This window comes from Diadema setosum, chromosome 6 (assembly GCF_964275005.1).
Source record: "Diadema setosum chromosome 6, eeDiaSeto1, whole genome shotgun sequence".
Classification (NCBI taxonomy): domain Eukaryota; kingdom Metazoa; phylum Echinodermata; class Echinoidea; order Diadematoida; family Diadematidae; genus Diadema; species Diadema setosum.
The window spans coordinates 24111615-24255793 of record NC_092690.1 but is presented as its reverse complement, the minus strand read 5'-3'; the positions used below and the strand labels follow the sequence as shown (position 1 = coordinate 24255793).

The window sequence follows — 144179 nt, the reverse complement described above, 5'->3', positions numbered from 1 at the left end:
TACCAGTCCCCGGTCAGTAGTTTAGTGTCGAAGCCTATAGTAAAAGCTGTTGTACATATGTTTTTTGTTAGTTAATTAGTTAGTTAGTTTGTTTGTTTGTTTGTTTGTTTTTAGGTTTCTCTTAAGCATTGTTATTTGTGTAACTGTTGTCCGTTGAAGAAAAACAGTCTATTGTATTTTATTGCAACTCTTCATCGATGGTGTTCCTAACAACTAGAGTAAACTACACAGCTCACAAATTAAAGAATATTATTATCAGAATTGCATTTTTTTACTGGAACCTCTTATACACATGATCCCACTTTCTTGATTTGACTGATTGTGTTTTCTTCCTTTCGTTCTTTTCGTCTTTCCTTCTTTCTTTGAAACCATACAGAGCTCGGTGATTTGACAACAACAACAAAATACATCTCATAAGAAAGCCCAAAGGATCAAAACCATTGCCCTTACAGATACGCTTTGATGTAGAAACCTATCAGACCACACAAACGCGTTATTGTGCATAATTATATACATTATGTGTACAAAACAATTATGAAGACTTTGAATGCAAAAAACAACAACAACAACAGATAAACGCCATTTGCAAAGATTTTAAAGTAAGGTCATCAACAAACAAATAGAAATAAACCTTTTCAATAATACTGCACCCATTATCATAACCATAAATATTTTTGATACTAATAACAAAGGGCCTGTTATTGTGATTATTTTCTTTGTATCTTTATTCAAATGAGTGAAATTCCTGCGACGAGTTGTTTTAATTCCACTTAATAAGCAAATTGCCCTACATCGATGTAAATGAGCACCGAAAAATTTGAAATCAAAGCTACTGAAAAAGTAGCTTTGATTTCAAATTTCTCACAATGATAAAAGTGGATATCTGTTTTGCATTCAATTCAATTCAATTCAATTCAATTCAACTTTATTTTCACCTCCATCAAAATGAACAAAGAAATTTATGTACATTGCATATACACGGGATATTTGTGATACAGAACAAAATTTGAAAAGGTACATAAGAAAATTATGAAAATGAAAAGTAGATGTGATTACATCTTTGTTAAATACATAAAGCGTATAATACAAGTCAACTAAGGATGAGGATGGAAGTGGAGGGTCCCACTAAGAAGCAGAGCTTGTACGATATGGGACCCTCAGAAAAATACACAAAACATCAATATAAAACACGATAAACGAACCGATGTCAACTGACATCAAAATGATTGGGAAGAGGAAAAAGAGAGAAAAGAAAAGGGAAAAAAGAGGAAAAAGGGAGAGGAAAAAAAGGGAGAAAAAAGAGGGAACTACAGCATTCCTCTTCAAATGTACCAAAAACCCGATCGGTTCATTTTAACAGGAGACAGAGAGAGAGAGAGAGAGAGGGGGGGGGGGAGATCAACATTATACATGATGTGCATTTTGAGCAACACTGGTTTATAGTAGTCTCTTAGTCTCGCTATAACACGTACAGCAGTTTCATGGAAATTGATCGAACTATTCCTCGAAGACATGGATCGAAGCTCGGTGGTATATTGGATAAGACGCCTGTTCAGTTAGGTCTTAGGTTCGAATTCTGTCCAAGTATGTATGCCCATGATTTTTTTTTTTATTATGGCTACTAATAGGCACTTATTAATTCGGTGCTCATTTACATCGATGTAGGGCAATTTGTTTATTAACTGGAATAAAAAACAACTCGTCGCAAGAATTTCAGTCATTCGTTTGAATAAAGATGACATTCATGTATCACAAAGACAAGTTTTCAGTGATTCCGACATCATCTCTTTTCCGGTTTTTCGTTCGTAATATGGAATATAACCATACTTAATAAGCCTATCATTTCGCGGCGAAAACATCCACCATGTTTCACACTGGTCTGCGTTGAGTTTAGGTTTAACTGCGATTTTTCACAAGTGTAAAACGCCATATACAACGCTTTTCCCAGGGTCCTTCCCACAAAAGGGCCCCGGATCTCCCCAGGGGCGTGTGCTGGCAACACTCCTAGGGTTCCTACCCTCGAAGATGTGGGAAGACATTCTAATGAGCGAAATTCTACTTTGATAATGCCTTAGCAGCATTCTATAGATCAGCAGCATAGGGAAGATATCTACAGACTTTCGCGTTAGATCGTTTATCATTGCTTATAGGTGAGAAAGAATGCACGTTCAATATTCGATGAGATGGTTTATAAATCTATAATCATTTTCAGTAGTGACTGCCCACAGTGCTTACCAATGCCTCAGCATGCAATCAAAGATATGAGGTGAACTAGTTAGATTTAACAGATTTAACTTGTGAGCAGAATATGCAAACCCAAAAGTTTATTCTCATGTATACTATAGAAAGAGCGAAGACGCATAATTACAAAAGTATAAGGGCACACTAATGTCCCATGCCCTACTAGGTGATTTTAACAGTATATCAATCATGCATATTAATGAAAACATTAATAATGCTTATTTGAAGGCACTGATGCCACTACGTGGATTCTTATGTCTGGCAAAATCTACAGGATTAAACATTTTCATACCCCCCCCCCCTTCCATCTAAAATTATTTGACATCGAATTGTTGAATATTTGTCGCTGCAATATCTCCTTAAAGACTGAAGGGTTTTGTTTAATGGTTGCATTGTACCAAGCCTCTTTTATAGGCCCTCATATTTATATGTATATTGACGTTTTTATTATCATATTGAAGCAACAATATTCAAATGAACTGAAATGTGTGACTGTTGATACTTTTGTCATTTAAAAATTTGAAGAATAATTGACGTGAACTGTGATGACAATGATAACTGCTGCATTTTACGTGACTGAAGTATGATAAGGTAAGGCCTGGTAACGGGCCTCCGATTAACAGAGAACATTTCATTAGGAGTCCTCCCTTAAACATGACTTTCATATCAATCTTGAATGTATGTTGTATTGAATATGCAAATGCACTACATGTCTTGAGTTGATTCACTGTAAAACGAATACAATGTCATTCACTTCTCTTTTTTAATGACTTACGTGTACTCTGCAAGAATGTCAACCAGTGAACAATCAATTCCTGTACTGGACAACAACAACAACAACAACATCATCATCATCAACAACAACAACAACAACGACAAAATAAATCATTCCTTTTAAGTAAGTAGTGTATTCGTTTTCAATTATCTCAGCTGCGATACTGGAACTTGGATAGAGTACTCTGATGTGGGTGAGTCTCTTCGGGCCAAATAATATGATCAAACGATTATATTCATAGTGCGAAATTCCCCTATTAGCCGTATGCATTATGCCAGTAAGATTGAGGATGGGTGTTTATTGATCAAGCATGAATGGGCGCGGACGCTCGGCGCGCGTGATCAAGCATGCGTGTCCGTTCCTAACTACTACTCGTACTGTACAGTTTGCGCGTCCCTATGCAGAAGAGAACCATACTGGTTATATACCCCATCAGGAAAAGGTATTTCGCTTTGATCTAAAAAAGAAATAAAAAAATATTGAGAGCAAATATTGCCTGCACAATCACAACTTTTGTGTATTAAAATGCAAAGTTCTCCCCCTCCGGCTCCCCACCTAAAAAAAAAACAGAGAGAATCAGCATTTTGAGTGCATCATCAGAAATGTCGAATAATTACTACACAGATGATTACAAGGTTATGAAGATCGACCGTGTCTTTAGGCAATTTGACAGATAGTGGGAAAGTCTCAATACCTTCATCTGTTCATTATATTTCCTTCATTAAGAAAAGAGAAAGTGTGCATAAGGTATAACGCCCGTTTTATAATCCTTTTCTTTAAGAACAATCAAGACGAGCAACTCATAACGACATAGTATTTACAGGCTTATCAACTTGAATGCGCTATAAATGCATAATACATACTAAGTCTAACCCAAAGCCGATGGTAGCCGAGGTGAAATAACATGGCAAGTGGGCTAATTTTGCATTTGGAGTATAATGGTATGAATAGTGCATCGAAACGCATGTACCATTTGGCTATAGAAGATTAAGTATGTTTGTTTATTGATTTATAAAACGGTTACTCATAATCCATAATATCTTTTAACACGGGATATTCCGTGCAAGAATAAAAAAAAAAAAGTGTACATCATGACCGTGAGCTACAACGAAATCAGTGAATGCCACGTTGTACTAATTTGACATCCACATAGCAAATCCTGTGACTACATTATTAACTGAAGGTATTACACACATAATATAAATATGCATAAAAGATTTTTATGTATATATAATATATATATATATACACACACAATTCCATTACCCTCTATATCTTAAGAAGATATAGAAACATTTTTTATGCTGTCAGCAATAAGTATAAGCCTATATAGACCTATGAACACATTTATGTGCAAAGACAAACAAACAAACAAATAAACACGACACACACACACACACACACACAAGATATACAAACACAATACCCATACAGATGTATCATGGTTTGCAACGGCAGCCAGAAACCAGCATATAGACTACTTTCTGGAAATGCTTGTGTGGGGCAGGTGTAAAGGCAAGGCGTGTCAGCTAACATTCGTGAATGCAGGGGACACGCCTGCTGTCGCGGGGCAACGAGGGCAATCATATTATTGTACTCGAGTGTTACAGGAACCAAGGGAGAAAGAACCACATCAAAAACAACAAAACGTATGTTAATGTACTCACCTGCTCGTGGTATATACCAGTACACGCAGACAAATGACAGGAATATTCGTCGTGGGCTCCTTCTCGTATCCTTTGCCCGACCAAGTGTGGCTACCCTGTAGAAGTGCGGTCTGTAGTTTATAGCAAGCGCCTCTCGTTGAACGTCCCGACAGACGGACGGGTGGCTGCGGAGTGCAAGCATGCAAGCTAGCACGGTGCGTGGCTAGTCTCACTTCCTAAACTCTGTTCAGTCATTATTGTGTTGGCTTAGAAAGGGAGATCTGTCTCTCCGGATAGTTTCCGCGACGTCTCCTGTAGTAGACTAGACTAGTCGTCCCCTGGGACCGGAGGATAGCGAGCGGGGGAAATTCAAACACATTTGGCTTCTACCGGGAGACTTTTTCCAGTCTCCAGCACGTCTTCGCGACGTCTCCATGACATCTTCGATCTGGCTTCTCCGTGACGTCTCCAAGACGTGCTGAAGACCAAGGCGACTAAGGACGCAACGACGACGCTTGGCCAATAAATTGGTGAAAGTTCTTTATCATTTTTTGACGTTTGTTCCTGCTCCTCCCACTGCTCCTATTACTGCAGTGTTTCGGTAAAATGGCCTGTCTGTATCTGCCTTCTAGAAGCAGAGAAAATTGGCCTTAAAATTTTGGTATTTTCTTTATTTGGAGAGTTATTAGACTTTGGCATTTTCTTTGGGTTGGAAGTCAGTTTCTCTCTAGATTGTCCTGTACACCTCTAATTTGATCATCTGATAATATTCTTGTCTTAAAGTTCCGAAAAATTTTAAGATTAATGATTTTGTTCACTTTCACCATTATACCTATAATGTTAATGGGTACTGCCACAGTGAATGCAACCCATTCTATTCCGCAGAAGGGACTACATTATACAGCTATGCCCTTCTGCCAAATTGATAAATTGGCAATATACAATGTACGGGTGTCTGTGTAGGCAGAAAGGCATTTATCAGTATAAAACATTTTTCTGACAAATTAATAATCAATAGACACGTACGAGTACTATTGTTCAAGCAAAAAAACACACCTTTATACATGCATCCTTCTGGCAGATTATAATCATGTGCAAAGTTCTGGTAGATTATAATCTACCATAATCTACTATAATCATGTGCAAAGTTCTGGTGGGATTGTTTACGCCAAAAGGCTTATCTACAGAATGCTGATATAAGCCTTTCTGCTAGACATATGCCCTTTTGTTCTTCTTTCAACCTTTTTACCAGTGTATTAATTAGTTTGACAAAAGAATGCATCTTGAGATAGGTCCTTCTGCCTTCTTTTCAAGCAATCTCATGTGCATTGACTAATTTCGCAAAAAGATTTACCTATAGAGATACGCCCTACTCACAGTTCATATATATACCTGCAGATAGGCTTACACCTTGTGTCAAATTGATAAAGAGGAAGAAGATATTCGGAAATATCCTGAAAACAAAACTCGCATATTATGAAAACTGGCTAAATGAAAACTTCGGCCTTGAAAACTTAGTAAGTGCAACAAAAATGATATTTTTCACACCACTGAATGGGGAGTAGGGACTGGAAAATCAACGGGAAAGATGAGGCAGCAATTTGTGGCTGCTGAGGCAGTTGTTGAAGAGCTCATTTCCAACACGTGATGAATCCATGATTGTTCCAAAAATCAATGAAATCCGCAAAATTCGAAAATTCCAATCAAGATCATAAAAAAACTAAGGGAATCCAGATTATTTTTTCGACTGGGTGGTTTTGTTGTAATCGTTTGATGCAGAGCACTGCCCTATCTCCGCACAATGGAAATCGCAAATACCTGAAATGAAAAAATATATATATATATATATTCTCCCTTTTGTCTGATAAAAGTAGATTTAACACGTTTCGGAAATAAACTCTGCAGTTGATGCTGGAGAAGAGAACTTAGGAAGATGATTACAGCGGAAGTACCACTATAAAAGAATATCGATTGTCACTTTATATGGAGACATCTCGGTCATTTCCCTGGAGTCGACTACTGGCGACAGCGCAAACCTTTTGTCTTATTTTGTTTCTTTTTTTGTTTTGTTTTGTTTCGTTTCGTTTCTTTTTTTTTTTATGTGATGTTATGTGATGTGATGTGTGATGTGATGTGATGTGATGTGATGTGATGTCATGTCATGTCATGTCATGTCATGTCATGTCATGTCATGTCATGTCATGTCATGTCATGTCATGTCATGTCATGTCATGTCATGTCATGTCATGTCATGTCATGTCATGTCATGTCATGTCATGTCATGTCATGTCATGTCATGTCATGTCATGTCATGTCATGTCATGTCATGTCATGTCATGTCATGTCATGTCATGTTAGGTTAGGTTAGATTATGTTATGTTATGTTTTCATCTCTCGAGTCGCCCGAGTAGTTGCGACTACTGACCGTAGCGGCAGTCGTGGCGACGTCTCCGCCAATGACCGTCTACGTCTGCGAGGTGCTCTACCGTAGTCCGTATGTCCAACCCCCCCCCCCCCCAAAAAAAAAAAAAAAATGAAAAAATGAAAAAAATATATATATATATACACACACACACAAGTAGACAAAAAACAACAACAATCGGACTTTCTGCAACGATAACTTAAGAATAGTGAATCAATCCGAATGCAATGTCAAGGTACAAAACTACATCTTAAAGAAAATCCCATCCGATTTGTTTCAGTGGTCAAAGAGAAATGAGGATCTTTGTAGAGCATGTCTCAGGAATTCCTTCCCTCCAAGTTTTGTTCACTATATTCACAGTTCCAAGAGCATCAAAGTGCAGCTGAACTTGGAAGAAACGGACCCACGACATGCTCCACAACGATCCACAATTCTCTGTGGCCACTTAACCAAAATTGAATCGTTTTTTCTGCAAAATGTAAGAAGTTGTCCAATGTAGTTTCATTCCCTGAAGCAACATTCAGACTGTTTCTTTTTTCTTTTCTTTTTTTTTTTTGGGGGGGGGGGGAGGGGGTACATGCTGTACAACTAGCCGAAGCAGTGATTTATCTACGACATGCAACATTACATTTCGGTATCTCATCTTTCCAATTTCTTCTAATCAAATTATTGTCTCCTCATGCCACCTCAGTTGAGAGTCTGCAAACAATGCTGACAACCGATTTCGAAAATTTATGAGTTTACAGTTTTACCTTTTTCACGTTAAAATACCGCTGCCAACATTCGAGTCAGGTTTTATCTTGGTCTCTCTTGGTGTTTGTTTGTTTGTTTGTTTGTTTGTTGTTGTCGTTGTTGTGTTGTTGTTTTTTTTTTTTGAGGGGGGCATTTTTGTGTGACTTCTTTTCTCCGTTTTGAAAACGGAATAAGTTTGTCGTAATAACGTAAAGTATGAAAGAATTATTCGACTCAATAAAATAACGAATCGCAGACCTCCCATCCGTCTGACTGAAAAAATATGGATGATTTGGCTCAAAAGTAGGAACGAAAGAGTAGTTCTCATAGGAGTGTGTAGTAAAATCATCAAGAAAAATAAAAAACTCGTATTAAAAAACAAAAGTTGGCAATGGTCAAAATTCAGATTCTTTCCTGCAAATGCAGAATGGTTCGAAATCTGGAATCGTAAATGCAGAATGGTTGGAAATCTGGAATCGTACGTGCAGATGGTCATGTCTACCAACGTTAGATGGCGCTACAACAAACATTTAATGACTGTTGGTTCCCTCCGACTACATAGGGATGGCGTGCTTTCCCCCTTCTTGTTTTGTTTTTTTTTTTTCCTTCTCCTCCTCCTCCTTCTTCTTCTTCTTCTCTTTTGTTCATTCCTTGAACATTACGAATATCAAGCGGTGTTATCTATATATATATATATATATATGATAATTTAGTGTATCTATGGTGTATCTCTTTGGAAGTAGTGTATTTGTAAGAAGAGTTTGGATTGGTCAAATTATAGTTCTGGGTGACATTCATTAAGAATTTGTTACGCTTTATTGTCATGAACTACACTATCTGATTCTTGGACGACGAATTCCCTTTGCCTGCACAAATTAATCAACATTAATCATAAAGTGTTATATGTCGGGTTTTTTTCACACACTATTCTAGTCAATATACATTTCTAATGCAAAATAATTAGCAATTTAATTTTGCATCGGCCCTGGGCCTAGGTGAAACAAATTGTACGTAATTTCAAACCATCTAAGAACATAAATGTCGGCTAGCCTGTTAGGCTCAAAGAATTCTCCAAGTCACAAGTGAAACACACCATTCATCCAGAATTCATGTGTTCATACAGACATATTTATTTTGTATCTACATTTGAATACACCGTAGTAGTATTATACACATTCAATGTTCTGTACATGTAAAACCTCTGGCACATCTTGTATATTACATATTTCAAAACAAATCTTCTCTTCCACTGTCACTGTTTCTGCAACAACAACAAAAGAAAGCTTTAACTGTAGGCATGCAAAGGAAGTGTGAATTTTGCATAGATCCCATTACAAGCTCAAAGCTCCAGTAGCATGACAGAAATAGAGGACCTTTCCACCTATTCAGGAATAATCAGATAAATACATTGTATGTGTTGTGTGATGCATAATCCCCATCGTCAAAGACCACGTTTTCACACTTCCTTGCTAGATGATGAACACAATTCAAAATGATTACAAGGTTGTTGTTTCTTTTGGGAGGAATCAAACTAAGACAGCTGTGTGTTAGCTGAAATGGAGGCAGGAAGAGAAATAGGAAGTGGTAAGTAGAAGGTTAGGATTGAGCAAATACGGCAATGTCAAAATAACTTATCAGTGAAATTTTGAGGAAATCTGACAATCCGTTGAAATGTGACAAGTTTTTGAAGTTTCAGTGCCGCCATATCGCTGGATGATATCGCTGGACTACTACCACATGTATGTCACATTTGTCGAACGATATGAAGAAAATTCAACACTTTAACTTCTCTCTCATAATAAAAGAACACTCGACTTGCTTCTTTCGGAAGGCAGGGGGAATAATATTACCCCTAACATGTGTCAGTAGCAAGTCAAGGGAGTTTGTACTCTTTTTGTTTTAATAAAATTTTGTGGAATTCTCTTTATATTCTCTTTATATCACTCCATACACGTGACATCATACACTGTGGTAGTTTTCCCATCCAGCAGTGACTGAGCAGAAACTTCAAAAGTTCATAACTTTTGAATGGATTGTCTGATTTTTCTCAAACGCGACTGATGTGTTCTACTGATATTGCTGTATTCTCTCAATCCACCTGTATATCACGGTGAACTTGTTTCTTAATGTCATAGCATTAGAATATCAATGTGCTAAATGGCAAAAGACAGCATGCATCTCAGGTACATCGTGGTCCCCGATTGTGGTCCCTAACCCCCTTCTCTATGTACTCCAACAAGCAACACGTTGAATCACCATTAAAAGATACATCCCTGCCATACACTTCCTATACCAAATCCCATTAGTACACAATGTAGGTTCTCTATCCCATAATCTCAAGACTCAAGCTGACAAGTAATGCAGATTTCATGCCATGAAAATCAAAATAATTTTTCCTCTTTCTTTTTAAACATCTCATCTTTACCTGAACATTGTCATCATTTCATTATGAGATCCTTCTACTGTTGAATATAAAATTTATCAAAATCTATATCATGTATAATATTATCTATATTTGCTGGTAAAATCAATCACATACAAGCACAGCACACAGTGTTATCAGATGTGTTTATCGAAATACAAACATAGGAATGATGATACTTTGCTTCAAGAATGTTGAATCATGAGGAAAATCAGTAAAATGCACACAATATATGTCCATTGGCAACTGGAGGTACTTCAAGCTCCCACACACACAAGCCAAAACATTTGTCGATAATAACACGGAACAGCAACGGCAAAAGTAACTAATTTTTATGTCACACAAACTTTGGTTGTGGGTATTGGTAACCTGGATGAGCTTGAGACTATCACGTTCACAGAATGTCTTGCATAAAAGCAAAAACCACAAGGACAGTTACTTCTCATCTGACCATGTGCTAAGATCTGTCTGAGGAATGCGTTTTTCATGTAAGTAGCATTTCACCCATATCATGAGTGAACACAATATTCACCTCTGATGAGTGCTCAGTACATAGATGCATGCACATGACTTTTAACAAAAAACCAAAACAACCAAAAAGAGATTTTCAAGGAGACACTTTGATTGAAATTAACACCTCTACAATGCTGCAAAACATTAGCTACGGAGCACACTGTGATTACCTAGGGTATTTAACCCAAGAAATGATCAATATCCATCAATTCGGATTGAAAATTGAGACACAAACAAATATTAACAAAACTGGAATATTCTGGCAGTGTGGCAAGATACAAAACTAGTGCTGTGTCGACTAAATATTGTATATGGAAAAGTGAAGCACAAATACAAAAAATAAAAGATTGGGATCTACATCTCTCATAAACAAGCTGATCAGAGATAGAGGATATAACTTTTGTGTGGCATAAAAGCAAAACTTATGACATGCACTACTTATTGTTAAACCTGCCTTAGCGGCCATCTGTCTATCGCGGTCATCTGCTGTATACAGTCACTAAAACCAATTTCTGGTGAGAGAAAAGCCATGTTAAGGACCCTGTCTATAGCGGTGACATGTCTATAACAGCTACTTTATATGTCTTCCCTGGGTGGCCGCTATAGACAGGTTTAACTGTTTTTTTCAAGGTGTAAATTCTCTCGCAAAACCCAAATATAAGAAATGATTTCCATCGAAAACAAAAATGATTTGTACCATCTCAAAATCAGATATTTTTCCTCTCTACTTTTATGTCCATGTGGTCAAGGCAAGACTTGTGTCCTTGGAGCATGAGATTTTTATTAACATGGTGACTCCTCTGTGGCTCAGAAGGGGTAAGCCAGTGTCGACATTCTGCGTGTCATAATTGGTTCAGCAGAACATGAATATTCATGATCGAAGGGAGACCAGTAGTGAGAGAAGGGTAGCACTATGTAAATGGTCCACTAGGCTCCTTGTGCAATCTGCAGTCAACAATATATTATATGTACTGCTGATACAATGTACAATATAAAATGCTGATGCAACAGCTGTACAAACATGTTTTAACTGTATTCACGTAGGACTACCGGTCAATTCCAAATTTCTGTAATAACTTATCCAGGGTAATATTAACCCCACTATGCAAAGAACTCAAGCTCATTACAACATGACAAAGATGACAAGTTATGAAAGGTTATTAAAACATGGCAGAGCACATTCAAACAGCTGACACTCAATTCATGGCCAATTTACATCCCCCTTTCTTTTTCTTTTTCTGACAGACATATGGAAATGGCAAGAGACGTTTCACAATGCCCATGACAGTAGGAAAAAAAAGTTTGCCATACTGGAAATATCTGAGGTAATTCTAGATGGAGGAATGAATAAATCTGAGGGGAAATTGTTGTAAGCCATGACTTTTGCATGCAGAACAATGGAATGTTTTTTTCTCTGCAATTAGCTGGCTTTCCTTTGAGAAACCCAGAGAGCACACAACTACAATGTGTTAAAGGTCAATCTCACTAAACTTGAGACGCTTTGTGTGAGCATGGCTATGACATCAGAATGAGACGGGTAAATCGTCAAGAATGAAATGATACAGTGCACTCCCGTTAAAACGCACAAGGTTATGACAAAATTCTCGTCACAACGAAATTGAAACTCGGGGGCCCGTTTCATAAAACTTGTCATCAGTGACAAGCTACTAAAATCCTTGCATCTGAGTGGCTGAGAGCAAATTTGTCATAGAAATATGGCAGTTGTCACTGATGACAAGTTTTATGAAACGGGCCCCAGGTTTCAAAATTATCATCTTTCCATCTTTAATACACTGTGTACGTATCTCTGTTCTGCTACAACGAAATTTCAATATAATGAAAGAAAACCACCATTCCCAGGGAATATGTTATAACAGGAGTGCACTGTATCATATTTGTCCTCACATGTCATTACTAAAGAAGCATGATTCGTGCATCGCACAAATCAACGCCAAGCAACCCCAAGCCGTTGCCATATCAGGTGACATCATGATTGGTTGGAGGTAAAATATTTGAAAACTGACCTATTTGCAAGCAAAGTGACAAATTCAACAGATATCAAGTGCCTCTTTTTTAGCTTTTGGGGCTTACAGGCAAGGATTACACTCCAAATGTCATGCTTGTAGCAACTGTGATCGAATAGAGCAAGATGCCAGGGTATATCTTCACAGCACGCACAATAAAATGCTATTGAAAGATCATATAATCGGTTCTTTATCAAAAAATTTACAATGTTGAGTAATGAAAACTGTGAAGAATATGACAGCTGTGCTATGACAGGACTGATTAGGAACATGGGGCTGGGCTGGGAGGAGTCATCACCAACAGTATTCGGCGACTGATGAGAGACAGGGTGCCTTGAGGAAGCCATAGGATGGGGTGTGAGGCTCCTTTGATAAAGTGCGCAGACAGACAGGGAGCCTTGAAGGAGCCATAGTGTAGGGTTTGTGAGACCCCCTTGTTCACATGGATATCTCCCTTGTTCACACAGAGATTTCCCGCGTTCCCCTGGAGATCTCCCTTGTTCACACTGAGATTTCCTTTGTTCACATGGAGATCTCCCTTGTTCACATGGAGATCTCCCTTGTTCACATGGAGATTTCCCTTGTCAACCTGGAGATCTCCTTCGTTCACATGGAGATTTCCCTCATTAACATGGAGATCTCCCTTGTTCATGTGGAGATCTCCTTCCTGAGGCGGTCCAGCTCCTCCTTCTCCTGTCGGTGTCTCTCTGTGAGGTCCTGGAGCCTCGCCATCTCCTCAGCCATGTTCTCCGCATGTCGAGCCGTGTTCTCGGCCGAGGCTGACCGGATCAGCTGGGTGGTGCGGCCTCCGTAGCTCTGCCGTGAGCCCTGCGAGTTCCGCGAGCCCTGCGAGTTCCGAGAGTTTGATCCACTCCCGTACAGGCGGTCGTGGAGGATTTCAGGCGGGGTTGGGATGCGGGGCTTGGGGACTTGCTTAGCATATTCCAGTGCCTGCATACAATGTATCAACAGAAAATGTAATGGGATAAGACGGTTTATTTATAACTCAGAACATGCAACAGCCATGCACGCACTTATGCTGTGTGTAAATGTGAATATCAAAAGTTTTTAGTTGATAAGACATAAAAACTAGATATTTTGATGCCCGAATGAAAGTTGCTGCACACACAATTTGCACCAGATGACATCTCTTGATCGTCCTGTCATTTTAAGCAAGAAAACAAGGGAGCTACAAGACAGTGACAAAAAGAAGTATCGAATCCTGGCAGGGAGCATTTTTTTTTTTCATTTCATATCAAATATAATTTCATGGGAGAAATGATATTGGGTTAAAGATAAATAGCATGGAGTTCTGGCTTTTAGTGTGAGCAAAGACTGCACCTGGAGAATAATACATACACAGCTGTTTTAATACTCATGTGCTCCAAAGAGTGTTTTATGGAGAAACTTTGAATACAAATCAAGACAATAGTAACCAACTTCTACTTTTTATCACTTTTATTATACTTGTTGTGCAGAGTTAGAAGAGCTTGTGAGAGTTTTTATGTGCCACTGACAGCAAAGATGAAACAACAGTGAAATCACTCAAAGTGCAATTGGCTCTGCCATCTGCAGTAGATTAAACATGGCACTTGTTGAAGACAGTAAACCTGGAATAAAGCAAACCTTCGGTACCAGAGGACAATGAAATGTAAAAATAAGTCTTGATGTTTACCACATTATCCATGTAACATTATATTACTTCAATCTTTTTTTTTTTTTTTTTTAATTAGCTATCTGTACATGTATTTAAGTTAGCAAATTGCTACTGTCGGCATAACTTTTGATGGTCCCAACTGAAATCTGTCTATCAAAAACTGCCCCGCACATGTTCGTCGCAACAGCTATATCTTTGCTATGAAAAAGAGAGGACAAAGAATTATCAGCACTGCAGTTCAATCTCTGTAGTGTCGACATTCATGCTTATATAACATTTAAAGGCCACATGTTGCACACAGTGTACAATGCTTGTGCTTGTAAAGCACTGCACTGTGAGTACTTGTGAGTGTGATCATGTCAAGTGCATCAATGCACACAATGGCATGTGTCATGCTCCTTGCATGGTCTGCTATTTAAACAGACTACAATGTACTTTAGAAAAAGACCAAAGCCTGGAGTCAAATTCAAATGTAGGTAGAAATATCCCAATTCCTTCTCATTCTCTGTGTCTCCTTATATACAACAATACCTGTAACCAGTGATACTCATACAAATATGGGGTAGACCATAAAATTGTAATTCACAAAGGTACTACATGTAGTTTAGATTTCAACCACAGATAGTGCAAATTTTGAATATGAGTAAATGCTCACTGCTCACTGATTTATGGATTTATGAAAGGTTTACTCTACTTTAATCTAGAGTGCCTCCCCCTCCCCCCCCCCCCAAAAAAAAAGAGGCAGAAATAATATGGTTACTATTATTTCAATGCAAACAAGTCCTATTGAGGTAGAATACTTTTACAGGATAAAACAACTCCATGAGAAGACAGGTCACTATTCTAGTGTTTGCTGATCTTCTTTCTTGAAATGACCAATGGTTTACTTTTATGTTTCAATCTCAGGAAAAAAAAAATGAATTCCTTGATCTTTACGCCATCAATGCAAACAGAGGGTCCTAGTGCCTTGTTTTGGAGGCTTGTGCCTTTGCTTTGTGTTCCGGTGAATATGTGAAATGAAGGGAAGGGGGGGGGGGGTTCAGAACAGATAGGACTGATAAATGCCTGTGCAAAGCAAAAACAACACACTATGGGTGGACCATAACAATACAGTGTATGTATGACGATGACAATGATGTGATACTTTGGTGGATAATCATATTAGTCATGAATAATACTACAATAAAATAATAATAATAAAAATAAAAATAAAAATAATAATAATAACAATAATAATAACATTTTAAATGAAATATAATGATAAAAACAACTGCAATTACAGGTCAAGAGTAATGTGAAACAACACAAGACGAGTTGGTTCACCAAATGAACAAGAACAGAAGAACTGATATTAGTTGATATTAGGGGCACATTATTTGTCACTGCAAGAAAAACCCAGCACTGCTTGTTTTATCCTATTAAAATCAGAGTGATTATTTCCAATACGCAATAAATCTCCTAGTGTGCACATTAGGGGATTATTCAAGGGGGCAAAGACCAAACCCACGTCAAAATGGACTGACCATGGTGCGCGAGTCTTTCGGGAAGTCATCGTCGGGATTCTGATTTTCTGAAATCCTAGGGAGGGGGACGGTGTCGGCGTATGCCAACATCTTTGGGAGGTGCCCACAATGTTTTGTGATTTGGGAACAGACGATTGTAACCAGGAGAAAAAGCCAGGGAAGCCGTAATACGGGAGAGAAAGAGATAAAAAAAAAGAAGAAAAAAGCATTCATGACTGAATGATCTACATATCCTTGAAAGAGCAGGATATTTGAGCTTGATCAATGTGTGGAAGAGAGAAATGAAACTGAATGACACAATACTTTTGCTTCATATTTGACTACTCAAATCAGCACTGGACCAAGTTTGCTTTATAGACAAAGACATGGCTTTAATGATGTATTTAATCATGCATGATCCTTGCACGGTCCCTGACAGAGCAAAAATACATTCTTTGACAACCTCCCCTCATAATTTAGTTTTGATTGTGTTTCTTCACTCACACGCTCTGTTCATTGTAGGAGGGTTAGTCCACTTGAATTTCGTGGGAAAAGACAATTGGTGATTGTTAGAGTGCTATTAAAATACACATGTATGCAGGAGGAGAAAAAAAAAAAAACTCATGACTGCATGTCAACATCATTCAAAGAGTATTATGGGAAAAATAAACAAGGAAATGTAAGGATGAAAAATCTGCTGCACTCTCACCAATTGTTTTGTTTTTGTCTACTTGTCAAAAGTCTGCTGGTCATGTCATCTAAATGACCCAAAGGGGAATGAGTTGCTCTGAGAGCATGATAGTGGGAAGAAAAGACAGTTTACTGAAGATGACGGCAACATCGATGGTGGAAAATATAATGTGTGTCCAAAAGTTTAAATAGAGGTGTGATCCACACATAAAGAAAGCAGTACAGCACCTTTGAAATGCACCGATCACACCTTTAACTTTCAGACACAATAAGGGTTCACAGCTCCATTTTGAGCAGAAAAAGATCATATGTACAATCACGTACATGTGGTTCTCAGAATCACCAAGATATTTAGCATTTTTAAGTGACTTATTAATGTTTATTCATATGATCCTTCTAAAAGTGAAGCTTACGAGCACATCTACTGACAGCAAGCCTGGTATTTTGTAATGTTCATGGAAAAGTTTAAACGTGCATTCAATAAAAAGTAATGAAATGAATGCCTGCCGAATTGTCAATGGACAGACCATTCTGGTCACCTGATCGGCACGCAATTCATTCTTTCTTTGAACATGAATTCACAAATTGTTATGTCAGGCGAGTTACGTAAATGACGCTTTAAAAACAAGCAAAGTGCCTAAGCAACTGAGAAGTAAAAAGTCATTTGCACCAATGTGCAAACAGGGATGAGCTAACTGAGAACTAGCTTATACAAAATGTAGATAAGACGAAAGGTCCCTCTAAACCTGCTGAAACATACAAAGACTACACAATGTAGTTGAACATCCACCAACAGTGCATCAGTGAATGCAGACAGTACACAATGCTTTGTGGGTTCAGTTTGAGGTGAATTCTGACAAATACACAAGCCTAAAGATTTATCACTAATGATGTTTACAACCCAACATGTAAAGAGTGACGACAGTACCTATCAGTTCAAAACACCAACTCAAAAACCAAAATGAACTGTGAAATTTGAGGGAAAAGAATACTGGCACTGGTGTAACACGGTGGGATGTACTGCCAAAAGGGGTTTGACACGATTTGATACCGAGGTGTGATGTGCAGATCCAAAAGCTTATACTGCAAATCAAGAGCACAGGCTGACCTTTCACAGCAATCCAAAAAATTTTTTTATGGTCTTTAACTTTCTGATTCAAGACCAATGTCTTTAAATAAAAAGTGTGTACATTTGTTTCAAAATGTGCACCAAGAATAGCAGGATCTAGAGCTGGTTATTAATTATTGCATCATGCACTCATTTGCATGCAGATGCTTCAATGCAGTATTAACAGGCAATCTGGAGTAACTACAGTACTATGGAGTGAAGAACACTATGCCACTGTATCTCTGGTCATCAATCTCAGTATCAATTTTCAAAGAGAATCTTAAGTTCCTATGTGCTTTTTGCACACATTATTGCAACAATTGTGCTATGTATTCAAAAGGCATAGGTTGTATTCTTTAGTCTTATAATGGAAATTCATGATTATTATTACTATCATTTTGATTATTTTTTTATTATTATCATTAAAAACCTGAGCAATTGGTTCAGCATGTGGCATAAACATATTAACCTACCCATTTTTGTAAGATTGTACACTAAAATACCAACCATCTCCAATGTTACAAGAGTATTAGCACTTGAAGAGTGCTGCATCTGCTTTAAAGAGTGTGTACAGTTCTGGTCGAGGTGAGGATTTTGCTTTTAACGTTTTGCAAGATATTCAGAAACCACTCTATGAGATGTCAAAGAGCATGCAGTTCTAAGGGGTATCAAAAGTTTATTCGATGAAAATCGGTTTTGAAATGGCTGAGATATCCAAAAACAAGGTGAAACAAAGAGATCATAATAAAGTTGTGGCATGTCGCCTTTTATTATTAGCACTTTTTTGGATATCTCAGCCATTTGAAAACCAATTTTCATCTTATAAACGTTGAATCCTTCTTAAAATCACATGCTCTTTCATATTTCATTAGAGGCTTTTCATTATCTCACTTAGGAATGTTCAAAACATGAATCCCCACCTCAACCAGTACTGTACAGTCCCTTTAAACTGCGTTTCTTTGCCAGTGAGTCAATTCTTTTGCAGGGCACTATAATGGCCACATAAATTCAACACTGCATTCTATTCCATCCACACATTGTGCAATTCATTAATTGCTGAACTTCTTAATCCTTCCATGTTTGACATTCCTAGCTACTTTCAATGACTTTGCCCACTGCTTCAGAACAAAGACTGCACTAATAATTTGTTTTGGGCAAAAAAGGCGAAAAAAAAGAAAGAAGAAATTACCCTTCTTGAACCTTTGGTGTCATGTACATGAAATGCAAAGACCAACTTTTTTATTATTATTATTATTGTGACTATCAAGCTTGTCAATTTCAGCCATTTCCCAGGAAAACCAAGATTTGTAGGAAAGCAATCACCTCACTGTTTCTTCAAACTGCCACCATGAGCTAAACAATTATGAGCCTGGACCTGCACTGTATCACTCACTGTCCTGATAATATTTGTATAAAGATCATGGAAGATTCAATGCTTGCAGCTGGGCTTCAACTCACCAGGTCTCGCTTGGACGGCTCTGCCTTGGAGCTATCCTTGTTGGGCGGGGGCTTGCCGGTGTTGGGATTGTGCTGAAAGACTTTCTTGTTCTGCTGCATGACCAGTTTGGCGTACTCCCGCTGCCTGGCTGCCTTGTCTTGCTGCAATGGGGCAGGCGACATATGGGGAAGAAAGAATGATTAAAAAGATGGCAAAGAATGTGCAGGGTTTGACGGAATGGATCAGCAAGAGCATGTATTGGCTTGTGGTTTAACTCTGCAAGTCCTATGGGCAACCTCCTTATACATGTAAATGATATCACTAGGATTTTAAGTGGGTGGACTTGAGGGGATCAAACAGGACATGCTGTTATGCATTTATTATAATGAATCGTAGCCAGTTAATTTGAACCCCTTTGCCACACCTCTCTTTCCACTACACCTTGAAAAGTGAATAATTCCTATTTGAATAATTCCTATTATGACAAGTACTTGTAGAATTCAAATACAAAAGGAAACTTTCTACGCATCTTGCAGTAGCCAAGAAATTGTGAGAGTGAGGTAAATCCAGCTACCATCATTATTGGGGACAAACCCCGAGTCAAAACTGGATGGTGATGATGATTATCACCCATCCCTACAGGATCATTGCTTGATTTCACAGCATCTTTTATCAAATGAGAAACAGAATTCACAACACTACATACTGATACTATATTAGGCAGCTTCCTGCGTTCTTGTGTAACATTGTACCACATTGGGAATATGAACATTATACCGGTCGCTGGTCCCTTTCCTGTAGGGCTGGATTGCTGAAGAAAATTAAACAAATTCAATGACTGCAAGGTCGTAAATGATATACATTGTAGTATATCTGAATGAAACCAAGGTGGCAGAAGTCAGAGCAAGAACATGTCTTTTTTTTTTCTTTTTTTTTTGGGGGGGGGGGGGAAGATACTCTCACCTTCATACTGATGGAGTCCTTATCAGGTCCAAGCCCTCCCAGCTTGAAATCCTTTTTCAGGTTTTGAAAGTCCTTTAGAGTGTAAGGTCGGTACTGGGGACCTTGCTTCTGCTTCTGAAGTCGCATCACGTATCCATCAGGGTCGCTTGTCCTCAATTCAGAATCCTCCCCTGCAAATCATTAGATAATGGTGAGTTAAAAGATAAAAGATGATTCTAAGCCAAGGATTCCTCTCCCTGGCCCCATTTTATTAAAAAAAAAAAAAAAAGCTGCTATGATACCAACTCTTGGCAAGTGTAATTGTAACAACAAGAATCCTGCTTCCTGATTGGCTGTTGTTATAGGAAGTTGCCATTCCAGCAAAAGTTGCTATTCTGACATCTTTTATGAAATGGTGCCCAGGGCTTCAGTGAGAAAGAAAAAAAAAGGTACAATATACTATCAAACATCATGGCATACTGAATCCCACAATATATTCAACACACAGATTTACTCATATTGTAGAGAATTAATAGAGAAATTACACAAAGGGGCATTACTTACCACTTAGTCGACCAGATATGTCGGGCAGAACTTGGTATGGACTGGTCCGCTTGGGCATCGGGTGAGTGTAGGCCATCCTCTCCCTTGGGCTCTGATCAAAGCTTTGCATGGGTCCCGGGTATGGCTGACCTCCAAAGGCCCCTTGCTCTGCATGGTGCATGCCGTTCATCCGAGCATACGTGTTGGCCCGGTCTGCCGACCAGCTGTACGGTTGTCCATTGCTGTAATGGGGCACGGCGTCCTGACTAGCATGCATACCACCTTGACCAGCTACACCTGGATAGTTCCCTGGAACTGACCCCTGCCGGCGAGGAGGCCCCGGCATCTGGCCTGGGGCATAGATGTTTGGGTCCGACATGCCACGTGCAAGCAAGACCATCTGCTGCTCATGGAAAACTTGCTGGGCCCAGAGATCATTTGCACGGCTTGTCGCACTTCCATGAGGAGTCCATCCAGTTGAGACAGGCTGTCCATCATCCTGAGAATTTTCGCGGGATATCTGAGGCAATGGATTCTTGTTGTTTAGAGGTGATCGGAATCCTTTCTTTTGATTGAGAGCGTCTGTGTACTTCTTGGATGGCGGGTCTCGCCTGAGCTTCGCCGAAGTTTTATTGATGTCAATGAAATTAGGTCTGGGCTTCGGAGGCGGACGCCTTGACCCACTAGGCTGTTTCTTCTCCTCTTCTTCCGGCATGTTCTCAACATCGTCCCCTTGAGGTGGATCAATATCTTGACCCATGAACTGTCCCCCTTGACTCACTTGTTCAGGTTGATAGGAGTACTGCATGCCATGCGGTGGGTGCATTGCAGGATGTGGTGGCTCTGAATGAAATGGAGCCTGCTGATAGTGCTGTGGTGGGGCTGGATACATGTTCTGACCTGGATAATGTTGCTGTGGAGGACCAGACTGTAGGGGAATCATCTGCGGAGCCATCATCTGTGGCGGCGTCTGCTGGTGGCTCACCACAGGATTGGCAAAGTGCGGCTGTAATGGTGCTGCAAAGACTTGGCCAGGATGAGAGAAAGCTGGATGGCTCACTCCAGGCTGCCAGTGTGCATGCGGATTGCTGGGATAGTTGACAGGCACTGGCTGGGCAAATGCGTCTCCTGGGTATTGGTATTGGCCATGCGGGTCATTTCGGGGAGATCTCATCTGGAAACCTGGACTTTGTCTTTGCAAGGGGGTCACTCTCACTTGACCAAATGGTCCATTCTCCCTCGGGCTGTGATAAGGACTTTGATGCGGTAGAGTGGCGTCACTTTCACCAGTCACATGCTCATCGGAGGTCTGAATGGCAGTCTCGCGCTCGGTAGTTTGTATGGAGGCTTCTCGAACAGGACTCTTAATATTCTGTGTGTGGTCAGTGTCATCTGACGGGGTCATTTCTATGTCTCCTGTCTGAAGGCCAGCTGACTTGACCGGTCTTTCCCGAACAGATTGCTCCCGACTTTGGGGAGGCGGCAGAGTTGTATCAAGGTCGCCCTGCTGCTGAGTATTTTCCTGCATGACTTCATCTTCAATGGGAGACACTTGTCTGTCAACTAATCTCCTTCCTGGATTTTTGGAAGACGCATGTGCCGACGAGTTAATAGATGTATACCCTGATCTAATTCTGGCACTGTATTTTGACGAGGCTGCTGAAATATCTCTTGATCGCTGCCTCCCACTTGAAGATTTCATACTTGAGCTCTGCTTTGGAGGAGATGGCTTTATTCGGTACATGATTCTCATATCGGCAACATCAGGGGTCTTAGGATCATACAATGGTCTACCCAATTCATCAATAGGACTTCCTTTCTCATCAACAAAGTGGAGATCTTCATCACCGCTGTCATCTGAGATGTATTCAACCCTCACTTTTTCCCCTGACCTGAGTTTCTCAACGTTTTTGGCTGACTTTTTACCCGAAGAACGTCCAATGTGGTGAGGAACACCTGCTTTATGCATGTCCGACCAGAACTGTTGACTTGCTTTAGTATCATCCTGTTGACCAGGCAAGGTGTGACTACTAGGATCGTTATTTCTTGCAAGGAGGGCTTGTGTCGCTCCAGACCCTGCACTACTTATACGCGAGGCTTGCGGCCTCCCATCTAATCCTGACGGTGGCTTCCCGTCTGCCACTGGGACTTCAGCAGCACCAATCGGATCTTGTCTGTGCACACGATTTGATCCTGACAAAGTTCTTTGCGACTTACTAGAATCTGGCTCTTTTGTAACCTGTGAGGCTGTTGGGAAATTCTCTTCCCCATCGTTGCGGTTGCCCATTCCTCTATTTGCATACCGCGGGATGGTTATTTCATTGGAACCTCTGCGGCTTGTGTGACTTGAACCCCTCTGGGGCGAATCCTTTGCATTTTTTCTTATCCCTAAATCCTCCCTTCCCGCAGAACCCCTCCTCACGCTGCTCATGTTCCTCCGCTCACCCGAGTGCTGCCTTGAGGCAGGGGATGCCTCTCTCTCTAAAGACGTCTGTCTTGACCGAGACGACAACCCCCTTTCTCTTGAATTGTGCCTGCTGGAGCCAGAATGCCGATTCTGACTGGTTCCACTCCTACTTCTGGTGCTACTTTGATGAGATCGGACAGAGTTTCCAGATGGAGGTTTATCTTCTAGAGAATCGGCATTGTTATTGGCATTCAAATGATTTGCTGACTGCTGACGATCAGAATAGCCCGCACGACTCCTAGAGTTTAACTGTGACTGTGGTAAACTCACTGGCTGTGGAAAACTAGCTATAATTTCTCCATCACTTCCATTCACCTGACCATCTCTTGTTGCTACATATGTTTCTCGCCCTGAACGAAAGGACTTCTTGGAGGAAGGTCTACTAGTGCTCATACTCTGTGGCTGATTTTGCAATGGCTCTCCAGCAGGATCACTGTACATCTGTTGGTCATCTCCACCAAAATCATTGTTCAATGCATTCTCATATTCATCACCACCTAAAGCATTATTTGCAAACTGATCACCTGCATCAGTTGGATATTCATCACTGGCTGGTTTATTTGCATCCTCATCAGCACCTAAGTTATCAGCATATTCATCGTCACCTAAATTGTTCGCATATTCATCGTCTCCTAAATTGTTCGCATATTCATCATCACCTAAATTGTTAGTGTATTCATCATCACCCAAATCATTTGCATATTCATCAGCCAGAGCATTTGCGTAGTCATCTTCTGGATTTGGCTGATTGTCATCACTCTGCTGAGGGAGGGGGAAGTTGCTTCCATCAGTGTTTAAATGAAAAGGCTGTGAAACACTGTCTCTTTGCTCACTTTGGTTGTCTCCAACAGGCACCTCTTCATCTTGTTCAGCTGCATTGTCATCATAAACTGCCTGCTCCTGTTCAGGATTGTTGGGGACCTCATCTCTCGCATCATACGAGGAGTCTTGCTCATTAGGCAATGCCCCATTTTGATCAGAAGCATCTAGACTATCAACAAGTTGAGGATCATTCTCACCTTTTGCATCATGAAAATCATTGTTCTGAGGGTTCTCATCTTGCAGTTCTACATTTCCTACTTCACCTTCAGGTGAATTCTGCTCTGCAAGATAGTCATTTACACCTTCTTCTTCTTCCTCCTCTCCTTCAGGATCAGCGACACCAAAGCTGTCCTCACCATCTGCTTGCTGATTTGACTCATTCAGATTTTGTAACTCCGGCTCTACATTTCCCGCTTCCAGAGAATCCCTGAGGTCATTGCCTTGTTCAGTGTCGTGTGATGGTTCAGCAGAATTTTGTATTTCTCCAGTGTCATTCTCATCATCATTTCCCTCATTCAGAAATTCTCCCACATTGTCATCATTTGCTTCATTGACAGTATCATCATCCTCATTGTTCTGAACTCTCCTCTCAGCAGTATATTCTCCCTGCTCCACATTGCTATCATATGGCAGTTCTTCCTTTATCTCTAGAGAGTCCCTGGGTGTTTCTTCCAAGCTGTCCTTCAATAACACACCTTCAGGCTCAATACCAAGGTCAGCAAATGATCTCTTCACACGCTCGCGCAACTCCTCCTGGTACCTCGTCTCCTCCGCAAGGTTAGCGGGAGGATTCTGCGTATCACTTCCTACGGGAGAATCATCCAGCTTCCGACTCGCAGCGGAAGAGTTGTAGCTGTCGGCCGTCGCTGTCCGCAGGTTCAGGTCATCGTCGGGCATTTGAGAAGCAGCTTCCTCTTCAGCGCCATTCTCCCTGCCAGCATCCTGGTTTTCTTCGTCATCCATGAGGAGATGCAGGTTGTGAGCTGTGATTTTCCCCGATGCTGATGTCCTAGGCGGCGGTGCATCTACATCTCCCATTTCTCACGAACTCCGGATATGCGAAGACTTCCTAGTGTCAGCAGCCATCCTTTGGAATCCAACAGTTGTATCCAGTGTCAATCACTTGAGGTTGATCAATCCATTGTGACATATGCCATGTTCCTGTAACATTAGGGGAAAAGTAAAGGAGATGTCAGTATAACCTTGGTGAAATCCTATGAAGTGATTATAAAGTTTTACATGACTATAGACAAATCTCTTGATAGCTGATAGGGTAGACACATGTTCAGGGAAAAACTATCACTTATATTATGACAGAAATCCATGGCTCAAGTTTCAAAACAGTCAAAATATTTGAATTTTGACATTATTCCCACAGGGACACCACTATCATTTGTAAAAAAAAAAAAAAAAATGGTCATTTTATGAGACACATGGGTCTTCAAATTACCTGTTCTCGAGGTTAGAGTGGCTTTCTTGAGCTCGAAGAAGACAGATTGCACATACTCCATCATACAATAAAGTTCTCAGACAAGATGAAATACTTTTTTTTCCTTTTTTTATCGTACACCTCCTTCATACAGTAAGTTTCCAACACAAGTTCCTTGAACACGTTCCATTTCTATTAACAGGACTTGAAAACAAGTCAGACCAGTTGGCCACTGTGAATTAGGCTGTTTCTTCTAAAACCCATCCCATTGTTAGGTGCTTTGGTTGGGAGGGAGTCAGCCACACAATACCAAAGTATGCCATCTCAGTGGTCTTTCAAATCAATAATTCCTGCAAAGGGATATAATCAATATCTCCAAGGAACCAAGGCATTGTGTCATGCTAATCGCATGGGGTGTATACACAAATCCTACAAGGGTGCATACATATAACCCCTTCCGAAAATGTCCGAGATGTCATTGCTGTGATCCTGTTTGTTGTACAATTGTACATACAGATGTGCACATGTAAAATCAAAGGGCTGCTACAGTGTAGTATTGTAGGCTTTGTGCAAGAACATAGTTACAATGTAATTAATATCTAATGATTTTTCAGTAGAATGTTTAAATCCTACATATTCATCAAAACTCATTTCTTTTTATCACATCTGAAATAGTAAGCCTCTTTTCCAAGTCCTCACTGTTGATTCACACACAATATGTTTGGACATGTTCGGCAAAGGCTCTTCACAATAGAATGACATGCTGTAATGTACGGTACCTATATCCCTTGTCATATGAGACATATCAAAGCCTTTTCTTGTTTTGTTTTGTTTGTTTTTTTCATTCTCTAGCTCTCTCTCTCTCTCGTTTTTTTCTCTGGGAGTCAAAAGAGGCCTTCAGCCTTTGATCCCAGCAGAATCTTCATCAGAGGCAAAATGACCATTGAATCCTAGCAGAATCATCAGAGGAAAAATGACCTAATTGACCTAAAATGGTCATTTTGGCTAGTTGACAAAAATTCTGCTAGGACAGAAAGATCAGGCCCCTTTTGACACCACTTGACTCTACTGTTCGCCACTTTTGGATACATTTTTTCAGCAACTTTTTCTGCTACCTTACACTTTTTTTCTTCACAAGAATATAAATTACAGGGTGTAAAGTACTTCATCAGATGGTGGGGAAATGAAAAGTGCTTTAGTTTCAGGTTTTCATGATCATACGTGTATGAAATGCAAACATGAAATATGAATTTTCCATAGGATACATGTGGGCCTACTGTGGCATGCTGTAACAGTTGAGCATGTGGACAGGAAATGATTGAAATCAAATCTCTCTCTCTGTCTTTTTTTTTTTTTTTTTTACTAAAACCAGGTTTGAAAGGGCATGTTTTCTTTCTTTTTCTTTTTCTTTTTTGTTCCAAACTACGGGTGTCGAATATGTGTACATTGTATGTGCATACAGTTTACACTACAGTGTGTACATGTATAAAGTTATGAACTGTAATATTTTGTCATAAAGCAATGCATGATGTAGAATGACATTTTTACTTCCATTTGTTTGAATATGAGTCCAAGCAATTTTACACATGACCGCACAGATCCTTACAGACAGATGGAGGTACCCTAGACGTACAAAGTAGATTTGCTTGAATTTAAAGGAGAATGAAATACACTGCACCTGGTATTTGTGTGCAGACCACAGAAACAAAACTGGCACAGCTATTTTTAAGTGCTCTGCAGACACAATGGCTGCTCAATGTGTAATCATTTCCAGACTAACATTAAAACTGTCACACTATAATTTACCAGTTTACTTTACTTCTGTTTGTTCATATAATTCTTAATATTTACTCACAACAAAACCTCATTCAATACTGCAAATTTACAATTTGTAGGTTCATATGCTGGTTATTTGATTTATTGGCCAATTGGAGGAATAATCACTTTGTTACCAACTGTCATGCAGTTGTATACAGAAAAAAAAAATAACCAGAATTGATGTGTTTCACAGTAGGGGAACACTACAATATCACATGGGGTTTTCTAGACCCATTTTCTTTGCTGTCTTGAAAAAAAAAAATCACCTATTGTACAACATGTACACACAGTTGTACAAATGTACCCCTTCTTCCAACAGTCAAGATTCGTGTGACCCCCAACAATACTGCCCAAGTGCAATATCAATACATACATGTACATACTGTATGTAACTTCAATTGCCCATTTAAATCATAGATTACCCATGACTAGATTTTTTCTTCTAGAAATCAATGTCTTTGAACACGGGGTATATAATTATGTGGACAGTTGGGAAGCCATTTACTGTACATGTAGACTGGTCATTCCAAGCAAGGAGGTTTACATTAGTGTAAGAGAATGGAGTCACAAACACCTGTTTTATTTCCTTTGCTAGATGTTCGATGCCGCCACTCGAAAATATTTGAAGGCAAGCATGTACCAAACTGGGTCTGCCGCGCAGACAGGAAGACAATTGACTTGTGTCTCACTGCATAATCACCAGCCACTTTCTAGGGGAGATCAGTCTTTGTGATGGTAATTACTTTTCGCCAACCCTACTTATAAAAGATAAGTGATATATGGTAAAAGACACGGGGATGTGCGAATAGAAATTGCGAAAAAAAAATGATGAAATAAAAATGAGAATTACTCAACTGGGCATGCCCGGGCAATAATCTGTTATATCTAGTGTATAGACTTGAAGATCTGTTTTATTTGTGGGAATAAAGGGGAAAAGTGAAAAAACCGGCTTTCCAGAGTGGTACAGTTTTAAACACTTTCACATGATACAGCTCTGATTTACACTTTTGCACAAATTTCTGGACGGGATTGACTTTTGTTTATAATAATGCTTTATCATTAGGTGAGATTTCATTTCATTTGATATAAACAAAAAAAACATAGCCAACATTATGTTAACATTCAAAATGAATCTTCAGATTGCTCAGCAAGACAGCAGCATCAAACATCAATCATCAAAGGTACAAATGCGGTCTGTGGAATTCTTTTGTACATTAATAGAAAACTAACAAAGTCCTATTTGAATAAATTACAGCCATGTAACTCCATGAAACCTAATGAAAATCAGGCCATTAAGTAGAAACACAGCAAATTTTCAAATTTCAATGAACATTTTTTTTTCTTTACAAGTCAGGGTTCGAAATTAGCGATGGTCCACTGGCCATTGGCCACCCGAAATCACGTCGGACTAGCTAAAAATCGTAAAATTCTGAAGTTACTAGTCCGTCTGGCTAGCCAAAATATTGCTACAGTGTCAAAATTGATTCTAAGTAGTCCGCCTGGCTAGTTTAAAAAAAAGTTCAGTGCGACCCCTGCAAGTCAAAGTATATTGATTCGAAAATTTACTACCCCTCTATAAATTAAAAATAGCCGGGTTCACACGTACAAAATAGCGGGATGACGATCACGATCCATATCTCGAGTTTTTTTGCGAGCGTCCACACGTACCAAATTAGCGGGATAGCGATCGCGATCGGTATCCCGCTAATTTGGTGAGCATCCACACGTACCGAATTATCCCGCTAATTGCCGATAGAGATAACAGCAAAGCCTGCAAACTGGGTCACACAGCGCCCTTCTCTACCACTACCTGCGCGCACTTCCCTTTGTTCTTCGCAGAGGCCTCGCTGTTGTGATGTGCGCATTGCATGATGGGATGTAAAAACTCGAGATTCTAATCCCGACCGTTCACATGTACCGCCGCGGGGCCAATTATCCCGCTAATTGACGAACCAGCGCAAGATTTCTGGGGATTAGCATCGCGATGCTTATCCCGCTAATTTTCGGGTTTTTTCTGTCCACACGTGCAAAAAACTCGGGATGACGATCGCGATGCAAATCTCGAGATTTGTATCCCGCTAATTGGTGTACGTGTGAACCCGGCTAATATTTCAGGAAAAATATACTAAAAGACCCCCTATTTTAACCCTAACTAGGCCAGGATATTTAGGTAGTTGATAGAGCCGGGGGGGCCTCCCAGCCCCCCCCCCCCCTCCAGATCTCGGCCATCGACCGCGCGATCGCGACGAAAATTGGCACACACATTTCTTTAAAAATTATCATTTATGCCAAATTATGCTAATTTATGCATAATGTTGCATGAAATCAGACAATTTGGTATAAATCACTGAATAAAGCTCAAAACAGACACATTTTTCGTGTAAATATTCTTTTTAGTGTCCTTAGCAAATGTAAGAGAACAAATTGTGCAATCAGAAAAAATTTCTTAAGTATTTTATTGTTTTTTGAATTTCTTATGTATTTCTTTATTTTTTCGACTTTGCTTTTCATTGTTTTTTTTGATGAAATTTGTCACCGACATTGTTCAGAACAAGAAAATGTGTTATTAATTGATTTTAATCAATAAAACCCCAAAATAATCATGCTTTTATGAAATTTGCCTATAAACACAGTTTGCATTGAAGTTGTACACGAATTAACGTTTTTGAGCAATTTTTGGTCTGACATGCACATGCATATTTATGCGCAACTGCGGAACCGCGCGCCCGGGCATCGCACATTTGGTGTCAAAAGATGCAGGAGACTCGAAAGAAAAAAGTCATGAAACGTCGCGGTAATAGCTCTTCGCGTTAGCGATACATCGCGCGAAACGTCGAGGGGGGGGGGGCCTCGGAGATGACTATCCCAAAACAAGTCCAAGTTTAACTGTGAGCCTGCATCTAAGACCCAAGAAGGCACCCTTTTAAGGCTACAGCCCATAGCAATCATAATTAATGTGGGGTTTTTTTTTAGATTTTGTAACAACAAATGTGTGCAAACAAATAGAACTGAAAAGTCCAAGTCTAACCTATAATGCTACTCTTTAGGACTTTACTAGTAACAGTAGGCCCTAGGTTATCCTGGTTTTAAGGGGCTAAATTATTTTAGGCTTCTAGCACAGCCCCTACCCTACAACCCTACATGTACATTGTATGTACTATGTATAACCCTAAACTCTAGGTTAACCCTGATTAAACCCTAAAGCCACCTCAATTTCCATATAAAAACTACTTTGATACCCATATCATTTGATTTTTTGTTATTTTAGCAGGGCTGAATTGCATATTGGTATATTGCTGTGCTGAAGTTAGATAAGAAGCCTAAAATAATTTAGCCCCCTAAATAAATTAAAACCCCAAGTCAAGATTGCCCCTCTGAGCCATGCATACCCATCCGATGGGCGCTGGGCTGCCCGAGGCACTGATATTAACTGAGCTGAGGGGCATGGCAAAGACAAAAGCAAATGTCTCTTAGTTAAAGGTTAATGTATTAATTGTTAATGTTATTATGTTAGGGTTAGCTTAGTGTGTATGGCATTGTATATTGTAAGTAGACAACTCTAGCTCATTTACATTAGACAATCATAGTCAGTTAGAACCTAATACTCAATAGAAATGTTGTTAAACTTGTCAAACTAATCAAGTAATATTCAATGCTAACATTAAAAAGGTTTAAGCTCCTAACACTTTAACGTGTGGAACAGTTGCATTTATATTTTTTTTTTTCCTCGTAGTTCTAATAAACAACAGACCAGGCAGTTAGTTACCTTCCAAGGCCAAGAGTCAAGACTGTTTGCGGCACGGCAGAACCTGTGACACAGCCAGGCCAGTCTGCGTGGCGACACTGCCACAACACAGTCCGTCAGTAGGGCCTAGTCCGTCAACGCAACGGTCTAATTTATGATCCGCATTCTTTGCACCTGGGACGTAAAAATAGCTGCCACGTCTCCTCCCCTGTCGGCATGATATGTTGTTTACTTTACTGTAAAATTGACGGATCACTCGGGTTCACAAACGGTTGATAAAACTACAAAATAACGTATTTAGACTACTATTCTCGAATTGTTGGTAAAACGTTCACACACACACAAGACCCATCGCGTCGCCGGTAACGGGGCCAGCAAGCGTGTATACTACAGTGTGTGTGTCGTGTCCCCGCAAAGATCGACCATAGATACGCAACGCTATCAACCCCTACCCAGCGATTGTGATAATCCGCCCGAGGCCCCTACGAACAATCTAACACGAGTAACTTGATAAGTGTTATGGAGTGTCCATTGTCACTCGGAAGTCAATGTTCGTACCCACCCTGCATGCATCCAAACTCCGATCCGTGGATTCCCCCATTCTCTTCCCATCATCCTCGAAACTCCATGTTGTTGTCGCCTTATTTACATACTGGTTACTAGGCACCTTTGACCCGTACCGTCTCCTCTTGATCCTCAGCCTCCCCACGATGGTAGGGTAGGGTAGGCGAGAAGCATTCACCCGTGGCACCCGTACCCGAAACAGCGATACCGTGGTATGGCTGGTATTGACCGAAGAGTATGGAGCACCATGCGCTACAAAAGTCGGAAAAACTCTGATCAGATCAGAGTTTTTACTCAGTGCGTTAAAACTAGTTACTCGTGTAAAGTAGAAACTACTTCTAAACGATTAGAGGTTTCTAGCTCTGCATGAGCAAAGAAAAGACCTCTGTAGCTCGAACCTCTGATCAGTTTAATTGTTTTAAAGGGGAAATCCAGTCCTAGTTAGTCTGATAAAAAAGAATAAATCATACGAATTCAACGGTAAAAATTCGATTGAAATCAGATGAAAAATAAGGAAATTTTGCTTATTTCTGCAAAACAGTTCTTGTACAGTGGATATGAATATGCAAATGAGTGAGCTGACCATGTCATAACCTCACAATTTTCCATTGATCGTGTAAAAAAAAATGACGAAAATTCAATGATTCTGTCATTGAAGTCAAAAACATGATGTTATTCCTGGTGAATACTTCAGAATAGTTATCAATTATATATATATCAGGATTTGAGCCTCGGGCATAATTGCGTTTGAATGAAAAACTGGAAATTCCAAAATGTTATGTACTAACTATATGGCAAGTTGTGAGGGTATGACATGCTCACTTTGCCATTTGCATATTCATATTGACTGTTCAAGAACGGTTTCCTGAAAAATTACCGAAACTTAAAAATGTCATAACTTCCTTATTTTTCACCCGATTTCCATCAAAATCTTGAACTCGTTGAACTCGTAATATTTTACTCTTTCTTATCAGACTAACTTATATTTGGACTGGATTTCCCCTTTAAAGGAGACCTCAAGATGATTTCCAGACTTTTACATATGAACAACTATAAAATGGTTATACTGGGTACAGCCAAGTTTCAGAATTTTTAGAGATTGGGGTGCCCGGGATAAGAATGTTTTCAAAATTAATTACTAAAATAATCACAATTTACAAGGATGATGACATGGCAGCCTCACTAAGAATGCATGAGTAGGGGCTCAAGGAAGCAGAGCAAAAGAAGAAAGCATGCATAAATTCTACACAGGTGTCGTGGTATTGTACTACATTGCTACATTTCTGAAATATTCATTACAAAAAGTGCGGTGACATCCTCCATAGGAAACGCGTTTTTAAATGCACCGCGCAGAGCGGACAATCAGGTATGGGACATTTACACGGACTCTCGACTTTATGAACTCATACCTCCCAGAATATGTCTTTTTGCTTAAATGCACCTGGTTTTTATGAAAATCTAGATTTCAAGCTTGCTCTACATACCTCATTTGTAGAGTTTTGTGAAAATTTTACATCGGTACCTTTCGAGTTGAAAATAAGGTGTCATTTCTCACTCAAACGCAATCAGCTCTACAACAACACGCAATTTTACACTGACGGCGCGCTGTGCCAACTGTGAGCCTGAAGGCCATTTTGAGAGGGTTATTTTACTGCCATACATTGTAAAATGCACCTGCCTATGTAAGTTGCAGCAAATACTCACGTGTATACATACTGAGTTTGGAGGAATTTCGTGAAACTTCGCCATCGGTACCTTTTCAATATTCATAAACCATGTCAGTTTAGCCCCGAGTGAATAACACACCAATATGTTCATACACTAAAGCAATTGCGCGTCTCTGCGTGCTTCATTTGAATACGCTACGCTGATTGGCTAAATGTAATTGGCCTTACGAGGTCGCATCGGGTCAACGCGTGATCGTGATGTAGCGCATATGCAAATTTGTGACGTGACAATAGGTGTGCGCGTCTTTATTACTATTTAGATTTTATTAACACATTAGCTGAACGTAGCATTTGCGGCGCGTGATTGCATCATGCATATGTATTATTCTTTGACGCTCAACGCACTGTGATTGGTGGTATGCAAATGACGGATCTACGTCATAGCTCATTATCTGTTTGTCACCCGCGTTCGCGTGTAGACTTTTTGTAATGTGATATGTGAGGCTCCCATGTCATCATCCTTGAATAGTTAGTGTAATTTGTTTTGGGTTTTTCAGAGTAGGCTTATTCCTCTGCTCAAGGATCACAATAAATTCCACAAATCTATACAGGGAGCTGTTGATTTATGTACTCCATGATGTTAAATTATGAAAATCGTCTGGAATGCCCCTTTAAAGGTTCTCTGAAATTAATACATGTTGATTTGTGTGGATTCATGATACCCTCAACATCACTTTTGTGGTGAAACGAATATAAACACATTCCATATATTTTTAACTATTTTTTTTATTTTTCTTCAGATTACTTGGATACGCCCACAAAAAAATCCTTCCAAACCTATATTCCTGTTGTGACCTCATCTGTCAATCATTGCTAAAGAACTGATATGTTTAACAAAAGACATTGGAATGCACATTCCCCTCGACTCAGCATAACTTTCCTGTTTCTGTGATATTAATGTGACTAACAAAAGACATGGCGAAGGAACATCAAGTGGGTATCACGAATCAACACAAATCAACATGCATTATTTCAGGGAACCTTTAACTCTGCATGCACAGCTCAACACCTCTGATCAGGGGCAGACAGTGGCGAATCCACTAGAGGGCGCACCGGGCACATCCCCCTTTATCATTTTCTCCAAAAAAAAAAAAAAAAAAAAAAATGGGGGGCGTATGCACCCCCTCCTCCATTACGGAATTCCTGGATCCGCCCCTGGCGGATCAATAATAGCTTTTTGCAAGGGGGGGGGGGAGGGTTTGACCCAATAACACTTAATTTAAAATGAGGCTCATATGTTTGTATGGGAGTAAGCCCTATGGTAAAACTGAACAGAATCAATGCTTTTGTTGGGGATAAAAGTATATTATGTGAACTTCTATAGTATTTGATACCATTTAGCCAGTGGTAAAGAGAGAGAAAGAGAGAAGAAAAGAAACGCAAAAATGAAAGGCCACCCAGATAGGTTTTTGGTTCAAAATGATGCTAAGACTGCACTTCAATACAGATAAAGAATCTGTACACGTTAACTAGATTTACTTGGTTTCCCCCTAAATAAACGCATCTTTCTCGAACAGATACTTGCATTTTCTTCGCACGTGCAGAGATAAAACTAGGCCCCTAAGTAATCACAGGTTTCAAGCTTTTATGAGTGAGATTTTCATGATTCAGCATCTCGGCATGCGAATGTGCGCGCGAGCGAGGGTGTGGGAGGGGTTTCTCTCTCCCCCCCCCCCCCCGTCCTGTGGCCTCCCAGGGTAGGGAACTTTTTGAATTTTCAATGTAGCTCTTAAGGCTGCGTTCACATAGAAGTATTTCGTATTCGCTATTCGCTATTCGCTATTCGAGCACCGAATACACCATCACCCGCACCGTCAACTCACCATCCCATGTAGTGAGGATTTCTTCCTCCTACATCGCAGCAAATCTTATCAACAATTTCTAAACTGCATCAGAATGTCAGTCTACATACTTATTTTTGCTAAAGGGCAAATTCAGACCAAAATTGTCATTATTTCATAAACGAGAGACGGTATACGCTGCAAGAAAATCGAACAAGCTCGATTCCCACTTTGCTATACTTTTCGCAGCTATTCGTACTTTCGAATAGTGCCCTCTTATGTGAACCGGTGTGAGGAAATCCTATCGTTCGATTCAAGCTATTCGCGTGCCCTCGAAAAACGAGCCCGAATACCCGAATAGTATACTTCTATGTGAACGCGGCCTAATGGTGCGATCAGGTGCATACATAAGTGACTATCTTTTACTTATTTTGAAAGACAAAGGGAAATATACCTTCAATTGCAACCAGCACTTTATTTTTAATCTTTTGAGCTATGCTCCTTATTATAGGCCCAAGTTGCAGACTTCGCCCGATGCGTGAGAAAAATGGGTGTCATGCGTGAGATCGTGAGATGGCCCCTAAATGCTTGAGTCTCACGCAGAATGCGTGAGACTTGGTAGCTCTGAGGATCATAGGTTTTTCTTTGCTCCTGCAGAGTTAGAAGCCTCTGAACAGTAGTTTTTACTTTGCACGAGCAAAGAAAAACCACTTATCAGTAGTTATACTTTTAATTTTGCAGGCACAGAGTAAAAAAAAAAAAAAAAAAACTAGGTACGATCACAGCTAGTTTGAAACCCCCTGATCAGGGGTTTTCGCATTTTGCAGCACAGGGCGTTCCATAAAAGAGTACGGGGAAAGAAGCGCACTGCAGAAGCGCACGCCATCATACACTGTGTTGTACGCTATACTAGCTAGCTCGCTCGATGATAATCAATGTAATGCATAGCGTTACGCGACGCGACGCGCGCGTACGTCAGAGTTCGCCTGTATCGATCATCGCATGAAACATAACACTCAGCCTGTGTACACGTGTATGCGTGAACCACGGCAAGGAACGGAACAAATCAATCGCGTGTATGTAGCAGAGAAGGAACTGCTCAGTCCCACGTGTGGTGTTAAATGTTATCTTTGAAAGTAAAGATCATCCAATCGCAATTCGCCGAAGATGCCAGTTTTGCGGCAGCTTTTACGAGGTATCAGCAGAGGTGCAAACAGACACAAAGAGATGACGAGTAAAAGGGGCAATAAACATTTTCATCCAAATAGTAAGTAGAATCAAACATAAAATCCATGGGCATGATATGTCATATCTTCTTGGTTCTTGCACATAAATTTATTTATAGAATCTAGGCCCTACTAATTTCTTAGTCTAATTAATTTCCCCGGTGTCACGACTCATGACCAAAAATAGCAAGATGACCATAACAAATGAATAATAGATCTAGATCTAGAGTATGACATATATCCATTTATTCCATGCACGACCATTGAAAGTCCATACACTGTGTAGCCGAAATTTTTATAATTTATATGAAATTATGCTTCATAGACCCTGTTCTCATATTTGTATGTTTAATTGTATCAGCTTTTGCAGGATGTCATTCATTCATCTGACTTTTCATCCAGTGTTCCATGAATTGTGATTTAATATGAAATCATTATTGCAAGGGCTCTGTTGTTGCATAAACGTTGAGATGATCATGATGATTAGAAGCAAAAGTCAGAAAATCAAATACAGGGTGTAATAAGACAGAAAATCATGCACAAGTCTCTTGAGTACTGTATTGATATAGATCTAGAAAGGGTTCTATGTAATAATTGTTGCCAGATAGATAGGCCTACCTGCCAGATGTACATTGACAACATTGTATGGTGGATTTGTTTTTGTTTTTTTCATTGTTTTTTTTTTTTTTTTTTTTTTTTTTTTTTTTAATCAACCCAGGCCCTCATGCTTCCAAAAGCAACAAATAAAGTGTATGCCTCTTTGTTGCTCGCTTCCTACATGTACTCCTCGTGCGTAAAATGTAGTATTGTGATCTGCATACTCTACCTGGCCTGAGAACAACTACAAGCATGTTCTGCTGAACTTAAGCCTTTTTTTTTCATGTGATTACTTGGGTTTACTGCTTAATACACATGTCCCTCATCACAGGTGTTGGTCCCTGATGTAGTTTTTATACTTCAGTGGACGATACTTCCCGTCAAGTGCTTCCAGCTGTGAATAGATCCAGTGCCTATCGAGAACAAACTTGAACTGATTGACGTTTGTGGCTGTGACTGCTTCTTCTTGCTGAACATTCAAATTGTTATCTTTTTATTGTTTACTGTTTCAACTGTATTCATGCTGGAGAATGGAGGCACAAGACACACTGTTTGCACACAATATGATACAATCATGTGTATTTCACGGATTATTGATTCATGCTTTGAATGTTACAAGCAAGAATATCAAAGTTTGCTGGTATGACCTGTCTGGTGTTTAATACTTGTAACTAACCTAAATAAAGGCTCCTGTTTTGTTCTCACAGAGCAATAAATCTCCATTCAGACAATTTTAAGATTGCTAAATTGTACAAAATGAGTTTTCTGAGTTGTGTGCTTATAGTGTACATCTCATGTTTGTACACTGCATAGAAATTTCATATGTAATAATAATGTTTAATTTTGACTGACTTCAACTACATGCATCATTCTCTCATTCTTACAGCATCAAGGATTCAGAACACGGGCTACAGTCTAAATTGTGAGTATATTTGACTGAAATTTGTCACACCTTATACCCTTTTCATCTGAAAGTGTTGGAATACTTCAGAAACTTGAAAATGTGCAAATGTATGACCTACTTTGTAAAGAATAGATACAATTTTTTTTTTTTTTTATCAATCAATTCAGTCTTCTTTTGTTACCAATATACTAATGGTTTTCTACTGCACATTATACAGACCTATCAGTCAACATTTTGTGTGTGAAGTGCATTAAGTTGTGCAATTTGTTTTCAATCAGACAATAACACATTTTATTGTACATGCAGAGAAAATCTATTCTCATAGAGAGAAAAAACAACAACTAACAACCAGGGAGAAATGTCTGCATGTATGAGAAAAACATATGTAATCATACAACAAAAACTGGAAAAACATTGTACCCTATCTTCTGTCAGAACATCCTGTGTCAAATACAATAAACCTTGTACAGCAAAGCATGTATTTCCCTTTCACTGCAGTATTATAGTGGTTTGTTACTTAGCCAATTTTGATTTTTTTTTTCTTATTTCCTTTGTAGTGAGATTCAAGAATGTCAAGGAAATGATTCCCGAAATCATTGTTCCAGATCTCAAAGATTTCCCGGTGAGTGTTTGTGTCATATTGTTAGTCTCAGACAGATCTTGTATGATAAGAGCTATTTAAGAATTTAAGGCTTTCTTGGAAGAAAAAAAAAAAAAAACACCCAAAAGCAGAAGTACAAAAGTGTAAGTACATGTATGAAATGATAAAGTCAGCCATTCAGTATTCACACTTATTGGGTAAACTTTGCTAGTTGGGCACCGAGGATATGAATGTTTCTGGATAGATAGCAAATTATGTACTTCATTTCAGATCTTTGTTGATGCATGATTGCATCACAGAATGCAACCATTGAAGAAATTGTCTTACCAGCAATTTATAAAGTATTATGCATGCAAAATATATGGCATTAAAAAAAGAAATGTATACCTTGTCTAATTGTACTGTATTGTACATGTACAACTGTAATTGCACTCATGAACTCAAATTACTGATAATTCTTAACATCTTACTCAGTTACAGTGATTTTTTATGTTTCTGGTTAGAGTAGTGACACTGGCAATGCAAGTTACCCCATCAGGTCCTTGGGGAAATTTATACAGAAATCATTGTCTTGTCATTTGTCAAATTGACTCCTCTAAGGTCACCTAAAGTGAACTTTTATTGGGGGGAAAAATGAACAAAATTGCATACTGTAAAAGTGGATATTTTCGCGCGAGTAATTTTTCGCACTGGGCCAGGACAGATGAGTTTTGCATGTTTTTAATTCCGCGGATTCAAGACATCAACTACAGGAACATATGGCATGTGTTCACGCTAGGTTCTGGTTGCATGAAATGCGTGAAAATTTCAACACTACAAAAATTTCCACATTTACAGTAGATTCATTATGTCTACCCAGAATCAGAAAAAAAAAAAATATGCCACTTTCAAACAAACATTTCATCTACCATAATCATAAACATGTTGCCCATCTGAAAAGCAGTTATATGTGGAGTCATTTAGAAAGTTTTTTTGATACGGTGTAATTCAACATCTGAAATAGATGGTGGTGCCTTATAGATGGCCAAAATAGGGTCACTAAAAGAAAAGTTTTATTCTACCTTAAAGTATATGAAATACTAGCATTGAATGATAAAGATATTCATGACAAGGTATAGCATCAAATCACAGAATGTCATTTCAGAGAGTAGGGGGGTTAATGACAATCAGTAGATCACCACCACAGTGCGCAAGTCAAGACTTAGCATGTATTTAAGGATATGACCCTACCATGTGAAAAATACAGAAAACAAGTTTGTTGCTGCACCAAATTTTCATTTAAAAGATGACAATACAGGGATGTGAGAGTTCAGAGTTTAATCTGATTTCAGATTTTGTTTTTCCTCTGACCAAAACCCATTATGCAAACGTTTTGGCAATTCAAATGCATTGAAATTTTCGGAGTCTAATGCACTTCAGACCTTTTTTTTTCTTCATAAGCTTCAGATTTTTTTCCTTCATAAGCTTCAGATTTTTTTCAAATCTTTTTTCTTTTCTTTTTTTTGCAAGTACTCTCACAATCCTGCAATACCTTGTACCTTTCTAAAATGGCCAAGCTTCTTGGTCTCTTTTTGTATTCTTGTCTTAGCTGAAGGCCTACGTGTCCTATCGGGTTCCCGATACGCAGGAAGATCCCCTGACTCCGCGGGAAATATTCGAGAAGTGCGTTGCCCCCAAAGTCATCGAGGACTTCAAGGCTGGAAAGTATGATCAAGCGTCGCCCGTGACAGCTTCGGCGGCGGATGATGGCAGTGACAGTCACAGCGGTGGAAAAGCAGGTTGATAAGAGAAACTGTGCTTCTTTCCTTGACTTCTTCACCATCTTAGGAGATGAGCTTTCTCAAAAAATCAAGTACAGTTCTGTGGCTTCTGTGATCACATGGCTGCTAGAATGGACATCACGGTTGGCAGACAGACTCTATATATAAAGCAGGGCTCGACACTAACGGTGGCCCGGTGGCCTAGGGCCACCAAAAATGAAAGTCGGGCCACCAAATTTTAAAAAAGGGCAAATTTGGTGGCCCGCCTCGGGCCATCAATTCTTTTTTTTAAGTATGTCAATAAATTCATAACTTTTTGCGCCGGAAATGCATAAATGCATGCAGTGAGTTAATGTTTTTTTATTGTTTTTTTTTTCGGGCCACCAAAAATTTGAAATTGATGATTTTGGTGGCCCCATCGGGCCACCAAAAAATAAAGTTAGTGTGGAGCCCTGTATAAAGTATCATAGATTTCATCCCAAGACCATTTTCAGCGAGTATTCACATTGCAGGTGTTGACATCCTAGAACGTTTCGCAAAGCACATTTGGCCGTCATGTGGACAAGCATCACAACACATTTTATCCTGCAGTGGCAACACCTGTACTGCTTAGATGGCACAATGTCTTGTGTATGCCATTTTGTATGCTGTGTAATTTAGATATTCCATAAGAGGCATTTGTTTTAGAGGTCTTAGGTCTAATGGCCATATCGAAATATACAGGCAACTCCCGTTCAAATGAAGTCCTTCAGACCACCAGTTTTCTTTCGTTACTATCAAAATTCCGTTGTAACTGAAGGTAGATTTGCACCATACACTTTAAGATAATAATGTTGGGACCTGAAGTTTTCTGTGTTACTTATATACAATAAACAAAAGACTGTGTGGGGGGAAAATAAGCAAGTTATGTTTGGTCTGTAGGGGAAGGTGCATTCCAAGTGTCGTTTGTTACACATGTTAGTACTTCAGCAATGATTGACAGATGATGTTATAGGTACAATGTACTGGCAGAATCTTGGATTTGAAGATTTTTTGTGGGCATATACAAATGATCTGAGGAAAAATTGTGGAAAAATTATATATGGCACATATTTAGAACTCATTTTGCCACATGAGTGATGTTGACGGCATCATGAATCAATACAATTCAACATGCATTTGGAGTGCATAGTTTAAGAAATTCAAATGAATCTCCAAAGACACTCTTACTGTTGCTCCGAAGCTGAATTCCATGCAGACCCTGTACTTACTTCCCTTGAAGTTACTATGGTGGGAGGACCTTTGACAAAGACTAGGACTGTGGTTAATGTCGAAAATCATGTATTCTCAAGTTGCGCATGAAATCTCGACACCGACTACAATCCTCCCACCCTGAAATGTCGATAGGAAGCTGTGGAAGTGTTGCAGAACTGGACATGCATGTGTACAGCCATGCAGATGCATATGAAATATGAGGGGAAATCTTATTGTTTCAAGCTCGCAGTAAATGATCTGATGTAAATGATATACCGGTATATCACAAGTACTTTCATTATTTCTCCTGCCTCCACCTCTGTTGGAACTGTATGTATGGGAACCATAGTGTAACTTGAGATATGTGTGTGTGTGTGTGTTTGTGTGTGTGTGTGATGTGATACATAGGACTTGGGATGTATGGTTGAGTAATGTGCTGCTTGTGATATAATTGTGTAAAATTAGATGGTGATTAGGGGTCAAGGTACTATTCTGAAATTACTCCTCGCTTTTGACACTGCTCATCAGTATCTAAGGTTCTGTTATAATTGGCCACAGTATTATTTGTAAGAGATCAATTTGTTGACATAGTCCAGATATGTATATATATATATATATATATATATATATATATATATATTGCCAGCAAAACTTGCACAAGAGACGTGCCTCAGTATGTATGTTTTGTGCAAGTTTTGCTGGCAATATATTTAACGGTCCTTGCACCGCTCCGCCATGTTCTGGTTCAGTCCATTGCTGTCACTATATATATATATATTATATCTATTTATTTATTTATTCATTTAGTATAATAATAGTAATAATACATGTATATAATTATACACACAGGGGTTGAAATTCAAAATCAGATCGCAAGGAAACTGTGTAACACATCTTTCTTTTACGTATTTTGACAATAGTGAAGCCAAACAACAGATCGATGCAATTCTGAGCATTATTGGATTATTTCGGTATCATGAAAGTTGTGTCACTATTATACAAGTATCAAATTCCATCCTTTATGACATGTGCTTATAGAGTTGCACCTGTGATTTATTTGAAATTGATGAAAATAAACTTGACACGATGTCAGTGAAGGAGAGGATCCTGTTTGAAATAATAAGGGTTATAAAATTGTGACATATTTTGCACAGATCCACAAAGATGAGTTCTACTCCTGAGTGTGTTATTATAGACCATAATCCTTGTACAAAAATGAGCACAGGAGAGCCTCCTTTTCACAAGGACCCCAGAAACCATGCATGACAATTACCATTTCATATCAGGTTCTCATTTTATTAGGATACACAAACAAAGTTGTGAATTTCAAAGTGTACCTCGTTATACGAGGGTTTTGTTATATCCAACCACTTACGCGCTTTTGGCATTCTTAGTACACAGAGTGGATTTGGCGCAATAATTTATATTATTACTACATAACGGAACCTCACTGGGGAGCGCGTCACGAATTCGACAACCACGAGTCATGCAGCCCACGAGCTCGACAGTAGGCAAATAAGAATCTGAGTCCGACATTTATAGGTAAACTAGGCCAATGAGTCCTACACTGTCTGCAGATCTAGGTAAACAAGCCCCACGAGTTTGACAAAGCAAAACAGGCACAAGAGACCGACACATTAAAGGAAACCAAAACCCAAAGAGAAATGTGGATTGAGTGAAAGCGGCAACATTAGTAGAACACATCAGTGAAAGTTTGATAAAAGTCGGACAATCGATGCAAAAATTATGAACCTTTAAAGTTTATGTGTTGGAACCGCTGGATGAGGAGACTACTAGAGTTTATGTCATCATGTGTAGACAACAATAACAAAGAAATATAAAGAAAATTAAACATGATTTCTCTTTTCAAGCGTAATGAAAGAGCACTTGACTAACCGTTTTCAGAAAACAGGGGGAATAATTTTGATGTAATGTGTAATTTTCATGAAAAATGAATTTTTTGGAATTCCCGTTATATTTTCTTAATATTGTTGTCCACACGTGACGTCATGAACTTTAGTATTCTCCTCATCCAGCGGTTCCAACACCAAAATTTAAACATTCATAACTTTTGCATCGATCGTCCGGTTTTCCTCAAACTTTCACTGATATCTTCTACTATTAATTTTGCTGCTTTCACTCTATCCACATTTCTCTTTGCCTTTAAGCCCCGTGATGTAATGTCGGTCTCGTGGCCATATTTTGCCCAGTGTTGAACTTGCCTAGTATCGGACTCGTATGCCTTTTTTACCTAGTGTTGAGCTCATGGGCTGTTTGACTAACGGACCTTTTTTTTTTCATTGTTGAACTCGTGGACCGTATGATTCGAGGGTGTAATATCTTACACAAGTCGTGTAACAATAACGCCATAGGACCTGGATAATCTGAAAGACACTTGTTAGTCTTGTCCAACACCTAATGTGCAAAAGTCAATTTTGAAATTACATTCATTCCTTTCAGACTTCATTTGGAGTATCCAATAATCTGTATCTCTCATACATTTTATCGCTACTTCATTTATGTTCTTTATTTCATCTGTATAATGCCAAAAGACAAACTTTCCAACATTCATAATTATCATTGAGCGATTTGGCGATCCCCCCCCCAAAAAAAAAAAATAGTTGACATAGCCGTTTTTGTGGTATAAGATATATACGTAATACAATAACATTTTATAACAGATAATGAAGACAACATTTACGTCCCGCTTTCAATTGGAAACTTGCTCTTGGCTTTTGTTAAACTCGGCCATGCTGTATTTTTCTTGTGTATATAACTCGAGAGCGCCCAATATGCAACTTCACCTTGCTAATGACTCGCAAACAGAGAGCTAATTAAGTCCAGACCGCTGTTTATTAAACTGTTTGATTTAACACCTCCATACCGTGACGCCCGGATGAATTTCAACGCAAACCTCTCTATACCGAGATTTCGAGTAGACCCTGTGGCGAGCACGGTAGAATCATCGCAGCAAACATTGCGTCTTAATTAAGATGACGTCGTATTTACAATCCAAACTCGATATTGGACATAACGCATAATATTAGCAAGCGAGTCGTGTCTCGTATACTGTAGTCAGAGTGTTAAACGCCTTATACCACACTACCAGTCTTGGAGAGCAAACTTACAAAATATTACAGAATTTCGTCTAAATATCCCGTGAAAGTCTGAGATATTTCATTACAGTTAATCGGAAACGATGAGATGTCATCACGCTCGGATGAGCATAGTGCCGTCGCCGTTTACAGTAAACGTCGAATTAACCCGCGTTGAAGACTGTGATGGTCCCGAGTATAGTCAGGCAAGAGTCTATGGGAAATGACTGTGTGTAACAGCAAAATCAGCCTGTCCCCCAATGGGATACTGTAGTAAGTGACAGAATAGTCCTCATAGCTGAAGCGCGTTTTGACCAAGAATCGCGGTGCAAATCGAGAGGAGGATATCGATGCACTTTAATACTCCGAGATCTGCATTTGCTTCTCTACGTCAGTTGCTTCTCTCCGCCAGTTAGTTCTCATCCCCAGACGAAGGCTTTACGAGATTGTACTTGGACATCACAGGCAGAGATTACAAGACGTGTGAGCCATTCATTGAAATAACAATATGCCCGCGGTATGATTAAATAAACGAGATGCCATAAAACTTAACTTTCTGCAAAACTTATCTCCGTGAAAAGTTATCTTCTCCAGATTCGTACGCATAAGGAGTCAAAAGCTTTTAGTCATATCTTCTTCACGGGACACACAATATCTGAACTTGAATCATGATTGATCACATGAATTGGGATGCCATATATCAGCTAAGTCGGAAGTTGCGATTTCCAGAGGCAATGGTTTAAGAATGCTTCCCTTCATACTACTCATGCATGCGGATGATATCATCTCTCGATTATTTTGTTCATGTGCTGTAGGAAGCTGTCATTCACGACCATTATTTAGCGACATCAGACAGCAAAAGTTCGTCTCTTCCCAGCACCAGTTGGCATGGGCTTATGGGGACAAGAGTGAAGTTTAGAGACATTTCAGTGTTTATCACATCGCAGTGAGGACATTTGTAACGATTGCCGACTCTTGATGAAGATGAAGAGGCAATTTGAGGGTTTTGAGACATTTCCTGGGATTGAAGAAGGGTATATTGAGGAAAAGATTCCCGTTAGCGTCATGGATGGTTTGGCAATGACTGAACCTGGGGGAATGGATGTAGACAATCTTCTAGGTGTCAGGAGAGTTGTGCAGTGCATCACCTACGCCATTCTGACGATATTGGTCATTTCTTGTAATATCTTTACATTGGCATTACTCAAGCGCACTCAAGAACTCTTCGACAAAACCACAATATTCTTGTACAAAGTGCTGGCAGTGGAGAACATGTTAGCTGGACTCTGTGGAGCTATTTATGGCGTCATCATGGGCCCCACCAGCGTGTGGCCGCATGACCAGATCTCGTGTTCCATCCTGCTCCGCGGCCACTTTCTGTTCTTATACCAGTCGGCCCTGGTCCTATGTTGCATTAGTCTGGATCGCTGTTTGATGGTGACCCTACCACTGCGATATCCAACGATAGTAACACCGAAACGCGCCAAGTTTGGTCTCGGCGTCATCCTTGCCCTTTCCTTCTGTCCCTTCGTTCCGATTCTCCCCATTGATGGCTTTCCGCTCAGCCAGTCGACGGAGGATCGATGCGAAGGAAATGCATTCAAGATCGAAGGGTCCGACCTCGCCTGGGTCGGAATGCTCTTCGTCTTTATCGCAATCCCGCTGTTCACGACGACGATCGCAAATACCTGCATGATGCGCGCTGCGCTCAAACAGCGCAAGCGCGTCAAACCGAAATGCAATCATAACCTTGCTGTGATCGCAGACGCCGCGTCTACGAGTCCGTCGCGCTTTCGCACTGATACGTCCTCATCAACCAACGACGCTAAAAGAGACGCCCCAAAACATGACACCAGAACAAGACGAAGTAAGCCACGCAGAAACTCCCTGGAATTGAAAACTCTCCGCACTGTCGTCGTCATGACAATTGCTTATTACGTTTCATGGATCCCCATTACCGTTTTCTTTGTTCTCCAGTCGTCAGGTGGGTTTATGAACGTTTCAAGAGAATTTTACTTCTTCGCGCTGGCGGTCGACTTGTGCGCGTGCTGGTGGAACGTCATAGTATACGTCATAACTAACGCACCGTTGCGGAATGCAGCCAAAAATTTGCTCAGGTGCCATTAGTTTTTACGATCCCCCTTATAAATGTTGTTGAAAGCAAGTGCTTGCTGGTTAGTAATTTTGTTCGCATGTCTTTCATACAATAGAGGACTAGTCCATCATTTCATACAAGACAATTGGCACAATATATAAGCCTAATATCAAAGACTGAATGAAACTTTCTGCAAATCGTGTCAAAGGCATCGAATCAGCATTTGACGGTGGACACAAGTACAATTAAGTGACATAATGATTATAATAGACATCGTGACAAATAATTGATATGCCGTACGGAAGATGGAGTAACACTTTTCTAGAAATCACCGACCTATAGGAGTGTTCTGTTGTAAGGACGAGCGAACAAAATGTTCAAATCGTCGGTGGCTTTTATACGAACCAAGGAATGTTCGAATTTTTGTAAATTTTTCAAATTCATGTCTTTCTCAAATTAATGTTATTGGTGGTGGAAGTGTCTGAAAGCCGTCAATCGTGCAGTGACGAAGTACGATCTCTCATTCTGTGGATCGTACGAGAGGGACAATTAAGGGACAATATTGTTTGTGACTGAGCTTGTAAGGACGAGAACTTAATTCCATCGACGTTTTTGTACATGATGATTTGAGTCGTTAGATGATGTAGCGTATTCGTATTGAAGTTTGCAGTGGTAAAAATAATATTAAATCAGCATCAGCAGTTGAGAATATTATGTGTTTGAGATGTCGTTGCTTGTCTATAAAAGTTGTCTATACCATCCATTTATAGTATACCTACAATCTTCCTTCATTGCACGAGTACCATGTCGGCCCCATTTCGTTATTATTAAATGGGTTAGTCAAATACCGGTTAGTGATTGGCTAAACACAGTCACGTGATGGAGGTACATTCGTTATGTTCGCCCATGGGCGAACATTCTTGTAATGTTCTCCCATCACATGGGAAAACATTTTCACGTAACCTTGAATGACAGAAGGCCTAGGACCGCGCGCGCACAGTGAATTTTGCTCTGCCCGAGCGAGCGATCGAGTGCGTTTTGCTGGTGGTTGACGTTGACGTATTGACGTATTTTAATATTTGACTAACCCATATAATATAACAGAATGTACATAATGATGACTTTTGTTGTCGGGAACATGTACCAAACGTTCAACCCTCAGGGTTTGAAATGCTATTTCGGGAGGCTATAAGTCCCTCGACTTCGTCTCGGAACTTATAACATCCGTCAATAGCATTTCAAACCCTTCGGGTGGAACATTCGGTATGTTCCCTCCCCCGGCAGTCATCATCTATATAATGTTGCGGATGAGTGTGTGTATGTGTGTGTGTGTGTGTGTGAAGAAATAGTTGTAGCGGGGGTTGTTTCACGAAGAATTTAAGTCGAACTTAAAAGTTAAGATCGACTTTGAATTATGGTATGCTGCTGGTTTCTCTTTTCAGTTTCATCCACTCAGAATCCACTGCAATTAAGTTTATTGTTATCAAACTGAAAGAAAAACCTTTTGTCCCTTACTTTATTTTGTTGCCTTTGTAAAAAGTCTCCAAAATGTTCATTCTTATACGAAAGTTAGACTATTATTGAAGTCACACACGCAGTCTACCACAATTTTAAGCTGAACTTAAAATTCTTCGTGAAACACCCCCACGAGTGATTATCATGAGAGCCATTGATATCGTATCAGTTTGAAAATCAGTTAAAATTAACATTACATAATCATGCGCAGCAGTCTGAACAAAAGTTGGCATTTTAATTGAGTTTGCTGACAATAGGTGTCGGCTTTATCCGAAAACATATGCACGTAATATGTTATTGAATGCCAAGCAAAATCATGAAGGAACATGGCCAGAGAATATTTTGAAACTTTATTGGATCCTGAGTAAGCGGACATTTTGACCAACAAAAATGATCATGATATTCGCAATACAGGTGCATTTCCTTCTCGTTTGCCTGAACTATGACAGAGGCGGTGGCTGTTTTCATTGTTTCTCTATCATCTTTGTCTTTTTCTTATTGGTAAATACATGTATCATTTTTATAAACTCTCTGTTACGAACAGCAATGGCCTTAGAATGAACCATGTGTTTCGAGCTAAGGGGAAATAATTAAGAAACCCAAGTGGCATTGTAACATAACCTCACAGAAGTATAACGTATACCTGTAATATACAGGGACAACGAAGTGGAGTAGACATACCGTATTTATGTTTTCTCAGCTAGCTGGTAAGCTAGTTTTATTATAAAGAATTGAAAGTAATAGTCCAAGATACGCCAGTCATTGCATCTCACAGTCGTCGTCGTTTCTGAGGACTGCATAGATGAGTCTTCACCCCCGTTTCGTTTTCCTCGTCATCGCCTTCCTCGATGTCATCGTGACATCGCTTTCTACCACGAGCAGGACTTTCACTGAAAAGTTCCTTAAGCTCCTCATCACTGGACTCGAAGTCGGACGCCTGCCAAGGCGGAGGCGGGAAAACATCGAGGTCACATTGTCCGTTGCTATGGCAACTCCTCGGTGTTCCCGCCACGGCATTGGCAGTTGGTGGGATGTCGAACTTAGCAGCCAGGTCTGCAATGATGGACGCTGCGCGTTGGTTGCACCTCATCTCTAAGGGGACGGTGATTTGTCCACTACCGTCCCTGTAGGCCACGAGCGCCGGGCAGACAGAAAGAGCCCGGGGTTTGACTTCGACCAAGTCATCACCGAATTCGTCTCCATCAAGTCGATAAAAGTCGTCCAACACTTCTAAATCAACCAGGGCACCGCTGATCGCCCTGGCCGTTTCTCTGAGAGCAATGTTGTCACCATCATGTCGTTCGCCCTCGTGCCCAGTCTCAGGCACACGTGGGATGCCTCCACGTTGTGCCGGAGTCTCCTCTGGAAGTGAGACAGAGCTGGAGTTATCTTCACTGAGGGTTTCGGATCGCTCCGACGGAAGACTATCTGACAGGGAACTCGTTTGAACGTCACTATCGTCCTGTGAGTGTCCTGTGTACGAAATAAGTCTGCTATAATGTGACTCGTCTCCATTATCTGATGGTGAATGTGATTTGGCGAGGATGCTCGGCGTTAGAGAGCACTGTGTTGGCGATAGGCAAGGGATCTGTCGCCGTCTTCCATCAGCATCCACCTTCTGTGGAGGTACGGACACGAAGTAAACCGTCGGTGACGAATCGCCGAAGATGCTATCGGCGAGGTCATCGTGTGGATCGAACTCGTCGTCCGCCTGGTAACCGTCGTCGGGCGGGGCGAGAGGGCGACAGTCAGACGACATTTGGGCGTTGCCCACGATCTCTTTGTCTCTGTCTGATATCAGCTCCATGATCTTTGAGTTGATGGGTGTATGTGTCGCAGAGCCGTCAACTCTAGAAATCTGAAAATGACGGGCGTATTTAATCAGTGCATAATAATCATACTCATGACTTTATGCCTTTGCAGGTATATAAGAATATGATTTTGTAATTTTTGCCTATCTTTGCGAACATGTACGATATATGTATATATATATATATACACGTGTATATATGTATGTAAATTAGAATTGTGTTGTTTCTTATACAAAATACATATCTCGAGAAAAGTGATATCTGAAAACGAGAAACTTTTGTCATTCGAAGGAAAGTTTTCTGGAAAGAAGCGATTTCTTGTCAACACCAAGTTTAGTTATTATTTTCATTCATATCGACTATTGTTTTCCTTTGTTTTTAGTGTCTAGATTATTTGAAATAGCAGGAGTGACTATCAGATACCATAGTCGAGAATTGAGTCGCTGCACCGTCCTTCGTTCTTTCCCAGAACTGCTGTAAGGACCTGGAATTCTTTGTTCTCTGAAATTACACTGTTGCAGCGCCATCTGTAGTAGCCTTTAATACGTACATGTATTAAAACTTCCGAAGGCCGAGGGTTGATTATGTACAGTGGCTAGTCTGTATGATCTTTGTACAGTATTTGCTATATGTGCTTGCAAATATTTGTAAATAAACTGTATTATACATGTACTGTATATAGCCCTCGAGTGGACGTACAGTCTACAAGAATCCTCAGCTAATTGAAGGATGCAGCCTTAACCAGAAGAAATAGAAGAAGAGTTGTTTATGCTTTTACTTAAAGCAACGACTGTAAGTGTTAAGCGCATAGGGAACGGGATAAAAAAAAAAATAATCTGTATCTACATGTATTTAACATTAAACGAAGGCGATAAGAAAAAAAAAAAGAAAAAAAGACATACCATATTTCGCCAGTATAATCTCCCGATTATTCAGCCGGACCAAGAAATGTGAGCTTCACACCTCTGGAATAATATGAGCAGAAAGCAGATTTGCCTTTGCACATGGGAAAGTTCTGTTACCAGAATGAGCGATTTGTTTGGAAACATGGTTGATATGGAAAAGGTTTTCTCGCGCGCGAATGATATCACAGTTAAAAAGCTCCTTTGCTTTGTTGCGTCACTGCACTGCGCGTTTTACAACGTAACCAAAAGTTACTTGACCCCAAGAGGAACGCGCTTTGATTATTGCGTCATTCGAAACCTATAACTTCTGACATTGGTGAAGGCATATAGAGCAATGTAATTACAATGATCGACAAAGTCCCAACTTTTGCTATATTATACTTATGACATTTTTCGTGTTAGTGGACAGGTATTTTTACATTGAGAACCGACAACGAAAACATTGAACCACATTGCCGATGAGTTGTCATGTTTCCACGTGCTTTAATTGAGATGCTCTGGCCAGCTGTTTCTACCCGTAGGGTTCACAGCATCAGCACGTTGATGTCGCATTATCCTGCATTTACAACAGTTTACGGTTGACAGAAGTCTACTGCTGCTCCCGCTGTATTAGTCACTGATCTCTATTATAGTTTATATAATGTGTATAACTTATAAGCGCGTGTATTGTGGCTTTCCTCACGGGCCACTCAGTCACAATTTCCATAATTACATATTGTCCAGTATGATTTCATTTAGTTCAGTATATTCTCATTTCACGAACTCTATTCCTCCATCTCTTTCTTCCTGTATAATAATAATAATAATAATAATAATAATAATAATAATAATAATAATAATAATAATAATACAGAGACTCTTATAAAGCGCTCATTCTACCTAAAAAGCTACTCATGGTGCTGTAGAACATTTTACATAATTATGTATCACGTTTCATAATTCATTATGAAGTCAGCCTCTGCTATAAGTCGAATTCAAAGGGAATGGAGAAAATTTGAAGACTTAGGTGAATTTCGACAAACACAAAATCATTAAACCGTGTTTATATCCATCTAGTGGGTATTTTCTTTGACTAAATTGTGTCAGGTTGACATTACCAAGCCCGATACTCATTACTATAGAAGCCTTACATAGTCATGGTATAGCGAAATAGCACTGCCGAGCATCTATACATCACTCTCACACACACGCGCGCGCGCGCGCACACACACACACACACACATGTCATTATAACGTTCATCAATTCAAATAAAAGTGTATGTGTTCCCCATTTTCATTTCCACGTAGGGCCGACATGCTTGACATGTCTAATTTGTGAACTCTACTTTTGTTTGCTCGAGTTATACGATCTTTTTTGTACATGTACTTCATTTTGATTGTACTTTTTTTTCTGTAACCACTGATCTTTTATTGGAAACGAGACAAACAAGCATGTACAATTGGTGAATTTCATAATGGAAAGAATGATTGTGTCTTTTGTAATGTTCAAAATCCAAAGAAAAGCAAAGTTTTAATTACAATACTACTGTGTAAACCAAAGTCTCAGTTGTGTACCTGCGTAAACCATGTAAGAGTGTTTGTCTGATAATACTGCACATGTATCAATAATTGTCATCACCTAATGTCTGTGCGTTACCTGACCTGTACCATATCGCATAAGACAGTGCTTTGTTACTGTACTTGTGATGAAAAAGGGTTATTTAGGCTGCTAGCATTACATCATTTAAAGCCACTATCTACCATTTTATTTTGCAGATTACAAAAAAAAAACAACAACAAAAACAACAACAAAACAACCAAAACAGCTTTAGTATTTCAATATAATTCTAAAATGTAAGTTAGGGATAGAAAAACCAACATGTAGGCCTATTGTTAAATATACAAAATAACAACAATGGTTTGATTAAAATCGTTTCTAGAAGAAACCGTCTTACAGATATGATTTATTGAACAAGTTAGAGATATCTCCTTATATTTGTGACTTTATTGCAAAAGTTTTTACATGGTAGGATATTTCGTGATGCAACTAAACTATACATATGCATGAAATGTGATAACTCAAACATTTTTTTTTATTTTTTTTTTAATCACTGCTAACAATGGCAAACAGTGGCTTTAATGTTAGGTTGTGATTAAGAAAAAGTAGGAAGAGGAAAGCAGGCTTGGAGGAAAGGGCTATGACACAAAGAAGTAAGGGAGGAATGGGTGGAAAATGGGTTAAAATCAAGGGGATGGTGAAACGTTTGAGATGGGGAAAAGGAGGAGGAGCATATTATCGCACAAACATATCCTGTATGCTTTTAGTTATTTTCACACACAACACATACTAAATTGGGATATCAGTCTTGACTTTTTTTTTTCTTCTTTTTTGTTATTTTCATCATAGACCCATGCATTGGGCAGGCAAAAAGACATTTATTTTAGAAATACATAGTACATGTACAATGTATTCCACTGAAAGATGCAATACATGTTCATTTGACGCATTAAACATTTCAATAAAAATACATTATACACCATTAGCATGCACAACAACAGATTTGAACTGTAATAGAATACTGTCATGACCGTACAGTTCGGCTTGGCCCTGTAAACACATCATTGCAGATCAGATATAAGAAAATCATGGTTTGTGTTGCAACAAAATCTCTTCTGGTATAAGTTCATTTGATTTCACTGAAGTTCAAACAGCTGAGAACCCCCTTTTTTCCTTTTGTTTTTTTTTATTTTTATTTTTTGTTTTTGTGAAAAACAAACAAACTAAAGTAACACAGTGACACACATACACTCTCCATAAAGGGTATCCAATAGACCTCCATAACCTGCAATGTATATTGCACTTGTTTTAATTAAGGTTTGGCAACACATTGCCATGTAATATTTTCCATGAATATATGTATTTCACATATCGTAGTCCCTCAGATTCTATTTTGGTACAATGTACCTGTAAGAGAACCTTGCTGTAAGCAGCTGACTGGGACTAGAAAAATGTATTTGATATATTGGGGGGTCTCATCATATGAGGGAGAAAACAACAACAAAAGAATATAAGGACTTGGACCGGCTAAATTACGTCTTACAATGCACTCCTGTTATAACGTACACGGTCATAACAAAATTCTCGGTACAACGTAGTCAAAATTCAGGCCGCAACATTATCCACTCTATGTATTTTATTTCTTCAGTAATAACAAAATTTCAATATAACAAAAGAAAACTGCCGGTCCCAAGACTTTGTTATAACGGGAGTACACTGTAAAGGCGATCAACATTATAATAAAGTCCTCTGGACTGGCAGTTTTCTTTCAATACCCATACTGACATTTAATTATATCCGAACAAATAAAGTGGCTGACAATTTTGGGCCCTGAATTTTACTTTGCTGTATCCAAAATTTTGTTGCAATTGTGCTCATTATAAGAGGAGTGCACTGTATCAGGTACATCACTATATCTGACCTTGTTATACAAGCATCTATTGTGATACCAAGGACCTTTGCAACCACGTGATCTGTAACTTGTAAATGACAAGCCAGGTGCAATTGTAGCTTGCAGTAAATGTCATTTCTTTACACAGGACTGTACACGAGAGTGTGATTAGCAGCAGAACATGATAAAATTTGCTGAGCAGACATGACAGGAAATAATATGAACTGTGAATACAGGCAGAATCCTGTTGGGATAAAGGAGGCTGAGGCTGAGGAGTCAAGATGAAGTCGCTCTAGCCTACCGACAAAAATCAGCTTTTGGTTCGGCGATTCGTTGCATGGATTATAATCAAATATGTTCAAATCTCTTCTGTGACGAGAAATGTGTGGAAAATGAACTTGGAAATGTGACAGTTTGGTGAAAATCCTGGTATAACGTGAACTTTGCTAACCTGAGTGGACCCTATATCATCGATCCCAGTCCCATGTATGCTTAGCGCGTGTCAGCCACCAGTGACCGGACGAGGATTGGCCTTCATAGTAAGCATAATTGTATCCGAGATTTCTGCTGCCATTATGTGACATTCATCAAGTTAGTGACATCTGTGAGTGTGGCAAATCGTTATACGTTTATGAAGCACTTATATGAGGTTAATGACTTTATAATTATATGAATCTTACGAAACACAACCGTGATTGCAGTATATTGGAATCAACGGAACCCCCCCCCCCCCCCCCCCGTTCATGAACCTCAATTATCTTCCGCTTATATGTCGCTAACTCAAATTTGACTTTCTGTGATCTGAAACAAACTGAATGTCAAGTTATCAACAATTACCCATTATATTTGACATCAAAGTAAATTATCATCAGTTCCAATATGGCGACGTCGGCGGCTGGGGTTGATGACGCCACTGAAAAGCTCATTAATGACTTGTTTTCGCGCCTTCAAAAAGAAAACAAAGAGCTGCATACGTCGATTCACGCCACTATTCAGGAAGCCGTTCGGAGGGAGTTCGAGAGATTGCAAAATCGCTTGGATGAACAGGAGAAGCGACTGATGGACATCGAGGTACAAAACAAATCTCAATCCAAAGAGATAGCTCGCCTTTCTGCCATTGTAGAGGATCAACGCTCAACAATTAACAATCTACGTCTATCAACCGCGGACCTGGAACAGTATTCACGTAGAAACTGTTTGCAGTTCTTCGGTGTCAAAGAAGAAGACAAAGAAAGCACGGATGACCTCATTTGTAGCATCGCAAACGATCAACTCGGGCTGAACATCTCCAGGCAGGACATTGACCGCTCTCATCGCGTGGGTAATCCCAACAGAGGATCTCCGGGGAAGAATAGTGCGCGCGCCATGAAGCGACCACGCCCCATTGTGGTGAAGTTTACCTCGTATAGAACTCGCCATGCCGTAATCTCTCATCGTCGCCTTCTGAAAGGCTCCAACATCGTGATTCAGGAACAGTTGACAAAAGCAAATCTCCATCTTCTCAATAGTGCTAAGAAAAAAAGCAAGGTCCAATCCGCGTGGTCCAGTGATGGTCGTATAATCGCGAAAGTCACGGCAACAAATGGAAGAACAATAAACAAAGTAATCCGGAACGAGAGTGACTTAAATGGACTATGAACTTACACAGCTGGCCAATTTGCTGACATTTGTGCCTCACAATCACAACACAAATTAAGCTGTTTTACATTGTATATATATATATATCTAAAGATATTAAATATGTACATTTTGTATTAATTTAGCTACACGTAAATTTAACTTAGTTAATGTCTCCCAAATATCCCTGTACCTTCTGTAAAAAAACGGTGAGAAATAACCAAAATGCTATGCTGTGTATTGTTTGTAATGAATGGGGTCATCTGAAATGCTCAAGTGAATCAGAATCGTTCTTTCGATCAAATGATGACTGGACATGTGATGCCTGTCTTTGGAAGGGTTTACCACTAGTTGATTGTTCAAACACATCCATTTCTAATGAATCATTTGATGACGTAAACCACCCTGTTTTAAATCGGTCACTTAATTCTGATCACGTGTTTGATGACCCTGTTCAAATTGAGTTAAATAGACTGCAATCATATAAGGGACTGAAAATTGCCCATTTAAATTGTTTATCATTATTAAAGTATATTGATGAATTAAGATCTATAGTTGCTCAAAGTGATATAGACATAATGACTCTCAGTGAAACTCACTTATGCTCAAGCATTGATGATAATGAGGTGTCTATTCCTGGTTATACATGTTTACGACGCGACCGAAATAGGAACGGAGGAGGAGTTGCTATGTTTATTAAAAATGATATCATATTTGTACGGAGGGATGAATTCTGTCAAAATATGGATTTGGAAATAATTGTTACTGAAATCAAACTTCAAAAACAAAAGTCTTTTCTTGTAATATGTTGGTATAGACCACCAAACTCGAAACTTGAGATTTTCAATGCTTTTGAACATGTAATGCAAAATATTGATGATATGCAACTTCCTTATTATATACTTGGGGACATGAATTGTGATGTGAGTAATAAGTGTATGGCTTGGCATACTAAAAGGCTTGTCGATATTATGGAGTGTTATAATTGCACTCAGTATATTAATGATTATACTCGAATCACAAGCAACTCGTCGACAACAGTTGATTTGATATTTGGTAATAGTAAATCAAAGATAAGCAAAAGCGGAGTGGTCGAAGTATCGATGAGTGATCATTACATGATATATTGTGTCTTAGGAAAGCTAAGTTGCAGTGATAATGTAAGTCATAAATACAAAAAAGGTAGAAGTTTAAAGAGATTCGATGAGGAGGTCTTTAGGAAGGATATGAAAGACATTGATTTTGATTCACTTTATCAAATTGAAGATCCAGAAGCAGCTTGTTCAGCTTTCTTCTCATTAATAATGCCAATTGTTGATAAACACGCCCCACTCAGGAATACACGAATTAAACAAAAAGAATCTCCCTGGATGACAATCGACATATTACAATTAATTCGCAAAAGAGATCGTTTGAAATATAAAGCCAAAAAATCTAAAAACATAGATGATTGGGAAGAATATAAAAAAGCTCGAAATATAGTTACAAGCCATATTCGTCAAGCAAAACGGAATTTCATTTCCACTAATATTGAATCTGCCGTAGGAGATGTTAAAAAGGTATGGAAAACTCTTCGCTACTTAGCGCCTGAAAAGAAAGCTGACAGCAGTGCTTCTTCTATCAAGGTGAATGATAATTACATTCATGGTCAAGAGGTGTCAAATGCCTTTAATGAATATTTCGTAACAATTGGTAAAGTTTTGCATGATAATTTTGATGGTAATGTAAAGAGGCGTCACACTGAATCCCCCAGTTCTTATAAAGCTCAATTTGTTTTTAATGATGTTACAGTGGATGAGATTGAAAATATAATTAAGACGTTGCCGCTGAATAAAGCAACTGGACCGGATAATCTCCCAGCCAAGCTCCTTAGACATGTAGCTCTTATTATTTCCCCTCCAGTAACACACATCATTAATCAATCTTTACGTACGGGTATAATTCCCAGTCAATGGAAATGTGCACGTGTAACCCCAATTTTTAAAGGAGGTGATAAGACATGCATGGAGAATTATCGTCCGATTTCTGTCATTCCTATCCTAGCTAAGATAATGGAGAAGATTGTTTATAAGCAATTATTTCATTATGTAACGGAGAACAATATTTTATCTGATTGTCAATCGGGTTTTAGGCCAATGTATTCGACTCAGAGTGCCCTTCTAAATGTTTGTGATAAATGGTTGGTTGCAATTGATAACGGTAATATAGTTGGGGTGGTAATGATTGATCTAAAAAAGGCGTTCGATACGGTAGATCATAAAACATTATTAGAAAAATTAGAAATGTATGGTTTCAGTGCAATAACTTTGGAGTGGTTTAAGAATTATTTTGTTGGTAGGAAACAATTCACTTCTGTAAATGGCTACATTTCTGATGAAGAAGATATAGTATGCGGAGTACCCCAGGGTTCTTTATTGGGCCCCCTACTCTTCTCTATTTTTGTTAATGATATGCCGAATAATGTACACTGTTGTGATCTAGCTTTATACGCTGACGATACTTGTTTATTCACCTCATCCAAAGATCCAAGGGACACTACAAGAAAATTGAATGAAGATTTGTTGAGTTTGTCAAATTGGTTAAAAGATAATAAGCTTATGGTTAATCCAAAGAAATGTGAAGTGATGTTTATTGGTTCACGCCAAAGGCTACAAAGAGTTAATAACCTCTTTAATGATTGCCATGTTTATATAGATGACAGTGAAATTAGAAAGGTTGAAGCTTGTAAGTATTTAGGGGTTGTTATTGACCAAAACCTTTTATGGCATAATCAGGTCGATCATGTTAAGAAAAAAGTTATTAAATGTATGTATCTTCTCAAGAGATTGCGGCCGTATATTAGTAATGACACTGCCTTGTTATTCTATAAATCAGTTTTGCAATGTCACTTTGATTATTGTAGTCCGGTTTGGGCAAATGCCTCCAAATCTTACCTTTCGCAATTACAAATACTACAAAATAGATCACTTCGTATTGTTATGAATGTTGATTATATGCATCCTTCTGATAATTTATATGATACATTGAAATTAGATCGGCTACATGTGAGATGGGCTAAACAACTGGCATGTACAATGTACCGTTCATTACATGAATTATACCCTCCCTATTTAAATCAAATGTTTTGTTTTCGACAGACTGCTTATAGCACAAGGTCCGGCCCGTCCAAATTGAAACTCATTCAACCGAAGACCAACTATGGTAAACGGTCCCTATCTTATCGAGGGGCCAAACTTTGGAATGAGCTTCATTATCCCTCTTCAACAATTGTATCAATTGAAGCATTCAAACGCTACGTAAATCACAGCCCCGACATACATATTTTTGCAGGAATGAGTCAACGAAATCAGTAGATTATTACTTGAGATTGTACAAGAACGATTTTTCTCACCCACCCCTCACCCCTATTCCTCGATTTTTGATGTTGATTATATTATATGGTTTCTAATTTCTTAGTATGTAGGTTTTTTTTTCCCTAGTTAAATTGTATAGCTTATGCCATTCTGGCTTTTTTATGTAATTTCAGTTGTATAATATTGATTGATTTGTTGTTTGTACTGATGGCATGTTTTGTATTTTGGTTGGACCCCTGTGAAAACCAGCTTTTAGCTGACCAGGGCAATCCATCCCATGAGTGGAGAATAAATAAAAAAATAAATAAATAACATGGATTAGAATGGGAGGATTTGTCTGGTAAAACTGTCATTATTTCTCTTATTTGTCTGTTTATACAAGATTTCTGTCAAATAAGAAATTTTTGCAGTCTCGACTGTTTCACTTTAACAGTGTTTGTCCCTAAATGTTAATTATGGCATTTTGTTGGGGGGGGGGGGGGGGGGACTGAGAGAGTTTATACCTGAGGTATAAAGAGGATTTCATCAGCTACTAAGAGGTGAATAGATGACTGTCAAATGCCCTGTAACACCATTATTTGATATAGTAGATACAATATCTACAAACACTCATTCAGCACATTTGCATAAATTAACAGAATTTAACTCCTGAGTTGTTTCAAAACAGGATAAACAGGCTAAAATTGATTGCCAATACCAAACTTCTTCAATTTCCTTTGCATGTCCACTGAAATTGTCAGCCTGATACGTGAATAACTTCACGCAAGATGTTCTCATCTTTATTACGCATTTGCAGTCAATGATACCATTTCTGAATCTGTCTGAACAGAAAGCAAAGCCAGTGAAGGTCATCACTATTAATATCATCTGCTCTCTCACATGATCAAAATGAAGCAGGCAATATACAATATCATGGCCCTCTTCTCCGAGCACAGTTAGTTGGAATGTTTGACCTGAATGATGACAATACATATGTTGCCAGCATTTACTGCAGTCTTTTATTACAAATCCCCAGTCTATACTGTGTGGACATATGACTGGTTAGAGGGACACTGAACTGTAGACCACACCTACATTTCCATAAATCATTCAAAGAGGAGAGTTTGGGCACTATTCCAGGCCAGCATCAAGAAAATAAAACTTATGCTGTGCATTTGAGCGCTCATAAGTGAACCAAACTGATCCAAACCGAACCGAACCTAACCATACTATGCCTGATTTGGAGCGTTCAATTGCTCTGGAGAAATTGTGCCTCATGAGCTATTTTTTTACTTGAATCTGAGAGGGGTCACATATTTTGTATCAGTGAGCACATTGACCTCACATGCTTACCTTACGCTACATAAATGTGTCCCTAATAAAGAGAGTCAACTCTTTGGATAATGACAGAGTGCATGTTACACAATTCTTCTCATGTCAACAGCTGGTACAGTACACTCTTGGAACACTTTGCATTTTAGTGCTCTCTGACATGGAACGATACCGTACGCTGTTGGTCCCCTTTTGGCAAAGCATGGTACAGTATGGTATGGTACACTTTGCGTTCTGAACATTTTCATACGATTCATTTCATTTTTTTTTTTTTTGCAGGAAAGGGGCAAGAGTCATACATTCAAACCTGTCTTAGCTGCCACCTGCTGTATATGACCACTAAAAACAATTCCCTCTGAGAGAAAAAACATGTCAAAGAACCTGTCTATTAATAACAGCCACCTGTCTATAGCGGCCACTTTTTTCGTCTCCTTTGGGTGGCTGCTATAGACAAGTTTGACTGTATGAGCACATGCATCTTCTGTTGAACCTACTACAGTATCTTTCACTTTATACAACATTTGAGATCTTACTAATAAAATACATACACTGAATAATATGCTGCCATCTAATTCCTATGAGTTTCCAGCTGCCTCATCATCCTTGTGCGTGACCAAGCCCTTTTCTATAAGATCTGGAATCTCCACTGCTAGCCATGGACCAAGCTGTGTGTTGGAGATAAATTGTTTGAAAGAAATCAAGAAGAGGGAAAAGGAAAGGAAAAACAATTGACGGTAACTGAGGAAAGCAACATTCTCTTAGCATTTCGCTTGCATGATGACAGGCATGCAAACATTCCACGCATTTCTTCTGTAACTATGGCAACATAGCAAAACTTAATTAGATTACAATACTCATTTTATCATGATTTCAAGACACTTAAATATGAACAGCATATAACCTTTGAGCAAAAGCTGAAAGAATTTTTTTTATCTTCATCATTTACCATGGAGACATTGTCTGAGGTCACTAGACTTTTGTTACCTAGCTTTGAGGTAGCTTCTCTCATTATAAAATACAATGTACTGTATTCAACACCTACCAAGGGAATACACATTTATTTCAAGTATTTTATTTTATTCAAGTCATCCTGATTGAATATACACATAGTTGGGGGAGTTCTTATGACCTATGGGCAATATTTCTGGAAGACAAGAATCTTTCAGGGTTTAGTCACTAAAATATGCAATACTCACCCCTAATGCCATGGCGTGAGCAATGCCAAACTTTGGCACGTTCTTGCCCCAGAGGGGTTTGAAGTGGTCTGTCAGGCAGATCTTCCCTCCCCTGTACATCTTGGCCGTCTTTCCGTCCAGCTCGGGAATGGCAATCTCTGGAGCCGTTGCTGGATACGTCACAGGGATCTACCATTGAATATAATATAACATGAGAAGGGTTAAGAATCCACATCGAATGCCACAGGGCATGGATTTAAAACTGATAACTGTCAGTAATTTTCAACTACAATCAACCTTGCCTTTTAGAAGTCGAATCTATTTGGACTGAAGAAATGGTTTTGACTTGGAGAAAATTCCACTTATGAGGGATTAAAATCAACAAAATACTTATATCAAAAGAAGAGACAACTTGAAAAGACCTGCCTTCAACTTAGACGACTATTTTGACTTATGCGAGGTCAACTTACAGTGTAAGCAAGGTTGACTGTATCTCATATGGGGCTCATCTGCCATTTTAGTGACTTCTTTAATTCCAACATGCTTACAATCAAACATTATAACATGATCTGACAGACTGCATTTTGCAATGGGTATGACATCACATCTCAGCCACCGAATGGAATATGAAATATTTTGACTGCTGAACTCACATCGAACTCAAGCTCAAACTCGTACTTCAGGAGGTTTTGTATGTGCCAGCATTTTCCAAACCATCTCGTGCCGTCCTTGTTGGACTCCAACCGGAACCAGTCATTGTCGGCCTCCTTGTTGTTCCCTACATACTGTATCATGGAAAAACAAGAGAAAAAATAATAATTTAGTAAACTTTGCCAACAACAAGTCACAAAATTCTGTGAGTCAACGCAACAGAGAAGACCCGAGTTGTGTCCATTACCAAAAATTAATACTTACGCATCATATATTCAAGACCAGACCCACTACGTCAAAATACTGCCACTCACGCAAGATTCTAAATTAAATGCAAAAACTTGCAGCCCAAATGCTTCACATTCTGGCTGGTCAAAGGAAATTGGTTATATGACCGCTGATGAACATCCCCATAAATTATCCTGAAGCTATAGTATTGTACTAGGGCTGGAGCTCGGTTATTTCTACAAATGCCACAAGGTGTAGGACAGGTACAATGTGGGCCAGCGAGCACTGTTCAGTTTGACTCTTCTGTACTGTGTTGGTCATACAACAACGTATGACGTACTCGTACAGCTCGTATTGCATTGTGTCGTAGGCCTACAGGGAATTTATCAACAATGTCAACAAGCTATAATGAGTTATAACTTAAGTGAAGTATGTTCTTAATCTTAATCTTATTCCTATTTAACATTTGTCAGTAAAACAGTAACTTCGCACGGTGATTGGTGAATATCAAGTTAGTCGAGTTTCATCACAGTTCACACCGCATGGCTGGAGTGACATCCATTTGCATGGCCTGGGTCTACACATCTGGCTGGTCTGGCACGGTCGGATGCTATATCTACACGCAGGGCCACCTGCTGCCGCTGGCTGGAACCTACACCCGACAATCACCACCCCGCAGTACTCCCGTAGACGTTCCGTACATCTCCGACGCAAAGAAGCCAAGGGGCTGATGAAGCGCGAACAGCTTCGTGAACATATGTCACCTAATACCAGGCGCTTCTTCCACAAGAATCTCTCTGAGACCTACCTTGATCAGAGCTTGATACTCTTCTTTGAGCCGTGTAGGCCACAAATCCTTGTCCCTCGGGCCGGCTTTTGTTTTGAGCAGTGGAAGACTGCTCAGCGTTTTCTTCGTGGCCGCATCAACCATGATGAATCGAAGACCCGGAAGTAAATGAACAAGAGATGGCGCTCTAGCTCTGTAATGTACGCTGACGTGATTACGGACACGTTCGTGTAATAGTATTTGCCTGCGGTACACCGTATAGCAGGCAAAAGTTGTCTGGAATCATTAATGAGAATTCTATTGCATACATTAAATGTGGGAATGTGGGAATTTGCATGTAATTATGCAGAAATGATGCGTTTTGAGTACAGTGGGTGTGGTAGCGGTATTCGAGGGCGTGAGGCTCGTCAGTTATTCTAGCTTGCGCCTTCAACTCGTTCAGACTTATACGTTTATGATTTTGATTCAACATGTGTTGGTTCCCGAATAGAGTCGACTGTCATACAATCATTTCAACGGTATCACTCCAGAACATGTATATCTATACAGAAGATTTTCGGAGTTAGAGTATTGTGAGGTCAAAGGTTTTCCAGAGAATTTTTTGTCTCGTTGAGTTTTTTACCTCTGGTTTTTAACCCTGGGCCGAAGTACATGAAAGCCCGTCTGTGTAAACGCAAGAAAGTAACCTGAATAAAATTCACGGCTGGCTCTAGTCGTTGGGCAAGCTGTCCCCAAAGTGAATATACTTTGCATTAAGGTGTAATGCTTCGCGTGGTTGGTACTATATGAGGAAATTAAGAGGGGAGACAATCAGATACTAGTACCCACTGACAGAGATTACATGTACCATATATCAATTCAATTCAATTCAATTCAATTCAATTCAATTCAATTCAATTCAATTCAATTCAATTCAATTCATTTATTTTCATTTTTCTTTTTCCAACAAAACACAACACATAACAAATCTCAAATTAGGCCCTACATCATAAACATAAACATTCGACTTTGCAAAAGATAAATGATACAGATAAACAAAGTCAAAAGAATGCATACTGCCCCCCCCCCCAAAAAAAAAAAAACAAAAACAAAAACAAAACAAAACAAAGTTATGCTCCAGTTGAGGGGGGGGGGGAAGAATATTGAGAAGTCCACTAAAAAGCAAGCTTGTATGTTGTGAACCACTCAAAAAAAAAGAAGAACAAACTTATGAATTACTTATGGGAAATGAATGGGAAATGAATTACTTACACGTGGGAAATGCGCCTTCAGGGTAGGCATAGTCTACAACTAAACGTTATAGTGGTATTTATGTTGTTAATTGTATTGAATTTATATTTTGTTATATTTCATGGGACAAAATGACACATAAATACACAGTATTATGGAGTCGGGCTGCACCCCCCCCCCCCACACACACACACACACACATCGCACACACACACAAAATGCAAGTGTTTAGTCAGAGAGTGAATAAACAACTCGAACCAGCCTCAACAAAAAGGACAACAAAACGAACTTCATAAAAAGTGGACTTCGTATAGTTAGGAAGTCGGAGATGAATAATGGGGGCCACGTGGGGGTCATTCAGTGTATGCAATATTGATTAGCAACAACGACCATAGCAACAAGAACGACAATGTCAATATATTGGATATTTTTTAGTGCAAACTATGTCGGACTATTTTAGTCTGATGACTCCTAGTTTTAGTTAAAGAAATCCATCCCATTATTGTTTCAATTTCGTAAGAAAGAGACAAAAAAAAAAAATCCCGGCAGAACAGTAAAAATTTTAAATCAAAATCGGAGAAGAAGTAATTTAGGAACTTATGACATTCTGAAGTATTAATTTTTTTTTTTCGCCACATTTCTTGAACTGTCGTTAGAAATATTTAAATCAGCAAGTTGATGATATCATGCTCTCACAATAATTCTTATTCATTTCGTATACAGAAATAACAAAATCTCATATTTTAGTTGTTTTTACCAGTCCTGTATGAGCTAAAAATATGAAGAATTCGTTCGCAAAAACCGATAAGTCCATTTTTGAAGATTTTGAAGTACGGTCTCTATCATAAAGTACAAAATAATACCTTTTAAATGATATATTGGTCACTACATAAAAAGGTACATTTTTGAAGTCATGGTCAAAAGAAGCAAAATTTTTCTCTTTATTTTTCTTGACCTTTAATCGCAAATATCTCCATTTGGCAAATATGGACTTATCGGTTTTTGTGAACAAACTCTTCATATATTCCCCGATTACAGGCCTACATAATACAACATACAAATTCCTCTCTGCTTATCCTCTTGTTTTTCATTAAGATTTTTTTGTTTTTTTTTTCTCTTTCTTATGACAGATTTATACATTTTCAATCTTTCTCAACGTCTAAGTCATTATGTTTAGAGACCTTAAAGGGAGTGTACTGGTAGGTGGGGATTCAGTTTTATAGCATTCCTCAGTGAGATAATGAGAAACCTCTTATGAAATGAAAGAGCCGGTAATTTTAAGAAGGCCCGCGTTTATTCGATGATATAATTGGTTTTCAAATGGCTGAGATATCCCAAAAAGTGATAATAATAAAAGGCGACATGCAGGCCACGCCTTTTATTAGGATCTCTTTGATTCACCTTTTTTTTGGATATCTCAGCCATTTCAAAACCGATTTTCATCAAATAAACTTTTGATACCCCTTAGAAGAATTGCATGCTCTTTGACATCTCAAAGAGTGGTTTCACTATCTCCCAAAACGTTAAAAGCTATTATAAATCCTCACCTCAACCAGAACTGTACAGTCCCTTTAACTTGCACCTTTTATAGGGACGATTTGTCAACTGGAGAAACAAAAATGTTTTCAATGATCACTGACCCAAAGTTAATTTCAAGCGCTCAGGTAGTTAGAGAGTAAAACCAAACACGAAAACCAAATCTTTATTATCTCAAGATGCATAATGCTACGACAATGACTATGACATAATAAGTGCAACAAACTCGTCGTTGTTCTTGGTGATTTCAGGACAAATCCTTGTGGTGAACTTCAGCTGGCCGTACATTATGAAAATTTTCATTGCATGAATTAACTCCATTCTTGTCAATTTGAATGTGCGATCAAACCAACTAAAAACAAAGAATGGGATGTTTTAATCATAACTTCAAAATGATATTTCTGGTTATGCAGCAAATTACAATGAGGAATCATCGGATTTTTTTTCTGATGACGGACTTACTTAAAGAATGGTGCATAACCCGTTTGCCTTCAAACTCTTTGTATACTAGTATAGCGTGTAAGGAGAGGAGTCAAAACACGTGACATTTTCCAAATTCGTACAATAATAAAATAATAGAAAAAGCCCATGCGGGTATGACAGGGAAGAATCGCCATTTTATATGCACGATCATTGTCATAAGTTTTGCTCCAGTGTGTTCCATTAAGAGTCAGGGAATGATACTGATATCTGCAATCTGCAAATGTAATTATGAAAAAGAGTAACAATCTCATTCTCAGTTGTTTATTTTGTTAGAATTCGTAGTCATGCCCAGGGCCGGCGGAGCGTTTAAAAAAAAAAAAAAAAAAAAGTCCTCAGCCCATCTCTCCCCTTCCACTTCCGGATTTCTTCAGCTGACAAGCAAAAAAAAAAAAAAAAAAAAAAAAAAAAAGGTCAAAGTGATGACACCTATCCTTTGTATGGTGCACAAAAAGCGGGAGGCGGGAGGGAGGGGGAGGGGCCGGGGAGCGTTTTTTTTTTTTAAGACGGCACAGATTGGGGCATGGCGCGTGTTAAACCTATGGGAAAAACGTTGGGTTAGGGTTTTTGGTTATGGTTATGGTTAGGGTTAGGGTTAGGGTTGGGCAGTGCCGTATATTAACGGGACCAGCTTTTGACCAATCACAGGCTTTAAAACACCTAAGCCAAAAACCGAGTTGGCCAGACTCTCTTAATATACGGCACTGGGGTTGGGGTTAGGGTTAGGGTTAGGGTTAGGGTTAGGGTTAGGGTTAGGGTTTGATGGTTAGGGTTAGGATTAGGATTAGGGTTAGGTTTAGGGATAGGGTCCCCGATAGATTTTTAGTTTCCCCAATCTGTGCCGTGTAAAAAAAAACACGCGGCCGGGGAAAAGAGAAAGGCGGAATATAACGAGGTTGCCTAAGGTACCAGCGTCCTACAGCACTGCGAGTGACCACCAAAGAGATTTTCCCCAGTAGGAGAAAAATCTCTTTGGTGACCACTAACTGCGAGTGACTGAGAGCGCTCCCTCTACGGTCAAGTCAAAGAAGGTTCTCAGCTGTACGTATCCATAACAACGTAGGTACCCGGAAGTATGTTTTGTGTTCACCGTACCCACACACTGCTCATCACACAACAACACGTTTTCTCAACTCAAGCTCAGTTTACGACTCGCCAGTAAAATCGCTAGCTGCATTCATTGAATTGCACGGAGAATTGGAAGCCGTGTGCTTTACAAAAAGACGAATTAGTTGAGCGTATGGTTGGAAAAGTTTATCGTCACTAGAGACAACAGTATCGGTACCGGAAAAAACAATCTCATCGTAAAGTAAAGCAAAGGAGATTGAAGTCAAGTCAGATCATGGCTTCAGAAGACGAAGTTGCGTTTCGGTCCATGGTTCGCGCCTCCGGTCTCGGCGAAGTTTGGACCCACACCACCGATCTCGAGAAATTTCGTCAGTACGGCTGGCGTACAACAACCAAAGAAGATTGCTACACACCTAACACACTTGTAGGCAACTGGAACGAGGAGAGATTTGATATAGAGAGGTTACGGGTGCCCAAGAGGTTACCGTCACAGGTATGTAGCTATGAATCTTGATGTCAATTAAGTTGTTAACTGTTTGTTAGTGCTGATAGTGCGAGTTAGCTACCTATCCTGATTCTAGTGTAGTGTTATGTTAGTGTTACATCAGTCATTGATTGATTGATTGATTTATTACTTTATTGTTCACTCTGGAAATTCTTTGTAGAGTTTCTACATTGGATATCATAACAAAATAAACATTCAATACATCACAGGTACACCACAGACATATCACAGAATACGAATGAAACTCACTCATATTAACATATGGTAACGTATGCACCATGATAACATAATACATTACAAATACAAAAGTAAACTTATTTATTTTATTTCATTAACAGATTACTAAAACTAGTTCTATAGGTTCTACAATGGGTCCTATAAGTAGTAGTACTAGTAGTAGTACCGGTACTGTAAATAAGACTTGAATGAAATAATGCGAATGGCTAGTATGACTCTTCTGACCATTGAATGAGTTCCTAACGTACTAAATGCAGTCAGCCAGAATGCGATACAAGCAACCGTTCTATCAATGAAGCACCCCAGGTTAATGAGTTCCATGCTGCAGAACGTTATTGTAACTGAAGAGAGAAAACACAATTATTAGTTGAATGTGTTGTCATGACCTGACTCTGTGGTGCAGTATTATTTATTAGATGTGTCAATTGTCTAGGATTCTAAGACTCCACAGTCCTAGTGGTGTCAAACACATCGACACTGCACATTGAAACCGACACCCCTCTATTTATAGCATTGTGCATTAAGAACGAACTTTCACACGTGAGACTACACGCAGTGGTTTTGCATTTTTCACTGGGGATTTGATGGTGTCCAAACATTACTGAAAAACCCGATAATAAACAAGATCAGCATCAAAGCAATGATACCGTACATTAAATGCACCATTGGAAAAGCATTACAATTATGTACGTGCATTTTACACGTATTGTCAATAGAGGGTAGGGGTGTTTTGGTTTCAAAATTACGGTGCAACTGAGTGTGTCAAAATAACAGCCCACACGTTCAAAGCAGATATCTTGGAGTGTGTACCGCATATAGCATTTCTAATGTGCGCTTGTGAATTCAGAGTATTTTATGTACGTGTGAGTAAAATTTCAGGTAAATTGTGAGATATTTAAAGTATCTGTTAATAGAAAAAAACAGTAGGGTGTTGATGTGTTGGACTCCCAACTATACTACATACTTGCCAACTAGTAAGATTTTATCAGATTCAGTAAGATTTTTTACGTTAGAAATAGCAAAATCAGATTTTCTGTCAGAGAAGTCAGATTTTTAAAAAATATTCAGATATACCTTTCATGTGTATTTTCTGAAGATTTGACCAAAAGTAAGATTTTTAATTCAGTTTACATATAAAATAAGATTTTTGCAATCCACGAGTAAGATATTTCATCTTGAAATGTTGGCAGGTATGATACTAGGGGTTCTACAGCTCATGATGTCACATGCATAGAATGGTATGAAGAAAATATTTTAAAGAAAATTCTATATATTTTCACTTTTCTCGCATAATGAAAGAGCACTTGACTTACCTCTTTCAGAAGGCAGGGGGAATGATATTACCCCTAACACAAACAGTCATCAGTAGCAAGTCAAGAGAATGTGTACTTTTTGTTTTTTTAATGAAAGTTTGTGGATTTCTCGTAACAATTTTTCTTTTATCTTTCTACGCATGTGGCATCATAAACTCTAGTAATCTTCTCATCCAGCAGTGACTATTTATGCAGACACTTTAAATGAAAATTCATAACTTTTGAATGGATTATTCAATTTTCCTCAAACTTTCACTGATGTGGTCTACTGATATTGCTGCATTCACTCAAAACCCATGTACGTAAGGTGAACTTGTCATTAAAATCTCTTTCTCTCTCTCTATAGTAAGGGCAAATGATATGTACATTGTAGTGCTTCCTTTGCTTCTTTTTATCCGTGTCTCCAGTATGACCACTACTTTGACACCACACACAAGGAATCCTATGTGAGCAATCCGAAGGCCGTGCCCAAACATCTACTACATCTGGCAGGTATGTTGCTTGTAAAGTATTGTCTTTTAATGAATGTCTTTCACTACAGCTAGTACTTCCTGGTACATGTATTTAAAAATTGAATGTTAGTCCATATCTTGAGGTATCGTAGAAGGTCAGTACTGTACTGACTGCTTTGATATTCATGCCGTTGTACAAAATTTTTTATACTTCTGTACAGTATCAATTTGTGAATTTCTCTTTAATTCAACAATTTCTGTGTGATGATGATAGTGGATAATGGAAAGACTAAGACTTGCCTTATGTTTATCATTTCAGTACAGTGGACTCCCGTAATAACAAAGTTCTTGGGACCCGCAGTTTTCTTTCGTTATAACCGAACAAATAAACAATGAAAATACATGGAGTGGACAATGTTGCGGCCTGAATTTTTACTTCGTTGTAATAAGAATTTTGTTATAATGGTGTTCGTTATAACGAGAGTGCACTGTATTTGTGTAACAGCTCTAGGTATTCTTTTTGTGAGCAAAGGAATAACAGAAGGGAAGAAGAAAATTGAACAAAAAACACCAACAACATCCATCCTCTCATTTGGGTACCCACATTATACCTGTGTCTGTGCTAATAGTGGGCTATAGCCCATCCTCTCATTTGGGTACCCACATTATACCTGTGTCTGTGCTAATAGTGGGCTATAGCCTTTATATTTTTATTTATTTTGTTGTTGTTGGTACAACTGACTACTTATGGCTGATCAGCCAATTCTGATACTTTAGGGGATTTCTCAACACCAAATGAATCATACAAAAGGAAGTTGAACATGTTCTTTCTAAACGACAACAGCAAAACCACATACTCAGTATCAAAAACACACATTCAGTGCCATAAACAGTACAGACCTATAAAGGTAAATGTAATTGGATGACAAAGAAAAAATAAGGTTTTTGTGTGATGTTAATCAAAAGGGGAAAATTGAATTCTAACACATAAAAAAAGAAGAAAAGATGTTGCATCAGTAATACATTGAATTAGAATTGAACGTGCTAATAATTATCGCAAATATGAATAACCAAGTTCATGTAGATAATGTTTCGGTATTTCTGTTGGTTTGCTTCTTGCAGCACGCGAACCCAGAGCTTACCCTGCATCGCAGCCAGAACTTGATCCCGTCAAAATCAAGGAGCACTACAACTCGTTTGAAACCACATCAAGGGCGTCATACGTGGATCCACGGATAAGGAAGTCACCCGTTGGTGGGGGTGTCCCGCAAGCAGCTGAGGCCAGCCAATGAAATGCGCTGTTCCATATCGCAAAAAAAAAAAAAGGACTTTGAGATTCACCGCAGGATGTGTGAGAAACTGTAGGGAAATGATGAGTGGAACACATCCAACAAAGTATATGTGACAGCATCTATTTTATCCATGTAAGAGCCATGTTGAGTCTGAATAAATTAAGATGAAATACGTGGAATGACTTTATACTGGAAATATGTCTTGATAAATCAAAGAGATTGGAGAAACTGAACAATGACTTTAATATAATAAAGCATATTTTTCACTTGTTTGAAAGTTAGCAGAGCAGACCCTTCTACTTCAAAAACAAAGAAAAAAAAAAGAAAAGAAAAGGAAAAGATAGAGAAACAGAGATGTTGGGTTTGGTGTGGGTAGAAGAAAATTATGGTCATCAGAATGATTGGTAATTGCATAAAATGAGATATTAAGCCACTGTATCTTCAGTCAATGGCATAAATCTATACATTATACAACAGTAGATGCGTGTGTCTTTTTTAGCTTGTTACGTGTACATTTAGCAATCATGGTTTTATGTGCCATAAATAATTATGAAGATCTATGCATGCTAGAAGGGTGCATTTCATATTCAAGAATACAATATCATGCTGAATCAATTGTTGACTGCGGTGATTCCTGCTTTTGGTGGAGGAGAAAACATAAAAGGAAGATACCCCGTTTATTATCATCTCATAATCATGAGATGTGCCTGTAATAAAGTAAGCAGGGGTCACAAAACCGTGGGGGGGGGGTGACCCCTCCTCCCCCCCACCCCCCGCCTCACACACACACTTTTGGCGGGTCTGTAAAAAAAAAGAAAAAAAATGGGGGAAAAAAATTAACACCCCCACTTCCGTAGGCTCTATTCCTAGATCCTTCCTGTTTAAGCAGGTACAGTGTACAACGATGTACATGTATATAAAGCACTGTGCTCCTACCTTGTACACCCCACTGTTACATGTCCCCTGAGTATTAAAGTTCAAAGGATGATTATATAGAATACATGTGTTTGCTTGGAATATGAAACCTATGCAACAATTGTGTGCAGTCTGTAGAAAATAAACAGCATACCCATATTAACAAAGCAGAAGCTTACTGTGTCTGTGTGTATTATAAGGCTGTATATGAAAGATTTGTTTCTATAAATTGTTTCGAGACTATTTTCAAATACTAGATTGTATAAGTCAATGCACTGGTAACTGTTACCAAACATCTCTCTATTTTGTTACGCAACACTTTCCAACTCTGCCATTTCCTACACTTTACCCAGATACTATTGTTTCATGTTTAAGTTAGTCACCATGTTCTTTTGCAGTGGAAATATGTGTCATAAAGATATGTGCCCAGTGCATTCAGATGTTTCATTTATGCCTCTGTTAAACACAATACAAATACATTACAGTGGACTCCCATCCTAACAAAGTCCTCGATCGGGACAAGCAGTTTTCTTTCGTTATATCAAAATTTCATCATAACTGAACGAATGTATGTTAAAACATAGAGCTGATAATGTTGCATTCTGAATTTTTACTTCGTTGTTACAGAAATTTCATTATAACCATGCTCGTTGTAACTGGAGTGCACTGTATACATGTGTTAGTCATCGTGTCCCTTTGCGGCGGAAATATGTGTCATAAAGATACGCACAATGTGCTCAAATGTTTCATTTATTCCTCTGCTAGACACAATACAATCTATGTATTTGACACAATATGTTTCCCCTTGCTTTCTGTATACTTTTCCTGTTCAGTAGCACTGCTGAAAAGCATCCAACTACTGAGTACTGTAAAACTAGAAGGATGTGCGGCATGAAACTTTCACTAATTTTTGCGAACAACACTTTTTGCAGCATGAAACTTTCACAAAATGCCGACCGTGATGGCGTGCAACATTGTTGTACTGGCATTCAATGCATTGTGGAGACAAAAAACTTTCACATGCATTTTAGTTTCGCAATTCTTGGCTCCTCACGAAATTCGCAAAAGTTTCATGCACGCTAAAATTTCTGGTTTTACAGTACTTTGTTTGCTTGTGCTGGCCACCTTTCATGTTTTATTCATTACATACAGAGCTTTGATTTTCTTGTTTTTTATTCTTGTTTTTTTTTTTTTTTCTGGAAGTGTGTTGTCCCAATGACTTTGTTGGTAGATGTGGTGAATATATTATTGTGTCTTTTCCTCAGTTGCAGATAATATATATGAACAAGTTTTGATGGGAGTTTATTCATTTATTTTGTCTTTGAGATAATAGTGAATGCCAGTTTGGTGTTCATTGTTATGGTTTATGGAATCCATTACAGCTTCAAATTGGAGGAGAATTCTGATAGTTTTTGGAGGGATCGAGGGTCAGTGTTTGCTTACATCATAAATACAGATTAATATGTAAATTCTCTGTAGATGGTGATGTGTGTGTGTGTGCATGTGTTCTTGTAAACGACTTCAATTGGGGATATTGTACCGGTAGCATTTCACTCCAGGTAACAGGGGATATACATTTCTTACCGCGCATGTGCCCATTTTTTTTTTTCTTGTATTCAAAGCAGATGAAAAATCGCCCTCTATTAAAAAAGACCCTGGGATGTATAATGCACCTGCTCGTTCTGCATCTTTAGGACCTGTATTATAAGAAGAAGAGTTTAAACGCTATTCAAATGGGGGAATTTGAAGTTTTTACACATATCCTTGATTGTTGTGTATGCATCTAATATAATTTTATGCTACATGAAGCCTAATTTTTACTGAACTGAAGTTAAGTACACGCTTATTAGTTTTTTTTTTTTGGTTTTTGATTTCAATTATATAATCAATTTATCAGAAAAAAAAAGAAATATATATATATATTTTTTTTATTTGCTTTTTTTCCTTTAAAAAAAAGAAAAGAAACAAGTAATGGAATATGCCCAGTTCTTTCAGCAAACTTTCATATCCCCAAGTTGAAGCATTTTACGAGAATGTGTGTGCATGTGTGTGTATGTGTGTCTGTGCATCTGTCTGTCTGTGTGTGCTCTGTTCCAAGTCTCCTTGCACACTGGTAAGAGCTCACTGCTGATGAAGTGAAATATATTCATCATCTCCTTCTTCGTATGGGGCAAAATAAATTTAAGAAAATGAAGCACTTGAATCTTCATCTCTTGAAGTTTCATTTGGCTTTTCATATCAATTTTATACTAGTATGTGGTTGGCTACTCTAGGGCACCATAGCTATATAAATTTTGTTGAATTTGCTGAGCCGTCTTCTGATGAAGAAATACAGATGAAGAAACACTCAATTTTAAGTGAAAACTGCGATTGCTATTGAGATATTTGTGAACAAATATTATCACTCCATATCCTCAACACTTTCACATGGGCTTTTGTAGAAGAATGAAAGAAACAAATACGAGACAAAATACATTGACAAGCAATTCAAAAACTTTAAAGCTCACTGAAATCTAGGATACCATCTTTTTAATACCAGGCTAAGATATTAGCCTTATCTACCTCTGTTCCTGCATGTAGATGTATCTATATGAACGTACAAGTAGTGGTTCCTCCATGGCACAAATATGTATCTTTACACTAATTTTTTCTTTTTTGTTTTGTTCTTGATTTTTGTTTTTTGGTGAGGATCAAAGGGTAGATTAGATGGCTAGGAGGGGAGAGAATATGGGTGAGGAGGAGGAGGGGGGGGGGGGGCAGGGGGAAGGAGGATCATCAAAAAGAACCACCAGTCAGATGATCATTTTTACAGATCTTCAGATGTCTATACAGTGGACTCCTGTTACAACCAAGTCCTTGGGACTGGCAGCTTTCTTTCGTTATAACTGAACAAATAAACAATGAAAGACATGGGGCAGATAATGTTGCGGCCTCATGAACTTTTACTTCGCTGCAACATTAACCGGAATTTCATTATAACTGTATGTTCGTTATAACGGGAGTGCACTATCTATCTATACTATCTATCTGACTATCTATTTTATCTATCTATAAGATATACTATCTTTCTATTTATCTGTAATACTATATATCTATTTATCTATCAATATATATTATGCACACTTGTGCTTACTGTGTTTTACGCACACTATTGACCGATTCTGTGACGCACTATGTGTATTTTTGGCATGGGCAGCGCCATTACGCGGTGTCTCAGCCGACCCCCCCCCCTTCCCACTCCCCACCCCTCTCCCTACATTAGCACGCGCGCAGAATGAAAAACTGATGCATGGTTGCTTTAGCCAATGGACGTCTCGTACTGAGTGCGCGAACCTTTGTTACAAGTGCGCGATAAACATGTTGCCCTGGGGGTGGGGGAGCGGGGGGGGGGGGGGGGGGTCGGCTGAGACACCGCAATTTGAGCTCATGGCTGCGCCCAGTGCCATAAAATGTCTGCTGCCCTCAACGAACCCGAATCGGTCAATACACACACATGAACAACACGCAAACACACACACGCAGACTATATATAATAATATGTAGTACTTATACCAAGTACAAAATTTAATGTTGTTATATATTATATGTTTCACATGATAAGTATTACACTATACATCATGTATTACAGTGCATTGTAATTGCAGTGAAGTTAATGGAAAGGATATGTATGATAATTGGCTGATTGAAATAGTTTGATAACAAAAATATTATCTCAGCCAAAAGCTGAATTAATTGTGACAAATTACATATACATGATGAAACAAAGTAAAATATGCTACTCTTATGGGAGGGAGGTCTCAAGCTATAGTAAGAAAACTATCCACAAGGGACTTATAGGCCAATGTATTTACATTAAAAAAGAACAACTAACAATTAATATCATGTATATAAATACCCTTGGCTCCCTCTCCCTCTCTCTCTCTCTCTCTCACCCTATGAACTATTCATTTCATTACAATATTTTTCTCCAAAATAAACATCATTTTAGTGTAAAATTATATTCTGTCATGTAATAATAATTGTTTTTTTTTTTTTTTTTTTTTTTTTGGTACAAACATGATCTTGACTTATGGCTATTCAACAGTACAAAACCCTGCCGGTCTAGGTTCCAGACCTACTCAATACACAGTGTAGTGACAGTAAAATATGAAATGCGGAAACACAGCCCTGGACAGTATCTAAATTTTTCCTAAGACTTTGGCACCTACCATCATCACCATGATTTTTCTCTTTCTAATGGTAACTGGTCAGTGGTGGAAATTCTTTTTTTTTTATCACGATACGTAACAACAAAATGAATTCATGTACTACCAACTAGTAACTAGTATCCAAAGCTGAATGAATAAAAATTGAAATGCTAGGATATTAGACTACACTATTGCGAAGTACTGTATCGGTACCAGTAATCATTTGCGCAATATCGAAAAACGGGATAAGTGGACGCTGGTGGACTAGACTACTAATACCCCCATCCAATCGCCCTCACACTGCAAACGGCACTCGCACATACTCACACTGCGTACTGCTGTATTCAGACTGCACATAGCGTACGCCAGCAGCCCTCTATGGTCGATCTGCAGCAAAAAGTGTTTGTACAGACGGCCATTTTGAACCTTCTCGACGTGAGTATTGTAAAATTCATCCTGAAAATCCGATGCAATCGTACTAATCATTAAGGGGCCCCGTAGTATGCGATTGCCCCGTAATTACTTAAACACTTATGTATAGGTTGTATGTTGTTTTGTGTCAATATATTCGCTTGAAACGTAAAGAAACGAATGTAAAAATGTCTTGTCCGAAAGCCTCTGGATCGAATCTACCATTGTTTACTCGGGTTGAGCTTTGAACGTTCCGTGTACCACTACTGTACCACTACCAGTACGGCAGAAGATCTATGTTTTTTAGGACGTGGTCCAGACACAAATAGGTCGAGGCCGAAACGTAAATACATTAGAAAATAGGGCTTTACAGTCATGTCTAAAAGTAGCATTACTCTGGACTTGAAAGAGCTAACCGTATCATACTTGAGTGAATCGTTCTAGTGTTGCATGTTGATGGTACACTACAGTTCAGTCATGTTTCCTCGCCCCACAACCACATAGAAACACTCGTCTTGTACACTAGTCGGTCACTGCACCTATGGCATGCCTGTGCAGCTGTGCCCGCTGTGTAACGACGAGTACAGTACACCGCCGCATTGCACTGCAATGCTGCTCTGCAGCTGCACTGCCACTGGCCACTAAGTGCCAGCCAGTGCCATACCAGTGGCCATCAATACATCATCATACATCGTCGGGTGTTCATCATTATCATCGCCAAGTATTAATATTACTTATTATTATCATTATGGCGCTCGCACCTGTTTGTCAAAGACCTCCAAACATGCACAAACTCACTCTCTAACGTTAACCGTTTGGACCCCTCTCTAGAAAATTTTCACTGTTTTCACACTTCAATGCTTGTCAGGATAGAATTATCGGTCGCAGCTAGTTCGCTCTCTGCGAGAACTGCGTTGCACAGGACTCACGAGCAGACAATGCAATGCAGCACGGTGTACAAAACACGTTCACGGCAGCGAGATGTTATAGGAATAACGCATGCCGCGAAGTTGTTTAGCAAGTACTGTACGAGCTGAAATTTTCGCGGTGGTTTTATTTTCGCGAATTTCGCGAATCGCCTTTGAACCGCGAAAATAACAACGCGCAAATAAGTAAGTTCAGTTAGACCCTCGCAACCGCGAAATTAACAACACGCGAAAATTTCCTCCGAGTAGCAATTCGCGAAAATATCTCTACGCGAAAATTTCAGCTCGTACAGTATGCAGTGCACGAGAGGTTTCTTCTGAGCATGTGCACTCCACACGAGCTGGAGGCGAGTGTGGAGTGTGCATGCGAAGAAGAAACCTCGAGTGCACTGCATATCGCTGAACAACGACGGGAAAATGCGTTATTCCTTTTATAAGGTGGCTAAGTAATTTCAAACGCGAGGTGAATATACCTTGTATGAGAAAGAAATAATGAAATAAATCCAATATCAAAGATTTTGAAATTGTACTCACCGTTGGAAAATGGCCCAGAGTAGGCTTTGTCCGAGATTATCCCAGCTTGTGTTGAATACCGTAAAAGTGGATATTTTCGCGTGACTAATTTTTCGCGCTTGGCCGGGTCGGAAGAGTTTGCTTTTATTTTCGCGCTAGTTTCTGGTTGCGCGAAATGCGCGAAAATTTGAACACCGCGAAAATTTCAACCGTGGATTAGACAATTTGGGTGCGCGAAAATCCCACGGGCGTGAAGGGATAGACACTTTTCGCGAATGATCACGTGGTACGCTTTGACCAATCAGCAAGCTGGAAATTACTTAGCCATCTTATAAAACTGAATGTGGCTATCTCACACTCACAGCGATCAGAGCAAGTTCTTCTAGTTCTAGACTATGGTATCCAAAAAGAATACATAAAAATTGTACTTGTTTCGCCTTTCAGCATTGTACTGAGTGGCGGTAGCGACTGAGGATTGACGTTGTTCATGTTTTATGTGTGTGTGTGTGTGTGTGCGTGTATGTGTGTGTGTGTGTGCATGTATGTATGTGTGTGTGTGTGTGCGTGTATGTGTGTGTGTGTGTGCGTGTATGTGTGTGTGTGTGTGTGTGTGTGCATGAAAGAAGATAGTGGAAAAATGTGGTTAAAAGACAAGGGTGTGTCTAAAGCCTTTAAAAAAAGCTAGGAAAGAGCGGAAAAGAAAATGAAAGAAATGACATTAATAAAAAAGCCTGGAAAAATGAAACAAAAGGTTGATAAAAATAGTTCACTGAAAGATAATGGAAGGAAAGAAAGAAGAAAAACTTGCATTATAAAGGAAAACAAGGGGGAAATGGATATGTTTGAAAAGAAAAGAGGAAAGCAAAGAGAAAAATTAGACTAGGTTGAAATCAGAAAAGCACGAGGTAGAATAATAGAATGAGAGATGAATCAAAACTGGATGAAAGCAAAGATGATTAGGAAGGAAAGAGAATTATACAGGTTGAAAAGGAAATGAAGATAGGGATTGATAAGAATGACACATAAGAAAAAAAATACTGGAGAGGATAGAAGGGAAAGACCCTTGTAGTAGTTTGAGGGAAAAACAACGCATGAAGGAAACAAAGAACATTTGGACAGAAAGTATTGTTAAAAAGGAAATTGAGAAAGTTAGACGAGAGGAAAACCACAAAGAAATGATTGGTAAGAAGCAAAGGGAAATTTAGGTATAGATTCTACCTGAAAATGAAAGAAGAAAAGATAGAAAAGAATGAGAAAGATATAAGTGGCAGCACACACTTGCGCACGCGCACAACCGCTTTGTGGCTGTGTGACAACTGTTAACGCAAGACGTGGCCGAGGAAAAGAGAAAAACAAATTCTAGCTTTTCAGTGACACCATAGAAAAAGCCGCTGTGTCGCTATATTCAGACCAAATGATTGACCCTTCGCATGCACTGAACGCACATTGTACTATGTTTATGTACAGAGCAGCATTTCAAGCGATCAAGATTTTCCAATAATTTTCCGACACTTGTAAATACTAAAAAGTGTTAAAGCTTGATGTCAATTTGACTTTGGAGACTCAGATGCAAGTATTTTAGGTTACTGAATAACAAGGGTGAGTTTGTGCATGTTTGGAGGTCATTTGAAGAACATGTGCGAAAGTACACTAGCGCCAATATTATTGGTGACCATGACACAGCATCAGTGTTCTTTGTCATTTGTACTTTTGTTGACACTTATTTGTTTACTGAGCGAATTCCAACTTCAAAGTAATGCAAGCTGCCCATGATTCAACCACAACGCCGTCCAACATTCAACTGCGTGATACATGTAACATTAACATGTGAACGTTACAAACCTAGAATGTAGGGTAAAACCCATAGATCAGTAGGAGTATTCTGTCATTTAAACTTTTCTGCAATATTTGAACTAAAATAACACCTACTGTACAAAATCATATCTACGAGCAATGTATGTTGTATCAAATTTCTTGGTTAAATCTCAATTTTTATTTTCTTTAATACATCATAGAATTTTACAAAATCCCAAATTTATCACTTTGATAATCCCCCAGAATATGGTCAACGCGATCAGAATTCAGTCATGCGATCATATGTGCGTTCAAGGCCACTGAAATTTATGCAGGGCCATACCTTATTGGTGCAAAATTGCATCAGATGTTGTGGCGCCCATTGGTGACCGAATTCTGGCAAGTTGGCATTTGCATTCGACCCTTGTTGACATACAATTTAGTCACTGCATCGACATGTACAGAGATTTTGTTTTCTTTTGCGTTTCTGCGGATACCATCACACTCTGAGCTTGCGATAAGCAAAATTTCTTGCAACAGAATGGCGTATTTCTCAATTGGCGACCCTGACTCTTAAAACTGGGCTTAATTCTCCTGCCCTTTAGAAAAGTTGCGCAGATTCTGCATTTTTGACAAAATTTGGGATTTTGGAGTGATTTTTAGAAGGGACTAAGGGACTTCACTTTCCTGTTGTGAACAACAGTGCCAGTTAGTGAAATGATGTGATTTGCGTGTGTTGTGACAGTAGAACTTGCTGGCTTGTGAATACAGTATTCATCGCATAATCGGGCATCTGATAATCGGGAACCTCGCTTAAACGACATACGCTTCCCAGAAACATTTCCAATGCACGTTATTTTCACTGGATAATCGGGCGGGGACCTCTGATAAACGGGACAATTTTTCTTCAAGCGATCTTTGATTTTGTTGATATTTTACACAAAAAATCTACCAAAATACCACAACAATATTTCAAAGATTCCCTATCAGCTGTTGTTTACATCGAACTTACAAAGCAAGCTTCGGACTGGTGTGTTTTGACTTCCGTCCATCCAGTACACGCACATTTCAGCTCGCTGCCCGCCTTCGCTTTTCTGTACATGTATGGCGAGCTAGATCGCTACATATTGACAACACATGTACAATGTACAGTGCAGTGATCGCGGCAAGTAAACAATCAAGCCGTGATGATTGAATGATAGGACTTTTCATTGACGTTCCCACATCAGTTCTGGGTAATCATTTCCCATGGTCGTGGATATGTATTTATACAGAACGCCCTACGTGTCCAAGAATTTTACGAATGTTTAAGAAAGTGCTAGCTTTTCATCCACATATTTTGTGTTCGAAGAGAGGTGACAGAAGAAGAACCAGTTGCGATTACTCTACAACACTGCGAGAATGCAGGGAGAGCTAGGGGTCGCGCCGCGAGGGGTAGCGGGGTTGTGTATTCATGTACATGTACAGTACGTCAGTATGCATGCGTATGTGTGTGTGTGTGTGTGCACTACATGTACATGTCGTATGCCATTAGTGTATGGTGAGTGCTCATCGCGAAATCGGGCACCTCGCTTAAAGGGGCCGTGTTTGCTACTCCCAACCTGTCCCGATTATGCGATGAATACTGTAGTAATAAGTAACCGAATTCCGGTAGGTGACTGAATATTAGTAGGCTTACCGTACGCTTTTGTGTACGGTCAAACCTTTGCATGGGAGGTCCACCCTGGTGCGGGTGCCAATACCCAAGATACAGGCAAAAGAAAGATGCCCATATTAAATTTGATCATAACGGCATCCAAAGTTTGACCACTGGCTAGAGTACTTTTAATTGCTGCAGGGTGCCTATTTTAGTGTTTGTGGCAGGGACGGTTTCATTCATCAATAAAACAGCTAATGAACATCATGTGTGCTTAATAGTCCCTCTCAACACAAGCAGGAGTTACTCGCAAGTGTTATGGGAAGTGACACCTGATTGGGCCTTTTCATCAATGAATGAAACAGCCCCTGCCTTAAATACAAATGTAGGCACCCTGTAGAAGGCCTGCCGCAAACAGGGTTGTTTTACTATGTACAGCTCCTATGTGTAAAACATACAGATGTATGCTTCTGACTTGTGTGCGGTCAAATTTTGGCTCAGGAGGTTGAACCCTGGTGCGGCAGCTACTGTTCACCACAGGCACCGCTATGGTTGCTTCTGCAATCGTCATTTGGCAATTGCGTGTATGGTGGGAAGGGGGGGAGGGGGGGGGGGGGGCTTCCATCCTTGAGTTTTAACACTGACAGTATTACATGTATTTTAAACTTTCACATCACGTTATTTTCAACTTTCACAATTGCAGTTTTATTTTTATATGGTGCAGTTGGTTGCATACATCAGTTGTGGTTTCAACCCTTTTGTAGCGTAAACAGTTGTTTGGGTTCTTTTTTTTTTTTGGTTTTCATAGTAAAATGTTACTTATGGGCAAATCAAGTCATAGAAAAGAGAAACAAATTACATTGCATAGCAGGTCAATGCTACCGTTGAAAAATTACTCGATTTATGTTTATAAGATCATGAATGAGTCTGTGCACACAAATACATCTGTACATGGTAACAGGACATGCCTTACATACTTGGGCAGATATCAACATTTTTGCATTCTGTCATGATTACGATCTTGATACAAGGTCATACTTTCGGTAGTGTTTATCTCCAGTGCTTTGTTAAGTACATGTACATGTAGCTACACTCTCTGTTTTCTGCACAGAAGCAGCACCACAATTGTACATGTGCTGTTTTATTTTTTTATTTTATTTTTTATTTTTTTAATACTATTTGTGGGGTTCAGTGTGAAAACTAATTTACCAGAGTGAATGTACATGTAGAAGGCAGCATACACATGTACCATAGCATTGCACTTTGTATAATGACATAAAAACAAGCTATTTCATGTGTTTTTGTCTTCTTCTTTTTTTTTTTTCAGAAAGCTGGTTTGATGGCAACCTGCAATAGCTTGATGTCTTGGATGCTTTCTACTGAGTTGACTTTATCTACCTGATGCAACGTTCTCCGTAGCGACGTTTCACATTGCCATTGTTGGAATAGGACACCGAACTGTGATATATCACCTTCCCCGAGCTTTTATACACTGGAAGTTGAAAACTTCCCGTGAATTCTTAGCCGATGAATTGCTGCTGGTTATCTTCCCACCTGGCGGACAATTGACTATTCTTTAATTCCTTACTTGGCCTCTTTAAGAGGTCTCTGTTCATAGCAGAATATATTATTTGTAAAGATTGTTTTATATATTAATGTATATTTGTATATTTGCCAAAGAGACCATTTTTTTTTCTCCCGTTTTGTATGGACAAACTTGAACGGCACTAACTTGCCTTTTTTGTGAAACTGTACTAAACATTTCTGACAACCCATCTCAGGTATTGTGTGTATCTCATGTTGAACTGAAATTTAGTTTCAAACATTTTGATGCAATTTTCATAGAAAAATTATCAAAAAGTAAAAAAAAAAAAAAATTAGCTGATGCAGCGAATCACTTTGAATCTGTGAAACTCGATGCAACAGAGAGAGACGCTCTTCTAACAAAAACAGTGGAAAAAGACACTTAATATTGCCATGGCAACCGCTGCACCACAACTCAACAGAATGATGAATAACAATCATGGGGCAAGGAGCCCAAACAGAGGCCCCGGCCAGAACAATGACTCTCGAAGGAGCGACGGGCACGGCCAGCAGAGGGACAGACAAGGTCCCCACAGAGACGGACCCGGGGGCTACCACAGGGAGGGGTCGGGCCACCAGCGGGATGGCGGCCACAGAGGAGGGGGCTACCAAGGCAGACAGTATTCAAGGCAGAAGGACGTTGAAAAGACGACGGCAAAACAAACTCCACAGCCTAAGCCTGCACCTATTGACATGGAGTAAGTATCCTGCACAGACTAAAATAGAATTGCTGTGTGGTGCGAAAAGAATCCACTATATTGGTATGTCAATCTTGCGGCTTTCTTTTGCCAAAAGAATTGAAATTTTATTTAATTCAATTTTTACCAGTAACCACTGCCATGGAATCCATATTTGTTCCAAAGAATCATCATAAGAAGTTGTGGTTGTTGAAGAGTGTTGGAAAATGAGGTCCTGATCATGAGCAAAAGGTAATGTAGTCAAAGACTGTGTTTTCACATAGCCTCATTGTGCCTGACTGTTAAAATCTAACAGTGTAATGACGTGGCTAAGCAGGGATGGATAGCCTTGTGATCAAGTCATGTAATTACCCAGCTCCATGGGATCAGGTAGGTGCATGTACAGTGTATATCATGCTCTTCCTTTTAGGTCACATGGACATAGGAAAATTGGTTTTGAAATGACTGAGCTTTCCAAAAACAAAGTAAAACAAAAGCAATCCTATTAAAAATTAAAGACCTGTAAGACCTACGTTTTGTTAGGATCACTTCATTTTGGATATCTAGGCCATTTCAAGACCAATTTTCATCAAATAAACTTTGAATTCTTCTTAGAATTATATGCTCTTTCATATGAATTTCATCAGCTGTTTCTCATTATCTAAAAAACAAAATATTGATTATTTAAAAAAAAAAAAACTATTACAAAGTCCCATCCCATCCAAAACTGTAACCATCCCATCAATGTTTATATCTCATGTGTTCACGCTGGCTGTGTTTCTTTTCAGTGACCCCGACTGGAAGACAAAGCTTCAGGTCCCAGAGAAAGACAGGAGAATAAAAACAACAGTAAGCAAAAGTATACTGTAAAATCAGAAATATTAACCGTCAGGTGAGAATGGTACGGGCGTTATGTTGCCACTAAAGCCACAGTGTTCAAGGCACCTTAATGCCTTTCCAGGGGTCGCACTGAACTTTTTTATTAACTAGCCAGGCGGACTACTTAGAATCAATTTTAACACTGAAGCAATATTTTGGCTAGCCAGACGGACTAGTAACTTCAGAATCTTATGATTTTTAGCTAGTCCGACATGATTTTGGGTGGCCAATGGCCAGCGGACCATCGCCAATTTCGAACCCTGTTTTCTTATTCTCACCCGCCAATTTGCTGCAAAAATTTTTTGTGAATTGGAGCTGACAGCCTTTTTTTAGACATTAACTTTTCGCAAAGTGCCACTGGTATTCAATGCATGCTTCTGGCATAGACAAGAATATTCACATGCATTATAATTTCACGAATCTTGGCTCCTCGCGAAATTTGCAAAGATTTCATGCACACAAAACTTTCTGTTTTTACAGTACGGTAAGCAGAGATGCTAAATGTTACTTTTTTTTGGGGGGGGGGTGGGGGTTATCGCCAATGTACTGCAGCTTTCACGAAAAATAATGCTACAAAATCGTCGCTCATGGAAGGGACGCTTGTGAGCCCATTGACCTCAAGACGGCAATTGATAAAGATTTTACTCCTCTCCACAAAATAATAGAGCTGTATTAGTCTTAGATATGAGAGTGTCTGTGGTAATCAAGGCATCGTGTATAAAACTCTGACTTTCAATTAGAGGCCGAATCCTGTCAAAGTGCCTCCGGTCCTTGGACAAGATTTTTTACCCACTACAGACTTAATGTCCCTTTCGAAGCAGGGTACCTGCCATACTAGTGTAAGGTAATGAAAATGTCAGAGCTGTCTGGTAGAGCAGTAATAGTTATGAAGAGGCGGCCCTGTATAAAAAAGACCGTAATAATGTAATATGAATCAGAAATTTATTCTGCTGAGTTGATGCATGCATACTGTCTCGTAGAAAAAAAAAAAAAAACAAAAAAATTTGAAACCAGTGCGAAATGGATGTAACCCAAGCCATCTGAATTGCATTCGCCAACCTCCAGGATGTCACAAACACAAAAGGCAACGAATTTGAAGACTATTGTCTGAGCCGTGCGCTGCTCATGGGCATCTTTGAGAAGGGCTGGGAGAAACCCTCCCCGATCCAGGAGGAGAGCATCCCCATCGCCCTGACTGGGCGCGACATCATGGCCAGGGCCAAGAACGGCACCGGGAAAACGGGCGCCTACACCATACCCCTCCTCGAGAAGATCAACCCAGAAAACGACGTTATACAAGGTCAGTGTAACAGCACAGAACCTCTTTTGTGCATTAGAGAATGAGACACAAAGATGTGTAACTTTAAAATGAAACAGCAGAAGATCTTTCATCTTGAATGTTAACCTGTTGAGGACAGGCTGATTTTACTACGACAGGCATTTCCCATAGACAATTGCCCGAGTATACTCGGGACTCGTCCTCAATGGGTTAATGATGAACACATTGTTTTGTAGTCTTGATATGTATTGCGCTTGGTTGTGCAGAGGGATTATACGACACCTTTTTGTTTGAAGAATGGCCTCTTAAAAACAATCTCTTGTTTCGCAAATTTTGCAGTTTTTACAATGCATCAGCAGACCTGATAAATTTGAAATTGAAGTTACAACATCTTAAAAGCAATAATAACAGCAAAACAAGTACTTTCTTGCCCCAGTGTTGCTGGCCATTGTTGATCCATCAATGAAATCAGTGTCAAAGTGGGCATACAGAAAAGTCTCCAAACCTGACTAGCTTGACTGGACATTACTATGGTATGTTCGGTCATGGACAGGAGGAGACACATTTTTTAACACTTGTTAGATAGTTTCTGTAAGTCACAGAAATTTCACTTTGTGCAGAGCACATCTTAGAGATCAATGGCAGTGTGCTTAAAGAGTTGTGGGTACCACAACATTTTCTGCTAGATTTCTACAAGAATTTTGATTGTTTGCAAACATGTGCCATTAGAATGGCAGCAGTTTGATAACCGAACTTCTGGCCTGAAAGTTTTTTTTTTTTTTTTTCCAAATACATGTATATAGCCGTATCAATGATATCTTCTGTGAGGCGAGTATGAAAACATCAACATTTTGTGATGTTTTTTCTTGTGCTTTTTACACTACATGTCTAGAACAGACTGTAGCTGTAATGTTGGAATGAAAAATGTGGGCTTATTTTGATAATTTAGCCACCTTAACTGGAAGAACAAAAATGCTATTGAATTACCCAAAGGCCATGTCTATCCAAGAAATTGTAGTGTCTTGAGGATGTTTGCAATAACTCCTGCAGTTTTCATGCTGTCTAAATACCTATATTTACAAAATGGAAAACAGAACTCAAAAAGCATGATAGATAATGGAAGAAGATCAAAAAAGAGAAATGACCCTGTGATAGTCACAGATATTTGTGATGGAAATGTATATGGAGGAAAGGAAAACTGACAATGAATATTGTGGAAAAGGTGAGCTCTGATAACCGAGTATGGTAAAAAAGGGAAGCTCTGACGAATAGATGTGGTCAAAAAAGAAGTGACGGAATGAATATAGTAGAAAAGGAAAGCTCTGAAGAAAGAATATGGTAGGACAGGAAAATGAGTCCAGTCAACAAGGATTGCTTCAAAATGAGTTTGCTGCTTCTTGTTTATCTACCAGCTCTGATCTTAGTCCCCACGAGAGAACTGGCCCTGCAGACCAGCCAAATCTGCAAGCAGCTGTCCAAGCACACCGGCCACAGGGTCATGGTCACGACGGGCGGGACCAGTCTCCGAGACGACATCTTGAGGCTCGAAGAGCCAGGTAAGGCCAGTATGACCAGTGTGAAAAATGGGATTGTGTTTGAGGCAGCCTGAAATTATGTCACATCATATCAACCAATTGTGCTTTCCAATCAGCAGATGAACAAGAATAAAAAGGTCTTCACTTGTAGCCTGACAAGCGAAAAAAAAAAGGGTGCTCAAATTCTATGCTCTCAATTGTTGTGCTTAATCAGCTTGCAAACAACACACAAAAAAAGTCTTTACAGCATTTTACTGTTGATTTTATCGACAAATCTGCTGACAAACTCATAAACAAACCCCCCAAAAGTACACAGTACACAAAATGCATGGTGATTTCCTTCCTGTGAACAATCATGCTAGAATTATGCTACAAACAGACAAATTATGCCTAGCATAATGCTAGGTGGTGAAGCATAAGAAACTATTCCAGAAAGCATACGTGTAGTTATGCCAACTCTGGCAACGTAAAGTAAGGCTGGCAGGATGCTGTGTCTGTGGTGGTCACATGGCACCCTTTTCTGTCCCCCCCCCCCCCCCCCCTTACCTCGGAGTCCAGTCTGCTGTTCCTGGGTGAGCTCTGTACAGCTGAAAGTGATTGTGTGTGCACTGATATTCTGTGATCAGCATTATCACCTCAGGAATTCACACAAGGCATACTTGTACTGCAATTCTGGCATGTTGTGATTTGAATGAAAATATTTCTAATACATAGTACATTCACGCAGATTTGAACTTTGCAGGCATGTCTTGCTATACAGTGGTATGTTTAATTGACCAGATATCTCTTACAGGGATTACTTGAGGCAGTGTGTGATAGTTTTCATGTCAGCATCAAAATCTTGTGCAGTGTTTTGAAAATCTGTAAAAGCAAATTCAAGGTTTGAATACCCTCTTGCTTCCTCAATACATGTTCCGTTAAATTTCTTTACAGAACAAACATTTTACCGACAAACATTTTTAGTATGTGCTGGATAGTACAATGTAAGAGTACAGCCTGTCTCATGTGATGCACCAATCTCTTAAACACTGCTGTCACTGTCTGCTCCCAACAGTTCATTTGGTCATTGCTACACCCGGTCGTATTCTCGATCTCATGAAGCAGAGCATTGCAAAGATGGACAAATGCAGCGCACTGGTGCTAGATGAGGTGAGATTCTCGTCCCTTCATTGAGGGCAGTATGACCCTTCCTTTCTTTCTTCAGTTGACATCAGATATAAAGAGCTTAGCCACTTGACAGCAGCAAGATGTTTCATATGCGGAACACATGTGCTGAGGGTTATTCGACCCAAACTCAAGTCCATGCTATCAAATTACATAGTTTTATACATGAATGATAAATCAACGTACTTCAAGTATTCAATTTCATCTAAATATATCTCATTCATTGTCAAAAAGCTCTACAGATCTTCTGTCAAGTTTTCACTCCTTTCATCAAGCACGTTCACTATGTGAGTCCCAAGTTGTAACCTTGACGCTGTACTTCATCATAGGTTTGCAAAGACACAGAAAGCCTCTTTCTCACATCCAGTTTGGACCACAGCTGACACAACCTAAAAGTTGTTAAAATAATGTGTGGGTTGAGTTTGGGAAATTCTGTGTTTCTGTGTTCCAAAATGATTTATACAAATTAAACGTGCTCTGAACAAACCTCATGGATTTATCCATAACATGCTATGTGCAAGCTGGTTGAGAGACCCTTTGATACCCCAGGCTCTTGTTTAAGACTGATCAGTAGGTGGCCCCACCAGCCACTAAGATGTCTTCCGCACATGTTTGTGTTCCACAGGCTGATAAGCTGCTGTCCAAGGACTTCAAGAATATGCTAGATGACATTATCAGTTACCTTCCGCAAGATAGGCAGATCATGCTCTACTCAGCCACCTTCCCAATCACTGTCAAGAACTTCATGGTAAGCCAACTTTCTTTCTCTCTCTCTTGCATGAATCTAGTCACCTTTCTGGATTTTGATCCCAACTTTCCAGTGTTGACATGTATTTAAAATCAAAGCATACTCCGTGCAGCAAAGTTTTATTGTCGACAACCTCAATGTTTGCTGTAGGTGTGCCTTGGGATCTGTTTGACCGTCCATTCATGAATGGTGGAGAAATGATCTCCAGCAGTCAAAATGTTAGAGCATGAGGAAGCATGCACATTGGAATAGTTCATGCCAAAGGAACATAAAACAGTTGTGAAATGTGTTGTATTCTGTTTGGCAGTCTGTAGTTGCAGGTCAGGTATCCTCAAGCACATTGTCATGGGAATGATAATGGGACAAATGTATGATAATATCTTGCACTTACATGAGCATTTAATGTAGTTGACCTGTAACAAGAGTTACATAAGACGTAGAAATGTATTTAACGCAGAAAGCTGGTTTTTGCCTTGCAGGACAGGGCTGCTGTCTGTTTAAAGTGTACTGATACCTTGAGTAGTGTGTTTGCTATATTTGTAGAATATACTTGAGACATGCCCTCTGCAAAATATAAACATTTTTTTATCACTTTGATTTTTTTATTTATTGCAGTTTAAATCGTAAATTTCAAAGAGTATACAAAGGCAAAAATGACTTGAAATAGACTACTCGATCACCCGATTCTTTCAATCGAATGATTGCGCTATCGATATTTTCTTTCAAATTTGTCTTGAATGATGGTAATATGCACGCGCACATGTGTTTAGCTTGCTAACCGATCGACATGGAATCCCGATATTATTCGTAAAAACGTATGCATTTAGCTAAAACATGCACACATCAGTACTGGCCCTTACGGAGCAGAACTTGAATGCACGCATGGCGTATACAGTAACTTTCTCAAGTTGTGACCGTCTGTGTTGGATGAGAGCTTTTCTCCTGTGGGAGCAGAGCAAAACATTGACCTCTGTGAATTCACTGTCCTCGATAGTGTCAAGGTAAGGGTCTGGGGTATTTGTCCAGGAGGTGATTGCCCTAGAACAGAGCGAAACATTGACTCCTGTGAATTAACTCTCTTTCTTGACAGGACCGCTACCTGACCAAGGCCTATGAAATCAACCTGATGCAGGAGCTAACCCTCAAGGGTATCACTCAGTATTATGCATTTGTTGAGGAGAGACAAAAAGTTCACTGCCTTAACACGCTCTTCTCAAAGGTAAGTTAAAAACCCTTTGTGTGCTTTGAGTCTTGATTGGCACAGAAAACCCCATAGCATTGTACATGCTGTCCAAATGTCCCTGGAACAGAAAGGGTTAACTCCATGTAGCTGTGAAGTTGCTTCGTGTTAAAGCTTCATCCTTTTGCCCCTAAGCCAACCATGCTAATAGCTTATATTACCTTTTCCATGTTTAGTCCACTGGAAGAATATTCAATTGTGAGGTGTAAACACGACAAATGCTTTATTAAAGGAAAATGATTTCTGTGTGTTCACTTTATCTACTTTTACACTGTGTAATATCCTTTTCATGAGAAAGCGATGAGTATTATCATTCTGTAAAGTTTGCAAGTATGTTTCCAATGCTGACCTATTATAAAGGCTGTAATGTTTCTTTTGCTCATTTTGTTGCTCAAAATCTCCAGTTGCAAATCAACCAAGCGATAATCTTCTGCAATACCACCCAGCGTGTGGAGCTGCTTGCCAAGAAGATCACCGAGCTGGGCTACTCTTGCTACTACATCCACTCCCGCATGCAGCAGGAGCATCGTAACAGGGTGTTCCACGACTTCCGCAACGGGGCCTGCAGGAACCTGGTGTGCACAGGTGAGCCGGGATTCTTCAACCTACCGCCATGTGGCGATAGTTCTGTGGGAGTTGAGGCTAATCCCCCTGGTGCTATGTTTGCTTGTGTACATGTACGACATTTTGATGGGATGACACATGCTGTAGGTATAAGATACCATTGATGTAGCACAGACCTATCAGCTAACATCTTGGTGTTACACATTGTGATGCTCATATATGTATTTGTATTGATGAGTATATAACAATGCTCTGGATGAACTACATTGTCCACATTGTACTTAAAGTTATTAAAGGGGTTGTGAGTGAGATGTAATAGTACTCCAATAGGACTACACATTTGGCACTTTCCGCTGACAGATAAGGAGTAGTTTTCATGTTTCATACTGTGTAAATTGTTTAGTCCATCTCTGCTGCAGATGTATTTACATGTGGTACAGTGCATTCCCCTTATAAGGAACACAGTTAAAACAAAATTCCTGTTACAACAAAGTAAAAATTCAGGCCATAGCATTATCTGCTCTATGTATTTTTGTTGTTTATTTGTTCGGTTTCAACAAAATTTGGATATAACGAAAGAAAACTGCCGGTCCCGAGGATTTTGTTATGGCAGGAGTCCACTGTACTACACACTAGGTGATGTTGCAGCTAAGATGTTATGAGTATTATTCATGTCTGTGTGATATTTGTGTCATTGTCTCTCCCATTTCCACTTGCAGATCTGTTTACGCGTGGTATTGACATCCAGTCGGTCAACGTCGTCATCAACTTCGACTTCCCGCGCGTTGCGGAGACCTACCTCCATCGCATCGGTCGCTCGGGCCGCTACGGCCACATGGGTCTGGCCATCAACATGATCACCCGCGACGACCGCATCTCCATGTACGTGATTGAGAAGGAGCTGAGCACCAAGATCCAGCCCTTCCCCTGCAAGGAGCCAGTGGATAAGAGGCTGTACGTGGCTGAGTACCAGACAGAGGAGGAGCTAGCGGACGGGGGTATCTAAAGTGCGTTGTGAAATGCAAAGGTCCTCCCCGAAACTTCACTTGAAAGAAACAAAGCAAAACTAAACAAGGGGGGTTGGGGGTTTTATATGATGAACCGCAAATTTGATAATGGAGACAAAAGCGCGAGTAGCATCTGCAGTGACAGGGGATTGGAAAGCTGCCGTGTTTCCTTCTGAGGTTTGAGAGTACAGCATGGCGCACAAGTTTTCTGTGGAATGCCGTGACAGTGATGTCAGATGATAAAAACCAGAGATGCGTTACATGTGCCACATTTTTCCTGGCATTTTGGAAGGTTCAAGAAGTTGATCAGCGGCGATGAATCACGAGCACATACTTTCCGCTTCTCCTGTTTTGTATACCACTCCGTTGAGAGGGAACTCTTCTTTTTTTTTTTTGTTCAGATCGTAAGCCAGGATGGAAGTGAAAATAGGAGATTGATTTGAGCGAACCTTGTGCAATTTCTACAGATTTCTTTTTAAATTTGCTTTAAAAAATGTGTATGATTCAAAGGGAAACTGTAAAGAACTTCTGACGTCTTGGCTGTCCTAGTGCTGTACACTGAGATACAAGTATATGATATTTCAGTGTAACCTCGCAAGAAGTGTTATTTTACCACAAGATATCTTTTCTAAAAAAGACAATGACAAACAAACAAAAAAAGTTACTGTGATGTCCTTTGCGAAGAGAGGAAAAAAAAAACAACAACAAAAAGTGTGCCTTTCTACCAATCAGTGACACAAAATATGACAATTGTACAATATATTGAATGCCAGAAAGAAAGTCATGAAGACACAAATGGATGGCTAGTTTTTTGTCAGAATGTTTTGGTCTGTGAATTGTAGCGGGGGAGCTAGAGGAAAGTGTGAAGGACTAAGAATTTAGACATGACTTCTCTGTCCATAGCCAGAGTTTATGGATGTTAGTTTTGATTTCTAGTGTTACGTTGAGAAGCTTCGACGCAGATTTGCCACTGACTTAGTTTTGCTTTTGTTTTGTGTCTTGCTTAAAAAAAAGATGCTTTTACAGGAAAAAGTCCTCTTTGTAGCGTTCGCAAGTTTTGCTTGTTCTTCCATGTCATGTGGCATCTAGAAAGATCACACTGTCCATTGTCAGGAAAAAAAAACGAGAGAAGAAAATGAGATTCAGTAGAGGAGATAACACGTCGCACAAAGTATTTGTTGAGTGAAAAAAAAAAGAGAAGATCCTCACTGGTACAGCAAGTAAAGGGCAGAAGATCTGTTTTCTTTCTATGCCATCCGCAAACCATATTAACGGCAGTGATATTGGCTCTCGAGGCCATGAAAATGAAAAGTTCAAATGAGTGGATGCCACATGTTGCCTACCTAATTTCATCTGTGGTTGTTTTTTTTTTTTTTGGGGGGGGGGGATGCATGACTTCTAAAGGCGCAAATCACACTTTCCTCATAACATTCCTTCTGCGTTCACAGCACCAGTAATTTCTGTATAGTTCTTTTTGATTTTTGCTTAGTTGTCATTCATTTTTTCCTTTGAACATGGGCATCAATCCAAATTTTTACGCGATAGGAAAACAGCGTAACTACGATCAGTAAGTGTACCCATAGATACCGGGGGCTGGTAAGTGTGTGAATCCGTTTGTCTAGGGTCGTCTTTATTCGTGTGTGTGCTAGGACAAATGGAAGCATCGGTCGCGAGATCGTGCGATTCTCTCCTCTCCAGTTGAAACATGGTATGATGCTGCCCAAAGAAGTGGCGGGCATAGACAACTAATTGAGGGAGACCAGCATGATGGAGATCACGCTGATTTTGATCAAAGAGGGCGTACAGGGGCGCTGTAGTGCATACTTGTATTGATGGGCAACCGAAGATGCTGAGGTTATAGGACTGCAGAGTAGAGCTCATTAATGGGACTTTGCATTGCCATCCAGTTTGCAGGGGCCCTTACTCTGTATGACGCAAAGAGAGAGAAAAGGGTCTAAGTCTTCATTGTACGTAGCACGTTGGTGTTCTGGAACACACATTGGTGCACATGCTGGCATTTAGTGTGCATTATAGACGTGCGGGCATGGTTGTGTGGGGCGTGTGTGTGTGTATGTGTGAGAGAGAGTATGTAAGTGTGAGTGATTGTGTGTATGTGTCTCTGTGTGTGTGTGTGTGTATATGTGTGTTGGGGGGGGGGGGGGGTTGTTGATAGTGTGAGAGTGTAAGTGTGAGCTATGTTCGGCCATTCCTTTCTGTTTATTCAGCCCAGAAATCTGTGAGAAGCGCACACCGCACCTGAACGTTTTTGAAAGTGTTCCGAATTTTTGTTGTGGACACTAATATATTCAATGGTTTTTTCCCCCTTCGTTTTACCCCTTTCTGTACATCCCCTGCTGTGTCATGCTGTGTCATTTGTTTGTTTGTTTGTTTGTTTGTTTGTTTGTATGATGTCATCTGTTTGGGGAATATTGACCCTGGGGGAAAGTTTGGTATGCACAAGTATCATGCCCAGTTGATGGCAGAAATGTGACAGGAAGATCTTCAGAAGGTCGGTGCAAAGAGATGGTATTGTTCAGCGTGCCAAGAACATTCCAGTCGTCTGCAGAAAGCCCTTGCCGGAAAAAACAAAAAGACAAAAAAAAAAAGAAGAAGAAATAGAAAGCAGTTCATTACGTCCATTCAGCAAAACGGCTTGTGCAATAACGATCAGTTTTCAACCATGATCTTCAAATGCATGAATAGAGAAAAAGACCACAAAAAAAAAGGAGCATAGACAATAATATAAGGAATGGGACAAGACTTTGTGAGCTGAGGCTGACCCTAAGAGAGGAGGAGAAATGATCACTGCTTGATGTACTATCATGCTGCAACAAGAAAAAAATCGCCGAAAAACCCATGGAAGCAGAGAAAAAATGATTTGCTGCATGTTGCAGCCAAAGTAGCGTGTCTCTGCCAGTGTGATGGTGCGAGTTTGAAACGACGACAGCACGTCTGGGAAATACGATAATTTGAGCCACGGAACGAGGGGAAAGAGATACCACAATGCCAGCACCCTGGAGACGGGAAAATTGATTGGAATTGGACCTGTGCATAGAGTGATAGTGACACTAGACACAAGGCAATGATGCAGGAAAGGTCTAAGATGTTTGATGCTTTGTAATGCTGGGGAATTTCATAAAGGAACAGTGGACAATACATGTTTTTTTAAAGAGTGAGCGAGCACGCAATTTCAGCAAGACTTGGCGGGATAAAGCAGTCCAGAGTAGCAGGAATGATCAGCTGGTGAAAGATAGCGGAGGAGGGGATTACTAAAAAAGTTTTGAGGAGTCGGAAAAAGCACATCGGAGTGGAAATAAGGACAATCACAGTAGGAAGACTTGTGGAACACACGCGCAATCAAAATGTGTGGTCGGAGAAATTGGCTGAACCCCCTCCTCCGTGAAGTCCGGTGTTGAATGCATCATAAAAGAGATGTACAGCATTGGAGACCTTACGCCCAGCTGACTGTGACCATGATTGGAGGTATAGCCCAGGGTGGAGAGATGAGAACGTGCATACCAAACTAGACCTCGTGGCGAAACTGTACGCGCGTCTCTGGGTGGGGTGCCTACATGTACATAGTCTAGATTAATTTGAACTTCCAAAGTGTTCTGAATGCAGCAAAGATAAAAGAGCAGCCCACCAGAGAGCGTTTCGGTTAGCGTCGATAGACCCCCTCCATTCTGCGTCCTTTGGCTCATTGGTTTTGTTACATGTTCATTGTTAAGTGTCACAATAAGGCAAAGTACTCTCAATATATTTGCTACTATTTTTGTAATGACTAGCTCACAAGCTTTTGGTTAGTACGCAGACCTGTAAAGCAAACCTGTGGGTTTTTTTCCCCGCCTGTTTCAAGGAAGTTTTGAAAATTCCCCCAAACATAGCGATTAGAGTTTTGTGGGGTTAATGGTACCACCAGCTTGTGAGTTACTCCAATGCATCAATTTCTCTCTCTTTTTTTTTCTTTTTACACATATGTACAATAAAGGGCATTCATCCAGGCATTCTGTATTTTGTGATGCAGAAACAAAATTAAGGCAAAATAGTATTCCTTGTTCAGTCCTGATACTGTAACAATGCATGTTGTGTTGCTGCCACGTTTCAGACTTGGCATGTCTCTTTTTATGCCTCCGCCGCAAAGTGGTATCATTATTTACTCTGTTAGCTCCCATCCTCATCTCTTGGGGGTCAGGGAATGACATTTGCACATTTGATTCGTCTGAGCACGAAGGCACAGCATTCAGTGCGAAAGGATTTCACCTCCCATGTGAGATTTTGAAGCAAGTGTCGGCGAATTGATCATGTGTGGTCAGAACTTTCATGAATACAACAGGGCAAAGAGAAAAGTGGTTCCAGAAGTGAAAACGATGAAACTTTCAAGTTACAATGCTCAAAAGCCCATTCTGAAAGCTTTATGTCTTGCAGACAGGTGTGACCATTTTTTTTTGTGCCAATGTCACTGTTGTTTGTAGCATATTGACTGTATGAGTGAACCCCAAAAGGAGTGATCATTTAGCCATTTAACGTCCAGGCATTGAGACAACTGTACATGTCCAAGTGTTTTTGAACCGAAGAGAAATAGATGCTCTACACATGGCAAAAAGAAATTGAGAAATGAAATACCGTAAGGGAAACCTGAACTTTCTGGAGCAAATGGTCATTCCTAAGTGGTCACTCCTTTTCACGGATGTGATGATTAGGGAAAGTGTTGACCGCGAGGTCAATCGTCACTAACTTCTTGCCTATACTAACATACTTCTTTTTTTTTTTCTTCTTTTCTTCATATTCTTCTACACGATGCATCAAGGGAGTAAAGTAACTCCCACTACAATATTGTTATCAAAATAGTTGCATTGCCCCTAAGTCACTGTGTTGTTGCAAAGTGTGTAACATGAAGATAATGTCATGGCATGCACAGTTTTTTTTATGTTCCTCTGTCAAGTTTCAGAAAGTTTGATGCAATGACTTGAGGTCACGGTGAACGATGAAAATGTAGGAAGGAGTGTTCAGTTCTACGAAGAAGTGTCTCTAAAGATCGCTACCACTTCTTCAGTTAGTTAGTAGTAAGTGTATGGTCTGCTTCCGTGCATATACTGCAAGTGTGTGTGTGAAAAAAAAGTAAACACACACAGACTTAAATTAAAGGAAGGCAGGGAAAGAGAGAGCTAACTGCTGTGCAGCTGTTGCTGCACCCAGACCAAACTCCCATCAGGGGCCAGTGCCATACTCCTGTTGATGGGAGAAATAGTTAGCTCTCCTCTTTCCAGCGGCAGCAGGTGCAAATTGTAGGTTGGGGTGTGCAGGCTCTTCTACACCGCCAAGCACGTGATGCGATCATTCCACGCTGCCGATTGCTTGAGCCTTTCCTTGTTTAATTCACTACAGGCTGCTCCCTTACGTACAAACCACGATCACAAAGTCTTGATTCGAAGCTTGCTCTGAGCCTGCGTGCACATCGAGGCTACAAAATTTGCACTCGTCCCGTCCAGGGCTACGCGCAAAACATAAAAGGGTACCTCGTGTCGGTATCTCTGGCCAGATGTTGTTTCGCTGATCTTGATAACAAGGAAGATGCATGGATTATAGGCCAGTAACCAAATGAATTACATCTGGCCAAGATCGGCATTGGGTCAGTCATATGTGAGGTTGGAAGGATTGTTGGAAAAATAATGGAGCTAGAAACGAGGGAGCAATTGTGCTTTTGTTTGTCTGGGAGCAGCGTGTAGTGAATTTGAATTTGTTTGGTCTGGTCTAAAGAACAAGAGTTAATGACTCTAATATTTGATTAGAGCAAAAGCTATTACCTCTTGAGAAATGATAATACAACACATTGGTCATCACACCCAGTAAAGTAAGTTCCAGGTGTGTGGGTTTGTCAGTTTTAAAGTAAGTATCAGCAGTGCTGCATCTTATCTGTGAGATTGGAGGTTTTGCATTCAGGTTGTATGTCCACTCCTCGAGGACAGAAAATAGAAACCCTATGACCAATGTTGTTACTCTCCTTTGCAGTCATGTGCAGCATTTTTTGATCTGTGGGGGGAATTCTGATACTTCGTTCCGAGAGACGAGTCAAAAGATGGTGCTCATGACTGCAATGCTATTGTTACTCTAGTTCAATCAGTAAAACTTTTACTGCAGGTTCTGTAAAAGGATATTTGTTCAATTGTATCTGTGGCATTGCACGAAATCCTGAGATTGGATAGTCTGTGTTGGAATCTGCAGTAAAAGTTCCTATATTGTGATAGTATGTTGTGACTCCTTTGTCAACTTGTTGCTTGATCATCGAAGCATTAAACACGAACACAGGGTGCAAGTTGTAGCATCTACCCACTAGGCAGTTTTGAAGGAACACCTCATAGCAACTTTTTGAGAAAGGAGTCAGCGTCCTCTCTAGTTCTGTTTTTTGTCTCTCATTTCTAAGGCTTTCATTGGAGGCACAAATCATAATTTTGGGACATGTGCACACTCCCCGCAAGCCGTGGAAATGAGAGAGACTGCCCTCACGAGGCAATGTCTGTTTAGTGTCCACCAAACTGCACAGCAAGAATGATGGCGGCCTTAAACATTTCAACATTCCCACCCCCCACCACCCGTATTACTGGGTTGTTTCACTAGCTGTGCAGTTTGGTTGCATTTTGTGTTTTCTTTTGGGAAAATGGTCGCCAACTCCTTTGTTCTTTATGGTAAGACAATATTGATGCACACCAAATACAGTAAAAAATCTTCCCATTTGTCCGTTGGCTCTTTACCTTCCATGTTTTCTTTCATCGTTCATGTCTGATTAATTTCATTTTGAAAATTTTTTTCCTCACTTTAAGCACACAGTAAAGGTCACCTCACTGACTATTCTACAAGTTTGTATGTTTTTTTGTGTTCCTGTGTATGAATATTTGTGTTGGCGATCATTTTCTGCAAAGGCATTGCATTTTGAATTTTGATTTGTGTTCAAAAGTTCTTATGTTGTTTAATCATTGTCCTTGAGGTATGATGGCTGTAACTGCTCCCCCCCCCCCCCCATGAAAAAAAAAAAAAAAAAATAACAACCTAAACCAATCCACAAAAATGTGTGCCGGAACAGGCAGTCCTATTGAAGTGGTGTTAGTACTAGTACTTAATTGTCAAGTTTGATCGTTTCTCCCAACTACATGTACAATTCAAAAAGAAGAAGAAGAAGGAAAAAAGAAAAAAAAATCTTTACTGGCATAAAAGTGTTATAGTTGACAAGCCCTTGGTAGAACAGAAAACAAAACGAAAGCCAGTAATCATGTTCTCTCATTTTGAATCTAGAATAATATGTCTGTCAAATTATCCAACAGAATGTTCATCTCATGTTTTTCTTCTTTATTATTTATTATTATTTTTTTTGCAGAAACAGCCATCATACTTCAAGTAACTTGAAAGCAAAAAAAAAAAAAAAAAGATTTACAAAATGAATAAGTGAAACAAAGTGTAAAAAAGAAAAAAAAAGCTGGTTCACTGTGTGAAGATTATTGATAAGAAATGTGGTCCACATGAATTTGTATGCTTCATTATGCTGAAAGCCCCATGAGTTTTGGACTCGACCCCCTTCACCACCAATACTTGTCATGCCACTCTCCTGAAATGAGATGATTCAATCCTTGGAAATGTCCTCTGGTCTGTCTGTCCAGGTGTTTGTCTCGTCGGTTGGCATTCTGTGAGCCAAAGTGATAAGTGTTTGTAAATCTTGGTGTATCAGACAGACTGAGTGTGAACCTGAGGTGGCCCATTTTAGGCTTTTTAGAACCCATGAACATCTGGCCTGGGTTTACAAGCAGAGTGGAATGAAAGTACTGGTGTAGTATGTATCCACAGCAAAAAAACAGAACCGAGTTTGTAACTGTTATGACCCATTTTAATGGGACAGGTTAATGTAAGTTTCTTCATCAGATGTTCTGTGGTACTTTTGTGTACTGTACATGGAACGCACTTTACAAAACAAAATATTCCTACATTTCAAACACACACACACAAAATTTCGTGATGTGAATTGGCATAATGGTAGGGGGTTAATTAATGAGTAAACCGTACAATGTAAATACTGTCAGTGACGATGTAACTGTCGAGTGTTTAAAAGCTGTGCCAGTGGCTGTGCACAATTCAGCAATGCTTTTTTGTCCTGGAATTTGTCAACAATCAGCTTTTAAACTGCTGCCCTTTACACATTCTAAGACCTGAAAGTCACAGTCTCCCAACAAGCCCAAGCAGAGACTTAGAAAGGGGAATAGAGCATCTAGCAGGATGATTGTATTCATTGTGTTTCATTTATCTGATATGAACAATCTGTACAATCTTTTCAGATGCCCCACTCTCTTCACCGAAAACAAGTGAACACAGAACTCAAATTCACCTTTACTGTAAGAATAATGTGTGTCATATCATTTCCCCCATCAGGCCTTCGCGAGGATGAATTTGAACATCTGTTTTGAATACGGGAAATTTGACTCGTGCTGCAGAATTTTATTCACTTTGTGTTATCAGTCTTTCTGTCTTTACAGACAAGAAAAAAAAAAACAAAAACCAGCAAATACAATAATGTGATACTGTTGTAATTGCCAGTCACATAAACCAGCAAACCTTTCCATATACATTTGTATTCATTTTTAGAATTACGGTCAGTTCATAACATTGCCAGAATATTCATGATGGGACAGACATTCTTTTCTGTATTTTCCCCATCCTTACAAGCTGCACTTTAAGTCTGTATTTTCCATAGGAAAATTTCAAAGTTTTTAATTCTCGAGTCCTCAGTTATCATAGTTTAGCTGATTGATGTATGCTGATGTTGCAAGTATTGTCAATAATTCCTTATAAAGACAGTTGTACTACCGTTCATGCATCACTGATGTTTGTATGCAGGCGGCTAACATCCCATGTTACTAGCATGACAACTCTCTGGGTTTTCATGTCCTTGTATGGTTCACTCCGTAGTGCAAAATTTGTACCCCGTGTGATGTGAAGATGGCATGATTCATCTTAATGAATACTGCAGACAAGGTATATCTTGATTTTGTCCTGAACTCATTTTCTAAATTTTTGTCCATTCTGAGTTGTATTTTTACATGATTAAAAGCAGATAATGCTTCTTGGGTTAAAAAGCCATGAATATTGACACCTTGAAGTGCTCATCCAAGCAAGGTCGTATTTTTAATTCTTCAGTTTTCAGGGAAATGCCACAAATGGTCATGAAACAAAAACCCTTAGACAACTTTTTACATTTTTTATCATGAAAATAAACTCTGTTTCGACTTAAGTGTGACATTTGGCAATCATTGTTATTTTGCAAGGCGGTTTAAAATACAACAGATATTCCCACAGGCATGAAATCCCAGTGTTAATTTGCTGAACAGAGACATTTTTTTTTTTTTTTTTTTTTTCTTGCACCCAACGAGTTTGATTAATTCTAGCGTGAATACTTCAGATGTCTTCCATAAAGGAGTTGCTTTCATGAAGTTTCTTCTAATAGTTTTCTTACAATTTGTATGTTCTCTCTTTTTTTTTTTCTTTTTTTTTGGATCATCCAAAGGTGGTACAAGAATTGCAATATTCAGAGATGCATGGTTAGTACCAAAGTAATGTCATCTTGTGCTTTTCCTGTGGTTACTGGTTCTGATTTAGCAGTCAGATTTATACCATTTCCAATCCAGCGGTTCAAGTTAGGGTTTGACGTTGCAGCACCCGTGAATAGACTGTGGGCTGGTCAGTGGTGCAAATAATTCAACTGACTGCTGTTGATGCTGTTTCCATGGTTCAAGTAACAACAAAAGAAACATGTCTAATCAGTATCCGTGATGTTTAATTATCTGTAGCTCTCTTTGATAAGGTCCATCCCACATGTATTTAAGAATAACAAGTAGTAATCTGAAACCCGTAACAGGCCCTTAGACTATCACAGATGTCACAATCTCTCATCCCAAACATATCAGATAAATAAAATGGAAGAAATGCGTGAACCAGCATATATTTTTGATTTGTGATGCCCGTGTATTCTTTCTTCTCTGTTGTCTTGCAAGATCTTGGTTCTTATACAAGTGTGTGTGATTGTAACGTGAGATTTTGAGAGAGAGAGAGAGAGAGAGAAAGGGAAATGCAAAATGTTTACATGGTATGGTTGGGTGTTCATAATACCGGACACCTAACGTTTTTCTATCAATAGAAACGTGAAAAATCTCACAATTTGCCTGAAATTTTACTCACGTGTGGAGAAAATACTCCGGATTCACAAGCGCGCACTGAATACTATAACTAGTAGATGGCGGCTTCGAACGCGTGGGGTGTCATTTTTCCGCACTCAGTTGCCCTGCTCATTTCAACCGACCACCCTGACAATACGTATTAAAGGGCACTTAAATGCGTTTTTTCGACAGGCCGCTGTTTTTTTTTAGCCGTCATTTTTCCCCAATAATATTTAAGTCTATTTTGAATCCTTCGATATTACTTTTGAAGGACTGTTTGATGAATTTGACTTGATTTTCATTAGGAAACTTTTCATCGTAATTGAAATAAATTAGATGAGTCGGTTTGTTTTTTTTCTCATTCATTTCTCGTTTCTGCATCAACTCGTACGGTCGTAGCGGGCGACAAAATGTTTATGTCATGTGTATGTGTAACGTGTGTGCACGATCGTACAAGCGGCGGTGGCAATTTTGCGGTCAAAATCGTCAAATTTATTACGGAAGGATACTCTACATCTAACAACGAGTCAGCAAAGGTAGGCCTAGTTATATGTAGTTACACGATAAACCTTATTCGATTTTGCTGAATTTCGGTACTTTAGAGGAAAACTTAGTTGTTTTCGCCACATTTTACTCGGTAGCGTAGCCCAGTGAAGAATCGAACACAGTTGCGCGTAGTCCCATGCGTACATTTTCTTTCTGTACGCGCAATGCCATTATAATGCGCGGTCGGTCGTTATGGACCCGGTCGGTGGGTTGAACACCTACCATACGTGTATGGTTGGACCTACTACTAATCGACCGCCTAATGTTTATTTGCTTGATAAGAATATTTTACACTGAAATTCACGTAAAAAACTTGACCAACGTGATTGAGAAAATCCAGCTCTATCAAATGCCGTTGTTCCCTTTTCGATTCGAAGTTTCAGTTCAAAAATATCACCGACGAACTTGCGTGGCCTCGTTTCAGCTCCCCGCGGTAAATCGCGCTTTTAGGATCGACCGCTGTTTTTGCATTGACAATGCACGCAAACCGAGTTGTATTGAACACCGTGTTGTACGAAGCTTTTTAGAAGCCTTTTAGAAACTTCCATAGACATAGTAAGGGTACTAGGTCTCGCGCAGGGACCTAATGATCGCGCAGGGACCTAATGATCGCGCATAGCGTAACTGCGTATATAGCAAGCGATATTGCGCGTAGGACTAAGCGCAAAATTTTCCGATACGCCCATGGAATAAACATACCTGACTTACCGCTCAACATGAGAAGGAAGCAGGTAAGAAATTTTGCTTTCCAACAAATTTTCCACTAAATTTCCAATTTTTTAACTTGTACAAACCTACCTTCCCTTAAAATCTAAAGGATGTTGTAGCCTAGACGTGTCGTCTCGCTTGTCTCGTTCGTAGTCGATAGAATTCGTAATTTGTTCGATCGATCGTTTACCACGTGACGTCATCATACACAAGAACAATGTATGCTGCCAGCTACGCTGAAATACTGTTAATAAATGTTGTTTTAAGTCAAATCTTAACACAACGATTATATATACAAAGGAATAAATATTTCAGTCTATCGAAGTTGAAGTGTGATTTCAATTTGAATTTGCTTGTGATTTCTTGTGCTAACTTGTGATATATTTGTGACAGGGGAGGGCCATAATGATACTGAAGAAAAATTAGATGAGAGTGTGACAAATGGGTGACGAAAATGAGAGGGTGACGAATGGGTAAGCACACACACAAACACACACACACAAAGTATATGTTCATATTTTACTTTTTTCCATGTTATATTACGTGTATATGAATCATTGGTTAAAGTGATTAGAAATATTGTAAGAAAACTTTATAAATGAAAATCATTAACGATTATGAAAATATCAATGATAAAAATAATGATAATAAGAATGATAAAATGATGATGGTGGTGGAAGTGATAATAATGATAATGAAAATGAAAATGATGATGATGATGATTATGATGATCGATGGTGGTGGTGATAATAGTAATAATGATAATAATAATAATAATAATAATAATAATGACAATAATAATAACACATGTAATAATAATAATAATAATGATAACACATATAATGATAATGATAATGATAATAATAACACGTATAATAATAATAACAATAATATACACAAGTTAGGTAAAACTGCTGTTTAATATCAAGTGAAAAAAAAAGCCGGAGCACGTTACAGCCGCAGAGGGGCAGACACTTTCACGCATGAAACTACAGAGGGCAGCTGCGCGATCTTTACATACCCCGAGAAATTGAACGCATAAAAAAAAGTCCGACATACAAACGGCGACAGCGCACTACTCCGTCATCGTATCATCAGGAGATTCTGGGACGTGATTTTTCTGCATTTTCGTGATATTCATTGAAAAATTCAGGTACGATTATGGAGTAACCTCTATTATAAGAGCATTTCAAATTTTCGTGCGCGATATCTAGACCCCTCAACCATACATTGTGCTGTCATTACGATTCGGTGAAAATATTCATTCGAAATTTTGTCCTTGATTAAAACCATTAATGAACAGTGGATTATCGCGTTTTCCCACACCATCCTCATCTACATTCAAAGCCAATCCATTTTTATGTGCTTTGCGCGCAGAGAAGTGCGTACTAAGTGTTCAGTGCGCGAATTATACGCGGTCGGTTTCAATAAGGGTGGTCGATATGTAGTAGGGCTACCATACTATAATTTTAATTCGTAATTCTCCGTACGGCATAATATGAGAGATCCCGCTCGCGCATGCGCCGACAATTCGCTCGCAATATGGCGCCGTTTCTAGTTTCTTCTCGCCGATCAGATTTCTAAATCTTTTTCAATCGCCGTTTTTACTCGACATCGACGTTACTTTGAGCTACTACGCTTTTTGTTGGATGTCAGTAGTTAAATTGCGAAGCTGATTTGATTTCTTCCCTACGAGGGAAATTCTCGTCAGATTTTCGGACTGATCAGCTCGCATGGACGCGAATACCGCAGCGGAGGTGAGGCTGGCACAGCCGCGCTCTGCCCCCGGAACTTCGGCCCAGACGCCGGCAAAGCCAGGCGCGGGCACGGACAGCACGAAGAGCAAACCGAGTGCGACGCATTCGTTAGTGCCCACTGCAAAAGCGGGTGGAAGTAAAGGGAAAGAGAAATCTGGCAAAGGGAAGAACATTTCTACCGCTACAGCGGGTTCTTCGGACATTTCTAGTATGGAGAAAAGACTTCAGAACCTGGAAGGTTTGCTAGCAAAAGTGATTGACCATCTCCCGTCTGACAAACGTACTCCCTCGCATAGCGGCAGATATCGGCTTCAAGCTCACGTCAGTCAGCCTCTGCGGGCCGCGATGCCCACTGCTCTGCCTATCAAGGAGGTGCATATGACTATGAAAGAGAGCATGACAGTGATTATGATCAGTACGATGAAGAGGGAAGTAGCTGTACTATTTCTTTCCCCACAGGGGAACAGGAGATGGATCCGGATGCTAGTAGCGTGCCCTCTCTCGCCGCGAAATTTGCACGCCCAAATGAGATTGGGGAGGCTGTGGATGATAATGTAGCACATTCAGTAACTTATATGCTTACTCACCAATTGGAAGAAATCTCCCTGGAAGAGACAGCCAAGAAATATCCCTCGCCAAACAACTGCAGCCTGCTTGATGTACCGAGAGTTAATCCTCCTATTTGGGAGAACTTAAAATCGGGCACAAAAAGCAGAGACTTGAAACTCCAGCGGGTTCAGCACTCTCTCTCCAGAGGCCTTGTTGCCTTCATGCGCACAATTGATTCCAAAGATACACTTGTATTTCAGAACAGCAGCAAGATGCTCTTGCTCTTCTCAGCAATGCTACGTTTGAACTGAGCTGCATCAGAAAAAACCTCATCCGCCCTGACATGAATTCGCGATTCACGCATTTGTGCAAACCCTCAACACCAATTGGGAAATTTCTGTTTGGAGATGACTTGCCCAAACAAGTTAAAGACCTGCAAGAACAACAAAAGGCCACCGAAGGTGTCATGCGGGGACAAAACAGAGAATTCCGAGGGCGTCGCAGTTTTCACCCATATTCGCGCAACAGATATCAAGATGCAGGCTGGACATCCCACAGGGATACGCCACAGTCAGGGACCTCAAATCGGCCTTTTTCAGGGGCACGTTTTCAGGGGCAGACGCACAGACGCCATGCGGCACCTCCAGCCACGAGGAGCAGACCGCCGCCCCACCCCTCACAGCAGAGGCCAGGGACAGGCCAGGCTCCAAGGAGAGTCTAAGAGGAGCTTGCCTTGAAGAGGTAAGTTATCCAAATTCTCAGTCTAGGCCTATGCATAATCCTCAAGTTGGAGGTCGACTGAAGCAATTTTATGATGAGTGGTGCAAAATAACAGCTGACCCGTTCATTTTGTCAGCCATACAAAAAGGGTATGAACTTGAGTTTGACCCAGAACTGGGACCACCATCGAGATCCTATCCTATCTTTGAATATCAGAAAGACAACAAAGAAAGAGAAGCCATTCAGGAAGAGATACAAAATCTTGTGGCTAAGAACGTGATCGAACCATGTACACATGAAAGTGGAGAATTTGTGTCAAACATTTTCACGAGGCCGAAGAAAAATGGCAGCCTCAGAATAATTCTAAATCTGTCTGATCTTAATAAGTACATGAGTTACCAACATTTCAAAATGGATGGTATTCACGTAGCCATGGATTTGATCTCGTCTAATTGTTTCCTTGCTTCAGTCGACCTCCAGGATGCCTATTATTCTGTCCCAATTCACCCTAGCCATAAGAAATACCTGAAGTTTGTATGGCAAAGACAGCTGTATCAGTTTAAGGTCCTACCAAACGGTCTGAGCACATCCCCTAGACTTTTCACTAAACTCCTCAAACCAGTTTTTGCTTCCCTACGGCAGGAAGGGCATGTGGTTGTCGGGTACTTGGATGATACCATCATAATAGGGAAAGATGCAGAGCTTACTCACAAAGCAGTCCAAGCAACTACAAGCTTGTTTTCTCAGCTTGGTTTCCTTGTTCACCCTGAGAAATCAGTACTCCAACCAACCCAAGTAATTCAATTCTTAGGGTTTACTTTGGACTCCCATGCAATGACCATTTCACTCCCAGAAAGTAAGGAGGAGGAAATAATTGAGGCATGTTCAGACCTACTTGGGCAGAAAAAGCCATCAGTCCGCTTTGTTGCCAGAGTGATTGGGAAAATCATTTCTACATTCCCAGCTATTCAGTACGGCCCTCTCCATTATCGCTCCCTAGAAAGGGATAAGATAAATGCTCTTAAGAGGAATAGAGGTCATTTTGACCGTCCAATGATTTTATCAGAGAATGCTAAGCAGAACTTAAGATGGTGGATTCTTCATGTGAAAGGATTTAAATCCCCAATACAGCGGAAAGGACCGCAACATGAGATACGCACTGATGCAAGTGGGGCCGGATGGGGTGCCAGTGACCTCCGCATAAAGACGGGAGGAAGATGGAATGAACAAGAAATAGTCAGGGCAAGAAATAATGACATTAATTTCCTAGAAACTCTGGCGGCAGAGTTTGGATTGATGGCTCTTTGTGCAGATTTGCATGATGTGCACATATTAATCAGACTAGATAATACCACAGCTGTGGCATATCTAAACAATATGGGAGGATGTAAATCTAGAGACTGTGATGAGGTAGCACGCCGGATCTGGGGATGGTGCGTTGAGAGGAATATATGGCTAACTGCAGAGCACCTCCCTGGGCGGCTTAACACAGAGGCAGATACCATGTCCAGAAAATTTAATGACAAATCAGAGTGGATGCTTGACAGAGAGGTGTTCAATGACGTTGTGGATCAATTTGGTACCCCAGAAATCGATCTATTTGCATCGAGATTGAATGCACAAGTACCTCGATATATCTCATGGTATCCAGAGCCAGAGGCAGAATCAGTCAATGCTTTTCTAAAAGATTGGGGTCCGCTGAAGTTTTATGCTTTCCCACCTTTCTGTCTAATTGCAAAATGCTTACAAAAGGTACAGGCAGATAAAGCAACGGGGATAATAGTTGTTCCGAATTGGCCCACACAAGCGTGGTATCCACGACTTAAAGAGCTTATAGTTGGGGAGCCCCTCTGCCTGAAAAAGAGCAGAAATCTATTAAAGCTGCCAGTCTCCAATATCCCACATCCTCTTAATGACCGTCTCGAATTATTGTGTTGCAGGATTTGCGGAGACAGTACAAAAACAGGTAAATTGGCACCTCGTCTACACCCACCCTGTCCACTGTCCACCTAGTCTAATGCCATCTCGTCTAAACCCACTTCGTCTACTACCAACTCGTCTACCAACCATTTTGTCTATATGCCAATAGTCTAATTGTCATTTCGTCTACTAGCCATTTTATCTAATGTCCAATTTGTCTAAGTCACATTTCGTCTAACACCCATTATGTCTATTGACCATTTCGTCTAGTAATCATAAGGTCTATGAATAGAATAGTCTACAGCTCATTTTGTCTAATACCCAATTGGTCTACAACTCATTGTCTAATAGTCAATTAGTCTAATAACCAGTCAGTCTACTGCCAACTAGTCTACTGCCAACTGGTCTACTCCCAACTCTTCTACTCCCAATTGGTCTACACCCAATTGGTCTACTCCCAACTCGTCTACTCCCAATTGGTCTACTCCCAACTCGTCTACTCCCAACTAGTCTACACCCAACTTGTCTACTGCCAACTCGTCTACTCCCAACTCGTCTACTCCCAATTGGTCTACACCCAACTCGTCTACTGCCAACCCATATCTACTGCCAACTCGTCTACTGCCAACTCGTCTACTGCCAACTAGTCTACTCCCAACTGGTCTACTACTAGTTATATATATATATATACATATATATATATATATATATATATTTTGTTATTTAAATTTACTTCATCCATTTTCTTTTTTCCCAGGTAAATAGGTTGAACACTCTTGGTGCCCCCATCTGGTTTAAATTTTTATGTTCTAATTATGACAATTTTTTAGGAAAAAAAGATAATGTCACAGTGTGAAAAACTTGCTGTGTTATTTTTGTGTTGGATGTGTAATTTATATCAGAAGAAATCATGCAGCATTTATATGTCCAAACTTCAACACTCCATCCATTCAACTTTGATACACAATCATAAGTATGGTAAAAATGAAAAGGAACACATTAGAAGTACATTATCAGTATTCTTTATTCTGTGTGCCACGTACTAATGTATGTAAACGGTTAAATGCACAAAAAAGGTTGAAACATATACACAAAAATATGATTCATGCCAATATATAGCTACTACTAAGATGAATAATTTACTTGCCTGCAATGTACTCAATACACGTTTCGCGAGGAACCCTAAATAAGCATTTATATGTCCAAACTTCAACACTCCATCCATTCAACTTTGATACACAATCATGAGAATGGTAAAAATGAAAAGGAACACTTTATAAGTACATTATCAGTATTTTTTATTCTGTCTGGCACGTACTGATGTATGTAAACGGTTAAATGCACCAAAAAAGGTTGAAACATATACACAAAGATATGATTCATGCCAATATATAGCTACTACTAAGATGAATAATTTACTTGCCTGCAATGTACTCAATACACGTTTCTCGAGGAACCCTAAATAATCATTTATATGTCCAAACTTCAACACTCCATCCATTCAACTTTGATACACAATCATAAGAATAATAATCCATCCAACTACACGCCCACATCGTAACAACTAGAATAGTCTAATATTGATTTTTGTGCTAATCAAGGGCAGGGTTTGATATGAATAGTTCATGACAGTGAGACGGACTGGACACTAGACAAAGTGGTATATTCATTATTAGCATGACCAGATGGAAATGATCAGTTTGGGTAAATTGTTGAGAGTAAAACTATATCAGTTGGGAGTACACCAATTGGGTATAGACGAGTATAGACCAATTGGGAGTAGACCAGTTGTGAGTAGACCAGTTGGGAGTAGACCAATTGGGAGTAGACCAATTGGGAGTAGACGAGTTGGGAGTACACCAGTTGGGAGTAGACCAGTTGGTAGTAGACCAGTTGGGAGTAGACCAATTGGGAGTAGACCAATTGGGAGTAGACCAATTGGGAGTAGACCAATTGGGAGTAGACGAGTTGGGAGTAGACCAGTTGGTAGTAGACCATTTGGGAGTAGACGAGTTGGGAGTAGACCAGATGGGTATAGACCATATTGGGTATGGACAAACTAAGGGTTGGACGATATGATAACTAGACAAAGTGAATGTAGACTGAATGACTTGTAGACGAGGTGGGAGTAGACTAACTAGTAGTAGACAAAATAGATATTAGACGACATGGCAAATAGACATTGTGAGTGTAGACGATTTGGCTATTAGATCAATTGTTTTGTAGACGAAATGCTCCTTAGACGAGTTGGGTATTAGACAATACGGGTAGTGGGCAAAGTGACTATTAGACAATATGGGTACTGGACAAAACGAGTTGTAGACCAAATGGGTATTAGACTAATCGGTAATAGACGATATGCCAGTAGACCAATTGGAAAATAGACATAGTGGCTGTAGACGAGGTTACTATAAACCACAGGCCTGAGTGACAAGACAGTTGACATTATTTCAGCTTCTTGGAGATCCTCAACCAAGACACAATATGGAGTCTACACCAGAAAATGGAAAGATTTCTGCAGACGCAGACAGGTTGACTTCATTCACACCACAACAAGCCTGGTTTTGTATTTCTTCACAGAGTTGTTTCACCAACAAGGAGCTAGTTACTGCTGTTTGAATACAGCAAGAAGTGCACTATCTACTTTGGTGGTGCTTGATGGTCCTCACACAGTGGGATCACATCCCGTCATATGCCAGTTTTTCAAAGGAGTTTTTCAGCTTAGACCCCCAGTAGCCAGATACAGTCACATCTGGGATGTTAAAGTGGTGCTAAATTATCTCCGAAAAATGTCTCCAGCAAATTCACCTTCACTCATGCAACTGACGCTAAAGGTGGTCATGTTAATGGCGCTTGTAACAGCACAAAGGGTGCAATCATTATCTCTTTTATCATTGGACAACATGATTTTGAAAGAGAGTTCTGTTGTTTTTTCATTTGACACTCTGCTAAAGCAACACCGGCAGAGAAATAAGAGTTGTTACAGACACATTAAATTGAAAGCTTATCCGGCGGACAGGCGCTTATGTGTGCTTCGGTATTTGCACCAGTACGTCAGACGTACCGAACAACTAAGAGGAAGTGAAAAGCGACTCTTCATTAGTTACCGTAAACCACACAAACATGTGACGAGACAAACGATTTCGCAATGGCTTCGCACCACGATGTCAGCAGCTGGAATCGATACGGACACCTCAAGCCTCACTCAACAAGGGCAGCAGCTACTTCTGCCGCAAAGAGGAGTGAGGTTCAGGTAGATGAGATTCTAAGCAAAGCCGGATGGTCTCGGGAAAAAAACATTCCGAAAATATTACAATAAGCCCTTAGAAAGACAAACATTTGATTTGGCGGTGTTGGGGCACTGAATGACAACAGATCTACAGTGTAGTATACGCAGTACATACTGACCTGAGAGTAAAGACATTTACCTGCTGGTTGAGCTGACCAATTTAACAGCCACACCAGGTGATTGATTTATTGTGTGTCTAATCTTCTTGATGGTATCAAATTGATACACATCTTTTGCATGTCAATGTACCCACAGTGTCTTTGAACTCTCATATTATGCCGTACGGAGAATTACGAATTAAAATAGAAAGATTAAACGAGAACTTACCGTTCGAAGTTTGAGATTTATTTTAATGAGTAATTTGAGGGGAGGTATAATATGCCCCCCTCTTCCCTCCCTGGGATTACTCAAACTTCAGTAAGTTCTCGTAGTTTCATCTCCTGATTCTTGTGACTGTGGGCACATTGTTGCTTTGAATATTGTCGGCGCATGCGCGAGCGGGATCTCTCATATTATACCTCCCCTCAAATTACTCATTAAAATAAATCTCAAACTTCGAACGGTAAGTTCTCGTTTAATCTTTCTATTTTCCTCCTAGTAATAGACTCAAATAGACTATGAAGCAATAAATCTAATGTTTCACCCTGTTTCATTGGACTTGGCATAGAAGTAACTCCCAATAACATGAAAAAAAATGTTACTCTGGTCATCAAAGCATGTGTTTCAGAGAGGTAAAGGTCATTTGTTTGTTAACTGTTTGTTTTTGTATGAAGTGACGTACAGAATTATATTTGCTATGACAAAACTTTACATTCAACTTCACGGATTGTCAATGTATTGCCAAAATAAGACTTTAACCCTAGAAAGACGGGGGGGGGGGGGCGCTTTTGTCCTCGACATTTTTCACGATAAATCTGTTACGTAAAACTCTCCCGCCGTGACATTCCATGACTTTTTTTCTTTAAACGTTAAAGTGAAAACAGTTTTGGTAAGGGCTTGAAAACCCGTCTAGCACCATTTCATATTTGCTTGCAATATATCGAAAGAGTCTACAAAGAAACTTACCTGGGTGACGCGATTTACCGGGATGATGAGTCGTTTTGGAGTATTTTGAGAAAAATAATAAAAGTTGGAAAACCGACTTTTATTCCAGAAGGATCCAGACTAACTCGGTCTCAGGGAAAACTCGACCCTATTTCAGACAATTTACACGCAGTTCGTGATCGCCATGTATTCTACTGTACAATACCAAACGAGGCCTAACTGAACAGACAGGAAAGTGCGTGCTAATCCTGTACAAAACAAATGGACAGCGCGCTGTCCTCAAGCGTATACGCACATCACCTCAGTTGCTGAGACGCGCTTTTTTGAAGTTTTTGTTGTTGTTTATCAAGCGTCTTTCGGAAAAGACAAACTCTAATCAAGTCTAGCACTAGCAAACTAGTGTTAGGGTTTGTTTTACGAACTTTTTGTCATTATTCTAGAGGTTCGTTACTAGGGTCTTTTATATAGTTTGTTAATCCGACAAAGAATCAAATATGGATCTTGGTAGGGCCTATAAAAATACGTTTCGTTAGTCCGAAAATGAAAGGAAATTAAAACATTGATTTATCGAAACATTTGAAGCACATTTTGTCAATCCAATAACGGAAAAAGTGAGTCCACTCGGGGTGTATTAGCGTTAGATGTCTAACCTGTTAGTTAAAGCCCAAACAAAGTTCTGGGATTTAACGACTGCAAAAGTTGTCAAATTTCGCTCCCAAATGTGAACGTATGCTTAGGAAATGTGCAGGATAACGATGTTATAACAAGATATTCGATGGGTAACGACGAAAATACGAAATATTAACCAAAAAGGTTCAGTCAACCCTACTTACCCGAACGGGGTCAGGCTAAACTCGGACTGGAGGATAACTCGGCTTCGCTTTGATGACGGCGGGATGAGTTGTAATGGTTGTCCCTCTGTGTACAGTGTTGTCCTATGGGAGCGCCCTGTATAAACTAGCGCTTCGTGTTCTGGCTACTCGCAGTAATAGGGAGCTTTAGATTTTAGACGCGCGGACGTTCAAAGAGAAAAAAAAAACATGATCTGAGCGTGCGCAGTAACTTGATCCGCGCTACTGCGCACGCTCAGATCATGTTTTTTTCTCTTTGAACGTCCGCGCGTCTAAAATCTAAAGCTCCCTAATGGTCCGAGCTGTTACAACGCGCGCATCAAAAACCTCTTTTGCGCGCATGCAAAATTAGTGTGCGCCCATCAAGCACCTCTAAAACAATCAAAGGCGCTTGATAAACAACAACAAAAACTCCAAAGACCGCGCGTCTCAGCAACTGAGGACCGCGCGCTGTCATTTTTGTTTTGTTTTGTACAGGATTTACGTAATACGTTAGCACGCACTTTCCTGTCCATTCAGTTAGGCCTCATTTGGTATTATGCAGTGGCCAGTAGAATGTGGCGATCACGAACTGCGTGTGAATTGTCTGAAGTAGGGTCGAATTTTTCCCGAGACCGAGTTAGTCTGGAGGGCCAAAACCATTAAAAATGTACAATTCAGGTTTTGAAATTTTGAAAAAATAAAGTTTTCTCAAAAAATTCATACAACGAAAAATTGCAAGAGGATACACTGAATTTCAACTCAAACAAAAATGAGCAACAAATGTTGCAAACTTTTTTATGTTCTGATATTTGAAGCTGAACATGAAAATTTCACCACTGTAACTTACGTTACTGCGCTTATTTTTCTTTGACCATATTCATTCTGTTTAGGGATGGACAATGCAACTATCCTTCTATTGGTGGATAGTTTCGAAGATATGACCATTCTTATTTCAATGTGCCTTCTATATTTTTTCATTCATTTGATAAGTCACTGTAACCGTGAATTAAGATATTGATAGATATGATGGAGGTTGTTAACCATGTAAAGTTAGATTGTTTCCTATATTTTTTCTATTCGGACACATAGAACTTGCAGATAACTGCCAAATTATTCTAGATGGATTTGTCCTACACATATTCTCAAACAATCTCAGTCACCATATGACAAATGAAAATGTGACGGTTTAAACCTTGGTAACGTTTGTTACGCATATGAGTCACGTATGTTACATAATTAATATACTAAACACTAAAAAGAAGATAAATATTAAGAGTTCTAATAAATATCAAGAGTACCAGCGTTGCAAGACCTTCAGTACTTCTGGAATCAGATTTATTTAATTGTCGTCTGATGTTATCGTCCGTATAATATATACATTTGGCCTTAAATGAAAAATTGGAATAAGATATCTAAATTTCAAGACTTTATTTTGTCTGAATATTTTGAGTTTCACTGCAAAATTACTTATTGAAGTGCCGTGTTCAAAACCCAAGGAATATATCTATATAAGAGTCACAAAAGACATTGTCAAGAAGCCCTAAAATGTATCAGTGTGTACTATAAACAATTGTAACGTATGTTTCAAACGTTTCCAGATTGAAATATTAATCATTCGAAAGTGGAGATGCATTGGAAAGTGCATTAAAAAGGAATGATACATCGCTAAACAACATTGCACAGTGTAAGTGCACAAACTGGTCACCACTTAACTGTTTAACATATTAAAATTTACATCAATAAGGTACATCAGGCATAAGAGTGAAAAATGTGAAATAAATCACAGCGAGCCTATGAAGTTTAAAATGCAAACACCACCACTGCTTTATGATTAATAATGCATGATTATCACGAGTTTCATTAATGAGCAAACCATGCATTATTGTTGCTTAAAACGTACAGATTTCTTGGCACATTGTTCCATAATTTGCCAAGAAATCAGTAAGTTTGAAGCAACAACAATGCATGATTTGGGTAATAGTCACAAAAAATACAGAATTAAGAACAATTCAAGAGTGGTCACGTAAATAGACAGCTTTCTCACGGTTTTAGATTGAGAGTATAACTGACCTATGACACACTATAGTCTATAAACACAACAATGATAAACACAAAAAGGCGCACCTTTCATAATTTGAATGCCCCCTCTTTTCTTTTCTTTTTTGGAAAAAGGCAATGGAAAAGGCATGGAAATGTTAGAAGAACAAATTGCAATTCTTCTATTTCCATTACATAGAAAAGTTCGGTGACATACAAAATGTCTGTAATGTATATTACATCATTGTAAAAGACAACTGTAGACTCACAATCTGGTATTTTTCTGCAAAAGGCAACTTTTAATAAAAGGTACTGAGTAAGAGCCAATGTAGGAGAGAAGAATGCAAAAGTGGCGAGTTGTATTAAAGTGAAATGATATAAAAGTTAGTATAAGAGCGTTAGTATAACGCTTTCTTCTATTTTCTTGGCTAAACTTCATATTTTCATTAATATCTCGGAAGAGTTAGATTGGGTAGAAATTCTTATGGATGATTTTCGGTGCATAAACAAGGAAATTTACATACATTTCATCCTTTCAATTTGATATCTACAAGCCAACACTTTTATCCAGTACCTTTCATTGTAAAGCATACATAAGTATACATCATTAGCAAATTGTTAAATTTGTGAATCAATTTCCATGTCAATCCTTGTCAATCAAGTCGACATTATCACCTTCATTCTCCCTTTGCTGAGATCGGTTTAAGCCTTCTTTTATTTTCTTGCCGAAGGTTCTGTGCTTTTTTACTCTTTCATTTTTTTCTGCGCTCTTGTTTTTCCCAACTCTTAAGATTTTCCACAGGAACGTAATACTTTTTTACAAGTTGTTTCTCGGATTTACTCTCTAAAAAAAATCGAGTGAAAATATTCACTCTTGTTGGGATGAATACAAAAAGAGAGTGAATTTAAAGAGAAAATGTTCATTTTTACTCTTTACCTCAGGGACCACTCCTAACTCTTCGAGTGATCCCTGAGCTCACCCCAAAATGAGTGAAAATGAATTTTTTCACTCAAAATTCATTCCAATTTTGCTCTAAATTCCTGTTTTTGTAATCACTCCATTAAGAGTGAATATTTTCACTCAATTTTTTTTTTATTTTAGAGAGTGAGGAAGGCTTCTTCTCCAATCTCTTCCTATTTCCTTCTTCAGTAATCGGCCTGAATCTTGGCTCTTGATTTTCCCATTTTGACCCCTTGGAACCTAAGGAGTAATGATAAAATTCCCTTAACAGAGAAATAAGAACATCCATACTGCAAATCCGTAATAAGATATTCTTACATAATTACGTAACCTACGTTACCTCTAATTACAAGGAAGTGTCACATAATGAATTTGGTACGCTACAATAACTGTAACTTTGAAGTAAATGGTATGATAATTAAAATGAAAACCATTGTTTTCATAATTTATGTAATCATTAACATACATATTGGTTTGATTTAGAGTGATTGAAACCTACGTTACCAGGGTATTCAGGGCCTCATTGACAATGATTATCGCCAAAAAGAATGGTTAGTGCAAGCCTAAAATTGAAATATGTTTTTCATCTGTTTATTTATGGATATTAGTCTTTTTTAGGATAAAGCTTTGGTGAAAAGTACGACAGTGAACATGCAGATGTAAAATTGAAACTTACGTTACCTTAAGTGAAACCTACGTTACAATATTGACCCTATGTTTAGGTACCCTAATGTGGTATAAATATCTGAGTGAGATGTAAACTTGTTATTCTCCTCGACAAAACAAACACCAAAGTACTTGCTTATAGTAAAAAGTACCAATATTTGAATGTAATTACGCTAAACATGACTTTGAATATATATATATCGTTCGCTCAGATACTGAGAAAGATCTCGTGCAGTCCATTCCCTGTGAGTCGTCAACGTGATGCGCCATTTTGTCGCAATGACTGTTTCTAAGCAACTATGGAGTATAGATGGCTCTAGATAGCACTTGTCATCGATGAATGGTTGCAATGTTAGTGAATCTAATTAAGATTATTTTTTCGGGGGTAACGTATGTTTCGGTAACGTAAGTTACATCTGACCTTCGATGTGACTTTTTCAAGCGATTAGTAATGGCTCATAATTGAAAACTCAGTGGAGAGATTGGGGTACCGTATGCCTGTGTTTGGTAATTTCCTTGTAACATTTTCATTTGTAATTTTCCATAGCGGTGGTAACGTATGTTTCATTTCTTAACCATACGGTCTGAAATGTGTCAGTACGTGAAACTTTTTCTCTGCAGCAGATAACCAGGTGACAAAACTATTGTTTACAGCATTGGACGAGACATTTTCTAAGTTTTTAGGACGGATAATTCACAATTTCAACCCCAGGGAATGTTTTAAAGGAAAACTTGAAATCATGGTAACGTATGTTTCACAGGCCTTTGCGACAAATTTGACTTGTAAAATAATTCAATTGAATAGTTTTCAATTATATTTCTTTTTATTCTAACGTGGAGGCAAATGGCTTAATTTGCTTTAGAACAAGTTATAATGAGAAAAGATCATGCGGCAAAATTATTACTTTTCGACATCCTGCTTTTGGCGGGTTTACCATCTTTATGAATGCATAACTTCCGAAAGAATCATAATTGGATGTTCAAATTCTCGGCAGTTCTAGTTAACAATGTACTAACGATAACTATTACCCGAAACTTACGACAATCGGTCGTTCCTCTATTTTTTCTTTGGTAAAACTATTGCGACAAGTATTTCACTAAATTGTACATATTTAGTGGTTTTGAACCTGGAGCCTTCTGGAATAAAAGTCGGTTTTCCTACTATTATTTTTCTCAAAATACTCCAAACCGACTCATCATTCCAGCAAACCGCGTCAGCCAGGTAAGTTTCTTAGTGGACTGTTTCGATATATTGCAAGAAAAAATGAAATGGTGCTAGACGGGTTCTCAAGCACTTACCGAAACTTAGTTTTCACTTTAACGTTAGATTTAGAGGCAGGGTGCCTAACTAACAAACTTTAAAATCAACGCTATCTAACGATAACCGTTAACTGTTTTGTGAGGCATCCTAGCAACAGCTAGGGTACTTCTATTCTAAAATCTAACGTTCCAGCGTGTTTCTACAGAGAATCCGAAAGACCTAGAATTTGCAAGCGCGTAATCAGACAGTGCGCTAACGCAGAACCGGGTTGTTTCTACAGAAAGCGCATAATCGGATTGAATCCGATTCTCCACCTGAATCACCGAACTAAAACTTTCAGCGTGTTTCTACAGAGAATCCGATAGACCTAGCATTTGCAAGCGCGTAATCAAACAGTGCGCTAACGCAGAACCGGGTTGTTTCTACAGAAAGCGCATAATCGGATTGAATCCGATTCTCCACCTGAATGCAGGTGTGACCGGATGTCTGGAAAGTTGGCTGGTGCATTGTGGGCCCTAGCCCGGGTCAAGCATCTACTGATGATGCGGATGCGATCACCGATTGAACGAAACTGAGCACAGGGCCTGCCGGCCCTGGGCCGGCCCGGCGCCGGCCTAGTGTGGGTACAAGTATGGTAAGGGTACTAGGTCTCGCGCAGGGACCTAATGATCGCGCATAGCGTAACTGCGTATAGCAAGCGATATTACGCGTAGGACTAAGCGCAAAATTTGCCGATACGCCCATGGAATAAACATACCTGACTTACCGCTCAATATGAGAAGGAAGCAGGTAAGAAATTTTGATTTCCAACAAATTTTCCACTAAATTTCCAATTTCTTACCTTGTACAAACCTACCTTCCCTTAAAATCTGTTCTAAGGATGTTGTAGCCTAGACGTGTCGTCTCGCTTGTCTCGTTCGTAGTCGATAGAATTCGTAATTTGTTCGATCGATCGTTTACCACGTGACGTCATCATACACAAGAACAATGTATGCTGCCAGCTACGCTGAAATACTGTTAATAAATGTTGTTTTAAGTCAAATTTTAACACAACGATTATAATATTACAAAGGAATAAATATTTCAGTCTATCGAAGTTGAAGTGTGATTTCAATTTGAATTTGCTTGTGATTTCTTGCGCTAACTTGTGATATATTTGTGACAGGGGAGGGCCATAATGATACTGAAGAAAACAAATTAGATGAGAGTGTGACAAATGGGTGACTAAAATGAGAGGGTGACGAATGGGTAAGCACACACACAAACACACACACACACACACACAATATATGTTCATACTTTACTTTTTTCCATTTTATATTACGTGTATATTATAGGTTAAAGTGATTAGAAATATTGTAAGAAAACTTTATAAATGAAAATCATTAACGATTATGAAAATATCAATGATAAAAATAATGATAATAAGAATGATAAAATGATGATGGTGGTGGAAGTGATAATAATAATAATGAAAATGATAATGATGATGATGATTACGATGATCGATGATGATGGTGGTGATAATAGTAATAATGATAATAATAATAATAACAATAATAATAATAATAATGATAATAATAACACATATAATAATACTAATGATAGTAATAACACATATAATAATAATAACAATAATATACACAAGTTAGGTAAAACTGCTGTTGCTTAGGGGACAAATCTAATATCAAGTGAAAAAAATATTCTACGAAAGCCGGAGCACGTTACAGCCGCAGAGGGGCAGACACTTTCACGCATGAAACTACAGAGGGCAGCTGCGCGATCTTTACATACCCCGAGAAATTGAACGCATAAAAAAAAGTCCGACATACAAACGGCGACAGCGCACTACTCCGTCATCGTATCATCAGGAGATTCTGGAAGGTGATTTTTCTGCATTTTCGTGATATTCATTGAGAAATTCAGGTACGATTATGGAATAACTTCTATTATAAGAGCATTTCAAATTTTCGTGCGCGATATCTAGACCCCTCAACCATACAACATACAAGTTACAACCGGCTGCTGGACGAATTTGTTTTCATCTAACTTAACGTTAGGGCTCCTACTCTAACGTTAGCTCTTCACAGCGTTTATATGGATTAGAAACTAGTTTTCTACCAATTCTTTGGTTCGTCAATTTTTCACGGATTCTAAGATTGGATTTTTGTAACTGGATTATCACATGTGACGAGACAACATCAGTTCACAGAGACACAGCTTCTGTCGCGTCTGAGTTCTGTAAGTTCTATCTAGATTCTAACTAGTTCTAACAAGTTAGAGTAGAAGTAGTTTTCTAGAACCTCTACTCAACTGTTGGGCTAGGCCTAACTGCGACCAGCCCCAACACGCAGTGTTGGCTCCCACAGTGTGTAACTGTGTACCCTGAGCGTCCCGGGGTTAGGCTAGGCCCTACGTTAGGCATATTTCTAGTCTAACATTTAACGTTAACAAGTTAAGATAAAAAATTATTTTAGATTAGGGCCTACACGTTTTAGGTGTAACGTTGATAGATAGATCTATATCTTACAATTGTTAGATGATCCCATAAATAGGCCATAGGGCCTAACTTAGAGTCGTTAGGTCTACTGCGACTGGATACTATCTAACTTGTTAGCTCTAATGTTACTTCTACCTGTTAGACTAGAGTCTTTCTATTCATGTTACTACACCACATAACATTACTTGTCATTAGGCCTAACGTTAGATTCTAACGTAAGGCCTACGAGTACGTACTTTTACTAACGATAAAGGGGCCCTGAAATTCAATTTTATTTGAAAACATCACTTTTGCCGTGAAACAAATATCTCCATTGTTACAAGGGGGGTTCTAAGAAACATTCCATAGGCTCTAGCTTAGGCCTACTACTTTTTAACATTTTTTTTCTTCTATTTTTCTTGAGATTACTTGGGAACGTCCACAAAAAAAATCCTTCAAAACTAACATGTTAATCAATAGTTTTAACGTTAACGTTAACAGTTAGAACTAGATCCAGTCTAAGTATTATTCTGATATAAATATTCTTGAGATGACATCATCTGTCAATCATTGCTGAAGTACAGAAAATGAGAAATGTTTAACAAAGCAAAAGACATTTGGAATGCACCTTCCTTTCGACTCAGCATAACTTAGATTAGAAGTTGCATGTTTCTATCATATAAATTGGGACTAACAAAAAACATGGCGAGGGAAGGTGTAACTGTTATTCTAAATCTAATGTATTTTGTTAAATATTTCAGTACTTTAGTCTTTACCAATGACTGACAGATGAGGTCATCTCTAGAATAATATTGATTAGAAATGTCTTAAAGTAGATCTAGCTGTTAGCCCGTTAGAACTAACATGTAAGTTTGAAATGTGTGTGTTGTTTTTTTTTTTTGTGGGCGTTGCCAAGTAGAACTCTAGAGTCTAATCTGAAGAATAAAAAAGAAAAAATCGTTAAGAATAAATGGAATGTTTATAACGTTAGAATATTCGTTTCACCAATAAAGTGATGTTGAGAACTTGAGGGTGTTTTAAATCAACACAAATCAACATGCATTTGAATTTCAGGGCCCCTTTAATTAGGCCCTAGACCTAGAGAACCACTCTAACTTAACAAATTAAAATGTTCAGTAGTCTAACTGTTAAGAGTATTAAACACAAACGGCCTAACGTTACAACTAAACTAAGGATCGACTGTGTGTCATTGGATTTTTAAGTAACGTTAGAACAAAGGCCTAACGTTAGGGCTAACGTTAACTGTTAACTGTGTTAGACCTCTTTCTTCGGGCAGGTAGAATTTAATTCAGGTAGAAACTCGGGTCTATGGAACATCTACTACACTAGAACTGTAACGTTAACGTTAGTTATATTCCAAGTCAACGTTAGATTTTAGAATAGAAGTAGCTGTTGCTAGGATGCCTCACAAAACAGTTAACGGTTATCGTTAGATAGCGTTGATTTTAAAGTTTGTTAGTTAGGCACCCTGCCTCTAAATCTAACGTTAACTAGACATCTAACGTTACACCCCAAGTGGACTCACTTTTTCCGTTATTGGATTGACAAAATGTGCTTTAAATGTTTCGATAAATCAATGTTTTAATTTCCTTTCATTTTCGGACTAACGAAACGTCGTATTTTTATAGGCCCTAGGCCTACCAAGATCCATATTTGATTCTTTGTCGGATTAACAAACTATAAAAGACCCTAGTAACGAACCTCTAGAATAATGACAAAAAGTTCGTAAAACAAACCCTAACACTAGTTTGCTAGTGCTAGACTTGATTAGAGTTTGTCTTTTCCGAACTAAAAAGTATTACTAATGTAAAGACGCGGGAAATTAAACTGCAGCAGACTCACCATGAATGTGCAGTGAACGGGTCTCTTTATTCTTCACTGTCGAGGAACAGCCTCTGTTCAACAAGCAAACAAAAAAAAACATTACAAAAGCAAGGTGCAACATTGTTAAATTCAATCGGTGTGAGATGAACGCATCTCTCTCCATCTATACACAAGAAAAGGTTATGATCAAAACCATCCAGTCTAGTCAGTGTAACAACATTAAAAAAGATGTGTTTCAAATCATTCACTACTGTTTAAAGCAATCAGAACTCGCTTTATAAAGAAGGAAATCATGCAGTTCTCCGTATCTACACACAGTATTGGCCTACATTACACCTGTATATGTATTCAAAGTCACACCTCATATTTCTAATATGGATTTGCATCACGGAATTCCAATCATGATAAATGGCATACATTCTGTACCGTGGTACTGTACCAATCAACTATCCCCTGCATACTTAGCTGCAGTATGATGCATTAATTGCTACTTCATCCCTACTTCTTCCACACAAGAACCTATACACAGGCTATACAAGCAATTCACATTCCAATAAAAGGAAACAAGTGCACAGACAACCATGCATTTAGTCATATACACTCCCCTAACAAATGAGAGATCTAACACCACTTCTAACGACACATAGCTGACTAACATGAGCAGTATATAATGGCATATTATGCAACCGAACAATTAACCATCTGGCCTCTTTGACATACGAGCTGAGCTTAGAGTGCTATCAAAATGACTTTATAACATTATATCCTAGCTGTGTCATATCCATCCAGTGAGTGCTAGCTCAAACCATTTGTACATCACTATGAACACACTGTCCCAATTTATACACAATGACTGACATCAGTGTACATTCATCTCAGTGTCACTCACCAGTCCTGCATGTACCTCTCAGCGTTTACTTAGCACCATGCCGATCCCTGCCATGGAGCAACTTGTCGCGTTACAAATGGACAACTGGCCCTAGAAATATGAGGTATAAATATACTAAATGCTAATGTGCACAAACCATGTCAGTACTCATGGTACTTATCCTCATTCACTTAGTGAGTTTGGTAACATAGCATATAAGAATGCAAAAGGCTATCTACATCATGAAGACAATTTGTGTTCAACTAACACTTCTGCTGCCATTCAAATAAGTTGATGTGCACATCATAACTTCACAGTATGTACATCACATCTCAGACCACATGCTCATAACTCTATGCAAACACAGAGCATCTGACTTTGTAAGTGACCTTGAGCTAAATCAAAACTATCCCTACAAGTACAAGTACAACTACACTTACAACTATTAAAGCAAAGGAAATGTGTAATAAACTGTATACCCTGAGATTCATTCTCACATCACCCTTAGAACCAAGTTAAGTGACTTCTACTATCCTCTTTTATCTACAGGATATACTTCCAACAATATTAACAACAAGTCTACTGATGAGTAACGATTTCACAATATGTGATTTGATTACTGTGCTTCAAGTATGCAGCATATCACTTTCCATGCTTATTTACTACACAGCTTAGTGCACCAGATCTAGTACAATGCAAGAACTCTTGGGCAAGCCAAGTTACATCAACACAGATTGTAGACTTAAGGGTGTATCCCCCGTATGTCACAAGAGATGAAAAGTTACTAGATAAATCTATGATACTCACATTCACTGGTGATGGATTTTAACCTGTGAAATCTGCCTTTAGACACCACATAAGGTCGCTCAAATGCAGTCTTTGTCTCAAGAAAGTCTTGAACACCTGGTCATTGCATTGTTCCACACAACCAGTTCTTCTTGGGTGTGCAGTGTGTGTCTTGAAACAGTGCATTCACAATACATACATACACACATTTACCTGTGTCCCCAACTCTCTGAGGCCAACGCCAAGTTCATGTAACAATGTCAAGGAAAAAAAACCAAAGTGTTAGTCTACGATACTAGACCCCAGTATCTGGTCAACTTTACACCACTACACTAATTAGGCCTAGAATATCTATTTAGACCCCAATGTGCATCTCACACGTATTGTTAGCGCTAGTAGTAGTATAGTATTGTCAATAATAGAATGTAACAAGTTAGTCGTACTCGTACTAAGTCGTAGAACTAGCGATAGGTTAGACTGAGTAGTCTAGTAGATCTAGCTCGAATCTAACGTTAACTGTTACTAGTGTTAGTTGCCTTGGTTTTAAAATCACAGCGCAACGGTGTTAAAATAACACCCCTGCCCCTGTTCGTGTGTCTTTTCTTTATGCTAAAATTCAGAGTATTTTTTTTACAAGTTTGTCAAATCTGAGGCAAATTGTGACTAGTAACGTTAGAACCTGATACTCGGCCGTGTTGGAGACACCCAACTAACGTTAGATAAAAAGCTGCAGCCTGCATGCAAAACATAAAAGTCATGGCCACGTGTGTGTCAAACTGGTGATTGTCTTCCGGGTCAGTATCGGATTATTGAACCTGGCGTGTTTCTACAGCGCTGACACTGGAAACTGCCCCGGAAAGAACTACCTCATTAGACGTTTAAGTTAAGCGGAATCGGTATCGGAATCTGCATCGGAAAGAAACCGTTACTGGTGTGTTTCTACAGCCCCCTCTATCGGATACAATCCGATAGACCCGGAATTTGGGGTTCTGTAGAAACACGCTGATAGTGGAATGCGTGTTCACCCAGGAAATGCGCAGCCACCAAAACTTGCTACCACCGCCATTTTGTTAGGTCAATTTTTCCTTAGTTAGGGGGCCTATATGGAGTGCGGGCTGTGTCTCCGAAGCGTAAGCCATTGTCATATACAAACGTGCATTGTTACGTCATAATCACTAGCCACTGGACGGCGTACTCTTGCTTGCGCGCGTACCAGTGGCCCAGTCTGACCGCGCCTAAGCGTACACTCCATATAAGGAAAAATTGCCCTAAGAAGATGGCGACGCAACACGTTAATTTGGCTGCACGGTCTCGTGTATGTTGGGAATAGGGACACGCATTCCACTATGTTTTAGTTCGGTGACCTGAATGCAGGTGTGACCGGATGTCTGGAAAGTTGGCTGGTGCATTGTGGGCCTGGGTCGAGCATCTACTGATGATGCAGAATCTGCGATCACCGATTGAACGAAACTATTACTATGAGCACAGGGCCGCTGCCCTGGGCCGGCCCGGCCTAGGTGTGGGTACAAGTTACAACCGGCTGCTGGACGAATTTGCTTTCATCTAACTTAAGAACGTTAGGGCTCCTACTGTAACGTTAGCTCCAACGTTTGTATGGGTTAGAAACTAGTTTTCTACCAATTCTCTGGTTCGTCAATTTTTCACGGATCTTTGGATTTTTATAACTGGATTATCACATGTGACGAGACAACATCACTCATCAGTTCACAGAGACACAGCTTCTGTCGCGTCTGAGTTCTGTAAGTTCTATCCAACAAGTAACATGTTAGATTCTATTGTTTTTTCTTACTAACGGTTAGAGTAGAAGTAGAACCTCTACTCAACTGCTGGGCTAGGCCCTACGTTAGGCATATTTCTAGTCTAACATTTAACGTTAACAAGTTAAGATAAAAATGATTAGATTAGGGCCTAGGCCCTACACGTTTTAGGCGTAACTGTGTTAGTAGGCCATAATAGGGCCTAACTTAGAGTCGTTAGGCCCTAACGTTAGGCCTACTTGTTAAACTATTCATGTTAGTGATTTCCACATAACATTAGGTTCTACTTGTCTTTAACGTTAGGCCTAACGTTCGGTCGTTAGATTCTAACGTAATGCCGACGTACTTTTACTATAAACGTTAAAGGGGCCCTGAAATCCAATTTTATTTGAAAACATCAGTTTTGCCGTGAAACAATCTCTAGGCCTAATGTTACAAGGGTGGTTCTAAGAAACATTCCATAGGCTCTATTTTTTAACATTTGTTTTTCTATTTTTCTTGAGATTACTTGGGAACGCCCACAAAAAATCCTTCAAAACTAACTTAGTGTGCCCTTTGTCGTTGTGGAGCTTTGATATGTCCTTCTTTTGCAACCGCGAGCCGTGAGAATTTTCTTGGGGAAGATTACTCCTGCAACGAACTGAGAATTTATTCATTACGCTATTTTTTTTTTTAATAATGATAACATGTAGTACGTGTTAAACTCTACTTCAAATACTCAACACACAAAATTCTTGCACAGAATAGCTACCTTGCAAAAAACATAAGAAGAATGGGATTAGATTGATGTGGTACACCTAGTCATCATTTCATCACTCTAATGTGCTGGAGAGATACTGTTTAAAACACAGTGTACTTTAACAATCATTTTAACCTCTAAGTGTCACAGGTGAAGCCATTATGTTCAACATTCCATATCATGTATTGTGCACAAATTGCCTAGAGTAATTTGATGTTTTTCAAAAATTGATCACATTGTATTTTAAGCATGTTGCCAATATTTTAGGATGCCGCATAGCATGCTGCTGGTATTTGATGATGTTGCACAAGAATTTTGGTATGTTGCAGTGTAATGATCAAATTCTTCATGAACCATACTAATAATGGGTTGAAAAAAGAAAGAAACAATGAAAGAAAGAAAGAGGAGTATCTTACCCTTGATGACATGGAAAAACGGGAGAAAGTATGACATCAGTAGATGGACTTCTCTGCACCAGAATTCAGCCAGGAGGATGCCATACACGTATTGACGTAAATCAGCACTGCATGTACGTGTACTTGTACCCATGAAAGGAGCTAGCTAGGGGACAGCCTGATCGATGGTCATGGATGGACTTCAAGTCTTCTACGGAGAAACCTTCTCGTGTTAGCCACTGGCACAATCAATCATTGATTCTGATGAGGAAAAAAAAAATAACACAACATAACGATAATAGTGATGACTGAGAGAAGTGAAATAAGGTTAGGCAGAAAAATCACACAGGAAAATGACGTAACATGCAAATTACAGCATTGGATGATTTAAAGTTTGGTGCTTCTGCTAGCTCCCAAATGACTGCTAGAATAAAAGATTCCCAAATATTCTACAATGTCGCGTAGCATGCTACTGGTTTTTGAGGATGTTGCACAAGAATTTGGGTATGTTACAGCGATATGCTCAAATTCCTAATGAACCATACTAATACTGGGTTGAAATAAAGAAACAAAGAAAAAGGAATACCTTCTCCTTGATGACATGGTCAAGTGGGAAAAAGCATGACATCAGATGATCCACTTCTTTGCACCAGAATTCAGCCAGGAGGATGCCATGTACACATATTGATGTAAATCAGCGCTGCATGTGCATCATGTACTTGTACCCATGAAAGGAGCAAACTAGTGGACAGCACAATCAATGGTCATGGATGGACCTCAAGTCTTCTATGGACTGCAAGTCTTCTATGGAAAGACCTTTTCACATCAGCCACCTGCACAATCAATCTTTGATTCTGATGAGGAAAAGAAAAACCACGACATAACAATAATCCACAGGTATTAATGATTGAGAGAAGAAAAATCAGGTTAGCCAGAAAAATCACACAACAATCCGTTAGGTGAATGATATACTGGTATAACATACAAATTACAAAATACAGCATCCTTTGCCACTGGGGGATTTCAAGATCAGTGCTAGTGCTACAGTAGCTCCCAAAATGACTGACTTCAAGGACAAGTTCACCTGCATAGACATGTGGGTTTAGTGAATGCAGCAATATTAGTAGAACACATCGATGAGAGTTTGAGGAAAATCGGACAATCGGTTCAAAAGTTATGAATTTTTGAAGTTTTTGCTCAGTCACGACTGGATAAGAAGATTACTTTGGCTTGTGATGTCACATGCGTACGATATAAAGAAAGAATAAAGAAAATTCAACATATTTCCATTTTTCTCGCATAACGAATGAACACTCAACTTCTCTCTTTCAGAAGGCAGGGGGGATAATATTACCCTTGATATATGTCAGTAACAAGTCAAAGAAATGTGCACTTTATTCAGAAAGTAAAGTTTTGTGAACTTCTCTTTTTATTTTCCTTATATCGTTGTACCCATGTGACATCATACACTGTAGTAGTCTTCTCATCCAGCAGTGATTGCGCAGATACTTCAAAAATTCATAACTTTTGAACGGATCGTCTGATTTTCCTCAAATTTTCACTGATATGTTCTACTAATATTTCTGCATTCTCTCAATCCTGATGTATATGAAGGTGGACTTGTCCTTTAAACTGAGCTCCAACACCGACGGTCAGATTAACTAAGTGATACTGATCAAAGTTATTGATCCCCAGCAATAGGTGTTGGAATCGCAGCATCGCGAGGTCCGTGAGAATCGCACGACGAAAAGTGATGGCGCATGATTACACTCGAATATTAAAAGATGCAGGACTGCTTATAGTTTTTAGACACAAAGTGAGGAAGACGGATTAAAATGCCCCAAATTTCAACCAATCTTTAAAACACAACTAACTTAATAGTTAATTTTATGCTTCCAGGCTCAGATTTATGAAGCCACATGCTTGTGTAGGGCCTACATTTCGTGGCGTGGGTGACCATTGCATTAGCATAAAATGTACATGCTACAGGCCTAACTCTTACACTAATGGCGGAGCTAGGTTCAGCAGACGACATTCTTTGATTCCAACACCAAGCCCAGCACTTGACCGAAAGATTGGTCTGTATCTCGTCGACGGGGATATGTTCCACAGAGCAGAGACTGCATCTGGCTTTACGGATCCCCTCCTATAGACATAGTCCGGAGGTAGAGAGCCACAAGTAACGTCAAAAATAAATAAATAAATAAAAGACTCCTCCTCCGGACAGACGAATCTTTCACAAGTTTGCCCAGTACCAGCAACCAGAAATTTATGACATTTTTTTAGGTTATTCTACCAGCACCTACGGACTTCAAGTTCACTTCAGTTTTATCGCCAGTGCCAGTGGCTGCCAGTGCTAAAGTTAGTGCTGAGACACAATCAAAGATTATAGAAGCTTTGAGAGGGCGTATACTCTTGCGATTTCGCACGCAAACGGGTGTAGTACGCCATGGAGCGGGAGCCCAACATGGAGCCCAACGGCAGCCATTTTAGTAATGATACCGCAAGCTTCTTAAACACGTGAGCCTATCGAGCAAACCCTACCTTCCTTTCATTTTCTTCATTTTAAGCACACAGCGGTAGAATTGCGTTTCAGACCTCAAAATATCACAAAAAGTATATTTTATTCCACATTTCATACAAGTTATATATTCCATTTGATTTGAAGCAGAAATGTTTTACACACAATGGTCAGTTTGAACCAATAATGCACAAATGTATAAGGACATATAATTGGCGTGTAATATGAGGAACCCACTAAAAAGCAAAGCTTGTAGGATGTGGGCTCCAAAAATATAACATAGGTTTTAGTACAGTATATCAATGTCAGAAGTGACGTAACATGCAAAATTCAAAATATCGAGAATATTACAATGTTTACGGGATGTACAAGGTATAGTATATAATGTTTATGATTAACTTATGGTATAAATGCTAAGAAAAGTAGCAGGTTGATCAAACTAATGAAGTCATCCGAGCGAGGCATCATTTGAGTATATGCAAAAAAAAAAAAGAAAAAAAAATCAAGTGATTACGGCAAAATAATTAAACATAGGATTTTAGAAAATTGGCTTTGAGATTTTTCTTAAAGGAGCTTAAAGAACTTGAGTGCACCCGAACCGAAGCTAACTCATTCCAGAAAGAAGGGCCGGTCGATGTAATTGTCTTAAGGGCTAGAACTGTACGAAATGGGGAAAAATGATAGGATTCACTGTGTCTTGTAGGGTAAGTATGAATATCACTGTATTTCACAAACATTGAGGAAAATATACTAGGAAGGTCACCTGTATTCAACTTATACATAAAAATTCCAACATGATATAAATACAAATCAGAAATTTTTAACAATTTACTTGAAACAAACAATTCATCAGTGTGATCAAAAAATTGTGCTCGATTTATAATCCGCAAGGCCTTTTTCTGAACCAGATATAACGAATCAATTTTAGTCTTTGAGCAATTCCCCCAGGCTAATATTCCGTAATTCAAGTAAGGTAATAATAAAGTTGTATAAAGAGAATGCAATATTGGCTTTGGGAAGAGATATTTCAGTTTGTGCATAATTCCAACATTCTTGCACAACAATTTACATAAATAATCAACATGTACCTTCCATGAAAGGTTACTGTCAATATAAATACCTAAAAATTTTGTTGAATCTATTTGATTTAACTGTAAACCGTTCATTAAAACTAAACCTGGAAGAGATTTTATTGTGTTACTGAAAACCATATAATTGGTCTTATTTATATTAAGTGACAATTTATTTGCCTGAATCCACTCAAACACCAACTTAAGTTCATTATTCAAAGAATCGAGCAAAACATAAGGGCAATCCCACGATAACTATTACCTTTTTGACTGTTGATATTTGAGCATTGATAATAAAAGTATACCACATCTGTCTCCTTGTATGTATTTATTTTCCTGATCTGAATGAGTGTGTGAGATAGTATAAATAATATCAAGTCCATTCATTGGGGAGATATTTACTCACATCACTTCAACCGTCAATTAACGCTGTGAAACACGCATTGAAAACGGGACATTTCAAGTGTCAGAAATCTCATCAAAATTTAAAAAAAAATCTGCAATGAAACACAAGCCAGAACAGTACCAAAATGTAAATTGTATCGTATTTGAAACCCTCAATCTTTTTACCAATAAAATTTACTTCAGTATTAAATGAAAATAGATTTGAAAGTTAAGCATGTATAGATGCACACATGTCTGTCCGCTCCGTTACGTACCTTCGCTTGTTGATTACTTATGTTCTCGGTCGGCAGATACGCAAGTTTGGGGTTCCTATCATTTCATTGTTGGCTCAGTCTTCAAGTGAGAATTAAAACTTGTCAAACTTCAAAGCCGTTTTAAATTCGCGGCTGATCAAAATTTACTATTGATTTGTCTGTCCACTTCACGAAGGTACGTAACAGATCCTTAAACAGATTCGTCTTTTCAAACAAAGCTGCGTCGGCTCACACCCTTTTATCATATAACAGGCGTGGGTAATGTTTACCAAATTGACACGCTTGCTAGCCCCGTGGGGAATCCCAGAAACTTCCGCCGTGTTCGGTCGAACGCAACAGACCCGTCTGTCCGCCTTGATACGTACCTTCGTTAGTTACGTACCACTATTAAAAATCAATGTTTAGGAAAAATACAGAAAGATCGCCCACAGTGATTCCCAGTGTCAAAAAGAGGCAATAATGTTGCAATGTCAGAAATTATTTTTCCTTCCCTGGCCGACGTGGAAATAAGCGTGAATTTACTTTTTGTGCTTAGGCAGACAGACAATCAACAGCGAACGTACGAACGCGGACAGACATGTAACATTTGTCCTTGTTCGTACGTTTGGGATGTACGAACACGGACAGATTTCACCGAGTCTGTCTTCATTCGTACCTTCGCGTGGTACAAATGCGCGCGCGCGCGAAACTGTGTGTGTGTATGTGGAGTATAGGAGTACAAGTGCAGCGCAGACGAGCAACCTTCATTGCTTGGAAATCGGTCGGTGTGTCGGTGTCACCGGACTGGATCGAGCTTGTGTAGACACTCAGTTCAGCTTGTTGCCAGGGAAACCGTAAGTGTTTTAGTCATATCATTATAATTTTTTTTTTTGCGAAGTTTGTAAGCTGTTTCTTGACAAATTTGCGTTATTAAATTTGATCAATCATGTAAATAATTTTGTATTCTACGGTATTTAGCCGTACGTAGGTCTACTGCACTGTGTACCGAGAAAGTAATTACTGCCTAGTTACGTTTGTCGTTGACATCGTTATTTGTAGAATAGTCCCACTTACTCGCATCCCTGTGTAGGTTTGGGGGTACCACCTATCGTCACCCTGTAAGGATCTGTAGCTTGTTTATTCTAAAAATATAACACAAATTCGCCTAATTCTCACCTCAAATATGCCATGAATACTGCAGTTTTGAATGTCGTGACCGTATCGTTGATTATGAATCTCCGTTTTAAAATAGTCTAGCGCAATTTTAGTGCGTGCGTTCCGTTTTCTTCGCGCAGCTAAAAAGGGTACCTTGCGATCGGCACCCCCTCCCCTCCATAGGTAATACACGTGAATTTCACAGCATAGTATAGGTAATACACGTGAATTTCACAGCCATGCGTCGTTACTGAGCGGATGTGTAATTTTTAGCTTGGTTTGTTTGAGTTTTTTTTTCCCCACCAGCGTTGAAAAACAAAAGCTGGGGGTTGGGGTGCTGATGAATTATTTTTAGGTGTGACCAAAAAAAAAATAAAAAATCCAAACATGTTCTACATTACGGTACCCCCATCCCCTTTCCCTACGTGTATATTAAAATCATATTTTTAATTATTATTACCGTAGTTATGGGTAAACTCGGCCTAGCGGGTAAAGTCGGCCCCCAGCGCGCAAAGTACAACTATCTATAATGCGCGCGCTGGGGGCCGAGTTTACCCGCTATACCGAGTTTACCCATAACTAAGGTAGTACTTAGTTAAACTAGTAGTACCATATCAATCTTATCCTTACACAAATACGTGTGTAGCCAGTTAATCCCATTATAGTGGGGAGAGGGGCCTGAGCATATGAAGTCATGCCACTTCAAATATCGGTACTCGGTGGGGTATCATGGGTCGACGGACTTGGGGGGCCACGCCCTAACCACGCCCCCCCCCCCCCCCATGTGTGATGTTTGCTGGGTCCCAAGGTCCCATTGCTAACTTCAAAGGCTGGGTTTTTTTTTTTTTTTTTTTTTTTTTTTTTGCCAAATCACTTATTAAAGTTTAGTGCCAATACGAGCTACCACATACTTGCAACTGAATGCAAATCACTCCTTCTTATTTGCCCAAATTTAAGTTTAGGTATAAGACTGGATGACTACTTGCTCTGATCATTGCTGAAGAAACAATACATAGGTACCTACTATGATTTATTTCTGCAGCAATGCTCGCAGCAAGTAGTCTTATAGTTTATACTGAAATTTATTCATTTCAAAAATGTAGACAGATCTTAACTTGTGTTTCAACTCTCTCTTTTACATTTGATATTAGATTCTGTGTTTCTCATACCAGTGGTACTTCATAAGCCACATAATTCTTCATGTAAGCACAACTAGAAGAAAGAGCAAAAAATGGTACTACAAGTAAAACTTAGGAGCTTCACGAGGAATGTAAAGGCCACACAAACAGAATCTTGTGAAACTCCTCGTCACCCAAGTAAAGATGCCTCACGTATGAAAAAGAATCTACAGAAACTAAAAAGGGACAATCCTGAAGGTTACAAGGCTTTCTGCATCAAAGAACCTGCAAGACTACGTTTGTACCGCCGAAGTCTATCTGGAAACAACAAAAAAACATGTAATGAAAAAGCAAAAATTCGGATGAGAAACTATAGAAATAAGAAGAAACTAGAACAAGAAAAGGACCAGAGTACAGGCAGGGACAAAGTTGATGCACCACCAAGAACACGTCTCTCAGACCTACGGAAAGAAAAACAGAGAGAAAAATGAAGAGAAGAAAAAAGAAAACAGAGAGCCAGATTAACTTCTCAAAAGAGGAGGAGGATTAGGGAGAAGGATGCTGCACACAAGAGAGACAATCGAGAGAAAGAGAGGGACAGAAATAGGAAGGAACACAAGGAAAAGAGACAAATACAAGAGAATCAAACACATGAAAGCAACAAATGCTACAAGTCAAGCGATGCTCAAAGAAAGGCGGTGTACAGGGCGAGAAAGAAGTTGCCATCCAGTGCCTGCAAGAGAACGGATGTTATATCTTCTCTCTCGAAGAGATTGTTGGCCCGTTCTAGACCTAAATCTGATCAAGGCCAAGATGAGACACTGGACTGCATAGGGAAGGCGCTGACATCCATGAAAGAAAGAAAAAGAGAATTTATGGGTGAATTCACAAAATACACTGACCTAAAACATGGCCTGAGACAAAAAGCTGCTGCACATTTGGGTGTGTCTGCCAAGGTGCTGAAAAAATATAGTAAAATGAGACGTTCCCGTGTAAATCTTCTTCAAAGAAAACAAAGAAAGGATGCCTTCCAAGAAAATGTTCAGAAATCTGTGGAGAAGTTTCTTGAACGGCCTGATATCTCTACATGCCTCCCGAATAAAAAAGCAGTTGGAAAAGATTTCAAACCAAGGTATGTCCTCCAAAACACGATGCAGGAAACACACAAAAAATTCTGTAGTGAGCACAAGACAGTAAGCATGGGCATATCAACATTCTCTAAACTACGACCGAAGCATATCTGGTTACAGAACAAAGCAAAATTACAGCAGTGTCTCTGTGAAACTTGCACGAACATTGACTTGAAGTTGTCATGCCTCAATCAGGAGCTTTCAGGTGCAGGCATTGAAAGAATCAACAGCAGGTACACCTTGTCAAATATGACACTTTGTAAGGATTCTGGAACAGAAAACCTCGGTTGCATCGATCGAAAATGCAAAAAGTGTGGAACAAAAAAACTCAACAACATTCTTAAGCCATTAACGGATTCAAAGGGAGACAAAGTTGTGAATTGGAAGCGATGGCAGTCACTCGAGTATGCCCCTGGGAAGAAGAGAATGGCTCTTGTTCAGCACACAGGCACAATCCTGCAATTGTTAGATGAACTTCAAACAGAGCTTACACCATTCGCAAGCCATCTATTTGAGGCTAAATGGCAGCAGACTCAATTTGTGTCCATCATGACGTGTCCTCCTCCGTCTGCAGTTGTAGCGGTTATGGATTTCGCCGAGAATTATGTTTGTGTAACTCAAAACGAGGTTCAGTCCGCACACTGGTATCAAACAAACATAACTCTGCACCCATTCGTAACATATTATACATGTTCCGATCCTACCTGCACTGACAGTTCAACAGTACGTGAAGCAGTGGTGATAATTACCGCAGACAACAATCATGATCATCACGCTGTCAATCACTTCACCACCTTGGTAGCTGATCATCTACACAATCGTGACCCAGCTGCAGAGCGTTTCATACAATATTCAGATGGTTGTGCAGCTCAGTACAAATGTAAAACGTCCTTTACGGACATTTCATTTGCTCCTACCAGCTTGCCCTTCAGAACCGTTGAGCGCCATTTCTTTGGCAGTCGACATGGAAAAAATCCCTGTGATGGGGAAGGAGGGGTCATTAAAAATTGCGTATCCAGAACTGTGAAGGCCAACCCGTCAGTTATTGTTGGGGACAGTGACGCCTTTTTTCAACTATGTACTGAGAAGCTTAGCAAGGGGACCAAGGACAATGATGGGAAGTGTTGCCATTCAAGGAGGACCTTCATGAAAGTTTCTCCTGGGGACATCTGTCGTGATAGGAGGGAAAAAACAGATGTGGAAACGGTTAGGGGGACCCGACAGATCCATGCTGTTCTCGCGGTGGAGCCATACCAAATAAAGACCAGAAGATTCTCATGCTTCTGTCAAGGGTGTTTGCAGCAAGAAACCTGTGTCAATAAAGGTGTTGTTGATGCCTGGCAGTGTAGAGAAATCAAGAAGAGGTTCAAAAACTGTAAAAGTGTAAATCAGGACACTGCTAAGATCCATGTTCAAGTGTCCATTACTGATGAGGAAATTGAATACACCGCAACTCCTGTCCAGATCCAGGATACCAGAGAAGATCCCCTGGGCTTGATCACCGTAGAAGGTCCGGATACAGCCTATGAGAACCAAGTCACGGGGCAGGCCAGTGCTGCTGCAGATGGTCCAACAGCTGAAGAATCTAGGAGGCTTGAAAGGGTACATTTTTATTATAATTAATTGTTACTACTTAGTTGTTTTTTTTTTAATAATGTGAAAAGGTACTTGAAATTTAGTGAGTTTCATGATTTGCCACTCATTGTTTAGTTTCATAGATTGAAAAGTAATAGCACGTGGAAAAAACTACCTGAAATTTCATTGCTTTCTTTTTCACTTTAAATATTACCAGGTTGTTATAACTGTAGAGAAAATCCAATAAACAAATGTGATTCTGATATGGAGAATTAAACCAGTTATCTAAAATTTATTCTATCATCAGAAACACGTAATTCAAGTAAGTATTCCTGTTGCTAATAAAGATATTGATTGGATATAAATTGACGTCACACTTTTCACTCGACTCCTGACCAGGATGAGATGGTCTCCAGAGACTACCAGGGCACGGAGGCGGTTGAAGATGGCCAGGACACAGCAGAGTCAGAGTGCCACCAGGTAACCACACTAGTCGGTGCTTCTGTTGATCATCCACCCGCAGCTGAGAAGTCCAAGAGACTGGACAAGGTACTTGAAATTTAGTGAATATAATGATTTGTTACTTGATGCTTTTTTTTTTGAGAGAGAGAGAGAGAGAAATTGGACCTGATAAAATAAATTTAAGTTTCTTTCCTAATTTTTTCTTACTTTGAATATTGCCAGTTTGTTATAGCTTTTGAGAAAATCCAATGACCCAAGTGTAATTCTGATATGCAAAATAAAACCAGTGGTATTAAATTTATTCAATGTGCTCCAAGTATTCCTGTTGCTGATAAAGATACTGATTAAATATAAATTGACGTCACACTTTTCACTCGACTCCTGACCAGGATGAGATGGTCTCCAGAGACTACCAGGGCACGGAGGCGGTTGAAGATGGCCAGGACACAGCAGAGTCAGAGTGCCACCAGGTAACCACACTAGTCGGTGCTTCTGTTGATTGTCCAACCATGGTGGAAAAGTCCAGGATAGTCGAAAAGGTACTTAAATTGTTGTGCATTTGAGTTGTCACTCATCGTGGTTTTTTTTTTCCTGCAATAGTGGAAAATGACCTTAGATTTATTTACTTAAAATTCTTTTTTTTTCACCCTTTACTTTTGATTAGCTGACTGACAACTTCCAGTGCGGAGACTTCGTGCAAATCAATATTCCAATCGGAAGAGAAGGGAAGATGATGGAGTTTGTCGGAGAGGTATGCAATTACTTCAGCAATTTTTATGGTCTATGTTTAAATCTCACTTTCGTTCTAATTTTACTGAATAAAAAAACATGATAATCCCTGAAAACTAGCACTTTAATGTCCTTGTACCTACATTACGAATTTCCCAAATACATTCTTTATTCGTGTGTATCTTCTAGTTTGCAATCTCATATTTGCAGTTCTCTCGAAATCTTCATCTTCTGGAAATCTATATTCTTTGGAAATCTTTATCCTCTGGAAATCTATATTCATTGAATGCACAGAATAAGCATTTCTTCTCCTATTTATTCTTTTATGTATTTGTTCATACTGCTTGATGACCCCTTTTTCAAAATTTTGTTCAAGTAGTTGCCTCAAATCATTCAAATGCCCCATCTCCCCCCCCCCCCCATTTGAGAGTGTTGTCCTAATTACCCCATTTTTCCCTAGCAAGTAGGTACTCCCCTATTACTATGGATACAGACCCCCTTCCCAATTGTTTTAATTTCTTAATTGTACATCCTTTCTTGCAGGTGAAGGCTGTTCTAGATGGTGATGTAATCATCAAGTATATGGAAGAAGTCCGCCCTGGTGTTTTCAAATGGCCAGCTAAAGATGATATATCCCAGGAACTGGCTTCCAGCATCACCAGAACGCTACCAGATCCGGTGATGCTGGAAGCCTTACGTTCCTCAAGGACCCAATTTTTCTCCTTTCCTAATGCATCCGAAATTTAAAGGACAAGTCCACCTTCATATACATAAGGATTGAGAGAATGCATCAACATTAGTAGAACACATCAGTGAAAGTTTGAGGAAAATTGGACAATCCGTTAAAAAGTTACGAATATTTTAAGTATCTGCGCAGTCACTGCTGGAAGAGAAGACTACTATAGTGTATGATGTCACATGCGTACAACTATATAAGGAAAATAAAACGAGAATTTCACAAAACTTTACTTTTTGAATAAAGTGCACAGTTCTTCGACTTGCTACTGACGTATGTTAAGGGTAATATTATTCCCCCTGCCTTCTGAAAGAGAAAAGTGGAGTGTTCTTTTGTTATGCGAGAAAAATGGAAATATGTTGAATTTTCTTTATTCTTTCTTTATATTGTACTCATGTGACATCACAAGCTATAGTAGTCTTTTCATCCAGCCGTGACTGAGCAGAAATTTCAAAAATTCTTAACTTTTTAACGGATTGTCCGATTTTGCTCAAACTTTCACTGATGTGTTCTATTAATATTGTTGCATTCACTCAACCCACATGTCTATGAAGGTGAACTTGTCCTTTAAAGCAATAACATCACTCACATCTAAGAAATGTCTTCAATCAATCTGCATTGGATTATGGCATTTCTAAGCTTCAATATTCAGTTAACTTAGAAACTCAAATTACTGTTGTAAAGAAGTTGTACAGATGCTTGTACAGCAATGTGATTAATGCTACTTTCACGATACAAAGATAATTGGCTATTGAACTTCTGGAATATGAGCACAGGAAAAGCTGTGAAAAAAGTTGGATTTTACCCTTAAAAGTGACATGAATATTTATTCTTTAAAATTCTTTGGATGATGAAATTTGCTTTGACATTTTGTCACACCTGAAGTTTTTTTTTTTTTTTTTTTTGCTGCAGAAATGTGAATGATGCTCATTTACAGTAGACTGTAGACTATATAATATTGAGCATTGGTATTCTCAATGGGATTCAATATGACCACTTACAATGAAGCAATGTTCACCCAAGTCGATTTGCATGTAACACAATTCTCTTACAACGAAGTATTTTGCCTGGTCCCAAGCAATTGACACATAACTACATTGGTCAAACTTGATGTTTGATGTTTGAATTTGTAATGTGAGGAATGTTACTTTTAGGAAATTAATTTGCCATGTAAATTTCAGAAATTTGGAACACAGGTACAACCTCGAGAAATCTATTTTAATCTCGCGGTTTCATTGTTGAATTGACATGAATTTGTCTCATGCACGAAGTGTATGTACTGCTGAAGAATTGTGAAATAATATTTATGTACGGTAAACCAATTTTTCCCTCTCAAATAAAGCGGAGTTCACAAAGGGAGATGAGAGAGAGGATGTTACCATTGTACATTTATGTAAATACAATGCAAACGTTGAATGTTCTTGATGGGATTCAATAGATTATACTGTATGTATCTGAGTAAGATTTCCACCAAATGATGCTAGATCAATCAGGAAATGATACTACTTGCCATGAATTTGTTTACATTCCTGCATGTATCAAAAAATATTTGCTAATCTAAAATTGTGTCATCTGATTTACAGTTACTGTACTTGACAGGAAAAAAAATGCCTTGTGAATCTTTCAAAGTTGAACTTGTGTACGGCCTAGATAAATCCATTTTATCTTGGATTTCATTGTTAAATTGAAATGAGCAAGATTTCCAATTGGCCTTGAAAATGAAACTACTTCTCATAAAGTTGTTTGGGAAACTGTGCATGTCATGCATGCTAGCTATATCGATGTTTGACAATGTTTGCCTTCTTTGCCTTCATGGATTTCACTTTTGAATTGACATGACGTTTGTTATTGCTGCATACTACATACAGGTAAATCAATCACTTTGTTATAACAGGATTTACCTGTATACATGCATGTATGGCTGAAGAATACTTACATGATATTCAGGCTAGTTTGTGTTTCTTTATGACGTTTCCATTTGTAATTCATTATACACTAATGGATGTTATTTGAGTGCTCTTATAAACGTATGCAAGTGAGTCCATAAACATTTACCTGTTCGTCATGATGGTCTGATCAATTTACTACATGCGCCGCAAGCAAACAATTAAGTCAATCATAACATTGCTAGTCATATGGTGTGCAGGTGACTGGGTATGTCAATGAGGGAATGTGTTGAATAATGCAATATTGACTTGCCGTAGCGGGGGGTTACCGTAACATACAATGATATTGTGGAGATGTTTAATTTGTGCTTGCACATCTCATTTATGTACCTCAATTATGTACCTCAGTATGCATAACAACAATAATACATTCAAGTTTCAGAGAAATAATGTGTGGCAATAGCTGAGATATTCATTGTGATGACAGATTTGACCTGAAGAAGAGTATTGAGCTAAGACCTGGACTGAGTTTTATTATGTACATGTATAGCACTCAAGCAAGTAGAAAGAGCAGGAACTGAATGTGGTATTTTTAAAGGTTCATGTTACCACACAAGGGCGGCGGAACTGGGGGGGGGGAAGCATTTGCCCCCCCCCCCCCCAAAAAAAAAAAAAAAAAATTCCCAAATCGGCAAAAATGCCTTTTTTTCTGGGAAAAATGTGCCCTTTTCCCAGTGCAAAGTGCCCTTTTTTGCTTTTGTCCCCCCAAAACAAAAGTCGTTCCGCCGCCCTTGTTACCACACCTTTAATCTTCTATAACGCATTCCTAGAACAAAATAATATGAATAAATAAATAAATGAAAAAAAAAATCATCAAGTGTTTTTCACTTCTCTTTTTTTCTTTTTTTTTTTGCATTTGTTGTGGACAGAATAAAAAAAAAAAAAAACACCCAGGAAGATCACTGTTACAGGTCTGTTTTATTTCAGATTTTCTAGAGTCGCACAAAACTCGAGATACACATGTACACACAACAGTGCACCCATACACATGTAATCAGCACAAAACTTAAAAAAAAAAAAAAAAACATTTGATGCATCCTTTGTGAGTTTACAATAATACAGTGTGCACAGATAATTCTTGGGAGGTATTTTGGATAATTTATCTATGCAAAGGCATGTAACGTGGCCAGATGCCTGTCTATGTTACATTTGCAGGCAATGTAGCATTGACAGACGTCTGTCCATGTTACATACCTTCAATGTAAGAGGCCCCTGACAGCTTTCTAGTGTGTAATTACACAGGATCAGAATACTGCCAATTTTTCACATGGATTTTACTACTTTTATAGGCAGATCGGAGAGTGCAGGTGTTTTCAGAGGGAAAATTTGGGATGATTTTACACATGAAGGTATGTAACATGGACAGACGTCTGTCCATGTTACATACCTTCAATGTAAGAGGCCCCTGACAGCTTTCTAGTGTGTAATTACACAGGATCAGAATACTGTCAATTCTTCACATGGATTTTACTACTTTTATAAGCAGATCGGAGAATGCAGGTGTTTTCAGAGGGAAAATTTGGGATGATTTTACACATGAAGGTATGTAACATGGACAGACGTCTGTCCATGTTACATACCTTCATGAACACATGCCTTTTACCACATAGTTAACTTAATGCTTTAAGTCAAACCAAATGTGTTTCTGTGAAAAACATTTTTTGTAAGTAATTTATGCACAACATTAAAAATAACATAGGCTGTTTCGTAACGATCTTGCTTTACAAGTAAGCTCAGGGAGGAATTTACATTTAATATGTACATACACTTACATGAAATAAATATTAATATTTCTTAATATTTTATTTATAATCGCTTAAACCAAGGAGAAATCTACCTGAACTTTCTTTGGGCTTGGTAATTCAAAGTATTAATACCTTTTTCTTTCAAGTTCTGAATAAATACAAATGTCTGGTTGTATCGATGTCTGTCCATGTTACATACCTTCACTTTAGTGTACATGCTGATCATCAGCTCTACAAAAAAAAATGTGGTCCTAATTTATCTTCCCACAGTTTGACCAAGACAGAACACATATTTGGGTTCATGGAAATCATAAAATTAAAACTGGTTAACAAAATTTAATTTTTAGCCTAAATGTCCCGCTAAAGTACCCCACTTATTGTGAGATTGCCCATAAGGATCTGAGTGAGAATAAAAGAGACTTGTATCATCTGCGAACAGAAGAAAAGAGAGCAGAGAGGATGAGTTCCGGAAGTCATTGATGTATAAAATGAATAAAAGAGGACCTAAGAGGGAGCCCTGTGGAACACCACAACAAATCGAGTTTATATCAGATTCATGATTATTTACGGAAACAAATTGAGTTCGACCGGTAAGATAACTTCTGAACCACTCCAGGGCCTTTCCACGAATACCGTAATGATTTAGTTTATACAAAAGAATTTCGTGATCTATTGTGTCAAAGGCCTTGGAGTAGTCCAGAAACAGACCGACTGTATGCGACTTTGTGTCTATAGCTCTTTCTGTCGATATGTTAAAAAATTTTCTGTCGATATGTTAAAAAAAAAAATTGAAGTAATGTAATTACTTTTTTATCTATAGTCCCTCAGCAAGTTTGTGTTTGAGCTGACAAACGCCACCTATCTCTTTCTCTCTCCCTCCCGAAGTTTCGAAACATAGTTTGGTCTACCTACTTCAGCTCAAACTTTGTGGGCCTGCAGATTGGAAAGTAAATGACATTTTTTTCAAATACATTTCATGGTTAGACAGGAATGATACTTCTTTACGACAAAACAAGATCCTAAGTACATACATCAGTACATATCTTCCCCTGTATGCCCCCTAAAAAGGGAAAAAATGAAAGGGAGACAGAAATACGAGGGCCCAGTGATACGGCACTGATATCATGATCGCGTAATATACGCCCTCTAATCAATCTATCGGTCTGTTGCTTTCAATGGCGGAATGGCGTCCGTATTTCGCCCATGAGCGTACTACAGAAACTACAGTAGTTCGCGGGAGTAAGCCCTCGTGTCTTAGCGTAGCTTCTACTGATACTCTTGATTCACTGGAGCAGTTACCACTAGCAGAAAATAGTGTTGTTGATGTAGTTTGCACCGAACCTGATATCACCCAATTATGTATTTCCATCTGAATTGTAAAAAAGAGAAAATAATTGGTGGTTTTGCCTATTTCGAGGGTGCTGCATCCGAATCTGGATGATGTAACTATTGCATCCATAAGAGTTTTGAGATAAGCAAGATCATTTAATTCCCCCCCTTTTTTTTGG

At 39.2% G+C, this 144179-nt stretch overlaps 7 protein-coding genes across 8 annotated transcripts; 5 read left to right on the top strand and 2 right to left on the bottom strand.

Annotated features, from left to right (window-relative positions):
• Positions 1-12741: 12741 nt before the first annotated feature.
• Positions 12742-25101, bottom strand: LOC140229656 (uncharacterized). Its single transcript, XM_072309899.1, has 4 exons — positions 20677-25101; positions 20134-20303; positions 19191-19331; positions 12742-13726 (listed from the first exon to the last, which is right to left on the bottom strand). Exons 1-4 carry the CDS (start codon positions 24980-24982, stop codon positions 13424-13426), a joined length of 4920 nt encoding a protein of 1639 aa, XP_072166000.1. The 5' UTR covers positions 24983-25101; the 3' UTR covers positions 12742-13423.
• Positions 25102-35999: 10898 nt separating this feature from the next.
• Positions 36000-41602, top strand: LOC140230032 (large ribosomal subunit protein mL41-like). Its single transcript, XM_072310237.1, has 4 exons — positions 36000-36275; positions 37718-37753; positions 38293-38357; positions 39925-41602. Exons 1-4 carry the CDS (start codon positions 36176-36178, stop codon positions 40117-40119), a joined length of 396 nt encoding a protein of 131 aa, XP_072166338.1. The 5' UTR covers positions 36000-36175; the 3' UTR covers positions 40120-41602.
• Positions 41603-45408: 3806 nt separating this feature from the next.
• On the top strand, positions 45409-48595 carry LOC140229655 (trace amine-associated receptor 8c-like). The gene is made up of 2 exons (XM_072309898.1): positions 45409-46408; positions 48579-48595. Exons 1-2 carry the CDS (start codon positions 45409-45411, stop codon positions 48593-48595), a joined length of 1017 nt encoding a protein of 338 aa, XP_072165999.1.
• A 1095-nt stretch (positions 48596-49690) lies between these two features.
• LOC140230031 (ubiquitin-fold modifier-conjugating enzyme 1) lies at positions 49691-63444 on the bottom strand. 2 transcript variants are annotated; one of them, XM_072310236.1, is made up of 5 exons: positions 63322-63444; positions 62288-62419; positions 61656-61823; positions 61008-61124; positions 49691-49892 (listed from the first exon to the last, which is right to left on the bottom strand). In XM_072310236.1, exons 1-4 carry the CDS (start codon positions 63442-63444, stop codon positions 61035-61037), a joined length of 513 nt encoding a protein of 170 aa, XP_072166337.1. In that variant the 3' UTR covers positions 49691-49892; positions 61008-61034. The 2 variants fall into 2 exon arrangements, with proteins under 2 accessions (XP_072166337.1, XP_072166336.1); XM_072310235.1 differs by lacking the exon at positions 49691-49892 and having other exon boundaries at positions 60291-61124.
• Positions 63445-67664: 4220 nt separating this feature from the next.
• Positions 67665-73605, top strand: LOC140230030 (cilia- and flagella-associated protein 68-like). Its single transcript, XM_072310234.1, has 3 exons — positions 67665-68107; positions 70077-70161; positions 71244-73605. Exons 1-3 carry the CDS (start codon positions 67889-67891, stop codon positions 71411-71413), a joined length of 474 nt encoding a protein of 157 aa, XP_072166335.1. The 5' UTR covers positions 67665-67888; the 3' UTR covers positions 71414-73605.
• A 3323-nt stretch (positions 73606-76928) lies between these two features.
• On the top strand, positions 76929-94591 carry LOC140230029 (ATP-dependent RNA helicase cgh-1-like). The gene is made up of 10 exons (XM_072310233.1): positions 76929-76950; positions 83123-84077; positions 84845-84905; positions 86001-86235; positions 87627-87770; positions 88804-88898; positions 89539-89661; positions 90752-90880; positions 91306-91486; positions 92185-94591. The coding sequence occupies exons 2-10, from the start codon at positions 83773-83775 to the stop codon at positions 92469-92471; spliced, it is 1560 nt and encodes a 519-aa protein (XP_072166334.1). The 5' UTR covers positions 76929-76950; positions 83123-83772; the 3' UTR covers positions 92472-94591.
• A 40767-nt stretch (positions 94592-135358) lies between these two features.
• On the top strand, positions 135359-138991 carry LOC140229654 (uncharacterized). The gene is made up of 5 exons (XM_072309896.1): positions 135359-137080; positions 137453-137602; positions 137905-138054; positions 138180-138266; positions 138788-138991. Exons 1-5 carry the CDS (start codon positions 135500-135502, stop codon positions 138989-138991), a joined length of 2172 nt encoding a protein of 723 aa, XP_072165997.1. The 5' UTR covers positions 135359-135499.
• The last annotated feature ends 5188 nt before the right edge of the window (positions 138992-144179 follow it).

Excerpts from the sequence above, each read along its gene's own strand:
- LOC140230029 (XM_072310233.1), top strand. The coding sequence starts at position 83,773 with ATGGCAACCGCTGCACCACAACTCAACAGAATGATGAATAACAATCAT. Across the intron at positions 84,906-86,000 it reads ACAGGAGAATAAAAACAACA|GATGTCACAAACACAAAAGG; the intron begins GTAAGCAAAAGT and ends GCCAACCTCCAG. Across the intron at positions 86,236-87,626 it reads AGAAAACGACGTTATACAAG|CTCTGATCTTAGTCCCCACG; the intron begins GTCAGTGTAACA and ends TTTATCTACCAG.
- LOC140229654 (XM_072309896.1), top strand. The coding sequence starts at position 135,500 with ATGCAGGAAACACACAAAAAATTCTGTAGTGAGCACAAGACAGTAAGC. Across the intron at positions 137,081-137,452 it reads AATCTAGGAGGCTTGAAAGG|GATGAGATGGTCTCCAGAGA; the intron begins GTACATTTTTAT and ends ACTCCTGACCAG. Across the intron at positions 137,603-137,904 it reads AGTCCAAGAGACTGGACAAG|GATGAGATGGTCTCCAGAGA; the intron begins GTACTTGAAATT and ends ACTCCTGACCAG.
- LOC140229656 (XM_072309899.1), bottom strand. The coding sequence starts at position 24,982 with ATGGGAGATGTAGATGCACCGCCGCCTAGGACATCAGCATCGGGGAAA. Across the intron at positions 19,332-20,133 it reads AGGACTCCATCAGTATGAAG|CAAGACAAGGCAGCCAGGCA; the intron begins GTGAGAGTATCT and ends GCCCCATTGCAG. Across the intron at positions 13,727-19,190 it reads AGCCGTCCAAGCGAGACCTG|GCACTGGAATATGCTAAGCA; the intron begins GTGAGTTGAAGC and ends CATTGTATGCAG.
- LOC140229655 (XM_072309898.1), top strand. The coding sequence starts at position 45,409 with ATGAAGAGGCAATTTGAGGGTTTTGAGACATTTCCTGGGATTGAAGAA.
- LOC140230032 (XM_072310237.1), top strand. The coding sequence starts at position 36,176 with ATGCCAGTTTTGCGGCAGCTTTTACGAGGTATCAGCAGAGGTGCAAAC. Across the intron at positions 36,276-37,717 it reads TAAACATTTTCATCCAAATA|CATCAAGGATTCAGAACACG; the intron begins GTAAGTAGAATC and ends TCATTCTTACAG. Across the intron at positions 37,754-38,292 it reads CACGGGCTACAGTCTAAATT|TGAGATTCAAGAATGTCAAG; the intron begins GTGAGTATATTT and ends TTTCCTTTGTAG.
- LOC140230031 (XM_072310236.1), bottom strand. The coding sequence starts at position 63,444 with ATGGTTGATGCGGCCACGAAGAAAACGCTGAGCAGTCTTCCACTGCTC. Across the intron at positions 62,420-63,321 it reads AGTATCAAGCTCTGATCAAG|TATGTAGGGAACAACAAGGA; the intron begins GTAGGTCTCAGA and ends TCCATGATACAG. Across the intron at positions 61,824-62,287 it reads AGTTTGAGCTTGAGTTCGAT|ATCCCTGTGACGTATCCAGC; the intron begins GTGAGTTCAGCA and ends ATTCAATGGTAG.
- LOC140230030 (XM_072310234.1), top strand. The coding sequence starts at position 67,889 with ATGGCTTCAGAAGACGAAGTTGCGTTTCGGTCCATGGTTCGCGCCTCC. Across the intron at positions 68,108-70,076 it reads CCAAGAGGTTACCGTCACAG|TATGACCACTACTTTGACAC; the intron begins GTATGTAGCTAT and ends CCGTGTCTCCAG. Across the intron at positions 70,162-71,243 it reads ACATCTACTACATCTGGCAG|CACGCGAACCCAGAGCTTAC; the intron begins GTATGTTGCTTG and ends TGCTTCTTGCAG.